The sequence below is a fragment of the Monodon monoceros genome, unplaced genomic scaffold (assembly GCF_005190385.1).
Source record: "Monodon monoceros isolate NGI ecotype Baffin Bay Population unplaced genomic scaffold, NGI_Narwhal_1 Super_Scaffold_20, whole genome shotgun sequence".
In the NCBI taxonomy this organism is placed as follows: Eukaryota; Metazoa; Chordata; class Mammalia; order Artiodactyla; family Monodontidae; genus Monodon; species Monodon monoceros.
The window spans coordinates 24017461-24161639 of record NW_021703777.1 but is presented as its reverse complement, the minus strand read 5'-3'; the positions used below and the strand labels follow the sequence as shown (position 1 = coordinate 24161639).

General features: G+C 38.7%; 1 protein-coding gene across 1 annotated transcript; it reads right to left on the bottom strand.

Moving 5' to 3' along the window:
• Nucleotides 1-38120: 38120 nt before the first annotated feature.
• On the bottom strand, nucleotides 38121-126727 carry HHIP (hedgehog interacting protein). The gene is made up of 13 exons (XM_029235918.1): nucleotides 125788-126727; nucleotides 119868-120060; nucleotides 113721-113877; nucleotides 112811-113012; nucleotides 68708-68859; nucleotides 68153-68326; nucleotides 67398-67541; nucleotides 63502-63623; nucleotides 61110-61233; nucleotides 60028-60158; nucleotides 56291-56372; nucleotides 41966-42114; nucleotides 38121-38397 (listed from the first exon to the last, which is right to left on the bottom strand). The coding sequence occupies exons 1-13, from the start codon at nucleotides 126064-126066 to the stop codon at nucleotides 38204-38206; spliced, it is 2103 nt and encodes a 700-aa protein (XP_029091751.1). The 5' UTR covers nucleotides 126067-126727; the 3' UTR covers nucleotides 38121-38203.
• Nucleotides 126728-144179: the final 17452 nt, after the last annotated feature.

Here is a 144179-nt window from a genome sequence, read left to right as displayed (position 1 = left end):
AAAAACAGCAACAGATCCTGCCTTCTGGTTTACATTCCTCCTACCCAAAGGGAACTAATTTCTTTTAGCTATTTTTTTTGTTATTTAATTTGTATGTGTCTAAATAACATGCTGTACTGCTACCTCTTGATCCCCAGTTGTAGGCATTACTATTCATCTTTCTTAAGGGAGAATGAAGCTTTGACTATCTTTTCCCTGTGTCAAACATACATGCATACTTTCTATCCTCAGCATACCTTCTCAGAATAGTTGTATATTTATTTTCTTGAGTGCAGTCTTTATTGCTTTTGTCTTTATGAATTTACAAAGGCTATGAAATAGCCTATGACAGACAACTACTTGTGTTTTATGTTTTCTGGGAGTTAATTTTCTTTGGGGTGGGAGATCATTTGCTTAGTTTTCTAGGTATATTTCCAGCTCCAAACACTGCCAACTGAGCATCTCCTGATGTTAGATATAGCAGGTACTTACGGTACAATTTCACATTTTTGAAGGAATTTCAATCCTTTTAGAAGTTCTAATATGGACAGGTTGTCCTCTGTTACTGAAGAGAGGTCATTCTAGGATCACCAGCACCATCAGTTCAAAATTCCTTTTGGCTCTGAATTTCCTGTCTTCAGAATCCTATGTATTACTCCTTTGTGTACCCCTTCAGTTTGGTGGAATATAGCCTCTAATAACTTCCTGAGAAAGGATCTGTGGGAGGTAGATTTATGAGATCTTGCATGTCTAAAATATTCTTTTCTTCTACCATCACACTTTGTTAGTTTCTTTGCATATATATGCCTAGTTATAAATCCTTTTCTTAATAATTTTAAAAAACATTTCTCAATTGTCCTCTAGATTCCAGTGTTGCTTATAAAAACATGGAGGACATTCTGATTCCTGAATTTTTATATTTGACCTGTTTTTCCTCCTGGGAATCTGTCAACAAACCTTCCTTAGTTTGGCACCATTCACCTGTTTCCATTTTCAATAGTAACTTCTGCACTAATTCATGAACTTCTTGGAGATTCCGTGGTGAACACTAGGTTAGTATTGGCTTTCTCTACTGGTAGCTTAGGATTTATTCTTCTCGGTACAGTTATTTAACTCTTGTCCAGTGGCTTTCTAGCTTCAGATATTTTATAGTGTCTTTTCATATTCTCCCCATGCTTGTAGATTGTTGCCTTAAAAGCTATTCCTTTAATTAGGTTTCAGAATGAACCAAAAAGAGATGTGTGTGCTCAATTTTCCATGTTTACCCAGCAGTATCCTGTTTTTAAAGCATTTTAAATGGATGTATAACATATTTAAAGTGTGTAAAACACTAATTTTAAGTTTACAGCTTGATGAATTTTTACATCTATCTACCCGTCTACTTACCTACCTCCTTACATCCCTAGATATCTGTCTATACATCTATCTAATCACGAGATAAATCAAGGTGTAGAATATATCTAGCATCCCAGAAAGAAGTTTTCCTTCCATGCCAATGCCAATTTCCAATAGTGATCTCTTCTGATTTCTATCATCATCAAATAATTTCCTTGTTCTTTTGATTAATAGAAAGATAATTATTATGCAATCTTTTGTTTCTGGCTTATTTCACTCAACATAGCCTCTGAGGGATTCATCAATGTTGTTACATGTATCAGTAAAGCAGCAGAGGGCTGAAGCTGACTCATACCAGCTTGCAATTGTGTGCCTTTCCTTCTGAATTCTGTGACTTCATGTTGATAACTTGAAATTGGCCATGTTGGGAGTATTTATACCACAAAAATTAGAATAAACTACCAGTCAGGACTTTTCTCCTCCTTGGGGAGCCAGTTGTTAAATGTTTTTGAGCATATCACTGCAGTAGTTTTTTTTTTTTTTGCTGTGTAGTATTCTATTATATGACTATGCTGTGTAACTTATTCACTATCTTGTTGATGGACATTTTTGTTTTTACCTATTATGAATCAAGCTGCTATGAGCAGTGTTGTTCATATCTTTTTAATAACATATATATTTATTTCTTTTGGGTACACACTTGGAAGTGTAATTGCTGGGTCATGCATTGGGTAGATATTTTGCTTTAGGAGATACTGCCAGTTTTCCAAGGAGGTTTTACCAGTTTATGCTCCTACCAGCAATGCAGTTGTTCCACATTCTTGTTAACTCTTGGTTTGTCAGTCTTTTCAATTTTGCCATTCTGCTGGATGTGTGATGTCTCTCTTTGTGGTTTAAATTTGCTTGTGCTGATGAGTAATGAATTGGGGCAGCTTTTCTTATATTCATTGGCCATTTGTGTGTCTTCTTTTATAACATATCTGGTCTTTTTTTTTTTTTTTTTTTTTTGCTTAATTTTAAATTGCTTTTTAAAAGTACATTCTGCATAAAAGTCCCTTGTTGGATTTTTGCATTGTAGATATCTTCTTCTACTCTATGATCTGTCTTTTCATCTCTTACTGATGTCTTCTGATGAATATAAATGCTTAAGATTAATTAAATCTAATTTAACAATTTTTTTTTCTTTTATGGTTAGTGCCTTTTGCATCCTGCTTAAGAAATCTTTGCTTACTCCAAGGTCATGACGATATTCTATATTTTCTTCAAAAGTTTTTTTAATGCTTTTACTTTTTATATTTTTGTCTGTGAAGAACACCAAATTAATTTTGGTATATGGAATGAAGTAGGCATCAAGCTTCACTTTTTTTTTTAATATGGATATCTAATTGCTCCAGCATTATTTACTAAAATTTTCATCTTTTCCCTACAGAATTTCAGTGGCATTTTTTGGGTAAATCATTTGATTGTATATGGGTGGGTTTAAATGTGATTCTGTTTTTTTATTCCATTGTCCAATGTTACACTGTCTTAATTACTGTAGCTTTATACTAGGTCTTACAGTCTGGTAGTATTATTCCTCCAAATTTGCTCTACTTCAAGATTGTTTTACTAAGTTCTTTAAATTTCCATATAAATTTTAGATTCATTTGTCAATTTCAAAAAAAAAAAACACAAAAAAAGATCCCTGCTGGAATTTGGTTTTGGATTGAATCTATAGATAAATTTGGGGAGAATTAATATCTTAATGATCTTGACTTCTTCCAATCTATTGACATGTTGTGTCTCTCAATTTATTTAGGTCTTTAATTTCTCTTTAATATTTTGTAGTTTTCAGTGTAATGGTCATACACATCTTTTGATAGATTCATTTCTAGTTATTTGATTTTTGAATAAAATTGTATATAGTATTTTCAAAAAATTCACTTACCAGTTGTTTGTTATGTCCTAAAAATAGTTAATTTTTGTATATCGATTTTGTTTTTAGTGACACTTTAAATTCACTTATTCTCATAGTTTGCAGATTGTTTTTGATTTTCCATGTATATAGTCATGTTTTCTGCAAATAAAAGTAGAGCATTTTTCTTCTTTTCCAATCCTCATACCTTTTCCTTCCTTTCCTTTCCTATTGCACTTGACTAGAGCCTCCAGAACAATGTTGAAAATATTTGATAATGGTGTATTTTTTGTCCTTAAGACATTATTGGTTTTCACCACTGGGGGTAAGGGTGTGCTACTGGCATCTAGAGGGTAGAGGCCAGAGATGCTGCTAAACATCCTACAATGCATGGACCATATTCCCACAACAAAGGATTATCCAGTCCAATGTCAACAACACCAATTTGAGAAACCCTGGTGTAAGGGAAAGTAGACTAACAGCTCATAAACCTTAGGGCATGGCTGCTGATATTCATAACCTTGACCTTGAATCATTAGGGAAACATTAGATTATGATCAGCACACTCTAAAATGTAATGCAGTCTAGAAAGATTTATGTAAAAATGGTTAAGATTTGCAATGATTTGGGACTTAAAGACATGTTTCAATTGTCTAAAAAATTAATTTATGTGGAAGCTGTCATTTGCAAATCGTGCCAAATGCAAGAACAATTACAGAAAGGCAAGACCTCGTTACAATTTTTATATTGTTCAACGATAATTTAAAAAAATTTCTGGCTTACTGGTTTGATATTTGCACAAAGAGAGTATTAAAAAAAAAAAAAGTTCTAAAACAAACCGCAGTTTGGACAGCAGGGCCCCAGTGAACATTCTTCCTCTCTATAGAGACCTTTACACAATTGTGGGCCCGGACCTCAACCGCAGCTGGCTATCAGCTGGGAACTCACTCAGAAGGGGCTTCTCCTGCAGACCCATCATCCCTTTCACCTTCAGGGCTGGGGCACCCTCAGCTGGTGCATGGAAGAGCCAACTAAATTTGGTGTAATTGCAGCAGACTTCTGGAATTCATCTGGAGGGGAGCGAAGGTGGTATAGAAGGGAACTATGCAGAAGTTCAGGAAAGGACAAACTGTGCTGAAAATAAAAAGAATATGCAACAACATGTGGAAATTGATTGAAAAAAGGCAACAACTGAAGAAAGTGCATCTGGGGAAGAGAAAACAGGACCCAGATTGCCATGGATCTGGAAAGATCAGGAGAGCAGAGAAAGTTCTATTAAAAAAAATTTTTAAAAAAAGACCCTGTGGCCATGCAGCAGGAAGCAAACACACTTGGCTTGGCTTCCTGACCAAGAAATCTCTATTTGTATCTCAGCATGCTTCCTGAGTTATGAAATATGTACAGGAAGGAAGCCCAGAAGAGCCATAAATCCCAGTGGTAAGGAAAGATGGCACTGCTATGGCAGAACACAAAAGGTGCAGAGTTGAGTGGAGATCGTCTCTGTAGCTAACAGGTCATCTGTTAGGCAGAAATAAGCAAATTTCATTGCCTCTTTGATCACTGCATTCCATCAGTCTCCTCAATGAAATGTTTTCTTGAGTCCTGGATCACAATATCACCAAATAGCTCAGATGACACTGGCTCGTGATGTGGCATATGTGTATTTCTCTGTGTGTTTATAACATAACAATGAATAATAACCACATCAGCCCTGCTGGTCATAAATCACGCTATCATCACAGTTTCCCATCATACAGAGCCAATCATGTTCTCCCTGTCCATCTGAAGAATGAAGAGAGCCCAGCATTATTCACTGGACCTCAGTGTCCTCATTAAGTCACGAAGGAATGAGTGTTTAATGCAATCTTCATATACAAAGTGAGTCTGTCATATCAAATCTCCAGGGATGATGAGATGAGGACCACCAGAGCTGCTAGCTGGTGTTTCTCATGGAGACTCAAAACTAGGACATAATTCCCTTCTCTGTTAGGACTGTGGTAGGGCTCTTTGTCAAGAACATGGTCATGTTTCTCAGGAAGCTCACAGATTTCTTCCTATTGTGGTATTTTCATTCTCCTTTGTTAGCAGTCTCTTTCCTTTAGTTCTTTTGGGAAAGGAAGCTTGGCCCACTCTACAATGCTGAGCCTTGAATCTTAAAGAAAGGATGCTATTCTGTAGTCCCTATTATACTAATCTGTGGAGAAGAGGAAGGTGGGGAAATCTACTATTTGGAAAGCATTTTGCCTCTAAAGACAAAAAATGACACAGTGCACAGACACCTATTATTATGGGTTGAATCCCTCCACCCCAAATTCGTAACTCCCAGTACCTCAGAATGTGATCGTGTTTGGAGTAGGACCTTTAAAGAAGTAATTAAGTTAAAATGAGACCATTAAGGTGGGCCCTAATACAACATGACTGGTGTCCTTTTAAGAAGAGAAGATTAGGACACAGAGGGAAGATAATATGAAGACATACAGAGAGATGGCTATCTGCAAGCCAAGGAACAAGGCCTCAGAGAAAAACCAATGCTGCCAACACTTTGATCTCAGACTTCTAACCTCCAGAACTGTGAGCTAATACATTTTTGTTGTTTAAGCCACCCAGTTGGTGGTAGTTTGTTATGGCAGCCCTAGCAGACTAATACACCCATATACAGCTTGATGTGTTTTTCTGGATAAATAGTAGGGGAGTAGAGAAGTGAAACAGAAAACTTGTGTTAGGAAGCAGGCTACCATTGTAGGCAACTAACTGGGGCGCATTCCCATAAGAGAGCCCTGGGAGAGGGTACAGAACAAGCCTTAGAGGTGTCACTCTTGAAGCGATATATCTAAGAGTAAAATTGCTGGGTCATGTGTTAAATCCTTGTTTAACATTTTGAGGAAGTGCCAAACTATACAGTAAATCCCCTACATACAATCGAGTTCGGTTCTGAGAACACATCCTTAAGTCCAATTTGTTTGTAAGTCCAACAAAGTTAGCCTAGGTACCCAACTAACACAATCAGCTATATAGTACTGTACTGTAATAGGTTTATAATTCTTTTCACACAAATAATACATAAAAAACAAATGCAAAAAATAAAGAAAACATTTTTAATCTTACAGTACAGTACCTTGAAAAGTATAGTAGTACCAGCTACATCACTGCTGCTTTTACACTTGCTCCTGGACATCCTGGGCTTGAAATAAAAATACTGTACCCCACTGTACTCTATACAGTACTGTATGGCAAAGTACACAAAAGCACAGCCACTTGTAGAGGGTACACACACGTGACAATGTACTCCAGACGTGAACTAACTCACGTGATTGGACATGTGAACCCATGTTCGCATTTTTGAAGGTTCGAAACTTGAAGGTTCCTATGTAGGGGACTTACTGTATTCCACAGAGGCTGCATCACTTTAAACACCCACTAGCAATGTCTGAAGGTTTTAATACTCCACATCCTCATCAATATTTGCTATTATCAGTCTTTTGTTATAGTCATCCTAGTGGTTGTAAAGTGATATCTTGTGGTTTTTATTTGCATTTCTCTAATGAGTAATGATGTTGCACATCTTTTCATGTGCTTATTGACCATTTATATATTTTCTTTGGAGAAATATCTTTTCAAATCCTTTGTTAAATTTTTAATGGGGTTATTTGTCTTTTTATTGTTTAATTGTAAGAATTCATTGTGTTCTGTATACCATTTGTTGAAAAGACTATTCTTTTCCTCATTGAATGGTCTTGGCACCCTTTTCTAAATCAACTGACCATAGATGTATGGGTATATTTTTGGACTCTCAATTCCAGATGATTGATCTATGTCTATCTTTATGCAAGCACCACAAAGTCTTGATTACTGTAGCTTTATAGTAAATTTGAAATTGGGAAGCATAAATCCTCCAACTTTGTTCTTTTGCAAGATTATTTTGGCTATTTTGAGTTTCTTGCAATTCCATATGAATTTTAGGATCAGCTTGTTAGTTTCATCAAAAGGAAAACTTTCTTTGCATTTAGTTTGTTCCTCTAAAGGTGGAAGGATGGGTTATAGATCTGAGACCTTTCTTTTTTCTTAATATAGGCACTTATAGCTATAAATTTCCCTCTAACAACTGCTTTAACTACTTCCATAAGTTTGGGTATGCTGTATTCATTCATCTCAAAGCATTTTCTAATTTCCCCTTGATTTCTTCCTTGAAACATTGTTTTTTTTAAGAATGTGTTGTTTGATTTTCACATACTTGTGAATTTTTCCAATTTTCTTCTGTTATTGATTTCTCATTTCATTCTGTTGTGGTCAGAGAACATACTTTGTATGATTTCAATCCTTTTAAATTTATTGATACTTATTTTATGTCCTAACATATGGTCTCACCTGGAGAATGTTTCAGGTACAATTGAGGAGAATGTTCATTGTCCTGTTGTTGGGTGGAGTGTTCTATAGATCTCTGTTAGGTGTAGTTGGCTTATAATGCTATTCCAATCTTTGATTTACTTGCTGACGTTTTGTCCAGTTGTCCTATCTCTTATTGTAAGTGGAGTATGAAATCCCCAACTGCTGTTGAACTGTCTATCACCCTTCAGTCTTGACAGTTGTTGTGTCATGTATTTTGATGTGCCGTTGTTAGGTGCAGTTGTCTTTTGAATCAGATAGGAGGAAAAAAACGAGTTATAAACAAAATTTTATTTATTCGGTCTTTTATTTTTACCTATGTCGTTACCTTTACTGGCACTTATTTTTCTCATATAGATTTGCCACTGCTTTGTCTTTTAATTTCATTTTAGTATACTTTTTAGTATTTCTTGTATGGCAGGTCTCAGGTTCATTTATGGTTTCTCATTTATTTCTTTCAGAAAGAAGACCATATAACCATCTGAGTGGCTATGAAAATCATTAGAAATGACTGATAAAATGATAAAACAATAATGACTCTTTATTATGAAAATATTTCATGTTCTTTGGAAAATACTGTAGTCCTTTTATTTTAAACCAGTTTAAAAAGCTCTCTTGTTTTTAAAACTGAAAAAAAAACTTTTCCGTAAGAGTGATGGAAAAACCCTTCCTGAATGTAGCAATACTAATAATTAAATTATGAAAAACACTTCAGTTTAAATTATGAAATAAATTCTTTCTGAAATCAAATCTGGATCTGCAAACAATGGTGTTTGTTTAAAAAACTGAACAAGGGACTTCCCTGGTGGTGCAGTGGTTAAGAATCCACCTGCCAATGCAGGGGACGTGGGTTCGAGCCCTGGTCCGGGAAGGTCCCACATGCCATGGAGCAACAATGCCCGTGCACCACAACTAGTGAGCTTGTGCTCTAGAGCCCGTGAGCCACAACTACTGAGCCCACGTGCCTAAAGCCTGTGCTCCACAACAAAGAGAAACCACCACAATGAGAAGCATGCACACCGCAATGAAGAATAGCCCCTGCTCGCCGCAACTGGAGAAAGCCCGCATGCAGCAACGAAGACTCAACGCAGCAAAAAAACCCCAAAAAACAACAACAACTAAAATAAAACCCCCAAAACTGAACAAATAATGGAAAGCTTGGATAAAGGCACAGAACATAATTCTTGAATATTGAGTGGTAGGATTGTCTTTCATAACTCCTTTCAAAGTGTTTTATACATATTAATTTAAACCTCACAAGTGTTCACTGGTAGATCATTTACCTACAAGTGTTGGCCAGTAGATTATTTATCCCAGAGGTAGGAGATGGAATCGAAGATACAACTAATGAAGTCTGGAGTCATAATTTTCTTACCAGAAGCAAATGTTCCTTCCCTCCAAATAGCCCTGGATGTTTAGAAAGAACTAGTAGGCATTTTCCTAATAGCATTTCCATTTAATCACAGACAAAGTAGAATCTAGAGTAGGCCTTGGCACGTGGAAAGTGTTTAGTTTAGTGGCCTTACATCATAGAAACACATCTATCTGTAGTGTGCTGTAATCACACACTATTTCTGATCCTGTCCATCACAGCTCTCATGTTTCCTCGGCCAGGTAGGGAGAGGGCAAGTCTACCCCTTCAAGTCACTGAGGAATTGATTGCTGTCATACCACATCCTTTGCTATCACTGGGGCCAAGCATGCATCGTAGATCTTACTTGAGAATAGTACTTTGCTCCAAGCCTTTCTGGAGTGTTCCTTCTTAGCATGACTCATCAGGAAGTTTTCTCAGAAACTTAGGGGCTATCTGGGAGGTCTGGCCACTAATGATCTACCTGCCTATTCAGACAGGATATTTTCCCTTAGCCAACTAAAGAAATCCCTTTTATAAAGAGTCCTCCTGCTGAGCTTTTGCAGGATTAAGTGCCTAGTTGAGTGCCCTCTACCAGGGAAAAGTGGAATGGATTTGGTTTATTTCTTAGTTCTGTGGAATCCATTTTGAAAACTGTCAACCAAAGCAGATTAACAGAGAGATTACCATAAGCTATTTTGTGGATTTCACCCATAGTTCTGAGGGCTTGAACTCAAGTCTTTCTTAGCTTGAATGTCATGCATTTGAACAGTGAGGAGTAAAATGACCCATTTTGGTGCATCTTGACACTTTATTAAAATCAGGTCTAACGCTAACATGGTATTTTTTTTTAAGGGAAGACTTATTGATAGAGGAGTTATTTTTTTCCCAAGGTCTCTCCATCTAGCAGGTTACCTGAGGTCTGTTTTATTTAATTCTTCCACTAAGTAGTGGTAGGACTTCTTTAAAAAATAAATAATTAATTAATTTTTGGCTGCGTTGGGTCTTCGCTGCTGCGTGTGGGCTTTCTCTAGTTGTGGCGAGCGGGGGCTGCTCTTTGTTGCGGTGCATGGGCTTCTGATTGTGGTGGCTTCTCTTGTTGCAGAGCATGGGCTCTAGGGGCACGAGCTTCAGTAGTTGCAGCATGCAGGCTTCAGTAGTTGTGGCGCATGGGCTTTGTTGCTCTGTGGCATGTGGGATCTTCCTGGACCAGGGCTCGAACCTGTGTCCCCTGCATTGGCAGGTGGATTCTCAACCACTGCACCACTAGGGAAGCCCTAAGTGGCAGGACTTTTAAGCACTGTTGCAAATGTGTCCCAGAAAGTTCTCTTGGAACAGAGAAATTAGAATTGTCAACATCCAGTGCAGGTCAAGGGACTTAACTGGATTATGCCTCTGGGTTTCTATGATTACCTTGCTCTACATTTCTCCCTGTTATGCAGTTTATTTTTCCAGGCAAACAATGCGTTAAGAATGTGTTTTTCTTTTGGCATCATGACTCAATTGCGGAATGATTTAGTCACAGATAATCGACTGAACCATCTGTGGTTTCCTGTTTTGGGGAAGAAAGAGGAATGCACTTCGGACTTTGAAATGACAAGGGATAGAATCTTTCATTGCCATCTAAAATGGCAAGGGTGGAGGACGCAGTGCTGGGACTGGTGGAAGAAAGTTGGAGTGTTGGAGCCTGAATAGAATGAAGATGCATGAAAAGAAATGAAAGGAATGATACTAGGAGGTAGCAAACACTACAACTGTAAGAGAAAGTCCATTGCTTATATGAATTAGAACCTTGTGGAATATTGGGTTCAAATTATGTTTTGCTTTAATTTCATCACTGAATAAGGGCCTTTTGGGCCCATGATTCATTGTAAGTGGCATTTGGGGTGATCCTGGCTAATTAAGTTAGTCAACATGCTTTAGAGATCATGTCATCAAATAGAAGTGGAAAATATTTTCCCAGCTATCTGAAAAATAAACCAGTGAAAAATGAAAAGGTCAAATTGCTATAATTTGACCTTTGGCTTTTGTTATGGGCAGTTGCGAATAGCATCACTTACTCTCAGATAACTGGAGCTTGAGTTACATGCAATAAGCCTTTGGAATTAAGTTGATGGGTGGTCTTTAGTGTGTTACTCTAGCACTTGGGTACCAATACTTAATATTCATGATTACATCCAAGGAGAAAAATTCTTGAAATTGCAACCTCCTTTGGTGTTTGGCAAAGAATCTAGTTTCAGCCAAACTTTTCATTTAACCAGCATGTTTTAACCTTCCTTAACAGAGAAGGGGTAGAGTTCCAAGTACTATGAAATGTTTACCTTTGGTTCACTTGCTGGAGAATGTGACAGGTTTGCAGATGTGTTTCTAATACTAAGATAAGGAACCTGTTTCTCTCTTTCTCCTGTAACACAAAACCTCACAAAAGTCTCTGTAGTGCAGATCCAGCTGTTGGGAAAGTTCAGGCACAGAAACTCCCCAAACATGTAATCTATTGTCTCCTTGCTCTGCCTATGAATGTCTGGCTTTCACAGACAGGTGCCCTTATTTATAAACTCCTCCTGTGAAGACAGCCAAAGGTATGAGATGTGCCTGTCAGGGTGAGTGATGGGTGCAGTACTGAGGAGAAAATGGGTGGGACAGTCCTGAGTTGAAACCTGAGCTCTTCTAATCCCTCGGGGCAGGACACCTGGAAGCTCCTCCTGCCAGGTCCCCCTAATAGCCTTGGGTTTTGTCAGATATGGGAGGTGGTGAGAAGTAAACAAATAGAGGGGGGATGGGATGAAGGATGTTTGGGGAGTTTAATCCCAACCAGTGAACTTCAAAATGCCTCTCACGACTGAAAACAAAGCTCTCAGGGGTGGTTCTTTGATTTTCACTGGGGTGGCCCCTCCATGCTACAAGGCATGCCTTTGACCTACTACCCTGCCCGCCATGCTGCTCCTTCCTGCTTCTTTTGCCCCTTGAAACTCTCCGGGTTGAATGCAGGGTGAGGTAGGGAAATACTTGAAAGAACGGCCAGTGTGAAGTCTTCTCAGTCTGCTGGGTAATCCCTTGGGTGGCTTTTGAAACATCTGTTGGCTCTTTCACAAGGGCGATCCATCACCCATTGGTTTTCGTGCTTGTAAAATACAAAATACTCTTTTTTGTTTTGAATTTATGTTAGTACTCCTCGAATCCAAGAAGTGGTGCCTGATGGTTTAAGTAAAGCATTATAATGACATGACTCTGTGTGCAGTTTGTCTTAAGAAAGGAAACTTAACTTAGGTACCATTAATAAGCTAATCTTTTTAAAAATTTTTTTAAATTTTCAAATTAAAAAAAATTGAAGTATAGTTGATATACAACGTTTCAGGTTTACAGCAAAACGATTCAGTTTTATATATATATGTGCATATATATATTCTTTTTCAGGTTCTTTTTTTTTTAGGTTCTTTTTTATTATAGATTATTATAAGATATTGAATATAGTTTCCTGTGCTGTACAGTAGGTCCTTGTAAGCTAATCTTTTCTAAGTGGCAAAGCACTGTGTAAACAAGCTCATATGTTGTAGAGGAAAGGTTTGATAATTAGACACATTTGGTTTAAATTTCTGTTCCAGCTTCTATTACATATAAATGACTTTGGACAAGTTGTTATACTTTGTGCCTTAGTTTCCTACCTCTATAAGATGGGTTATACCCTACTGCCTCTCTTTAAGTGCTGTGATAGATGAGTCCATGAACATTACCCACGGAGCAGTCATTCTGACGCAGAGGGTACCTCAGTGCATGCTAGCTCCCTCCTCTAACAATTCGTGATAGAACCTGTTTTAAAACAAGGATTAACTGTGAAGCAATGACTCCAAAAGGTTATCTCCTTGGTTGATTTTTTAATCACTGTAGAAAAAAACTTCCCTGGATGCACCTGAGTTTTCTGCTGTTTTCGCTCTCTCCTGGAAGAAATGCTGAGTACAGAAAGCAACAGTTAAAGACAATGTTTGGTGAATGGGAAATGGATGGAAACAGGAGAAGTGCCCTAATCAGGAAGACTTTTTTTCCCTGTTCTTAGAACTTTGGTTTTCCTCATTAAACCCATCTCTAGAGATATAATCATGGCTTTTCTCCACCCATGTGTCAGCCATTTGTGAAGATATTTTTGCCTGTGTGATAGAAATCTAATTTCAGGGATAATAAAATAAGATTAGAGCTGGAAGAAATTATCCCTGTTATTAAAACAGAATGTCGATGGACCCAGAAGGGATTTGAGAACCTAGAGATGCCACACGGTGAGTTCGTGGTAGAGAAAGGATTAAAATCCAGATTATTGGATTTTTAATGCAAAGCCCTGTATTTCCGGGCTTCATCATAACTGTTTTTTCTCTCAGTCGCTGCTCTTGGTTGACTGGAAAGAAGCAAGCCGATATTAAGAAGGTGGGCTTTTTTACTCACCTACAAATGATCTTCTAAGTGATTTGAAAGAGAAAAGGCAGGTGGATTCAAGTTGGAAAAAAGGAAAGAATCAAGAATGGCCTTTCCAGGTTGGAATCCCCACAGCAGTTTCTGTTTGGGGCAAATATTGGAGTGTTGAACCTTGAGTTTATCATTGATTCTACTCATTAATGATCAGCACACTCACTGATTTGAAGAGCAATGAATTTATATGATTTGTGGGAAATCAGAGGAGTGTTTCTTAAAGCTGTGTAAGGAACCATCTTATACGGATTTGTTTTGATTGTTGTATGAAACTAAATCATAGTGAGATTTCTCAGGCTTTACAACCATGAATTAAAAATTAACAACCAGTCTCTCTGGCCAAAATCTTCTCCCTAACCTGTGTTCCACATCTTGTTCCAAGCGCGGCACACCCTGCCAAGCATACCGGATGCAGCATCGGCAGTGAGGATTGGAAAGGAGCATTTTGCCCTGAGTTTGAAGGTGTTATTTTTCCCATGGTTTGATTTGCCTGCATTTTTTTTTTTTTTTCCTTTCCTTAGTTGCTGACGAAGTCGAGAGGGTGCTGAGGCTGGCTGGGCTTATTACTTTTGGCAGATGAATGGTGTGATGTGGCTTTACTTCCTATTTGCAGAGCCTTTCTAGAAACCTGGGCTCTGTTCTCCGGTGAGTCCTCCTTGTGGGCTTATATATATTAAAAAAAGAGAGAATGAAAATGCGAAAGGAGGAAAGAAATTTTAAAAAGCAGATTCTTAAAGAGAATGGGACCCCATGGGAAAGCAGGGGCAACAGAAGGGTTGGAGCAGAAGCCGATCGTCAGCATGTAGAAACTGTCTTTCTTTCCAGCACCTAATTTGTAGAATTTGCATGTGTCCAGTCTATCTCGTAGCCCGTTGTAGCTAATAATGACAATAACAAAAGCATCAATTACAAATGACACATGTGTGGTACGCCCCAGCTTACAGATGACTTTTTGCACACATTGTTTCATTTAAACAAAGAAAGTCTGGAACACAAAGCAAAATTTTTGAAGATTCGTAGTAAAACCCCGAGAGCTTGGGCCCCTGGATGATGGGCCAGCGCGGCACAGAGGAGGAAACGGTGGACCTGGCACCCGGTGTAGGGTTTTTGCTCAGCTGAGACATTAAAGCCTTGGATAAGGCATGAGTCCCCAGGCCTGTTTTTCTCATCTTTAATATGATAAAATTATAGTAGATGATGTCTAGGAATCCTCCCAGCACTAATATTCTAATTCTACGAGCCATTTCTCTGGGTGGGGAGAAAATTTCATCTTAAACAAGACACCATTTGAATGTTCCAAGGCTCACTCTTCTCTTTGAGGAAGTCCCTTACTGCAGCCAGAAGTCTGTCCAAAGGTTTACACATGGTTTACAAAACCATGATCTTTTTAAGCATGCAGCTAGCTTAAAAAAAAAATTAGAGCTTTCATCACCACCATTTCTATTCTGAAATGAAAAATTCTCCCTGAAAAAATGTAAATGGGAGTGTGTCCTGTACATATTGTGTAATGACCTCACAGTGCCGCAAGTCTAACAAAAGCAAGAATCCCTTATTGGATGCCATAAACCAGCTCTTTTTTAAAAGTATCTTAATACCGTTTAATTTTTTTATTGAAGTATAGTTGATTTACAATATTGTGTTAGTTTCAGGTGTACAGCACAGTGATTCAGCCATACATATATAGATATTTATTCTTTCTCAGATTCTTTTCCCCTATAAGTAATTACAAAATATTGAGTAGAGTTCCCTGTGCTACACAGTAGGTCCTTGTTGGTTATCTATTTTATATATAGTAGTGTGTATATGTTAATCCGAAACTCCTAATTTACCCTCCCCCCGTCTTTGCCCTTTAAGCCAACTCTTCCTGAATGTAATTCTAAGTCAGAAAGATCTTCATTCTGCACATATGAATCCTTGTTGTGTTACTTAAAAAGAAGTTTCTATACAGCCAGGCAAATACGGGAAAATGAAGAGCGAGCATGCTAAGGACAAGTTAGCTGTTTTTCAGCAATGATCTGGAGTGTGTGTGTGTGTGTGTGTGTGTGTGTGTGTGAATTAGGGAAGCAATGTTTTTCAGCAATGATCTGGAGTGTGTGTGTGTGTGTGAATTAGGGAAGGTGGTAATGATTGAAAGAATGAGTGTTATAAATTCAGAGGGTTTAAACTTAAAACGATAGGAATCTTGCCTCCTTAACTTGGGGCATATGATTCTTCTGCACACTTGTCCTTTTCACATACGCCTTCAAAGGAGATCTTAAAACCAGTGAGAGCACACTCACTGTAGCATGAGAGAAAGAAGGGAAAATCCAATGAGAATATTGTCTTTAGTAGAATACCGGTTTCTGAGTTGGGCGTTTCTAGATCTATTTCTCCTTAGTTTCAGGAAAAATTTGTAGCTTGTCATTGGGAGCTGTATCTTTTTTTCCCACACCTACTATGTTTTTTTTTCAAAAGTACCTTTTTATTGTTCATTTTAAGGATTCTGTTTCATAAGCAAACATTTTTCAAGTAAACTTTTTATTTCGGAGTAGTTTTAGAATTATAGAAAAGATTTCTAAATACTTAGAAGACACAAAGATTTCCTAAACATTCCTCACCCTGTTTCCCTAGTGTTAATGTCTACATTGCCATGGTACATTAGACAAAACTAAGAAATAAATATTGGGATATTAATATTAACTAAATTCTAGACTCTATAGATTTCACCTGTTTTTCCACTCATGTCCTATTTCTGTTTCAGAATCCAATCCAGAATCCCACAAGGAATTTAGCCCGCCATGTTTTATAGAGACAAACAGAAGGGTCTGGGGAAGACCCACAATGCATTTAAGAGGTATTGCCTTTTATCCGGATTTCCCCCATTGTTCTGGAGGTGCTGTTGCACAGTGATTAGCTAGACTCTGCTTTTTTTAAAAAAATTTATTTTATTGAAGTAGAGTTGATTTACGATGTTGTGTTAGTTTCTGCTGTACAGCAAAAGTGATTCAGTTATACATACATATATACATTCTTTTTCATATTCTTTTCCATTATGGTTTATCACAGGCTATTGAATATAGTTCCCTGTGCTATACAGTATGACCCTGTTGTTTATCCATTCCGTATATAATAGTTTGCACCTGCTAATCTCAAACTCCCACTCCACCTCTCCCTCACCCCTCTCCCCCTTGGCAACCACAAGCCTGTCCTCTATGTCTGTGTAGACTCTGCTTTTCTGACCAAGCACTGATGGATCCCAAGGTGGCTTTGGTTGTTCTTCCTTGATAGTGCCATTTGCAAACCTCTATCAGAGCACTCATCAGGCTGGACTGCAATCTCACTGGGAGATACTGGGAGTTATTTAGCATTAAAACTACACCTGAGGCTGAGAAGAAATGCTGCCTGTTCAGATAATGTAGTTTGTTTCACATGGCTTTGGTGGCATTGAGTAAAGGAGTCTTGAGACCTTTACTTATGGCTACAGCCTCAAACTATAAGCCCCATGAAGCAAGGGATTGTTTCTGTTTCGGTTACTACAGGCTTTCCAGGTCCATCTTGTGCCTGACCCAAAGTAAGCTCTTAATAAATACTTGTTGAATGAACAAATGCATGAGAAGGTAAGAAGCTGCAGAGCTGAAGGAACACCAGCAGAGACAGGGAACACCACAGTTGGCAAAGGAAGGGCATTTGGCCCTCTCGGTCCCCACCCAGGTGGCCTTGGCAGAGAGGAGGAAGGAATCCTCCCCTGTGGGGGGCAGCTCCGAGTTCTTCAGCGGTTCTGAGTTGGAAGGCTCACTTCACTACATCACACCTGGCTATATTTCAAAGATTAATGAACAGCGTCTTGTCAGGTTTAATATATCGCACTTGGGTAGTTTACTTTGACGACGTAATCATAAATTCCCTGAGCTGCGAATTACACCTTAAGGACTTGAATGAAGTTCTAGTGAGAACCAAAGAAACAGGAATCACCGTAAAATGTAAAAAGTGCCAGTTTTGAGAGAAAACTGTAAATTTTCTAGGACATTAGGTTTCAAAAGAAGGATTACACACAGACTAAACAAAGTAGAAGTCATAAAAATTTAAAGACACCACAAAACATAACAAAAATAAGATCCTTTTTAGTTATGACAGAATTCTAAAAGGAAACTTACACCAAATGATGCCACCCAAGCAGAGCCCTTAATTAACCTAATGAGAAAATATCTTCCATTTCCATGGCCAAAGCATGTCAGGAAGACTTTGACATTTTAAAATAGGAAAAAAGAAAGAAAGAAAGAGAGAGAGAGAAAGAAAAAGAAAGAAAGAAGGAAAGGAAGGAAGAAAGAAAGGAAGGAAGATAGAAGGAAAGGAAGGAAGGAAGAAGGAAAGGAAGGAAGAAGGAAAAAAGGCAGTTGCACCGTTCTAAAAAAGTTTTAAATATTCACTTAACGGTTCAGGAAATCTGAGATACTTTGATAATATTCTCAATGACCCCTTTGGGAAATTTTTGCAATTGTCGCATAAATACAATGTGGATTACAAAAACAGTATTGGGAAAAAGAAGTTGGAGTCAAGGGAACAATCAGGAAACTAAGGATCAGCATCTTAAGGGGAAGCTTAGCCACTGACCTTTGGGCAGAACTTCAGAAGATGAACTTGAGTAATGTGGAGAGAGATAGAGCAATGACCTTCCTTCAGCCCTGTCCCTCCCAAACCTACGTTGACCTGAGGAAAGACTCAAGCAAAGCGTGGAGATAGAAAAATATGTATTGTGAAACAAAACAATGACAAAATAAAATTCCCCAAGCCACCCCCCTTTCTGTTTCCTAGTACTTTTATTGGTTCTATGATTCATGTTGCTTACATTACAACCAAAGTTGTTTTCTCTCCGGATTGCCATATTCCACCCCCTTTCTTCCCGGACCCCTCAATGCCCCGAATCTCTACCGGCTCTCAGTCTTGAGCCCAGTCATGAGCTCAGAGTGAGACCCGGGGAATTCACTGATGCCCGCTTTTTTCCGCCTGAGAAATGGAGACAATAATGTTTCCCATATATTTCTCAGACGTTATTTTAAGGGTTAGCGAGGTCATGTGGGTAGTGCTTTGAGGTCTTCAGATGAAAAGGGCTATAGGAGGCCAACATATTATTAGTCAGCTTTCTTCAATTGCTGTACATTCTCGTACTAGCATAGTTACAGTCGAGAAGGTATTAGTCGGGGCTTTATGTATTTCTCCCCAAGATCACTCTTAAAACTGAAATTGCAAAGTGGTCCCAGTTGTGAAAGTCGAAACCAGAGCAGGTAACGAAGGCTCTAGGCCTGATTCACAGGCATCCGGGGCAGTGCTTTGTGGCCTGGACAGGCTCCAGGTTCTACCTTCTCTGGTGACCTGAGGGGCAGCCTGCCTGCCCTTTTGCCCTTTCAGAGGTGATAGACAGTTAACAGAGTCCTGGCAGCCCTGGAAATTTTGCCTCAAGGTCTGAGGTCATAGATGTTTTTCCAGCCTATTCTGGGAAGGTAGTCTAATTCTTACCAGCCTACTGATGCTGCCAATCATTTCAGGAGGTCCTCCGTTTGGCTGACTGCATTCAAATAGAAGAAATGAATCTTGAGTCCACCCTTTTTCAGTCTGACATATTACCGAGTCATCCATCCTCCTCCCTTTAGGGATAACCCCAAGGCCACTGGAAATGTTCAGAGACGTGCCTAGGGCTTCCCTGGTGGCGCAGTGGTTGAGAGTCCGCCTGCCGATGCAAGGGACATGGGTTCGTGCCCCGGTCCGGGAAGATCCCACATGCCGCGGAGCGGCTGGGCCCGTGAGCCATGGCCGCTGAGCCTGCGCGTCCGGAGCCTGCAACAACAAAAAAAACCAAAAACGTGCCTAGACTTCAGGAACTCCGGTGCTCCTGGGCCTGGTGTCCATACCAGGGTATTGAGAGCTTGACTTTCAGGGTTTTGAACTTGGCCAAGGATCATATTATTGAATCAGAAGATCTTTAAATGAAGGTTGAAAGGATTAATCTTTTTAAATGTGAAAAAAGGCTGAGGATTTTTATATGGCAGTTGCGACTTGATGATGAGAGTGAAACATTTTTGGAATGAATTTAAGTGCGAAAGTCTAGATTTGTGTTAAATACATCAAACTTATTGATTCTAGACTTGTTGATTGTTAGATCTAAGTTTGGAGACAGTGGCTAAAATTCTTTAGTTCACCTAAGTGAATCTTGAGAGTGCCTTCCTTCTCAGACTTCAGGATGCGTCTGAATTTCCTGGAGGAAATTAAGACGTTTAGTACTGAGCATCACTGCAGAAATTTCTGATCTAGTAGGTCTGGGGTGAGAGCTGAGAATTTGCATTTTTCACAAGTTCCCAGGTGATGCTGGGTGCCGCTGGTCTGGGGACCATGCTTTGGGCACGGGCTATAGAATCTGGAGTCTAAACTAGACTCTTACTACACTATGTATGGTCTTGGACCAGGGTGTCAACATCACATAGAAGCTTGTTGAGAAATGCAGAGTCTCAGGCCCCACTCCAGACCTATTGTATCTGAACCTGCATTTTATAAGATGTCCAGGTAATTAGTATGGACGTGAAAGTTTGAGAAGCGCCACTCTCAAGCTCCCCATATGTATTTGTTACTATCCAGTAACCTGTGAATTGTTCTGCATTCTCAGGACAGAAATCTCTCTGGGCCACGTAACTTTCCATTTGAATACAGCTGTGCTTGAACATGACCAAGGACCTTAGGAGAATCAGCTTAGCACAATAGAAAGAAAACTCATCTCGCACTCATGTTACATCAAAGAATGAATTGGGACCTATAAAAATGGCCAATGAACAAATTCAAATGGCTTCAGGACATAGACAAGCTTGCTTTTGCGGCAGGCACCAAAGCCCAAGGAGAGACTTTGTACTTCTGAAATCATCAGTGGGGTGACTCCTTTTGAGCCAGACTCCCCTGAACCAGACAGGAGCTCATGGGTGTTCACCTTTTAGCTCTGTCACACAATTCTATAGAGCAGAAATGTCAATGCCTCTCTTGGCAGGGCTAGCCGCAGCTCTCCCTGTGTGAAGACAGGTGTTCAACATCAAATAACACGGCCCCGGACCTGAGCAACCCAGAGAGAAATGTAAATGAAACTAAACGGTTATGATAAGAGCCAGTCGACCACCCGGTCCACCCTGCCCCCAACTCATCCCCTCCACCCCCCACCTCCCCCTTCTTTGCTCACAGAGCTGAAATGACAGGAGTGTCTTCATAATTTCAAATGCTGTTTGAAAAAACAAACTTCACAAACCTCAGAAATCAGGGCAGATGAATTGAAGGTCCTGGGCACAAAGGACTTCAGGCAGAAGAACCCATCAACCTATGCAGGGAAGGACACAGCTGGCAGATTATAGTTGACTAAATGGGCAGATTGGGCTACTCAGTCAAACATTTGGTGCATATTTCATGGGTTTGTTCTGGCAAGTCATTCATTCAAGAAGTATATACTCAGTGGTAGGGCCTATGGGGAAATATGAAAATGCAGCTCCTTGTAGGGGAAATAAATGTGAAGATAAAAAAGTAGAATGCAAGGTTGAGAGGGTTCAGGAAACCCAGCAGAGAATCTCACGGGGTGGGAGAGAATCATAGGGTACAAATCTCTGAGATAAAGGAGACGTGGGCCATGGCAGTATGAGCAGAAACTGGTGATTTTGGTTGTGGATGTACTGTCTCTTGAGGTCACTCCATTTTGATTTCCAATGGAAGCCAAATTTCCAGCTACCATGTAAGCAGTTGGACCACGCTGGGGCCAATATGCTGTGAAAAAGCTAAACCTAGCCTCTGTGGAGAGACCACGAGGAATACAGGAAGAAGAGTGATGTTTAGCCAGGCCTGCCGGGGAAGCTCCAGTCACCTCCTGACTGCAACTGCACAAGAGCCTCTGAGAGAAACCACACAGCCAAGCCTTTCCTCAATTCCTGTCCTAAAGAAACTTAGAGATATAATAAAATGATTGCTTTTGCTTTATACCACTAAGCTTTGGAGTGATTTGTTGCCTAGTCATTGGTAAACAGAAGTTGAGAAGGAAATGAACAGGTTGATGGCATAGAGAGTAACCGGGAGCCCGAGCTACTTCAAACAGGGTGGGGAGGGGCACAGAAATTCCACCGCAGGAGGAAGATGTGAAGAGTTTGGAAGAGGGCATCACAGACAGAAGAAAACACCAAGACCTGAATGGGGGAAAGGTCTGGTCATGGTCACAGAGGCCAGATGGGCTGGAGTATTGGAAGCAAAGCGAGGAATGAGGTTGGAAGTGTAGGCAGGAGACAGTTATACAAGGTCTTGGAGGCACTGATAAGGAATTTGGGTTTTATGTTAAGTGCATTGGAAAGTCCTGGGGTGACTTAAGGCCACTAGCTAACCCCAATCCATACCCATTACTCCAGCTGCCTTGGTTCCAAGGCTCTCTCTCCACAGGCCACAGCTGCCTTCATGCATGATCATTAATCCAAATAATAAGCTTCCGCGTCCATTGGAAACCAAAATGAAGTGACATCTAGAGACCATACATCCACAACCCCCATCGTGAGTTTCTGCTCATACTGCCACAGCCCACGCACCCTCTTCTCTACAGGGTTTCGTTATTCTTGCACCACAAAGTGGGTGTGCATTCATTCTTTAGCTGAAAGTTGAATGAATGCCCAAATGTCAGGATAAATGGATGCTCCAACTCAACTCTTTCATGAAACTAAAACACGTCCTTTGTGAAATGGTCTTTCCGCTTTGACCCACCCACTTTCTAAAGGATGTAGTAGTAACTACACAGCAGCAGTAAGAAGTCTCCCCTACCCCTTCTTCCTTTTAAGCTGACATTTCTCCCATGCTATTTAGTTCTCGTTTGAAAGACACAGACATTCTGAGCTCTTCCTGTGCTCCCAACAGGGCCTGGACTAGTCTTCAGTAATTACTTATCAATGGATTGGTGGATTGTTGTGTTCTCAACACTGTCCTTGACAAATCAGTGTCTCCTGGTCCTAATGTCAGGTTTTATTGTGTAAATGGAAAGAGAGAATATGTATGAAGGAAACCTCTCAATTTGCCCCTCCTCTCTCCCTTCCTCCCTCCCTCCATCTTCATTCTTTGATTTTTCTCTCATTATAGAAATGTAGGGCTAAGTTTATTTTGTTTTTGTTTTTTCTCAGACTCTGGTGATCAGACTTCCCTATCTCCCTTTCCACTTGCAGTCAGTATAGTACATTGATACGAATCTTTTTTTGAAATCTAATATTGTAGGGGAATCAATCAGGGGAAGCACATCCCTATGAGCTCCTAAGTCAAAACAAGCAGAGGTGAACTACTACTTTAAAACAAACTTCTAAGAAACAAATCAAATCATTTCTCACAGTAAGACAACGGACTATAGAGGCCAGTCTTCACATATATCCATGCTGGGACAGAAAGCAGTAAAAAAAAAATGATATCACAATGCTTTTTATGAGGTGAAGGCGTAGACCCTCCACACCTGCTGTGTTGGATATTCAGCACGCCTTTGAAAAACCCTGTGGACTTTCTTTTTCCCAAAGTTGGCAACGTAGTGAGTCAAGCTAGATAATGAGCAAACTTACCAACAAAGCACGATTGCCCTGAAGTGTATGAAACTCATCATCAGAAATAAATGTTTGAAAACAAGATGAAAATAAATACTATTATTAACTTGGTAGTCACATTGTGGGAGGCAACCCAAATACCTAGAAGTGTGGAGTGATTAGGTCACAGGAATCTTAGTTTTTTTTCCAAAAAAAGCGGATAGACAAATGGCAATTATCTCCACGTCCTCCTTCCCCTTTTCCCTTTACTAGAAACCACCAATGTGGTCCTGTTATTCCAAAGAGATACCAGGCCAGTGTGGTCTATCAGCTTGCTAATAAGTTGTATTTACATCCAGGAAGTACCATTTTCAAAGCACTTTTGCTATGTTATCTCTGACGTTTGCAAAAATGTGGCAGTTATCCCTATGTTCATTTTATCAGATATGAAATATGTATAGATGATGATTTCTTCCAAATGTCAGCCTTCCGGTGTCTGTTGAATGTGACATTGGAAAGACCACTGATCAGTGACTGCTGGGTTTCGGACTCAGTTTTCACTGCTGGTCCTGCAACCCAACCAACATGCTATTATCCAGCCCAAATTATCTTGGGCCTCAAACTATGAACACAGATTACTTTACATAGTCATTGTTAATTCATAGATGTCTAGTTAGAATAGCACACGACCTTGAGTTACATTATGAGGTCAAAGGGGTATAAGAATGGCTGTGTTGGCCCATCTTTCCCACATTCTCTGGCTGAGGCTCTTCCTGGAAGAACGCTGTTGCTCTCTTTGAGGCCATCCTTCAAACTCAGGTATGTTTCAACCTCAGTATCCACTTAGGGCTTTTCCTCTTGCTTATGTCCACCGGGAAAAGAAGACATTTAGCTTATCCTGTACTTTCTTATTCTACCAATTTGGAGGTTACTTTGGGAGGAGTTGGAATGATAACAGAATTTCCTAAAATTTTGCTACTCAAAGAGGGGTCTGTGGGGCAGTAACTTTGGAGTGACCTGGGAGCTGATTAGAAGTGCAGACTCTCAGGCTACACTTCATACTCAGTGAATCATAAACTGATCTTGCCAAGATTCCCCAGATACCTGGTAAGAAAGGACATTAAAGGTTTGAGAAGCACTGCCCTGAAAGACAGGGTACCACTTAACAGTGCTGGGGATTGGCGATCCGGGTCAGACACAGCACCTGAGGTAGAAGAAGTACGCACATCCTCCTTTCAGATGTTTGGTGTTCTGGTGGTTTCGGTTGGTGATGCCTGATGTTCAAGGTTTTGGGCACTAGAGGGTGACATTGGGCTCCATGGCTAAGTGAGCAGGGCCTCTCTTCAGGAAGTATCTTGGGATGGATATCTTGAAATGATGTACAATTAAATTGTTTTTTGGTCTCTCATATTAAATTTAGTCCAGTTACCAAATAATGATTGACATTTATTTAGCATAACTACGTGCTAAGCACTGTGCCAGGGCGTTTACATGAATGGCCTCATTGAATCCTCAGAGGTACCATTGTTGACCTACTTTAAAGATGAAGAAATTAGGGTTTCAGGAGGTCACATTCATGGTCACACAGCTGAGAAGTGAAACGAAGTGGTGGGGCATGGATCAGGCTGGGTCTGTCTGTCTGACCGTGAGCCTGAGGTCTGATCCTTCACCCTGCACTGCCTTCTCTTTACTCCTCTCAACAGCGCTCCAGGGCAGGCATCACAGTAACCAATGGTGATCCCTTTAAACAACTGAAATAGAAGAACAAGGAATTATATACAAATTCTGTACATTTTTAATGCACTTTGTTTGTGAGGCAGGAGAGCACAAAGGTTATTGCACAGGCTCTAAAGTTATTCAGTCTGTTATGAAAGCCACTGGCTAGGGATGATTATTGAGCACTTGAAATGTGGCTGCTGTGATGGAAGAAATGAATATTTAATTTGCTTAATTTTCATTAGCTTACCTTTAAAATCCAATACTTGATTACTGGAAAGCTTTTAAGTATGTTTGGAACAGCTTGGGTGTGTGAATCTACTTTTTCAACTGTCAAGTTTTTTCGTTAAAAATTTTGTATCTCAGATAAATTAGGAGGTTGATTAACATAAGCACACTACTATACATAAAACAGGTAAGCAACCACTGTATAAGGACCTACTGTACAGCACAGGGAACTATATTCAATATCTTGTGATAACCTTAATGGAAAAGAATCTGAAAAAGAATATACATATATAAAAAATGTATAACTGTACATTGCTGTACACCTGAAACTAACACAATGTTGTAAATTAACTATACTTCAATAAAAAGAGAAAAAAGATTAAAACAAATTTGTGTCCGAATGAAGATGTGCTGTAAGTGTAGCATACGCACTGGTTTTCAAAGACAGTGTACAAAAGGAGTGTATTTATTAATATTTCATTAATAATTCATATACTGATTACACATTGCAATGATCATTTTCTGGGTATGTGGAGTTATATAAAATATATTATTAAAGTTAGTTTCACCTGTTTCTTTCTACTTTTTTAACGTGGCTACTAGAACGTTTGAAACGATGCATGTGGCTCACGTAATCTTTCTGTTGGACGCTGCTGCTCCAGAGCCAGATTATTGGGTTCAAACCCTTACTCTACTGCTTAATAGCTGTGGGAACTCTGTGGCTTCCCATTTCATTTGTAAAATGGTGTAAAAGTACCTACCTCACATGGTCGTTGAGATGGTTATGACTCAGTATGTAAAGTGCTCACTGGGTGACAATTCTCCATGGGCCTTTCGTGTTTCTGCACCCCTGGTAAGCAGAAGCCCTGAAGGCCTTTGTTCTAAACTATCTTATCAAGGATGCTTGCATAGCAAACGGCCTTGGAAAATAGATGGTAGCTTCTCCCTCTAACGCAAAGATCAGGTGCGTTTGCCTGCTGTCTATGATAAAAGATTTGGTCACCCTAAGTGCAAAGTTCCTCTTCTGAAACTCAACCCACTGCATGAGCAGCTACCATCTGGGCCTTTCTGCGTTACCCTGTGGGAACTGGAGCTCAGAGAACCAGTTACCGATCATGGCTATTGCTGTGAATGATAAACTGTCCATTGTCTCTGAACCAGGAGTCTCCTGTCTTCTGCTGGCATCCGTGAAATTGTGGCAGTCTGGCTTGTCTACTTCACCAAGTAGAGTGAAATTAACACCTGAAACTAACATAACATTGTTAGTCACCTATACTCCTCTAAGTAGAGTGAAACTAACACAACACTGTTAATCGACTATACTCCAATATGAAATAAAAATTAAAAAAACAAAAACAAAACTCAGACCCTTCACAGTTTTGGACAGTACTTGGAACAGGTGCCGGACACACAGCACCATGTAAGTGTTAGATTTTATTACTATTTTACTATTTTATTACCCCCTCTTACTTCCATTTAGTTTAGTTGAATCACTGCCATCTTCTGCCTTTTGTGTCCGCTTCCGCTTAGGGAGAGAGATTTCCTCACTCTCTCTTTGGACCTCTGGCATTCCCATTGGCTGTACCTTATCACTTACCCCTCATGGTGATGTCAGGTTGCATGTGGTCAAATTGTTAGAGCTGAATCTTATAGATCAGCCTAATGGATTTGATTTTCCCTCTCCAAATATTGTTTCTTATTGCTCCAAAATTCTTCTCTTCCAGGAGAACTTTCTAGAAATAAGTATTAAGGCACAGAGTGGCAATTTATGCCTTCTGTTCCTCTGACTGTACTTCCTCTAATACAGAGGACAGTTTGGCACATGACAAGTGTCAGCCACCACCACTTCTCTCTACCAACAATTCCATATGTCTAGCGCTACTTCTTCACTTGTTTACACTCAGAGACGTGCAGACACACGATCACAGTGTGTAGTTTCCACATAGACATAATAGATTTTGACTGTACTATAAAAATATACCTAGAGTTAACAATTTTATTGGTTTCCGTCAAAGGCCAATGTAAAAAATTTCAGAGCAGAGTATGTACGTTATGCTATTTGGAATAAGCTACAGGATCAAAACAGAACAAAGTTAAAGGGAATGTGAAACATTTCATTGTGAATTATGTATAAGGGATTATCACACAAACGCATTGCTAAAACGCTTTAACTGAACTCTCTGAATTGCCTTTAGCTCTGGTTTTTAAAGTAGACACCTACTTTGTATAATATAAAAAGACACCTTATTTTTATATTGGCAACAGAAATTTAAATTTAACTAAAATTAAACATTCAGTTGCTCAGCTTGATAGCCGTATGTGGCTCATGGCTACCATATTGGACAGTGTGGATCTAGTACATTTCTATCACAGAAAGTACCGTTGAGGATTCCTGCTCTCAAATTACATGAATGTTGGAATCAGATGGTAAGTATTGTTCTTTAGCAAACAGCATTAAAAGTTGCGTCCAAGGTATTTTGGACATAATTCTAGATATGTTTACAACTCTAAGTAATATGATTATGTCTTGGTTTTAAGATAAAGGCATGAAACTTTAGCTATGAAAAAATTCAACACAACACAATTCATTTGCTATTGTGTCGAGGGTTATATCTTCATTTAAATCTATTTGCTCATAGTGATATTTCCCTTTTTAAATGTTTTCTCTTGCCCGAAATCTTCCACAGTTTTGTTATGGCTACATACCATCTTGGCACAATTTACACAGCTTAAAACTAGCATGTATTTTATTTATGGTGCATACTGCTTTAGCAATCCAATTTAAGTTTACTCTGAACAGATACATGAATTGCAATGTACCTAAAAATATTGTGCTTGTTTGTGTGATTACGACGCTACCGCTGAAAATCACAGCAGCTGAGTAACAACAGCAAGCAGCCCCAGCATCACAAGAATAACTGACTGCCAGGTACAAGTATTTACCCTGTGTTGTGTACATTCTACTCAACTAAGCACAAGCCTGATATGAAGATATGGGACGTATCAGTTTTTCCTTTTTGGCGACAGAAAGCCATTATTTCCATCAAGTTTTTCCAATATTACTGTTCTGTCCTTAAGGTGAGAACAGCCTATAAACCATCCTTTAGATCTTTGCTCTTCAAAATGTGGCCCAGGAACCAGCATTAGCATCACTTGGGAGTTTGTTAGAGATATGGAATCTCAGGCACCCCCAGACCTACTGAATCAGATTCTGGGTTTTAGCAAATTCCCCAGGTGATGGGAGGTACACTGAAGTTTGAGAAGCACTGCTTTAGACACCGAAAATGAGACCTTAGTACATTTGATGCCATTTTTGAGGCACAGTGTTATGGATTGAATTGTGTCTCCCCTCAAAATGCCTGTGTTGGAGCCCTAACCCCCTGTACCTCAGAATGTGTTCTTATTTGGAGACAAGGTCTTTACAGAGGTAATGGAGTTAAAATTAGGTCGTTAGGGTGAGTCCTAATCCAATATGACTGGTGTCCTTATATAAAAGGAGGAACTTGAGCACAGAAACATGTATGAAAAGAAGACTATGTGAAGACACAGGGAGAAGACGGCCGTCTACAAGCCAAGGAGAGAGGCCTTGGAAGGGGTCCTTCCGTTCCAGCCCTCGGAAGGAACCAACTCTGCCAACACCTTGATTTCAGACTTCTAGCCTCCAGGACTATGAGACAATAAATTTCTGTTGTTTAAGCCACCCAGTTTGTGGTAATTTGTAAGGGCAACCCTAGTGGACACATGGTTACTCCTCCTTTTGTACCATGAATTGTCTGCCTTTTAGATGACGTCTACCAGGCATTTGCCCTCTTGTCTCTGCCCAGAATGTGGTATCTATCAGTCAGGTAGGGTGCCTACAACAGTCCTCTTGGGAACACAGATCATGGAAGAGACAATTATGTTTCTAACAGTTGCAAAACTAGATATTAAGGGCCCTGGAAGGAATGGCAGCCTCCCTTAACCCTTTTAACAGTGCACTTCTTCAGCATGAAGAAAATAATGGCCATAGATCAGAGAGTGCTTTAGATATTTAGAGCAAGAGCTGCAGGAGACATGAAAGGATTATTCAAGAATGAACCATACTGGGATGGGAGGAACAGAAAAAGGTGATTTGGAGAATACATCAGAGAAAGCAACAAAGAACCACAGAGGGCAGGAGGAGAGGAGGCTGGGAGACTGGAAAAAAATGAGTAAGAGTGTCTTTTCTAATCATTCAGACACCTCAAATTCATGCAATGGAGTAGTTAATGGAGTCCTGTCTAAGATTTGCAATTTCCAGTCTGCAACTCACATGGATCCTGGGATTAGGAATATCTAATAACAATACCTGTTACAGCTGGAAAGAACCTGTCTCTCATTTTACACATAAGGAAACTGAGTCCAGCTAATTAGCTGGAGAAACAAGCCCAGGATCCTCATCTCACAGCCATAGCCCAGGGGTCCTGCCAGCACACCTGGTGTACATGACTTTTGGTGGCTGTAGATCATAGAACAGGGCATCTATGATAATCTAAATTGCTTTACATGAAGCACATGGATTTTGCATCAAGTAGTTTTAATTATAAGGCTATGTCAAAGGGATCTGATGACATCTTATTAAATTACAAGAGTGAGCTCAAGTAGTTTCTGATGTGGGCATAGTCCCAAGAAGAATGAGTTTTATAGTCAAGGGCTACCCAGGCTTCTCTCTGCCTCTAGTGGCCCCCTCCTTTCCCCTTTTAAATTCTGTTTGTTTTAATCATAGAAAATGTTATAGAGAAATCAAGCATAAATCAAATTATGAAAATACATAAGAAATATTGCATCCAAATTGTTTTTCTTTCTTTGATCCTTTCATTCCTTTGAATGATGGTGGAATTTAATCTCCAGAGAGAACTTTTCAGACCTCCATATAGAAAAAAATGTATTTTTTTCTGATGAGATACTCAATGTGGCTGCCATTTTAAGTTGTTCTTCCATTGGAAATAATACATTAGTCTATACAATTCTAAAAAAGAAAAAAATGAGTGTAAAGAAGCAAGTTCATAGAATTCCCTCTCATATTAGCCGTCAGACTCCTGGACAAACTGGAAGCTGATAGGTTTAATAGTACAAATGTGCATTATGAAAATTCTTAGTGACAACTGTGGGAATAATGGCCTTTTCCATTGGTAGCTGCCCAAGTAATTGAAGGGTTATATATCAGGTTTGGCAGTAGGATCCCTCTGACTACAACTTGCTGTAATCACGTTGGGACTCTAGGCAGTGGTTCCTTAAGGTGTTCTCCTAAAGGAGATCTCATCAAGTCCCTTTGTAATGCCACCCTGTTATCTCTCTTCTCATCTAAGTCACTCATTAACATATGTATCAATCAGAATCTAAAAAAAGAAAACAGAAACCCACTTTCCTGTTTACAACAAAGGGAATTTAATGCAGGGGACTGATTGTACTGGTGATGGCAGAGCTGAGAAGCCAATCAAGGGACAGTGAAGAAACCCAGAGAGATTATTAGCATCAGGAAAAAAAAACCACTTCCATCTCTAGGCTGTTATATACATATTATTATTTTCCTTATGGCAAGTAGGCAGGAGCTGCTCTAGACCTGTCAGGGATTCTAAGCAGAAGGTTTGTCCTCAGGAGATTTATAATCTGGTCGGAGAGACTAGACACGCACAGAAAACAGATTGTGATTAAGGGCTAAACCACAGGGACAGAGTCTCAGAACTGGAAAGGCAGTCGCTGAGGGAGAGAGACCTTTGGTGCTTCCTGGGCCATTGAGGAATGTGCTAAGGGACACTTTTTTTTTTTTTTTGTGGTACGCAGACCTCTCACTGTTGTGGCCTCTCCCGTTGCGGAGCACAGGCTCCGGACGCACAGGCTCAGCGGCCATGGCTCACGGGCCCAGCCGCTCCGCGGCATGTGGGATCCTCCCGGACCGGGGCACGAACCCATGTCCCCTGCATCAGCAGGCGGACTCTCAACCACTGCGCCACCAGGGAAGCCCCAGGGACACTTTTCATGGTGTCACTTTGCCTAACTTAACACTCCAGAGAGTAACCTGAGTTTAGGGACTCTGTGAATAAGCATCTGTAACACGTTTTATTCTCTTAGAACAATCATCTCTTCTAGGGAAACAGCTATTCCTGTCAATGAGTCAAAGAGACGTATTTGTTCAGGAAGGAAGGAGATCTAGATGACAGCATTTTGCTTTTCTAAAGAATGTTGGCAGATTTAAAATTCATGTTCAAAACAGCATAGTTGACCTTGTACAAATACTCTTGATACAGTTAACTGGAAGCAAAATGGCAAGGTCAACCAGGTTGTATGGTATCTGCAATCACTTTTTTCATGTCTCTCCCCTTCTACGTGCTTCTTTCCTTCAATGTGGGCACTTAGGACTCTCAACCGCTCTTTTGCATTCTTCACTTATTAATTCTTACTTACTTGAAAGGATCAGATTTAAGTCATTTACAGCTTAGAATAAATTTAAGTCAATATTTGTACACAGTGAAACTGACCCTTAACATTGGCCTGTATTTTGGGGAGTAAATTTAAAAATTAGAACATGAAAAATGACAAAAGGCAAGAATATTTTGAACAAGTAGTTTGGGTATGGAATATTTAAAAATTAGTGTTTATATAGTCAGTATGGATACTTAGGGAAAACTTTAAAAAATTCCAAAATTTTAAAATAGCACATGTACATCAGGTCATAAGATAAAGTTTAATACATTTGATCATGTTAAAGGACACAAAACACAGCCAATCTAACCAAATTTCAGGCATGCATTTACATAAATAAATTAAGAAAAGAAATTATACACTTAAACATCCTTTTCACCTAAAAGTCATTAAATCCACAGATCAACAATAAAAACCAATTCTCTGCATTTATCACTTCAAGATACAATTGTTCTATTTTAAAGATAACACAAATACACTTGTTAGAATTTATATGCATTATACATATATTATATATTACATAGATAGTGTGTATACATATGTAGTGTTTGTACAGATAGATAAATATATATACATGGGTGTGTGCACACATACAGATACACACAGATGTACTTTAGGCCATCTGTACTATTATTGCTGGATTTTGATGTTAAACTGAATTGGAGCTGGATGGGTGTGATTATTATCTTTTGCTTCAAATGTGTTCATCATACCCATGGGGCTCACAATCCCCCATTATAAACATCCTTGCCTTTTCCATAGTACATAACCATGCTGGGCACTTCAATAAACCTTTGTTGAATTATTGAATGGATGGATGGCTGAATAATAGATCAAGCAAAGAGTACTGAATATTATAATAACTTGGTTAAGTCAGATTAATTCAAATTTAGAAGGATTATCTGAGCCAATGACTTTGCATGTTACTTTTCAGAAGAACATTTACAGAAATTCCAACTAGTACATATATTAACTCTGCTCCCTTAAACGTGTACCTGCTTTAATTACTTGTGCTTCTTATTAATAGAAATCCAAGCAAGGTATCCTCTGTGAATAAGGTTACGGACAAATTGCCCAAACTGTCAACAATCTAAAGGAAAATGAACAACTAGGAAAAGCAAAACGTGTTAGAAGAATGAAAAAGTTAACCATACTTTAAAACTGGTTAAAATTAATCACAGATAAAGCCAGGAAAGACACAGGGGTTTCTGTGCTGATTTGTTTTCTGCTTCTTAATTATAATGATTTGATAATTTTTTCATTTTAATTAGATGGGTTTCTTTTAAATAGTCTTTAGCGAATTAAGCTCCAAAAATTCCTTAGTACCTCAGTATCATTTATCTTGTTACCACATGGTTCTTGGTGAGATGCACGTCCAAAAATGTCCTATGAATATAATGAGATGTGGGAAATACCTGATATAAGGTTGTCAATTCGATTTCTCAATAATAGTATTATGAACAGAATGTATTAATGTGTTAATAGTATTGGGTTCTACAGTACATGAACTCCTAATTTATTCTATGAAAATCATGCTTCTGATTTTAAGAACATGAAGTAAAGAAATATCCAACGTACATTTGGGGCACAGACTACCAAATCTGATCACACGGTGTTCATGTGAATGGAAACTTTTGGCTAGTTATTTTTTTAGTGCAAAGGGAAACGTACAACAATTAGTTTCTAACTGTGAAGACGAAGTGTATTTTCTATTTAGCCATTATGAATTTCCCATCACTGTTAATGTTCCATTTTTTCTATCCTATGTGCTAAAAATGTTTTTTTAACTTAAAAGATTATAGTCAATTGAGATAACTCACCAAACATGTTTGTTAATTTGCTTACATATGTATACATGTATTTTAAGTAATACAGAATCTACATATGCAAAAAAAAAATCCTGACTGAAATGTGAGGTCTGTGTTTGTGATATACATGAGATGTAACTTTAGAATTCATGTTGAGTTGGTACCTTTTTTTTTTTTTTCTCGGTACATCTCTCTGTATTCTGGTTTAAAAAAGCAGTGATAAGATTTAGGCCTAAGGCTTTATGTTAATACAAGGGATCATTATTTATTTTTTATTTATTTTTCAACCAACTTATAGATGACCTAAACAAAAGAAAGCAAGGTAAATGATGGGTGTATCTTGGGCTCTCACTTAATGAAGAATTGAAGAAAAGAGCTAACCTGATAAGTGAGTAAATCTCTTCATAGCCTCGAGGGAAACAACAACTATGATTGAGAAGAAAACAACACACCACCTTCTTACACTCTCATGAGTACATCATACTCCCTGAAATAGTTATCTTAAGACAATTTTCAAAACTTATATATGAGTAGCTATTTAAGGGAAAGAAGTGTTGAAGTTGGCTAGGACTAGTGTTTGGCAGGTTTTACGGTTTTGTTTTTAATATCAAAATGCTTCTATTCTTAGGTTTCCCACTTTCTTTGTCATCATATTAATTATTAGAGGTATGACCGAGTTGTGTTGGTGTGATGACGAGAAAGAAAGTAAGAGAGCAAACATCTATTTCTTTAGGATATTCTAATGGAGAACTTTCTAAACGTATTGCCAGTAGTCACAGTAACAGGCCCACTAACTTCCTGTGGGTAATAAAGAAATAGGTACATTTTCTGGGCATGGAACTTTGGTCTGAGTTCTCTGCAAGTTCAAGGCTCAAGGGTGCGGAAAGAAGATTCTGAAGTTTCCATTGAGGAACTACTTATTTTTTCCTCATCAATTTCGGATAATCTTATTTAAAATAGACTCCACTGAGATGGTGGTTGCTTGAATAGGAAATAGCTACTAACTTTCCCTACTGTTAACTTGCGCTCTTGACTGGGGATATTCTTTTCAGCATCCAAGATGGAACCCCAGCTAAGCTGGGACATCCAGGCTGGGAGTCATTTACGCTTTTTGTTACTTCTTTCAACGATATTAATAGGTCAGTCTAGTATGTTCATATTTGTCTACTGTTCTTTATGATATAGCATCTGAGCAAATGTGGTACTAGGAGAAGGTGTTTTCAGGAAAATAAAGAAAAGATCATAGCCAGCAAAATCAATAGCAACCTGCCCCAGGGTATCTTTATGATGGGTGTACTGAAGACATGTCTGTTTAGTCAGAACCAATAGAAATAGAGAAGAGAGCTGTTAAGAGGAAGAGGGGCACATGGGGGTGGGGAGGCAAAAAGACAGAGAAACAGAGAAAAAGAAAGATAGATATCTCAGATAACGTTCTATAGAGACATCCAGAAACTCTAACTTATTGATCAGCCAACTACAAATGCCTATGATACACCTTAGTTTCCTCTTTAAAATGTAGGTTTGGTTTCTCTTTTATGTTTCCAAGCTAAAAAAGTTAGACTAATAAAAGTTTAAATTAATGTGTTCTTTAAAAGTCCCTAGATGTAGCATCTAACCTTAAGTCCTAAACCTAGTAAGCTTCTTGTATAGTTTATGATTTGGAGATAAAAACAACATCACAAAAGTGTTAAAAATTATTAGTACATTATCATGTAATTATTTTCAAAGAAATAAATAGAGAAGAAGTGACTGCTCTGAAGTATGTAAATGAAAAAGAGAATGATTTTCTATTTAGGTTGTATGTATATGTTGCATGTGTAGGTAGGTTTCTTTGCTCTTTCTTTACGAGATAGTCTGTTAACCTGAGAAAATTTCTGAGTGTTCTTTGTGATAAAATAAAAGATATATTTTACAATAGCCACATTGAAAGGAAATTCCAAGAAGAAAGGTATGAATGGAAGCACTTTTTATCATCACTCAAGTTTCTTAAATCTTCCCTTCTTTCCACTTTAATGATGTGCCTATTCAGTTATCTTCTCATTACCTTAAATAACTAGCAAGAAAACGAAGTTCTATTAATCAGAACAAGAGTTTGGCAGAAGCAGTGGCAGAAAGTTTTTTCCCAACTCTTTATAACTACCATAACAGCCTTTCACATTAAATTGATACCCAAAGCTTAAGCTCTAGAATGGAAAAAGGGATAATAATCTACATTTTTCTGTTTCTTTATTTTATCTTTATCTCACACATTTGTATCCATACCAAGGACATTTTCTTCCATTTTGATTATGTGCTTTTTGAACCGAGTAGATGTTACCATTCGTGTGATGAAACAATCATTTTTCCCTAGCTCATACTTTTTAACCAATTCTTACTTGCCTCTCATCATGAATTATTTAAGATCGTTCTCCAGTCACATATTTAAAAAATCTACTTGAAAGGAAAGGTCAAAAGATGTTTTGAAATGACCACTGAGATTTTAAAAGGTAGCTATTAATTAGCCATTGCTATTTACTTCTCTCCTAAGAACAGAGAGAAATGACTCCAATGACTGTCTTTGCTGGGGTCTAATATCCCTGGATCTTGTGGTTTTCTTTTTCAAAGATTTTGATCTGTTATTCTAATGACTCACAATAGAAAAGGCAATGATACCTGGGGTACATATGTTTTTCTAAGTCATTTGAAACTCTTTCACTTGTGAAAGGGCTGTATAAAAAAAGCTGGGTCTGATCAATTTAATCTAGGTATTTTTAAATAGAAGAACAAATGGCAATAGAACACCATTTCTTTTGGAAAGATTCTTTTGGAAAAGATGGAAAGATTAAAGATGTAAGAAGAAATGCTGGGCGTTTTCAGATTTGGCTTAATATATAGCAGTATCCTTATTGTTTTCAGTGAAACTATGTACAGGAGAATGTGTAATAAAACTGCACAATTTGACAGATTTAGACAGCTGGCTCCCTCACAAGTAGTTCACATTTTGTGACTGTCTCCCACGTTGAATAAGAGACGATGAGATGGTTAAGGTCCATTTACAAAAATGGTTGTCAGGACACTTTTGTTTTTAATTGTAAAACTTTCTGTGATGGAATTCAGTAAAAGGGCTACGAAGAGAAAGCAAAGAGGACAAAAGACTGCTATTAACCTACAGATGTGGGCTAGTACAGGGTTCACTGCAAGATTTGTCACACTGTTGGGCCAATGAAGTGTTCGTGTGACTAGAAGGGACCACCCCTTTTCTGGGGTAAGAGGGCAATTTGGTCTCCATGCTCATTTAATCCTGAGACTTCTTTGAATAGACTGTCAATTGAAATCGAAATTGTGCAAAATTATGCATGCACTTTTTAATGCAGGCTATTGTTCACTAAGCACTGCACCAAGATTTGTCAACCCATTTCCATTGGGCATGAGGTCACTTGAAACTTAAGTAATCATATATGGAAGACAAGAGCAGAGTACTTAACCAACCTTTCTATGTTGTGGTTTCTCACTGTGCTTTATTTGCAGATCTCTCACTTTAGAACAATAGACAAATATTAGTTACAAGATTTTGTTTCTTTTTGAAATTGAGGCTCCTTTTCGTGAAGGTAAGGAGCGGGTTTGGGAAGTCAGTCTGTGCCGTATAATCTGTCCTGCTCTACAATTTAGATTCTGGAGGAGCACATGTTTAGAGAAGGGCAACCTATAGTAGGTGCCCACGTGTCATGAGTCGATGTTTTCTCAGTGGGGCAAAGAGGCCTGATAATTTTGTTATAATCCAAACGTGGCAGGATTGTCTCAAAAACCATGAAGAAAAACGTGTACCAGACTTTTTGCAGTTTAAGTTAGAACGTGGCATTTCTTGAAAAACCCGAACAGAACATTCACAGGAAATTTATTCATAAATGAACCAGAGAGGATTTTCACTGAGTTCCGAAGGAACGTATACATTAAAAGTCATATTTGGCAAGAATGATCATATTAAAAATTTGTACAAGTGACAGCTTACACAGGCAAGATTTGTTAAAAACGAGTGAACTCTTTTCCAGTGAGGCGATTCAGTGTGAAACCGGCAACATTCTCATCACATATACTCTGACAGTCTTGCTATGGTGAAAAGCACTTTACAAATGTTTAATGCTGGAATTTTATAAGGAGTGGCTGTTTTCTTGCTTTTTCATCCGTCGGTAATGATTACATGTTGGCACAAGGATACATTGCTAGATTAGATCCTCAGCACATTAAAGACTGTTTGCTTTCTCACTCCCCTTCTTTCCAATTAAGTTGGTGAAAAATGTAACTTTAGTATTTTACAGGACAGGGTAAAGGTGTTTCATCTAGGTGATGTCTATATTATAAAAATAAAATAAAAAATATAAATATGTAACACAAACCCAGTGCCTATTGTTAAATAAACTATACAGTAAAAGCAGACCTTTTAGGAAGATTGGTTTTAGACTTTGCCATTACGATTTAATTTGAAAACAATCTTGAAATTAAGCTAGAGTAACCAGATTTCTCTGCCAATAAAAAGGTAAGTGCGTTAACATTCTGCAATTGGATACATTGATAAAAATGAAGATTACAATTTTATATCAAGTTGCCCTCTTAGAAATTCATCAGGGAGCTCTGAAACATTCTCTCATATTATAGTCCTTTAATATAAAAATATGGCCTTTTAAAATTCAATCCATCAGATTGCACAGTAATGTTTTAAAACTCCATTGAAGTTGACTTTAGTGATTACAGACAGAAAATTCCTGGGAAGGCACATAATCTCTTCTGGTGACATAAAAATTCTGTTATCAATTTACAATGGAATTTCTGGGGAAATTACTCCACACAAGGAAATACATATTTAAAAAACCCATCTGTTACGCAACCACACTCACGGGGGTTGTGAGTGTGTGTGCGTATGTGCATATGTGAACAAACGTGCCTATATACACACACAGGGTCTGCACATTTCTGGAAATGACTTTTAAATTAATCAAAGAAAATGAAATCACAGGAATGTGTAGCAGGATAACAGTCGTTCTTTTTAATGACAGGATAAAAAATAAATGCCCATTGGAAAGGAATAGTCAAACAGTCCCAGAAACTATACAATGTAACTTGTTAGATCCAGCAAATAAGATGTCATGTCAATGATCTGATCAAGAATACCTGCCCTGGTCTCTCTGCGGAGGTTTCTGTCCACTTGTTCACACTGAGGACCAAGATATCCTTTTTTACAGAGGCACTTGTTGGGTCTAACACAGACACCGCCGTGGCGACACGCTGGCTCACATTTCGCTGGGAGAAAAAAAAAGAGCAATAAAATCACACTCCATTCTGTAAGTCGGAAAGAGCACCGAGTATGAGGCCAATAAATATCTGACGAGTAAGGGAATGGAGGGAAAGGAGGGGGAAGCCAGTCCCAAAATGCTCCCAAAGTTAATAAGTACAAAGGAAGAAGGCTTTCAGACTTCTAGTTATTTGGGGGCCAGAACACAACAGACAGTGGGAGACATTTCGAGAGAAGCGGATCATCCAGATCATGGGAAACAATTTCAATCCCTTGCAGAACTGACTTTATGTAAAACGAGGATTTCAGTTCTTTAAAACCTCTGCCTCCCTAGGGCATCTCCAACACAGGGCCTGCCAAGTACCGCTCTGTTTCTGTCCCTCTGGGGTAGGACCTCACGGTGGGAAGGGCGCGGCCAGAGAGAAAGGCCCAGTGGCTGGAGCATCACCAATGTAACATCAAGAAATGGGCAGTTTTTTGGGCTTCCCTTGTGGTGCAGTGGTTAAGAATCCGCCTGCCAATGCAGGGGGCATGGGTTCGAGCCGTGGTCCGGGAGGATCCCACATGCTGTGGAGCAGCTGGGCCCGTGCACCACGGCTGCTGAGCCTGCACTCTGGAGCCTGCGAGCCACAGCTGCTAAGCCCACGTGCCACAACTGCTGAGGCCTGTGTGCCTGAAGCCTGTGCTCCGCAACGGGAGAGGCCACCGAGATGGGAGGCCTGTGCACCGCGGCAGGGAGTGACCCCCGCTTGGCGCAACTGGAGAGGGCTCTCCTGCAGCAGCGAAGATCCAATGCAGCCAAAAATAAATATGTAAATTAATTAATTAAAAAAAAAAACACTAGAGTTTTAAAAAAAAGGAAAACAAATGGTCAGTTTTTGGTTGGAGGGAGGATCCACCACGTGGATTCCCTTGGATTCCTCCCTTGCCTTGTTCCCAGGGGGTGTAGGGCATATGCCCCTTTCTGATTACACCCTGAAGCCCCTTCTCGGGGTCAGTGCAGTTGCCCAGAGAAAGACGTTCTGAGCAATCCTTTACAGGGCTGCTCTACAGAGCAGGATTGCTTCAGAAAAGAATGTTTACCACTATAATATAGGTAGGGAATGTAAAGATTTATTGCTAAAATGAGATGGAGCATAAAATTGGGTATATAACTTAATTGTCTCTTACTGATAGGATGAATCTGAGGTGTGCAGCCACTGTAGACAGAATCAAATTCCTTGAATACATGTCCTTATACTTTTAGGGGACAGAGTTATTTTAACCTTTTCCAGGGCGTTAATCAAAATCCAGGGGTCTGTGGCTGATATATGGGAAAGAAAGAACAGGGAGAAAATAGACCAAAATAGTCTTTTAAATTTGTGGGAGATGAGCAAACTCTGTGAGTATATGAATAAAGTTCTTACTTGGGTCAAAATTTCTTACTTGGGTCAAAAATACCACAAATATATTACTTTAATAAAACGGTTCTGGTTTCTCTTATATATTCAAAGTATTTACTTGATTTAGTGGAAAGATTAAAGTACTTTATGACAGCCGTCCCAACCTTTTTGGCACCAGGGACCAGTTTCGTGGAAGGCAATTTTTCCACAGACCGGGGGTGGGGTAGGTGGGGGATGTTTTCGGGATGATTCAAGTGCCTTACATTTATTGTGCACTTTATTTCTATTATTATTACATTGTAATACATAATGAAATAATTATACAACTCACCATAATGCAGAATCAGTGGGAGCCCTGAGCTTGTTTTCACTTGCCACTCACTGATAGGGTTTTGATATGAGTCTGCAAGCAGTTGATTTATTATGGTCTCTGTGCAGTCAAACCTCTCTGCTAATGATAATCTGTATTTGCAGCTGCTCCCCAGCGCTAGCATCACCCCCTCAGCCCCACCTCAGATCATCAGGCATTAGATTCTCATAAGGAGCGTGCAACCTAGATCCCTCGCATGCACGGTTCACAGTAGGGTTCACGCTCCTACGTGAATTTAATGCCGCCGCTGATCTGACAGGAGGTGGAGCTCAGGCGGTAATGCGAGCGATGGGGAGCGGCTGTAAATACAGATGAAGCGTCACTTGCTCACCCGCCGCTCACCTCCTACTGTGTGGCCTGGTTCCTAACAGGCCACAGACCAGTACCGGTACCAGTCTGTGGCCCAGGGGTTGGGGACCCCTGCTTATAAACTTTCATTTATATCATATATCATTATTAATATCTATTATGGTATGTATTAAGCTGCCTAGATTCAAAATTATGTTTACCCTCAGTTTAACATACTTTACTAGCAGGCACTCAATAAATATTTGTTATCTGATGACTTGAGGTGACTTAAAAGGTTAGGCAAAAGATAAGTAAGGAATAAGACAGAATGGGCACCCCGTAAAAGCAGAGAGAGTAGATATTGTCAAGCATAGAAGGAAGCAGAAGGAAGATATATCATCAGGAATTAGAATATTATTGCATTTAAACACTGATTCTCATTTTTTGGCCAACTAATGAAAAATGAGACAGAATGGGTCAATAGAATGTAAGCATTTTTTAAAAATAATGTAATTACTTAATTTCTATTGAGTTGCAGTTATGATAGCTTTTTCCTAGATATGTAACCATGATATCAATCAATCACGTAATATTATTAGTGCTGAAGCAATTTAAGCTTAAAATGGATACTGTCTCTGTGACTTTAAATGTCTACTTTATTTGAGGTAAACGAGGTATGGTTATAATTTTTTGAAACAAATACATGTTTAGAGTAAAGAAAGAAGGCATTTATGAATTAAGGATACTGTTAAATATTAATATGGGACTTGAATTTTCTTTGGCAAGAGATACTTTAATATTTGAAATAGCAGAGATCAAAATCTTTTGCAAGTAATATGTATATGCCGGTTGTTGAAAACATACTTTCAGTATACACATCTTAAACTCTAGGTACCTAAATTAATCTAATTGTCTTACTTCACACCAAGTAGAATTTAAACGCGATTATATGTATCTGCGGAAGTCGCAAGTTAAAGGATAGAATAACCTTGGAATGAATCTCATTTGCTCTCTGAGCAGCTGCACACCCACCTGATGGTCCACAAGGCAGTGGCAAAAAGAATGGAAAAATCTCATTATATGCCTCTAGATAACTGCATTTTCCCCTTTTCTATAAAAACACCCACTGAAAACCCCTGTTTTTAGCACGCTGCGGCAAGAAAGCAAGCAGCAAATTTAGGGAGGGCCTTTACGGAGTGTCTGGAAAATGCTGGCACTCAGAAAGGGGCTTTGCAAGCACCAGGTCATTGGCTGGTGTGAAAGTTCAAACCCAGGACTGAGAGTCCACAGGGATGATCTAGTTGGGCTGTTTTCAGGTGTGACTTTGTGAAAGAACTCGATGATGTTTATGATTAACTTATATACGTGAACTGTTTCCATTAGGAAAATGGCAACGATTTCAGGTGCAAGTTCAGAAACAGACTGAGCATTACTATTGTAAACGGCTACAGTTTTGAACCCTAGGTCATTCTAGAGGAAGTAACTAACGTTAAGTTCTTGCAGGCCCAAACTCCCCAGAACAGAAGGAAAACTAACCAACTCTACACCAGTCTCCTTCCCATCCGGGACTGCAGCAGCACTTTCCTGTGGGCGCGCAGTAGCCGTTCCGACAGAGCCGGCAGCACTCAGAGGTCAGGGTCTGGGCAGGCTGGACCGTGGCCCTGCATTCCTCAGGCATCAGAGGTCTGCATCAAAAGACAACCGTCAAAAGTGCATTTCGGTTGCAAATCAATATTGGAATGAAATCTAGTGATTTCGTAGCTTGCAGAGCACGTCTCTTGCTTTCCAAAGAGACCTTTCTTTTACGCCACTCAGACAGAAAGGTCGACAACTTTCTAAGAGGAGAAAATACACACCCATGAGGAAACAAACTAATCAGTTTTGAACGAAAAGGAACAAATCAAACATGGTAAGAAACTTTATCATGATCAAAATTCATTGATTAAAAATGTAATTATGTTACATCAATATTTTGGTAGCGAAGAATTCCTAGCAATTACAATTTAAAAAATAAAGATGAATAGATATTTTAAAGCTTTTTTTTTTTTTTCCCTCAAAACGCCAGAAGTTTTTAGGAATAGCACCTGAGATAGGTTTCACTTGTTATTGGCATATTTGGCAACATCACGAGGCTGAAGGCATTCATCAGAATGAACAGTTGTAGCCTAAAAAGCTTGGGAATCATTTTTTATTTCATTTTTACATTTCTTTTGAAATACTTTTTCCAGAATGACTGTTCTTAAAAGGACGTCATAACACATATGTGTGTTTACTACTGACTCAAAGTTTAAACTCTTTATGCAAAGAATGATCTACATAGAGAGATTTTATATACATACATGTATATATGTACATATATATTTTTATAATTTGATTTTGTCCCGCTATGAAGAAAAAGAATGCTAATAGTAGCAAACAAAAACATCTTATCTGTCATGTTAAAAGTCATAGACTTTGTTTTAATTGCTCTACAATTGCCATCATTTAGAGAGGGACCAAGATGCCTTCTTGGTTTTTGAATAAGAGGGTGTCTTTCAAGTTGTTTCATGCTGGAATCATGATCACACCTGCTCATTACCTAATCTTTGGGGAAAAATGTGCAGTGGTACTTTGCTATCAGTCACTGCTACCTGTGCCTCAGTGTGGTGAGAAAGCTCTTTTCAGTGAAGGAATGTAAGTAAACACTTCAGCACCAGTCAAATCACCACCAGGAGGATGGGCAAATCAGTTGGAGTCCTTAAGTACCATAACAAAGAAGGTGATAATTATAGGTCAGAACGACCACAGAGGTGAATGATATAGCTTTCCGAGAGAAGCAAATAATTAGGCCCTGCAGACTCAGTTTTCTTGAGACAGGTTATCTTGTTATGCCCCTGTAGCAATATGAACAGTGATAATAATTTGGAGCTTGGCCTCAGGCTGTTTCTACAATGACTCAAAACCATATTTAAAATATCTAATGACTTCTTTAGTTCCTCTCTCCAATAAGATCCCATTCTCTGTTGAAAGCATTGTTTGGGATTGACATGTACACACTATGATATTTGAAATAGATAACCAACAAGGACCTACTGTATAGCACAGGGAACTCTGCTCAATATTCTGTGATAACCTAAATGGGAAAAGAATTTGAAAAAAAATAGATACACGTATATGCATAACTGAATCACTTTGCTGTACACCTGAAACTAACGTACATTGTTGATCAACCATACTCCAATATAAGATAAAAACTGAAAGAAATAAAAGTATTGTTTTGCAGCTAACGTGACAATTCAGAAAGCTCCCTTAAATCTATTCAACCTCTTATTTAAATCTAGAAATGGTCAGCTTATATGAAAGGTACTTAAGGCATTCCATGTTTTCACTCAGAACACACCATCAAGTAGTTCCTATGTGCCCCCAAGGGAGTCTTTCTGAGAGTAATGGTAGAGTGTGATAAGGTGAAGATGTTAAACAGTTATGCCAAGGAAAGTGAGGGCATTACCTTGGCCTTCTTATTGTTGAATAGCCCAAGTCTGCCTATTTCTTCCTCATATAAAATTCTTATTTTGTTTGTGAGACGACGGTGGCATTTGTGACCATCAGGAGAGCAGTTTCTCAGTAGCCATGATGCTCTTCTGAGTCACAGGCCACCACCATTTACTGAGTGATAATCGGTAAACAGGTATTGTTTCCATTTTACAGGTAACTGAGATTCTGTTTACCCAATTCTATTTGTTACTCACTCGTTCACGCTCTTTCTGATTCATTCAAGAAAAGAGGCCCAGAAGCAGAGTGTGTCAAGAATATGTTACGTGTTATATGCAATGCAAAAAAGGCAGGCACATAGCTCACATGCTACTTGATGATATGGTTCATGCCTGAGCAGATGAATCTAAAGAGGAGAAGACACCATGTGGATTAAAAACGTAGGTGACTTCGATCAAACAACTACCACCGGAAGGTGTTGCCTGTTTGAGGCAAAGTGTAGGGACATTGATTCATGTGCACTGGGAACGGATAAGGCGGTATGACGAATAGAGATTCTCTGTGGAAGTTCAGTTCTTCAGGGCAGGGTATCTGATCCTTTTTTCTGGATGATCCTCCAATTAGGCACTTTGTCTGATTTTCACCAGACATTCAAATGTGTGGAAACTCAGATTATGGAGGGAACTCTAAATTGTTGTTGTTTTTGCCTAGAGTTGGGCAGATGCTTATCTGTCGGTGGATGTGACTGCTTCATGCTTGGGCTTGTTTAGCTTACACAAAACTGTGTGGCTGTCATATATAAACCCTACGATGCCCTTAAATTTTTAGTTAATTACCTAGGAAAATATTTATTTTTTCTTTTATGAAGTTGACAACCAACATTCCTCACTTAGCATGTTAAATAAATCCTCTCTCTGTCTCTGTTATTCTATTGGGGAGCCTTGAACATGAAAATGTACATAAAACATAGCCCATCACCTATAGGACTTCACTTCTCTTAAGGAATGAGTAATCTTATTTCCCCTTTCCCTTCCCCATTGAAATAAAAGCTTTCTGAGGGCAAAAACTATATATTCAATCCTCTTCAAGTCTAGTCATTGACTCTGACAGGTACTGTGCTCTTCATGGGGATAAGACAGAAAAAAAACGGGGTCCTAATCTTCTTGGAGACCACTGTGGAGAAGACAGACAAGCAAACACAAAAGTATAAGGCAGTATGATCTTTGCTATGATACAGGTGCATATGAAGTATCACAGGAATACAGACGAAGGTGCAATTAATTTAGGATTGAGGGATGTTATAGGAAGATGATATTTAAGCTACCAAAGTATTTTATCTCCTCAACTACTTATAGTCATAGGAGGTAGGAAAATACCATAGGCATTCAATAAATGTTTATTGAATTGAATGCATATAGTAGAAACTTTTTTCAAATCTGGAATATAAATTCCATGAAGACAAATATTCCCCTCTCTTCTCTTGTGTCTTTCCAAGACCCAGAAGAGTGTACAGCACATGGAAGATCCTTCTTAAAAATCTGTTGAATGAATGAAACGAGTGGAATTTTAAAAGGGTGTTTGTTTCTTTAAAATGCTACTGAGTGACAATATTAGGAATATATGGACTATTTAGGGGAGGGATATCATTAAAATCGAATCACTATACTTTTATATCATAAGCATAAAACTAAAAACACCCACTGTATTTCTCTCTATTGGCTAAATTAACTTGTATTAATTACAAGTATTTGTAATTACAAATTACAAATTTGTAATATTGTATTACAAAATTCTTCCAAGGCATAGTTAAATTCATTTTAAATAAAGCATTTTTACACTAATTATAATCATAATAAATAAACAACAGGCTAAGAAGTAAGCATGGCATAAAGAGATGGGATTACTTTTCTCCTCCAGCTGGGAATTAAGTCAACATATGAACATTCATTTTTCTAGTAATACATTTGTTAAAGTTTGACAAAGATTTTTGGTGATCCCAACCATCTCTTTCCTCTCCACTCATTCTTTGTTCTAGGGACATTTCTTCTTTCCATTGAAAAGAGTAAGGTTCCTTTACATGGAATGAGGAGAAAGAAAAGGGAATAAAACAAGTAAATTTGAACTTTATTATTATTGTCACCTTGAAATAAACCATCTTGTATATTCCTAATTACTACATATACACACCTAGATGGGATCTAAACAAAAATCTAGGGTATATACTTGTGATAGATGAACTCATTTTTCATTCTTATTTTTATTACACTGGGAAATTGAGCATCTTAATGTAGGCCTAATAAAAATTACTTAAATGGTCTTGCTCTCCTTTTAAACAGTTACTTTTTAAACTTTTGGACTCTTAGGTCTACTGAATGAAGTCTGAGATAGCTTTCAAGATAGAAAACTTACCCAAGAGGATATTCAGATTTTTAATAAAGAATATATGGTGCCCATTTGTTGACAGTTATCCCCATAGTTCTCAAACTTAATTTAAATTAGAAAAACACATTTTCTAACCCCTTTACACATGACAAATAATGAAGCACTAAAGGGATAGTGTAGAAAACTGCCCAACATTTTTTAACGTATAAGCATTGTTCTCAGAAACATAAGACATTCTCTTACAAACCTACGTTGGCTGGTTCTGTGTAGTAGCATAAAGCTTTAGATACTTTCTTGAAATAAAGGAGGAAGTTGAGAAGCCTGAGTAATTTATAACACACATTATACTGTGATGACTTTTTGTGAACAGCTAAGGCCAACAGCGAATGTCTCTGGGTAGCGGGATTAAAGAATGGTTTTAATTTTATGATACATCATAAGTGAATGGATCAATCAATAAATGAGAAGTCTTCTGTGCATTTGCATGGAAGCACAGGGATAAATTCTGTCTTAGCAGGCCTGCTCTTTGGAGTGAGTGTTACAGAACTCGATCTATTGTGTCCTTTATGAAAAGTAAAGGGGTTCATTCTGAAATTTTTGTTAGGGGTTCAGATTTTAAATGTATGTTATTGTAAAACAAGGTACATCGATCATGAGTAATACTTTTTTTTTTTTTTTTAGTAATACTCTTTTATAAAAATCCTGACTCATTGGAAATTTCAGAAGATGTGCTAATTCTATAGCTTCTCATAGACAACAGTCTGCTTGAGGTGATTAAGGACGTGATGTAAGAACTGTCTTATTCTTTTTTTTTTTTTTTTTTTTTTGTCTTGTGGGATCTTAGTTCCCTGATCAGGGATTGAACCCAGGCCCTCAGCAGTGAGAGCTTGGAGTCCTAACCACTGCACCACCAGGGAATTCCCTTATTCTTTTATCCATAGTCACACTGGGACACATGGAAAAGTGTTCCCTTGCAACTGTAACCTTTGCAAAACGATTTTCTTCCATGCTTTTTCCTATTGTCATGAGGTAAGAAAAACTGATAAATCTAAATCCTCATCACTCAGTGTGGTCCCAGAGCAGCAGCCCCAGCAGGAGGTCGTCTGAAATGCAGACTCTCAGGCCCTCCCCAGACGTACAGAATCAGAATCTGCACTTAAGTCAGTTTGTCAAGTGACTCACATGCAGGTTCAAGTCTGAGAGGCCCCTTTCTTTTTCTTTTTTTTTTTTGCGGTGCGCGGGCCTCTCACTGTTGTGGCCTCTCCCGCTGCGGAGCACAGGCTCCGGACGCGCAGGCTCAGCGGCCATGGCTCACGGGCCCAGACGCTCCGCGGCATGTGGGACCTTCCCAGACCGGGGCACGAACCTATGTCCCCTGCATCGGCAGGCGGACTCTCGACCACTGTGCCACCAGGGAATCCCTGAGAGGCCCCTTTCTTAATTAGGGCCATGCCCAGCCAAAAGTGGTTAATGGGGCCATGAATAAGTGTGGTCAGGAGCTTCCAAGTACAGAATATTCTGGGATCTTGTGATTGGATGGAGTACGGCCTCTACACGAGGGGGCAGCCTTCCTGTGCCACCACAGATTCTGTGGTTTCATGGATTTCCTCACTCGGTAAGCATTCGATATACAAGCCATAACCCATAACCACTCATTGTTCCTAAAACCATTACTCAGCACTTTTGCCTCAAAAAAAGTAAGAAAATGGGAAATTTCTCCCATTTGTATAGCTTGAGGCATAGGAATGAGCACTAGTGTAGTAGTGCTATGTCATCTTTTAAATTATTCATTTTAGTGCCTTTCTCCAAGGTCAACATACAAACTACTTTTTCTTTTTTTTTTTTTTTTTTTAGTCTGGATAATTTTCTTCAGTTTGGGTGTTCACTAAATGCTTCTTACTCATGTTGACAGTTCTCTTTTCAGGGTCAGTTTACCCATGAGGAGTAGAATTTTGGATTCCGACTACATATAACCATTTTGTAGTACCTGGTAAAACGATAATACATCATACAAATTCAATTTTGCTCTGAGGAATCTTATACATTCATAATACAATCCTATTCCAGGTTGGAGAACAGAGAAAATGGAATCTGCTTCTGTGTAACCACGCAATATCGGTCTCACAGGACTTCGTGGCTGTAGAGATAGCAACACACATTTCCTAAGAATATTTTTCAAGTACCATTTGAGATATACCAAAAAATTAATCGTTTTAAGAGCTACTTGCTTTCATTTCATTCTTAAGGAATGCCTTCTTTGACGTTATATCATACGTAAGCTGCTTCGAAAAATCTTTTTACATATGTCCTCAGTAACATATATAAAGTGAAGGAAAAGAAAACAAATTCAAGACTACCTCTGAACTTGTATACATTATGGGTCATATTAAACATTTTAAATTTGTACTGTATATTTCTAGAATTCAAATTTAGAATGGGAAAGGCAGTGCTCTATCTTATTTCTCAAACCGCTGCATTTCTCTGTTCTGAAATGCACTGAACAGTGCGGCTGGGCCTCAGCTCTTTCCTCTGTGACCAAGGTTGCCTTCATTTTGAGGTCTGTGATTTAAATGCTGAGCACATGCGCACTCAGAAATAGTGTCGACTGGCTTTAATATGGCAGTTTGGGATTGAGTAGGCGCTAAACTCAAAGAGGACAAAGGTAGTGGCAACTTGGTGGAGCTGTGAGTTGGACTGCCTAGTGTTAATGAAATTATTAGAACTTTCAGAAATACCTGCTCAATTTTGTTCTATGGTTAAAGATGTAACCAGAATGAAAGCAGATAATGAAGCCACTTACACTTTCCAGTAATTTCATATTAAACTTTTTCCTCACGAGATGGGGCCAACCTTGCTATTCTCAAATTTAGAAGATCAGAACATGGATGAAGATATGAAATAGCTTTCATACAGCTAATTCCAGGTAATCTGGAACTCTTTTCTAGCACAGCTTTCTACTCAACTGGTCCTTTTTAGGAAAAAGGGAGCTAGGCACCTGTGTTTCAGGCCTTATTAATCTCCCTATCCAAACATCACTACCACTATACACAAGTATCTAAAAGGGTGTGTGGATCGCCTTCATTCAACTTTATCAGCTTACCTCAGTTTATATATTTCCAGGCGAAGATTAGGAAATGAAAAGTTATGTATTTCCTTAAAAGGAAATCCTAGGAGAAATGACTAATGAAACTGGATGATGAGGTTGTCTGCTTTTAGGGAAAAAAGGATAAAGTCCAATTTTATTAAATTGCCTTAGGTGTTTCTTGTATTATGTTTGCAATGTCCTCAATTCAGAAACTAGTCCACTACAATTATTAGAAAAATAGGCATTTGCACTTTAATTCAGTGGACTTGTTCCTGAAAAATCTTGTATTCTACAAAATCGCATACTAAAAATAAGGCTTATGGGAAAAATAGAGTTGGGGCAGACCCCTCGAGATCCATGCAACTTCGTAACTAAAGCACTAGCAAAAATAAAACTTGGTACCTTGGGAGAGGGCAGCCCAGGGAGCAGGTCGGCAGTAGCTGGAGGAGAGATTTGCTCAGGGGAGATTGAAGCACACAAAACCAAAATGGTGATGGACGTGACGCTTTGAACTCAGGAGGGAGTGAAACCTGCAGAGAGCCATGCAAAGCTGGAGGAATGTCTCCTGGGGGAGGGAAACTCATTGCGGACACTTATTTCTCATTTTAACAGTCAACTGAGAAGACGCCTTCTGCCTGTAGAGCAGCCGGGCTGAGGCCTTGTTCCCCCTGGTAGAACAGACTGGACCAAGAAGCCAACTCATGGTGAGTTTTACCCATCACCTTCTGGACCGTTATCTGGCAACTTGTAATGTACAATGTTCTGGCATAATTTTGTCCCAAAGTGGCAATATTTATCTCAGATAATATTGTTCATGTTTTCGGTAATGTGTGCAATCTCCTGATTTAAGATAAAAATAAGCTCCTTAGAGGAAAGGACTAAATTCTCACGTATATTCTCCCTCCATAGCACATAATACAATATCTTGAACACAGGAGACAAGCCAAAGATACCTGCAGACTGATTCAATCTCATGTCTTAATCTTGTATAACTGTACTTTGATAGGATAGAAAAATAAAAACTGAAAAATTAGGGTACAATAAAAAGCCAATGCCATTGCTTCCTAATATAAAGAAGGAACCACATTCTGTTCAGAATTTTACGTCTAAAACCAATTTTTTTTAACTTAAAAACTTGATTCATAAGCCATAATTGATAAAAATGTTAGACACTAAATAAGAAATGTCTGCGACTGGGAAAATAGACATTTTAAGTAACACTTTGATTACAACATAATTCAAAAGTCTTAAAGCCTATATAGTATTTTTCTTTTAGAAGCCATCTAAAAAAATAAATCTTTTTCGCACTTAAAAAACTGTAGACTACTAGTGTTTTAATTTTGTATTCTATGAAGGCAGAAATTTTAAATATCACTAAATGTTTTAAATGGGAAGTAAAAGTTGAAATGATTTTCTGTCCCTTAAAATAGCACAAAAATGTCAGTTTAAATTCTCTTTGAAGGCTATTAGGATGACAAATTCACAAATTTTGATGTTACACCTTTTGATTCATTTGTCAATGTTGACAAAAACGAGTCATTTAAGCAACAGATTTTTTTAGCTCAACTAAAATGAATTAGTAAAAAAATGATGCTAAGGTAGTTTTTCTTTTCTTTAAAAAGTATATCTTCCTCTAGAAACCATCTTTTTGCAGATTTGTGTGGCTGTTTTATGCAAGATTAAGTCTGCCTTTATCTCGAGAGCTGTAACATCTGATGATCCACTGTCACAATAAAAATAGAAGATATTCAGAAGGTCTAATAATATCAGATTTCCACCACTGTCCCAGGTGGGGGAGAAACATGGGTATTGAAAAGAAATGCTTTTAAGAGGCTCTTAACAAATGAGGCTCTTTTTGAAGAATATATTTTAAATTATTCATATTCTCCATTTTATGCCTTTTTAACAAATGCCATTTGTAAGTGGCAAATCAATCAAGTTTTCATAGCAATCTGTACAATTACTCTAGGAACTGATATTTCAACATTTAAAATTGATAATTTAAGAAAGACTATAATTAGTATAAAGCAGAAAATTCCCTTGAATGCTGTGGTCATATGTCACATCTTCAGAAAATAGGATATAAACATAAGAAGCTTTATAGTATAGACTTTTAAAATAGCATGGTCATTTAGAGAAAATTTTTTCATAAGTTATGGTATAATATTTTGTGTATATTTTGAAATAGGCGATGGCTCTACATAGCCTTGTATGGAATACCTGAGTATGTTTAAGTGTGTTTGTGTGCGTATATACAGAAACACACAAATCTTGGTAAAATATGAATACAATTCCAGTTACACTTAGGCCATTACCATATATTATGTATACATGCTCATCCACTCATTAGAAGTTTTGACTTTGATCTTATCTCATTCTTTTGCAATATATCTTTAAAATTTCAGATGGTATCTGACAGCATAGGAAGGATTAGTTCACTAAAAATCTTGTGCACTACCACGTAAACTATAATAGCATATTAAGAATAAAATATAAGCTGGCACCTAAGTGTATACTCTTTTTAGTTATTGGAAATGTAGAAAAATTATAGCAAAAATGTGGACCCTGCTTCCTTGTCTTTTAGACTTCAAATCCACCATGCTGAATGAATTTTTATAGGGCATATACTTGTTCATGACCTCTAGTGTTAAGAAATTCTGTCATGTTTGAAAACTAGTCCCTCGTCGAGCCTGTGTCCCTGTTAATAGCTGAAAGGTCAATGGAGCTGCTAAACAGTTTGTATTACTGTCAGGGTGGCCATGAAAACACCGCCTGCAGCAAGAGGACTTGGCAGCTGGGTCAACAGGCACTGTGGGGATTTATCAAGCTAGGGAGGCCACTTGCATAAAACTTTGACTGATGAATTGGGACTAGACTGGCTTATTGGGCTAAACCTTCTCCATTATGCATGGCTTTCTTTAGGATGGCAGAGCTGCCTGCCGGCTCCCTGAGACATATGCGAAGGATAAACAGAAGCAATTTCCTCTCATGAAGTGATTTTTGAGAAGGAAAAAAAAAAGCACACTTCAGCATCCAGTAGACTAAGGAGTAGGATGAAGATATTAAATAAACAAATAAATAAACAAAGAGCAGTAAGTGGGGTCATCACAGGAGGGGCAGGGAGGAGACAGGAGGGCAGTTTTTGATGTTGGTCACACAAGAGTCTGGGGACAGGACATTTCTGCAAAATGACCTCTGAAGCTGGGAATTTGCACTGTTAATTTATAGACCTCTTAAGGGAATGGGTTGTGTGACTTAGGGGTTAACAGATAAGCAACGTGTTAAAATAGAGTAAGACTGGGTACACAGGAATTAAATCGACATATTTAAGAATGATTTTATTTTACGAACTCCTGGAGAAATAACCCTGGAAACATTTCCAGGTCAGAAAAGGTCATTTAGTTTAAGTCCATCTGAAACAAAAATTAAAGAGTCTTTTTCAATAGTGTGAAAATATTTGTGTTCTATAAAATAAAACTAAAGCTTGGAAAGTTCAAACCTCTGTTAGAATTCTTTCATCTCCATCCCTCAGGAGCGTTTGTGTGATCCTGAAAAGATTTAACAAAGACCAAGCCTCTAAGACATGACTTGGATATTCGAAAACTAGGTACTCAGGGCTCTTAAAACTCCGTGGACACCTTGACCTCAATTTTGAAACTAACACTACCTCCAAAATTGAGAGATCACCCGCAAATAATTCTTGAATGCATGGAATGAACACCAATGGTACTAAAGAATTGCATATGCTTTAAGTACAATATTTAATTATCTTCACAGCGCTCTACATAAATGTAGCAGAGGCAGAGTGATGACCTGTACTTTAGTGACAGGCAAAGGAGTACTGTATGGTGCCACAATGCAGCGTCCACACTAAGGAAGATTCAGAGACAAGACCGTTTGACTGCCTATCCTGCCAGGATAGACTTCCTCATCTTGACAGGCTTCAGATGGCTCTACTAAGTGAGACTGAAATGAGTGTCCAGCTCTTGTCCTCAATGCCTTGACATCTGCTGGCTGAAGCAGCATCCCAGACCAGGGCATGCAGAACCCAGTACTTGAGGCTTTGGGGGACGCAGCAAGCAGAATGATTGACTGTACTGATTCGCCTCTAACTCCACCCTGCCATGAAATGAGACTCTTCCACTTCTGAAGGTATCCCTGTTCTAACAGGGAGGAAAAATTCCTCCCTTTTCCGCTTTTCCTTTACAAACTCCTGAGTTCTAGTGAAGCCATAGAGAAAGCTGGTTGTATTCTCATAGAATTTTTGTTTTTTTGATTGCAAACAATGGTATTTGTTTTTTTTATAACAGGTTATCTTGCCATCCTTTTCTGAGAAGGATGCCCACCGTAAATGATTTTAAACTTATGTAAATGATTATGTAACATAGAGCCTGAGACCAGATTGCCCTTACAGACTGAGCTGGTAATGCTGGGACCTCGTCTGCCTTTGTCAAAATGACCAAAGAATATTACATATCGTTTCAAAACTCCCTCATTTTTCTTATATGTGAGTGTGTGTGTGTAGGAAAAAAGAGAAAAAACATAAATCTTATGGTGTGTAGGCATGTAACTTCCATGATACATAATACAGAATATAAAAATTTTATGATTTGTAGTTATTCTCTTTTAGAGTCATGAGTCAACTGTGTTTGAAATTCATTCTGAAAACATTCTAACAAGTCTGGGGCTCTTCCACAAGAATACAGTTCATCTAAGATTTTCATTTGAGTTAGGTTTTTTGATGTAACAAGAAAAGTCTGTGTATAATTTTTTTCCGTTGATGAGGCTCTTTCTTCAATTTCTTCCTCAAACAGTTTAGGAAAACAGTTGTGCTCTGAAGCAGACATCCTGAACACAGCTAGGTTAGTAATTAGCTCGTGTTTCCAAAATAATCCCGTTCACATATACTAAAAAGTGTCTGCTTATATAGAACTTCCACTCATCTGGGGAGAACTACTATAATAACAAACGTTGGCTTCCAAATCGAAACAGCATGAGGCTCCCAACAAATGTTTATGAAAACATTTGTTTTCTTATAGTCAGTTTAATTTTGAAATGTATGCCTGGGCCTGTGTACAAGGACTGTGTCTCTGGGACTCTGTTAATCCCCCCACCTTCTGAAAACCAAACACACATCTTAACCCTGGCCGCACGCATGACACGACTCACCAGAAACAGACACCATAATGAGAAGTCAGGCCTTTCAGGTATGTCACTCTGAGACCACCCTATGAGAGGAGGCCCCATGATCACAAAGCCAAGGTCCCTCATGGCAGCCCTGGTAATTAGACACTAATAATGGACTGAAGGTGTAAAATTCACCTCAACTCACCACCAACAGACTAAACAATCCAGAGGAAGAGAGAAACATTTCTGTGAGAAGCAGTGAGAATTAATAACACTACCAGAAAGCTTGCAAAAGCACATCAACTTTGACAAATATAATGGAATAACAATGGCTATTTTGAAACTAATGGCAATAGATCTGAGTGAAATCGTAGCCCTCGTTCTGAATCGTTAGAATGCTATTTTATGAATTAACACTGGTTTGACTTTTGTTCTTAATATTGCCACCTTCAACAAGCACCGGAGTGTCTGATGTTTTATTTTTCATTCATTACTTTGCTTCTCACAGAAGGACACTGGTTTCACACTCAAGGAAGAAAAGAACCCTTACAGTGTGTAGATGGGTACTTCTCTTACTGTGAAAGAAAATGTGTACTGTTAAATAGAGAAGGAAAGCTGTCATTATGACTGTGTGATAGATGGGTATATGTGATACCTTCTATCATAGAGAGACCATTTTTGGTCTCTTTTTGTTCTGCAGCACCAATGTCAACCTATATTTTTCTCAGGAAAGATAGTGTTTTAGGGTATGGAAAAAGGACAAGAATCTCCATTTGTTAGTCAGTGAATTTTTCAGAAAAACATACACAATTTATAACCTACAAATATTTTAAAAGTGGAATTAAATGAATGCTCTTAGTAAACTTCGCAGATTATTGGAATTTTTTCTCCTAAAAGGGACTTGAAATTTGGGAATTTAAATTTGCAGATGGGCTCATGAAGCTAAGTTAGCATAGAAAGAATTGGAAATTCACAGCACGGCAAAGCTAGGGTCTGACCACTACTGGCGTTCCACAGTAGTCGTATTTGTGAAGATACCGAAGTCCTATAATAATTGTTTCTAAAATTATGGCTAATATCTATTTGACAGTATATAATTTTAGCAGCTTCTGAGAGTTCTGATTTTATCCATGAAATTAACAACTGACAAATGATGACTCAAGATAATTTGAAAGTTGTGTGTGTGTTGAAGTTGGGTGGGTGGGTAGAGAAGAGCTGGAGAGGGATAATTATATTCTCTAAAGGATTAAAACGTTCACATCTTCCTTTTGCTGAAATAAATAACAAAATATTTCTTCAGTTTTCATTTGTTTAGTCACAGAAGCTGTGAGCATCCAGTTATAAAATGAGGCTCCAATGTTGAGCTGCCGAAATAACTTATCCTGATTACCTAACAAAAGTCATACTAAGCATACTAAGGTCTGCCAGAATGTTCCTGGTTTTCTCGAAAGGAAAGGAGGGTTTATTGCTTCCAACAAGAGAGCGGAAGCCGCTGCCTCATACATCAGGGTCCTCCTCGGACATTTAAGTGAGGACCCTGACTCCACAAATATAATGCTGCTTTCAGATGACAGCAAAGATGCCATGAACGTGATCGAACTTTAAAGTTCAGGGTGTTCAAGTCTAGGCCTCAGAGACTGGAACTGAGGGTCTCTCAGGAGAGCACTTAGCAGATGGGCAGGGTGGAAATGTTCATCTTTGTTGAGGGCTAATTGCGATTCCATCACTAATTTGAATGCACTGGAATAACTAAGAGAATATTACTTGACTTAACGGAATATTAAAAAAAACCTCACCTTTTGGGATCTACAATTTTGTAGAGTTTTCCATTGTGAGTCTGGGTCATACTTTTACTACTTGATAGAATGTAAACTTCACCTATGAAGAGAGAAATACAATGTTAATTCACAGTATTACAAAGCCTTACCTTCTTTTGCCTAGCAGATTATTATATATATATAATATGTATGTATATATGTATGTGTATGTAGGTATGTGTATGTATATACATATATTATATATTCATACATCCTCAGAAGATCACTTGCCTGAGTGCATCCAAATTCCGGTCACTTCTCCCCACATCTCACTATTACTCCAGTGCGGGCAGATATTAATCTCTCACCTGGAAGATGGCAACAGCCTCCTAACTGGTCTCCCTGTTTCTACTCTTATTCTTCTATGTTTATTCTCAACATACCAGTCGCAGAGATTCCTTAAAAGGCAAGTTAGATCATATAAATTGGATCACATTCCTCTGTTTCAATACCCTCCAATGGCATCTAATCTCTCTCCCAGCAAAGGTAAGTCCTGACAGTGGCCTACAATGTCCCCCCCTTACTGCTCTGACCCCATCTGCAATGTTTCTAGCCTCACCTCCTGACTTTGGACATGCAAGGCAGGTTCCTGTCCCAGCCTCCTGTCACAGGCCCCTGGTGTCCCAGGCTCCTCCCGCCTCAGCATCTGTCCCACGTCCTATCTCAGGCTCCTGTCAGTAGACCCCCACTGGATGCATTGTTCCCCTTTCATGTCTGTGCTTAGATATCATCTTTCTTGACTGTTCTATTTAAAAGTACACTTGTCCCAACTCCTAGCCATCTCTATCCCTCTTTACAACTAGATTTTCCTCCTAAGCACTTATTACCAACTAATGTACAATATATTTTTAAAAAAAATTTTTATTGTCCTCCTTTAGGATGTAAATTTCACGAAAACAGTTTAGATTGTTATCTCTTTATCTGCTCCTGTATCCCCAACTCCTAGAACAGAGCTTTGCACAGAATAGGTGCTCAATAAATAGTTGTAGAATGAGTGTAGAATGGCAAGTTTTATCTTTATTTATTCCACCCAAGATTCAAAGGTTTGGTTACCAAGTTGTTACTGTTAATTGATAATTTGAGGCCAGATGGCATTGGGTACTCCTTTTTAATTTTTAGCTTTTTAAACAAAATACATTTAAATAAATAGCTGGGGGGAGAGAGAGAGAGACCCTTCTGCTCAATCCCAGCTCCATGCCTCTGATTCCTGACACCAGGCTGTGTTCCTGAAAATGAACTACAACAGATGGAGTACCCTCTTAGGAGAGAACCGCTCTCGTTTATTACCACTCCTTCCATATAATTCAATATATAGAACTGATCACATGAATAAGGAATTAGAAGCTGTATTTATATGTTTATAAGGCTTTAAAATTTATATTTGGTTCTCATTCATGAAATAGGTCTTGATTTAGCCTATATGTCTCTTTTCTATTTTATTATTGTGTATTAAGCACACCCTACTACTTTCTCACTTCTGGAAAGGATGTTATGGGATTTACATTAAAAACACAGACACAACAGAAAAAATAAAAATGACGTTAAAAGGCAAAGGAATGTAAGTTAAAAAAATCATATTTATTTCAAGTACTTTATGTAGTTTACCGCATTTAGTCCTTACAACAAACCCATCCTAATTTTATAGTTAAAAACACACACACACACACATAGAAAAAAGACTCTCAGCACTTTTTGTTTCAAAAAATGAAAGCTCTAACTCACTTTCTTATATGGCTCTTAATTAAAAACCAAAGAGTTTTGCATTAAAGAGTGAAAGTCTATTTATTTTTAATTATGAAATATACACTATGTTGTTGCTTTTGGACAGTAAGTACTGTATATGCTTCATTTCTTGGTTCTCCTCCCAACACTGTATTAAGTGTGGACAGATATTTGGATATTTTAATGGGGGTGATGCTAATAGGATGAATGATGGTGAGTCACTGGCAGTAAGGTCTGGGGAAATCAAAACGATTCATCAGAATGGTTCTAAATACTCATCTCTAACTCTGCCACAAACGATGTGATCCTAATTTATATTTTAAAATCAGAGTTTGCCAATGACGTTTAAATTACAATTACAGAAGATTTAAGCGAGAAAAGGTATCTTTCTGGTTCATTTGAATGGGGTAGGAGAATTTCAAGGGAAAATTAAATGCAAGATGCTTTCAATGCTAGAACAAGAGAAAGATAGATTGGACTTCTTTTCTTTGAATCCTTATATTCCTGCGGCTTTGAAATCTGTGTGTTGTGTTTCAGGAAACTTGTCTGAGTCCCTTGGTAACCTAAGTGAATGGCATGGATGTATTTCTGATGAATTCTCTGTTTGATGTAGGAAAACCAAATCTGCGTGTTTAGAGTAAATAATTCTGATTTAGGGACTTCCCTGGTGGCGCAGTGGTTAAAAATCTGCCTGCCAGTGCAGGAGACACGAGTTCGAGCCCTGGTCCAGGAAGATCCCACATGCCGCGGAGCTACTAAGCCTGTGCACCACAACTACTGAGCCTGCGCTCTAGAGCACGCAAGCCACAACTACTGAGCCTGCAAGCCTAGAGCCCACGCTCCGCAACAAGAGAAGCCACCGCAATGAGAAGCCCGCGCACCGCAACGAAGAGTAGCCCCTGCTCGCCACAACTAGAGAAAGCCCGCATGCAGTAACAAAGACCCAACACAGCCAAAAATATAAATAAATAAATAAATTTATAAAAAAATATTTAAAAATTATTAATAATTCTGACTTAGATAGAAACACAAATTTTCTTTCTTAACACCTAGAAATTTATCTCCAAGGCTAAAGGAGCATGGTAGCCATAGTTTGTTTGTATATTATTCTTTAAAGGGAATCATTATGAAAACTACATTTATCTCTGAAATTTAAAATTGGTAGCATTTCACCCTTTGATTGATAACATTCCAATATCAACTTCTTTTTGCTTGTTAAGCTGCATACATTTTGATAACATACCAACAAATAAATTGTATGTTATCCTGGAGATTATCAATGAGAAGATAATTTCCATTCTGCTGGAAAGCAGATCTACAAAGTCGGATTATCTTGCACAAATTTCATGCCTCGATGGGCAAAAAAATAAGGGATAAAGTGAGATTCAGGGGCTTCCCTGGTGGCGCAGTGGTTGAGAGTCCGCCTGCCGATGCAGGGGACGCGGGTTCGTGCACCGGCCCGGGAGGATCCCACATGACGCGGAGCGGCTGGGCCCGTGAGCCATGGCCGCTGAGCCTGCGCGTCCGGAGCCTGTGCTCCGCAACGGGAGAGGCCACAGCAGTGAGAGGCCCGCGTACCGCAAAAAAAAAAAAAAAAATTGAGATTCAGATTACAACAAATTTTAATTTATTCCAAGAGATATGGATAAGTGCAAAGGTTCAGATAAAGAATATAAACAAATGACTTAGCTGCATCAAAAATATCAGTAGACATTTAAAATTTTCTGTCTTCAAGACTCAAAAATTCTCTTTTGTTCCCGACTCCCAGTTTTCTGCTTTATTACTTTCATATTTCTGGTGGCGTGGGTGGGAATAAGGTTTAAAGACCCCCAGAGAAAGTTTATTGGAAGAGAATACTGAGTTGGTCCTCTTTGCTGTAGGTTACATTTCCAACAAATGGAGGATGAGATTGTTATACTTATTTTTCAGAGCAGAACAGAGCCTCTTGGGCAAAGATTGAGAATGGAACTTAACAGAAATAGTTTGTACAGTACCTAATTCGTCTTCTCCAAATCCCAAAATGTGACCTGAAAAGTAACCTCTACAGGAACCACCGTTGCCAAGACAGAGTGGTTTTTCTTGCCATTGCTTGGTCACAGGACTTTGCTGGAGGGTTAAGAAATTCCTACAACAAAACATACCAGAAACCTATGATGAAAATATGCTTTTGCCTGAAAAACACAATAAAATGTTTAAAATAAAACTCATAATAAATAATTGTTGTGCCACAGACCTGGCTTCTAAAGGGAAAAATAATATAGCCCATAATGTGTGTGAATACGCCGAAATTCCCATGTGAAGAGAAAGTACTTAAGATAATATTTTGTTTGGAGGCGGGGTACTAAAAGTACCTGAGTCTGAGAAAAGCCCTCCCCTTCATCCAGAGAATGATACTTCCTCTCCAGGACTAGACTCCATGCTGTGCTATTAATCAGAGAGAGGGATGGGGGAAGATCATGGGGTCAGTACTCTTTTTTAGTTCCTTTCAGCGACCAAGCATATCAGCTCTGCCATATGGCCTGAATGCCAGTGACATGGGGAACAAGATTCTTATTTTGGGTTTCATCACAGAGTTTCTTATAATTATCAACAATGTGACCTCTAAACTTTAGGCTAAAATTTAATTTTGTAGCATTCCTATGAATAGAGACAAATTAAGGTCTGTTGCCAAAAGTCCCAAAAGTTTGGTAAAAGCAAAAATTCTTAGCCTTCCAGATAATTTTTAAAATATTTATACAACTCATGTAAAACCACAGTTTTCAATTTACTCATGATCATGGTAAATTTATGTTAAGGATGAAGGGAAGACTCTAAATAATATGAAATGTCTATCTGAAGACCTCTCTGCTCTTAAAAATTATTTTATGAATTTGATCAAGTCTGTTTAAAAAGCATCTCTTAGGAAGTTCTTGAATTATCCCACCAAACATGGTGGAACTAAAAGTAAATAATATTTATGTGTGTCCCACACCTGACTTCCAAAGGGAGGCAATCATTTGAATATTTTATGATGGTTTGCCCAATCATCAATGGATATGTCATTTGATCTATCAAACTGTGGTATCAGGAAACCTACCCATTACGATCTCCAAACACGTAGCTTCCATAGAGTCTTTCCGACTGGCAGCCTCGGTAAACAAATCCACCAACCAAAGGACCGTTACTGAATGGCTTGAATTCTAAAAGTGATGGCTCACTTTCTGGAAATAAATAAACATAACATTAGATCAAATGAAACGTATTTTCATAAAGGAAAAGTAATGTAGGCCACACCACAATTGTTACAGTAATTTAACTCTGAAATGTGTTCCACGATGCATAAGATGGATCCTTGTTGTAGATATTTAGTGAAAATAATTACCCCTTTTGCTTAAATATAATGTAATTAAATATAATGTAAAGGGCTTCCACGCATAGCGGAATGAAATAAAAATGCTCTGCAAATGTTTGTTGTTATTATAACTGCCAAGATGTATAAAATTTTCAATGACATTAGAATCTGGTATTTTGCAAAATCATGGACTTTAGAACTAAAGTACTTTAAAAAATACTTAATTTTTTTAATATTGAATTTTTTGTAGAAATGCTTTTGCATATGCCTACTAAACTGAGCCAGACCTCTCAAATTTTATAAAATGTTTAAAACTTCAAGCTTTAAAGAAAATAAAGGTATGGTACATAAAAGGTCTTCAAAACCACATTTGCTGCATATTTTAAAACACTGTCACTTAGTCAAGTAATATCTTCATTTAAAATGTCTTAAGAGTTCTGTTTATAGAGTTATGTGGTTAGCAAAGTCTATTTCAGTCATTCCTTCAGAATTACATGTGGATAGACATGTATCTCAGTCTTTCCAGGCATGTCATTATGTACTTGAATACAGGGATGCCAGTTGCAATGGAAAAGATACAAAGTCAGCTGCAAATTAATCTGAAAATTACTTATTACGTACTTAAATAAGTCACTATCAACAGGAAGTATTTTAGGCAAAAGCTTCTGTGGAAAGACAGTAATTCTAAAGTCCTTCCCCCACCCCATGTGATTATGGTGAATACGATATTATAAAAAGTAGAACAGATAAGTTTTAAATAACCAGGATACTGAGAGGCAGCGTAACTGAAAGACTAAGGTCATGAACTCTGGAGTCAGGTTCAAATCCAGATCCTGTCACTTTACGTGGTGTGACAGTCAACCTTTCTGTGTCTCAGTTCCCTCATTTGTACAATGTGGCCAATAAGAGCGCCTACCACATAGGGTTTCTCTGTAAATGAAATGAGTGAAGTTTGCAAAGTGCTTACTGCAGGAGCTGGCAGGTAGCAAGCGTTGTGGATGTGGCTATTTGCTTTTTTTTTCCTGATTTATCGAGGTATAATTAACAAATAAAATTATACATGTATGTGCATATATGTGTGTGTGTATATATATATACACATTGTAAAAGGATTCTGTGGCTGTGTGTTTAATACATAAATGTAAGGCCATCAATATTATAACCAGTTTCAGCTGAATCCCAATTAATGTGATTGCAGAATTTAATCTACAAATATAACCAAAATTCCCACAAGCTAGTGACTCATTAGATTTTTTTTCTAACCACATTATTCTTTGGTTTGGCTGTTATAAGATGCACACACACATACATGAATACCTGAAAAAAAGTAAAGTAAGATAACTGAATACCACATGAACCAACACAGCTGCTTCATTCCTGGTACTAAGTAAATATCCGTATTGAATGAATAAATAGAAGAAGCCATCAATTTAATAATCTTCATCTACTATATTCCCTGAATCATAATCATATTTGATATATTGTTTCCTGTAAAAGGAGCATATACAAAAACACTGAAAAATATTAACTTTATATTTTAATATGTATCTCTAAATACTCTAGTAATCATGTTATTAAAAATAAGATCTAAACATTCCATCTTCATGACTTGGGTAAATAAGTCATGTTTTTATAAGTCTATTACTTTGTTTTCTCTAAAATAAACACCTTTAAAAAATACATTCTTATTTGAAACACTTATAATTTTCCTAATTGCTGAGACTAGTACGTTGGGTATTGAGAAATTTCTTACCTTCAACAGTTATTTTTTTCCCTCTGTATATAAGATGTTAAGACAAGTTCTCCCTTATATATTAAATAAATAGAAGGTATTCATCTCGATTCTCAGATGAGCAAAATATAAACTGCTAACTTTTGAAGGTCCATTAAATTTTTTGGACCTACAGAGCACCATTCAATCCATGGGAAAGGTAATTACCCACATGGAACCCCTAGAGCTTGTAAGAGTCACTGGGCCTTTAAAAAGTGAGCAATTGACGCCCTCACCATGGTTAGGCCAGTATTTTGATGCTTTCCCAAATGCTCATTTTGCAGAAATCCTTTTCTCTTCAATTAATATATTAAAATAAAACAAAGCCCAAACGAAAGCCAAATCAACAAATTATGCTCTACTTACCATAATCTTTTCCCTTAATTATCTGTAGGATTCTGGCGGATGATCTGTTCTTTCCATTGGAGTCTGAGCAAAGTATTGTTAAATTGATGTTTATGTCAGTGGGGTGTCGATCCACAGCACATCTGCGACAAAATGGGGGTGATACCCATGAATTCCAACCGGGGTATCTTCTAAGCTCAGACCAGAGATTCCTGACATAGGAATCCTTTGTGGGCTGGCAAGGATCCTACACGCGATTTAGTTTGGAACCTCTTAAAAACCACCGAAGGAAACATCCTGTTTGCTTACTCTGCTGAAGTTTAATGATCTCTGGAGTGTATTTCTTAATTTCTCTTGGTATCTACCTCCATTATGAATGTGCACACTGACTCAGAACATTTGTTAGTCTGTTGTTAAGGAATAGCACATGTATAATACACTGGTAAAGTATAAGGGTAAGAATGGCGGCACCATCAATTCACACCTGCAACATGTGCGACACCAAGAACACTTGGTCCCCAACTTAATGATGATTCAGCTTTATGATGCTGTGAAAGTAGTACACATGCAGTAGAAACCATACTTCCAATTGTGAATTTTCATCTTTTCCCGGGCTAATGACATGTGGTACAATACTCTCTCGTGATGCTGGGCAATGGCAGCTGCAGCTCCCGGTCAGCCACTCCATCACGAGGGGAAACAACGATACACTGACACCGATTCCGCACCCCTGCAACCATTCTGCTTTCCACTTTCAGTACAGTACTCAATAAATGACACGAGATATTCAACATCAAATAGGCTCTGTGTTAGAAGATTGTGCCCAACTGTAGGCCGGTATGAGTGTTCTGAGCACGTTTAAGGTGGGCTAGACTAAGCTATGATGTTTGGTAGGTGAGGACCATTAAGTGCATTTTCGACTTAACGGTATTTTCAACTGTTGATGGCTTCATCGGGACTTAACCCCATCATAAGTCACGGATAACCTGTAATAGTTATAGTATTAGTTTTGTGTTTCTTACATAGAATCACTACGTTCTAAAGTGTGGGCTGCTCTAATGAAGGAAAGCATGCACTCCAGTTCAAGGAATAAGATAAAGCTGATCCCCACAACCATTGAGGTCTTTCACGTGGACTCTGACTTTGTGTTCACCCCCCAGTCTGGGGCCAGAATATTTCTGTGACTTAAGCCACTGACTGTAAAGTCCATGGGGACAGGAACCACTTCCGACCTCTTTATCACTGTATTTCTACTCCTTAGTTCAAACCCAGGAATATAAGAGGGGCTCAATATTTGTTGAATGTTGAAGTCAATGAGTGACTAGGTATGGGGAGTTTGGGTTGGGGGAAGAATGAAGTTGAATAACATTTTTGAAGTTCTCACAAATTTGGAAAACAGTCTTGCACTGTATTTAGGTTTCTCAAGCTTGGCATTATTGACATTTGGGGCCAGATAGTTCTCTCTTTTGGGGGGGAAGAGGGGGTTGTTCTGAGCACTATAGGATATTTAGCGGCATCTCTGATCTCCATACACTCGATGTCAGTAGCATGATCTCCTCCTTCCAATTTGTGAAACCCAAAAATGCTTCTAGATATTGCCAAATGTCCTCTGGGGGCAAAGTCATCCCATTGAGAATCACTGTTTTAGGCCAATAAAATACACTAATGACAAAAACAAATTCATTGGGGCTATTAAATAAATTACAAAATTAAAAAGGAAATCTGAGAGTAGATTCCGGGGCTTAAGAGACGTAAGAGTCACATGCAGCAATTATTTAAGCAACAACAACAGTGAAACAAAACCTGTTGACTCCAAATGATCCTATTCATATTAGCCTGACCTGCCAAAGGTGGGTTAGTGGTTCTGTGGCCACAGTCACTTTCTTGTCCTCATTAATTCAATGATTCGCAGAATACAACGTCTGGCAGGGATCCTGACACAGGCCTGCTGTGACTTAAGGTGGAACCAAGTCCATACAGGATGAGAAATTTTTCCTGTACTGCTTTTCTTTTGAAAATGGAGAAACTCTGACCAAAAAAGCTTTGTGTTTCTAACAAAGAAAGAGCAAAGAGACCTTTGGCCAGGTCTCCCAAAGGTGGAGTTGCTGGAGACCATGAGGTCTAGCTCTGACTGAATATCAAATCCACCAAGAACCACTTGGCCTTTTTAACCTTTAGCCTCATATAAAAAAGAGCGCAGACAGTGAAACTTCTCAGTACGATACTATAAGGGTGGATCCATGTCATTATACCTGTGTCCAAACCCATAGGATGTACAACCCTAGGAGGGAACCCTACATAAACTATGGTCTTTGGGTGGTAATGATGGGTCAGTGTAGGGTCATCAATTGTAACAAATGTACCACTTGGGTGGGGGAGGTTATGTATGTGAGGAGGCAGGGAAATCTCTGTGCTTTCTGCTCCATTTTGCTGTGAACCGAAAACTGATCTAAAGATTAAAGTCTTTAAAAAAAGGCAGGGGGAGGTGCCTGATGCTAGCTACCCCAGAGTGGTTGCTGACAGTCATCAGTCATATGATGGGCACATGATACGTGGTTTGCTACTCTGCACCAAGGTGCTTAATAAGAGCCAGCTCTACTTTCAGCCAATAATGATTTTAGTTCCCTTTCTGCTTTATTAAATCCTCCTTTGCTTGAAATACTCTTGGGGGGAGGCAGACTTTTCAGCCCTCTATCACGGGAAGAGGTAAGACTCCACAGCACAGGCGTCCTGCCACACGTAAGGTCTGTAAGGCACCTCGCCCTGTGTTTTCACACTGAGGGTCGGGACCCCCCGGGAAGGTTGCATGAAGGCTCCAGTGGGATTGTGGTGACTCAGGCTGCTCGACTTCAAAGTGCTGCTTTGTGGTGGTATCTGCCGGGTTCTGAGCTCTAGGAATGGAATGTGACAGTTTCATCCACTTCCTGAACCCACCTTAAGTAGTCCCCGTCGCCCAGATTTTAAGATCTGCTGAGATGCCAAAAGGGAAATGAACTGTAGACTTGGACTTTGATGGAAGGGAGATGAAGGGCAGGAGGGATTATAAAAAGAAAAAGTTCGAGAAATACTCACCTTGCATGTAGTGAACACTCAATAAATATTAAATAGCAATGATAACTAGTAAATGAATAAATGTGGCCAGATACCCCTTAGTATGAGTAACAGACCACAGATTAGATAAAGCTTTCATCATAGAATTGCTATATTACACTTCCTAGCATTTTTCAAGTATACCCCAAATGTCTCATTCTACATTCTTCTTAGCAGTCCTTTTTTTATGGTTCATTGTAGTAAAGAGTCAGTCTGAATTCCTTCAGTATTTGTAATTTCTTGCAAGTAAAAAAATGTTAACATTTAGCTCAATTCCTTCCAAATGACACTGTGTCATCATCTATTAAGTGAAGCTATGATAATAAGAACCATAATTTATTTAAAATCCATCACGTGTGTCAGATACTCTATTTGATTCTTCACTTATAGATCTGTATTTAATCATTACAGCATCCTTGCAAGGTGGCTATTACCATCCTCATTTAATGTATTCATAAGGAAATTAGCATTTAGAGCGGTTTAAGGAGACCAAGTTTATTATCTGTCTGAACTGTTCAGATTAAAGTCTTCATCATGACACCTGTCCACCAGTGTTTATCCAATAATAACTCTCCAAAATGTTAAGGCGATATTTCTCTGTGAGCTTGTCCTCTGCCTTGTCTAATCTGCCTTCTCCATCTGCTTCACACATTAATAGAAGAAAGAGGGCAAAATACTGGGTAAGATAATGAACCAGTGTAATTTTAGAGGCATAACCTTGGATACCACTCTTAGCTGCTCCGCGCCGGGAAACCCTCCTTCTTTCCCCACTTTGTGAATCCCGGCCCTGCTGTAAGGCAAGAGAGAGGACGGGCTTGTGTTCTCACCTGCCTGGATCGTGGAGGCCGTGGGCAAACACTTCCGGGGGCTGGTTGGTGCTGTTGAAGTGCGGGTTGCTCCTGGGTATGGAATAAGGCACGTGGCACATGGCAGTATCCACGTCCAGACGGAGCACGGAACCTGTGAAGTCGCTGAGGAATCGGAGGACAACGTAAGTGCTTTCCGTTTTTGTTACGTATTGCGCCTACCCTCAATGCAGGGAAGTTGCCCTATGGCTAAAAAACCACCCCCTGCCCCATTTGAGACAAAATTATTAAAGTTCCAAATTCCATATCGTGGGAAATGAAACCAGGGGCAGTTTGGCTTCAGACACGTGGCAGCACCGAGACACAGCTCCACGGTGGCTGAAGGCTGCAGCCTTGGTGGTGCGCTGCTTTTGGTATCCGTCCTCTAAAATGTTTTTTTTTTTTTTTGCCAAACCACATATTTAACGTCCCCCAGGAAGCTCCGCTGGACAATGCTGGTCCATTAGGTAGAGTGTCGAAGGCAGCAGGGATGTGCAGGGCAGCTACTGCACAAACCCCACAGCAGGAACTCGTTTCAGGACATCTCAGTAGAGCGACTTTCAAAAATACTATAACAGCATATGTATTTGAATTCCTCTTCATGTTATAAATGCAGATGCTGATAATAAAAGTCGAATATTTAACTGAGGTGATATCATTCAAAGACATAAGTGATATAACTCACTTAAAACATTTTACCGTCAAGGGGCATCTGTTGTTTTGTTGGATTTTTTTACCTTAACCCATCCATTTCTTCCATGTCATCCAGAGTGATCATCCCATCACCGAGGATGATGTACAGAAAGCTGTCGGGACCGAAGAGCAGCTGTCCTCCCAGATGCTTTCTGTGGAGTTCTGCGACCTCAAGAAATACTCTGGCCGTTCTCAAATCAACTTGATGGGGATTTTTTCTAGGTGGTGGGGAGGAAACAAACCGTGATTGTGAAAGACGTAAGGTGAACCCACGGAAAGTAAATAGGGCACAAAGGGGGAAGCAAACACGTGGCACGTAAATGAGCAAACATACTGAAAAATGTAGCCAATAAAAATTACTGAAAAATTATGTTAGTCTCCAGGTTTCCAAAGTGTAGCATTTAAGTTGAAAGAGAATTGTGGAGAAGTGCCAAAGCTACCATTTTTCGCAATTTTCCTTAAAGACACACACAGGATTTTAAGCCAGATGGAGATTGGGGTTTAATTATTGCCACCTGATGGTTAATTATTTGTAACTTCTAGACAAAAAATTATAAAGAGATAATGAGAAAATAAGATGAAATGTCTTTTAGTGGTACCTGGATACTGTGTATTCCACAACTCTGAGAATATGGTCATGAGGCCCCATAGCCCACCGTTCTTGGTTGGTGGTATAAGACACATAGAGCTTTCCATTTTTCTTGTAATTGGGATGGAATGCAAGGCTTAGCAGTCCTCTTTCATCTCCTCCCTGCAGTCAAATGAAAAACACAAAGAATTGTGAAGTTAATTACGTTCTTTATTGTGTTTCAACTGGAACCCCCAAAAGAGTCTCTTTCTTTCTCCTGGATAATCTTTGCCCAAACTCTTTTCTTTTCTTCCTTGCCTACTGCACAAAAAGGATTATAGAACATTTCACTTTGCGGAACTCTTTAAGGGTTAGAACAAGACAATTGTCTTGTGTGGTTATCTATACGCAAGACCCTTACACCACTTTTGTCAAGTGATTTGTGTATGTAATCTGGGGAAGCTAGGAAGACAAGTTTAAGTGCTGTGAAGAATTCTTTGCTGGGTTACTAGGTTGCTTGTAGTTCACAGAAGACAAATAAAAAGGTTCGTAATCAGCAGTGACTTCTAATCCAAGTCTCCAAAACCTAAAACACAGAGTGGGCTGCCAACTCCCACTGTCTTGGCAATCTGTTTAGAAAACAGTTAAATTGCTTGTGTAATATGTAAACCTTTGTTTTACCCTGGAGGCATCTACATCAGTTGTCACAACCGTGGTGGTCTGTTCATCATAGCTAGGTAATAAGCAGCCTTGGCCTCTCTACATCGAAATGAGGTATTTTTACATATATCCCTTTGCTGCCTAGAGTTTTTTTTCCTTATAGAAAAATGGAGAAATGAAAGGATAGCTAAAAGCCAGGGCTGGGATGGGGGTGGGAGAAATCCTAGAGAGGAAAGGAGACACTAGGAAATAAAAGAAAAATCCCAAACAACCTTCTTTTGTTATTGTATGAATGTCAAGAATTGTATACATTAGGCATGCCAAATGCTGTAACAATTAAAACATCATCGTGTGCTTAAATAGAAAGGCATTTTATCTTTATTTTCTGCTAATTCAGCTCGATGAAACTCAATATGGTCTTAGCATTTGTTTTATCCCACAAGTAGTCTAGGAATTTCTATAATGAAATCAAAGTATCTAAAATTATCTAGATCAGAGACTTCAAGTTCAAATTCTGGTAAGCCAGGGAGCACTTCCTCTGTGCTCTGCTGAGTTATGCACAACGGCGAAAAACGTGGCAGACACTGAATGTTGCGACTGCCGCTAGGACATCACCTTATACACGTTGTTTCATTCAACAGCGCAACATTCTTATGGCAAAAAGCTGTAAGTTACTCCTTAGAAGTGTTAGAGGAAAAAAAAGTCTCTAATACCGCCATGTCTTCACAAGGCTGTGCTCAATCACGGAAGCGCTCTCCTGCCTCTGTCCCCCAGGATAGCATGTGTTACTAACAAAGCACAGAACTGTTTGTAGTTTGTGTGCCACAAGGATTTGTGAATTTAAAGCTTTAGGCATAAAAGTTCACTTTTAATAAGCACCGTTTGTTTTATTTCCCAGATTAGAGAAAAACTGCTTTCAGAGGTATGCCATCCAAAGCGGAAAACATCCAAACTTTAAGAGTGTGTAAATAATAAAGTGGATGCAAATATCCCAGACCTACCAAATTATTATTCAAATGTCAAAAAAAGGCAGCCTCTTCATTTGCATATCACGATATGATTAATTTTAAGAACAAGCTCGCAGAAGGGTTAAGTCTCTATGACTAGGATTTATGAATGAGCCTTGTTTTTTTGGGTTATCTTGTTATGATGATTTTAATATTGACTCAACATTGCTGTTTTTCTTCTTATATCTTCAGTAAATAAACATCTCTTGCCTTTCTTATGAGATATTGAAAACAGGGATGTGTAACTAAGATTCGATGGTAGAAAAGCCACTGCACATGTAAACCTCCTTGATAGATGTATAAGGAGGCCTAGGGGTGGGATTTAGTTTGTGATTAATTCCTCTCCGCATATATTTCCCTCTAAAGCTGTGAATGCAGGGTAAGTACTGCAAACCCACTTCACAAATGTTTGCGTTCCACTGTAAGAAGCTTTTGTTGAAAGTAGTTCTTTTGTAGTTTTTAATCAAATCATCTGAGAGACAACTTGAGCTGGCTAGCAACATAGTTTAAAACTGTGCTGCTTGCTTTTTGGGAATTAGGAACATAGAATTCATGCACTGTAGAGAGACAGATGGGAAAAGAGATTGAAATAAATCCACAAGTGATAGAAGACAGTCGTTTACGTTAAAGATTCACCTATCACACGAATGAATTTAGAGGGGCATCGCTGACTTTTATTAAAGGGCCAAATATGGAAACAGAATGAGACATCTGAATGACAAGAATATAAGTCAAAAAAGTCTTTTAAAATGTCCTGAATTTTTCAAGTTATAGGATTTATATTTGTGTAATCATTACATGAGATTTCATTTTTTTAAAGTCAACTTCCAGGTGTGAAGTAGTGTTCTGGGTGGTTTAGAAACATGACTAATGACTCAAGTTATTTCAGAGAAATACTCACTTTCATAACTATATTGATGAAAAAATTTAGCATTCTATGTAAATATCCTAGAGTGTCTCTCGAAACTAGCTTTTAAAATTATATCGTACAGCACAACTCTTAAATGCTCAGAGATTGGGAAGGAAGGATATATGACTGCTGTCAGGAGATTTAGCTTGAATTAGCCTGCAGAGTTATGCTGTCCATTTAAAGTATGCTACTGACAAATCATAAAGATGGAGAAGTATGTCCAAAATGTTTTCCTTAGTCATGTGAGAAGCAGCAATGTGTCCAAATATTCACATTATACTTTGTACTTTGTTACCAATACCAATAGCTTTGTGTACACATCGTGCTTCTGGGAGTATACATCACTGCCTGAAACAAACGGGCAACAAGTAATTTACAAGCAATATTTTAGGGTTAGAGGCCATAATGCCAGAACCACCACTAGACATTTGAGGCTTCCAGACCCTCTGTGGTTGCTTCAACCATAGTCTTCACCGGCACATTGCCGCCTGACAGCCCGAGTGTTGCCCCTGCAGTCAGGATTGGACCAGCAGCCCAGCTCTCCCGGGCTCAGCAGAAAGCCCTTGTGTCAATGTTAGACTGTCTTCTTATTCCTTCCCATCCTTTCCCCTCGTTATGCGTAGCTTTATGGATTTGAAACCATGCCCTCCTTCCAGAAATGTCAAATTACTGAATTGTTTCTGCTGAGCATTTGGAGAGAATGAACCTCTAGTGAATTTAATTAGTTCAGCCAAGCTGTCTTAAAAGGGAGACAGACACATTTGTAGAATGGCAAATGGAAGATCTGCGGGGTGGGGAGCCACACCTTTCAAAAAGACACTGACTTCTGACATCATACTTTTGAAAACTATTAACCCAATGTCCAAAATGTTGTCCTTAGTCATGTGAGAAGCAGCAATGTGACCAAATATTCACATTATAGTTTGTACTTCGTTACTAATACCGATAGCTTTGTGTGCTTCTGGGAGCGTATATCACTGCCTGAACTAAATGGGCAACAAGTAATTTACAAGCAATACTTTAGGGTTTCCTCTGTTTGCGTAATGCTTTTTTTCTTTTTTTTTTCAAGCTCACTGACTGAAGCCTCAACCAAGCATCATCGTAGGCTACCCTGAGCCCCTGTCTTCCCCGTGCTCCGTCCTCTCAATACATGAACTTCTGGACAGCCCCTCACCAAGCACCAATGACTCCTCAAAATCAGGTAGCTGAATGATTTGAAAATAATGTCCCTATACACTTTGGAACCTTGAGATTAACCCATGTTTCAGAGTAAATCATAAAACCCTCCTTAGAGACTTTTAATAAGTAGTTAACTGCCATTCTAATTCTCATTCAGCTCTCAGGAACAATTTCACAGGGTCAGCAGAAAAGAGACAAAAACCCCAAACAAAGAGTATTGATGACTTTCACGTAAGTACAAGATCAGATCTAGTCCTACAGTTTTGAGATAAACTCTTCCCTGGTGAACACACGGAAGCTCTAACCAATTGACTATGAATATTCCTCTTTGAAGAAAATGAAGCATCTGCTGAAAAACACAGAGAATCGTAAGGTGATTCTAACAAGAAGTATGTTTTTCTTTTTTAAGAGAAATTTTGGGCATGGCCTTTCATTATGATATTTTAAAGAAAACACTCCAGTGTGTTCATACTTTCAATGTGGTTAATTTTTTTGACTACCAACTTCTTTAAAATTTGCCTTAATATATATACATTTTTTCATTCCTGTGCCTTCATATTTCATATTTGGCAATCGACTTGTGTATTTTAGGAAACAGGACTGGGCAGCACTGAGCTGGGAGCATCATTTCTCATTTTTCCATAGTTTGCTTAGTGACCTTTTGGCAAGTGACTGGCTTCAAGTTCAGTGATCTATACAGCAGCCTTATGGTATAGAGAAAGCAAGGAAACATAGATTAAAGTAAATAATGCACTGCTAAATTCAAGATATTCCTTGTTACCCCCTTGTCAAAACAATTGCGTATTTAACATTCATTCGACAAATATTTATTGAATACCTACTACGTGTTAGGCATTGTACTTGGCACCAGGGATAAGACAATCAGTGAGAACCAATTCCTGCCCTCCAGGAACTTACCCATGGAAGCAGATAACAAAGTAAGTTTCAGTTGTTTCATTCCTCCCATAACTTCTTTATGATGCTGATTTGGGGTGAGGGTATTTAAACAGTGCTACACTATTAGAAATATGTATGGCCCAAACACAAGTATTAAGGAGAGTAAATACCTACTCTGGGTAACTTCTGACACAGTATCACTGAGGTTTCTCCACTCTAAAACTTGGTAAGAAAAAGAAAAAAAATCTTGGTTTTATAACAGATAAATTATTAATTGTCATTTATTAATTGTCATTTGCACGTCTATGTTTTGCTGGCACACTCTCAGGAAAGGAACAAGGGGACTTGGAGACCAATGTGGGCCCCTCCTCGTGCAAACCTGTACTTCTTAGACTGGAACCTTTTGCTGTTTAGAAATGACAAATAGGTTTATCTGAGAACTATTAGCTCAGATACAATAGCAGGTGTATTGGTTTTCTCTTGCTGCTATAAAAAATCACCATGAACTTAGTGGCTCGAAACGATCCAAATATATTATTTTAAAATTTGTAAGTTAGAATCAAACATGGGTCTTACTGGGCTAAAATAAATGTGTCTGCAGGGCTGTGTTTCTTTCTGGAGGCTCTAGGGGAGAATCCATTTCCTGTCCCTTCCAGCTTCTAGAAGCCATCAGGCATTCCTTGGTTGATGTCCTCCTCCCTCCATCTTCAAAGCCAATAACAGCAGGATGAATCCTTCTCATATCTCATCCCTTTGACCTCTGCTCCCCCTTCCACTTTTAAGGATTTGTGATGACATTGAACCCACCCAGATAATTCAGTATAATCTTAATTCCAGTGCAGCCTCAATTCCCCTTTGCCATGTAAAGTAACATATGCACAGGTTCTGGAGGTTAGGATGAGGACATCTTTGGGGGAGGGGCATTTCCTGCCTACCACATGGCTATTTTAATCTATTTTTTAAAAGGATCCAAAGCATTGATGACTTGAGCCATCTTGGCCGTGCCCTGCTGTGAGCACCCTGAAACAGGAGGCTGGTGAAATTCACCTATACGTTCACAGAGAGATACCTAAGGAGAGCGCTTTCACAGCAAGCACTCTCCCTCAGCTGTGAGTATTGCAAGAACAACCAACACCCTTCAGAGTGAAGTGAAAGCACTTTTCAGAATGGAGGAGGAGAAGGAAGAGACCATCTGTTAACATGTGGGCATAGATGAATTCAGTCAAGAGCAAAACTCCTGTGTTAATCACAGGATGCAAAGAAGGTAAAATTCAATGTGGGCAAACCATTTCCATGCAACGGAGGATTTTAAACTCACTAAAATTGTGTTATTTTGCTTTGTTCATAAGTTTTGAAACACACTGTAGGGTATTCATTTCTCCAACAACTCCTGGAAAAGATGAGAAGCATTGCTTTTCAATAGCTCCAAGTCTAATTTGGTCTCAGAAAGGAGTCAATCCCCTGAGGCCCCTGACTTAGTTTATGGGAGGGACTGCATGATGTGGTCTGTGCTATACCAAAAAATGTACTTGGTCTTTGGCCCTGGATCTTGGCACAGAGCTCCTAAAACCATTGGAATTTCCTGAGTGAAAGGAGTGTCTTTTGTACTTCATAATGAGCCCTGTCAACCTTACCTGAGTTTATGCTAATGAAGGGACTCTTGGTGGGCCCCCAGATAGCTTCAGAATGGGGGCTGGTAGCCAGAGGGACCAAAAAATGTGATTGAAGGATTGGAGCTTTCAGTCCTACCCACCAACCTCCAGGGAGGGGAGACAGACGGGAGGTTGAATTCAATCATCAATGAATGGCCATGATTTCATCAATCATAGCTGCCTAAGAAGCCTCCATAAAACCTTAAACAATGGAGTCCGGAGAGCTCCCAGGTTGGTCAACACATTGAGATGCTGGAGGGCGTGGGAGTGCTGGAGGTGCCCAGAGAGGGCATAGAAGCTCCATGTCCCCCTAACTCCCATACCTTGCCCTGTGCATCTCTTCCATCCAACTGCTCCAGAGTTATAGCTTTTATAACAAACCTGTAATAGTAAGTAAAGCAGTTTGCTGAGTTCTGTGAGTCTTTCTATGAGTTATTGAGGCTGACGGGGAGCTTGTGGGAAGCAGAAATGTGGGTAGCGTAGGCACCCCTTTTTTAGCTGGTACCTGTAAGGGAGACAGTCTTGTAGGACTGAGTCCATAATCTGTGGAGTCTGGGCTAACTCCAGATAGTGTCAGAATTGAACTGAGTTGTTGGACACCCAGTTGGTACTGGAGAATTGGTTGATGTGAGAAAAACAAAACAAAACAAAACACCTCTGTCATTTGGTGTCAGAAAACACTCCAGAAAAAAATCCAAGAGGTTCTTTAGCCCATCCTCCTTTCTAGGGAGAAGGAGGTCATGGTCAACTCTATCGAAGAAGCTGAAGTTAGACTTGGAATAATTTGGTAGTCTTCCTGCCATACAAATTTTACTTTGGAAATGAACGTGTTTATAAAATACCTTGTGCCATTTTATTACTCACTCTTTTGGCTTTTCTTACCTTCACTGTTCTCTGAGCATGAAACCAGCCACAAAATACTGAGGACCTATCACTCATAGTACTAATTCTCCCCTTTTCTTTAACATTTCCTCTATTTTTCCACATTTGGCTTTTCTTTTAAATAAGTCTGTAACTTATTCTAATTACTCTTTTGGTTTCCTGATAACTGAACGCTCTTCACGGCATTGTCTTGTCTTTTTTTTTTTTTTTTGCGGTACACGGGCCTCTCACTGTTGTGGCCTCTCCTGTTGCGGAGCACAGGCTCCGGACGCGCAGGCTTAGCGGCCATGGCTCATGGGCCTAGCTGCTCTGCGGTATGTGGGATCTTCCCGGACCAGGGCACGAACCCGTGTCCCCTGCATCGGCAGGCGGACTCTCAACCACTGCGCCACCAGGGAAGCCCTGTCTTGTCTCTTTAAGGCCTATTCTCTGCTTAATTGTATTTATCCAATACAATTCTAGTTCTTTAGGAAAGTATTTATAATTTTCAAATACTGGCAGGACCCATGCTTACCTCGACCATACCCACCTGACAAAGAGGTCTGTCCTGCTTCAAATGAATTTGGAGAGCTGCTAGGAGATACCCAGCAATTCAGAGCTTTTAGGAAGTGTTTTATGGGGTGTATAACTTCTGGTATGCAGCAATTGGTCCATGTCAAATCTACATTTAGGATTGTACAATTTATCTTCTGAAGGTAGCAAATGTAAAAACAGACTAGAAAAGTACAAATGAGAGGATAAAAGACATCCTAGATGGAGATCAGCTATCTCAAAGTCACAGTACCCTCTTCAACAATTCTCTTCCCCACTCTTTTCAAGCATAAACAAAATAAATCAGTCACATAGGGTTTAAGTTATGACCTACACAGAGGGAAGATACTAGAAGCGGTTATTTTCTAGAATTTACAGCTTCCCAGCTGCTTCTTATTCCAGGTACTAATATTTTTTTGACATCTCATGCCTATGGGGAAAAAAGTATATACACATTCAGTTACATATGTAAAAACTGTTCTGGTCACAATAATTTATGTATGGTGTACATGATTTATTTTATACAAACTTTATATTTGTCAAATTGAATCAACTTTCGTGTTTCTCTTTTTCCCTAGGCTTTTTACCATTTGAACTGTGATGTTTGATACAGGATGGCACATGAGAGAGTGGATTGACCGTCCCTTTTACATTGTTCCACGCAGCAATTAGCTGCTGTAGAACCTTTAATATATGCTGTCCAGTGAATCCAATATGGTATCAGGGAATGGCTTGAGCACGAAGGACTCTTTGGCTCAATATATGTCAAGTGTTAATAATATCTGTCATGTTCCAAAGTTCAGTTCTCCAAAACATCTTCTCTAAAAGAAAACAATGCTTCAATAAAACTAAATGTGTGGAACATCTATTTGAAATGATTACAAAATACTAAAGCTACAAAAAGTATAATAAACTCTTCTTGAAAACAAAATCCTAAACCAGTTTGCAAGGCAGAAATAGAGACACAGGTGTAGAGAACAAACGTATGGACACCAAGGGGGGAAAGCGGGGTTGGGGGGTGGTGGTGGTGGGATGAATTGGGAGATTGGGATTGACATAGATACACTAATATGCATAAAATGGATAACTAATAAGAACCTACTGTATAAAACAATAAATAAAATTCAAAACAAAAACAAAATCCTAGCACTAAACACTTTTCTGAAGAAGGAAATGTATAGAGACGTTGGCAACACTTAAAGAAAGCAAAGCTCTTATGCTGTATGTTTAGGTACCTGAAAACAAATGAACAAAAGTTTGACAGAAACTACAAGAATATTCATGGAATTAAAAATGAATAAAAATGATAATTAAAGAAGACTGTAGCTACCTTAAACTCTTCTATTGCAACCTACAAGTTTAATACTTGCTGGACCTTAGATTTTTAAAAGTACACATTTCCTGTATAAAACAGGGTATTCAAATATCTTGTAATAAACTAAAATGGAAAATATTCTAAAAAATATTATATATATAGATATAAAAATTATATGTATATAACTGAATCACTTTGCTGTATACCTTAAGCTAACACTATATGTAAATCAACTACACTTCAAATAAATAAATATTTTTAAAACACACATTTTTAGACTGAATTATAAATGAGTAAAATATTGGGCAGCTACATTATTAGTCACAGCAAAATGTCAGATAGGTAAATTAGGAGCTAGACTAATTCTCCACTAGACTGTAAGCTTCTTAAAGGCAGGGACTTCCTCTTGGTATTTCTAGTGTCTTACAAAGTAAGACAAAGTGTCTTACAGTGGAAGCCTTGTCATAAAAGGTAACATGTATTGAGCTCTTACTATGTGCCAGAAACCACGCTAAGTAATTTGCAAGCATTATCTTGTTTAAACTTTATAACAATTCTAGAGTTTAATACTATTTTATTATTATCTTTATTTCCTGGATAGGGACACAGAGGCATGAGGATTTGAGTAACTTGCTCCAAATGTGCAACTAGAAGAGGCAAAGCAGAGATTATCTGATTGGAGAAGAAATAATGTAAACTGTTATGTTCTACCACTTCACCAAATATTTCCTAAATGAAAACATGAACAAATACAAAATAGATAGTATTCCCTCATCAGTACCCATTGTTCACAGACCCAGGCAGTACTGAAACAGTCTTACTTAAGTTTACAAAGCTGTGCAGGAGAATAAAATGAAACATATATCAGTTATGTTAACACAAAGGTTAATTTAGGCTTAAGGCAATGTGCTGATAAACCAACTATCTGGGAAAAAAATCCTGACTTATGTACATTTCCATGGTGTAAATACTCTTGCCATGGCCAATTTCAAACTGGCAACTTGATGTCTGACTGTGGCGTGTGAAGAGGTGAGCACAATTAGCTCTGGTAAACCCTGGACCACCACTGTAGGACATTTCTATTCTCCTTCAAGCCTCTTTTATTCTTTTCCCCACTAGTATTGTGCTCTTATCTTTTATCTCCTGCTTTACAATTTTATCAAACCTATTCCTTTCAATGCGAAGCACTCAAATCTTTTTGTGAATTGAAACGGGGTTCAAAATATTAAATAAATCATTAATTTAAGATGAGGGGAGGAGGTACTTTTTTTTTACTGGATTTTAGATGAAACTATACGTAAAAACTAGCATACCACCAAAAAATAGAGTAGAACGCTCAACAATCCTTTCAAGGAGTTTACTTGGTTGTTTCAGGGGCAAGAAAGGCAAAGGAAAACTCCTTGGTAAAAATCTCTCCTCCCTCTCATAAAGTTGCTCAGATAATCAAAGAAGACAATAAACGCAAAATCATTTTGTAAATTCCAATGTGCAATTTGAATGGAAGATACAGCTATTTACAATGGACAGAGAGGTAAGAGCCATCCTCAAACTCAATTGATCCATAAAACAATCAGATATTGGAAGGGAACGTGATTTTGAAGTAGAGAATGTGTAGCCCTACATTTGAATCAGATGAGGAATGCATTTAAATTATGTAGAGGGGTATTATTTTGCCAGCTACCATCTGAAGAACTTTTGGACTTCAGAAAATTGCAGGCATGGAAAGGCACAGTTATATTTAGCACCAGGCTTACCACATAGTTTTGATAAAGATCTGTCTATATCTCTTTAGAAGATTTAGATGGTATGTGTTACCAGTGGCTTATTAATGAATGATTTGCAAGACTCAAGGTAATCTGAATTTTTATCCTAGCATTGAAACATACATACTTGGTTACTGTAGGAATCCTACTTGTTTTTTTTTTTTTTCAGTTAAAAATATATATAGTGTTTGTATATTCTGAAGTTAATTAGTAAACAAGCAAAAGGAATGGGAGAAACAAATTAACCCCAATATTTGTTCTCTAATAATACAGATGGCAAGTCACAATATTTTCTCCCCTCTAAAAACAAACTCTATGTAAAAATGCACTTTCAAGATTTATGATAGAAAAATATGCATTCTTGATATTGGCAAACAGCTGGGAAAATTACCTCAGAGCAATATTACAGATTAAAGACACTAAATTTAGACGCAAGTTTGAATGTCCAGTTATGACCTAAGAATCTAAAATTATTCAAACAGTATGTGAGAGTATGTACATCCATTAAAAAAATACATATAAAAATATTAAAAATATACATATCCCCAAAGATTTGACTATGCTACAAATAAAGGAAGTATTTGTTTATGTTTGGGGAGTTTCAATTTTTACTTATCTCACTCCCTCAAGGATTTCCTTCTTAACATTATTCTTAAAGAGTAAATATTTTAAAAAAATTATTAAGTTGACAAATATTGGGCAAGCCTTGTTAGAAAAGCAACTAATTCCTCTGGAACAAGGAAAACGATATAGAAAATACCTTAACTCCTTCAAACCCCAAAGCTGTAACTTACTTAATGGGTAAGAAGAAGTGTCATTCTATCGTCTCACAGCTTGGAAATATCTTTCTTAGAGTGACTTGGTCTGTCATAAAGAAAAATAATTTTTCATAGTTTATTTTTAAAATTTTTTTATTTTTATTTTTTTTTGCGGTATGTGGGCCTCTCACGGTTGTGGCCTCTCCCGTTGCGGAGCACAGGCTCCGGACGCGCAGGCTCAACGGCCATGGCTCACCGGCCCAGCCGCTCAGCGGCATGTGGGATCTTCCCGGACCGGGGCACGAACCCGTGTCCCCTGCATCGGCAGGCGGACTCTCAACCACTGCGCCACCAGGGAAGCCCTTTCATAGTTTATTAATAAAGGTCTAACTGAAGTAAGGATTATTAACTTTTATCAGAAAAAGAGTAAAAATTTTAATGAAATTATTAGAAATATTAAATTTTCATACTGAAAAGCTAAAGAAATAAAATGGACTCATATGATTTCATTTACCATCTTTAAAGCTAAAATCTTTGTGGCATAAAGTCTGACCATTTTATTTTAAATATTAAACCCAAGGCTATAAAACATGTTTCCTTAATATTTTCATCTGATTTATACCTTCGTAGTCTGAAAAAACTTTTGTCTCCTGTCAGAAAATGGAAGATTCAGGGTCCTTTCATTAAAAAAAAAAAAAAAATCACAATATTAAGGATAAATGCCTCACTCTAGGCAAGGGTACAAAATTGTTTTAAATTAATTTGACCCCTTGCTTTTATAAAGTTTGTTTTTTATGACGTGTGGCTAATATGATGGTCATGCAGCTAAAAGCATTATCTTCACATCATTATATAGAAATACAACACTAGGATACTTGAGTTTCCTAGTCATGTTTCACTGCTCTTTGCCATTATATATTTCCTACTGTTACTCGAAAGAACTCAAATTGACTTATATGAGAACAAACATTAAACAATTAAGTAAGATTATTGCTTTGAAAAGAAACCTTGAAAAAACCCCCAAGAGTTTAGACCACCAAGGAGCACTAATAAATTTAAGAAAATATGAGGTTTCCTCTATGTGACTTCTCTTGAAAAGTTATGCAATAGATTGCTTCAACTTCAAGGTCATATAAAAATTATGGTACTTTTGAAATTACTTTCTGAGTAGAGTTTGCATTTACATGATTTAGATGTCAATTAAACTTGCAATTTACCAAAATAATAAAATGAAATTCTTTGAATCTGATATTTTCATTAATCACTATTTTACAAAATGATCAAATTCTAGCAACAGAGCAACATTAAAAGATGATCACTCCAAACCTTCATTTTTACATTAAAAAATCATTCTTACTCCAAAATATCATTAGTTACAAACCAACATTTAGTAAACAAACATTTGCTATGCCTCAGATATCCAAATTAAGCAACTCTTTTTGAAATTTGATATATTACATATTTATAGTAATTCCGAATAAAAGTAATTAATATATATTTCTGGAAAAATGCATCTTGAATATTAAATTAGGTAACAATTTAAAACATAAATTTTTGCTGTTCCATGTTTTCCATAATCAGGAAAGTATGATACTATATGGCATTAAGTGTGGGAACTGTATATTACAGATATCTGAAAAATCTGAAGTCCAGATTAAAGATATGAAAGTAATTATAAAATCAGAATAGGGTTTATGAAGAAAGACTAAAGGGAGGGCTGGTATTTCTTAAGTTCACAAAAGAAAAAACTCTGAGTGCACATAACTTGCTTCAAATACATGAAGATTTATTTTAAGGAGGACAGTGTGTAGCTGTTCACCTTTTCCAGGGAAGTTTCACCAGTAGGACAGTTTTCAGTGCAAAAGCAGCTCTGTTCCCTATAATTCTTAATATAATGGAAAATTTGCTTTACATATTTAGGGATAATATAATTTTGGACCAAAAGGCAAAATTTGAGGAAACTCCTGTTATTCAAATTGCCTGAATTAGTGTTCTTAGTGAACTGAGGGAAAAGCCAAACAGGAAAAAGAGCAGAGTTTTCTAATATGTTTATAATTCAACATTTGTAGCAATGTGGACAAAACTGATGACACACTAATTGCCCCGTTTTCATTCACAGAATCACCATGCAGAGACTAGTTCCTGGTTCTCAAACATGGGGCAAATGAAGTGTTTATAAAGTTTCCACTTTCCCAACCGCCAGCGCCCCCCCTCCACCATCATCCATAGCGTGGTTACCATTTATCCTCATTCACTGCACAGCTTTGCTCTCAGATTCCAGCACTCCACTCAATCATCGGGGGGCAAATATGGTGAGCCAGTTGCTCCCAGGTCATTAGGCATCAAATTCCTATTTGTTGGTGTCGAGGATGGGCCCAGGGGTTTAGACAGCCTATGTTTGCAACTTGGCTCTTCCACTTGTTAGCTTTTTACGTGAGAAAGTTACTCAGTTGACTCACCTTCAAAACGGGGACATTTGCTATCTCAAAAGTTGTTGAGGGGAGGTAGTTAATTGAAAGAGTGTAGAGTGGGCCCTGACACAAGATGATGTTCATCAAAAGTCATCCAATGTTACTATATGCCACGGCCAGCTATTGTATGCTAGTTGGGGGAAGAGTCTTCAGACAAGTAAGCCTACAAACAAATGCATAATTAAATGTTGGAGAGGACTAAAAAGAAAAGAATAGGGTGTTATTGGAATGCATATCAGGGGGAATCCAATTTAGGCTAGGGGGGTCAGGGAAGGCCTCTCTGAAGACATGCATTCAAGTTGAGACTTCAGGAGCCAGACAATGAAAGGGAAGAAAATTCCAAGGAAAGAAAGAATAGCATCTCCCAGAGAGACACTTCATTAATATTGGGTATAATTCTTTGGGAAAAGAGAAATGTAAGGAAAGAGTACAAAAGTACACACACTCTTCCATTCCTGCTCTCTGACCGTGAAGAGTTTTAGGGATCTGAGGTCACGGATGAATAGAGTGAAATAAAGGTGGGTCTTTAATATGAGAGCTGGGTTTGAATCCCTGCTTTGTGACTTACAAGCTGTTTGACTTTGGGGAAGTAATTTAACACACTTGAACTTCAGGTTTATTTTTGTGTTTTTTTTTTTCTATTGTAAATGAGTTACAACTTCTACTTCATCAGGTTTCCTTTTTAAATGAAAAATACAATAAAAATTTTAAGTTACTAACACTCAACTGGTCCATATTAGCTGCTCACTAATTAGCTCTTTTCTTCCTCATCGTGAGGGATGGAGCGATGGGCTTGTAGGTCATGTACATGACAGTAGGCAACAGAGTGCTATCCTTAAATGTAAGGAAGGATTGAGAGTTTAGGATTATATCCAGGGATGAATAATCATTTATTCATTCATCAATTATTCTAACAGAGCTATAACCTCCAACCAAAATGTACACTATACGATCAGCTGTAAAAGAAATGATAATTCGATTATTCTTCCTAAGCACTCATAGTGTTTTTCATCTTGATAGGGAAAATATCTTTTCTGTCTTGATGGTTTCAAGTGGAAAACTACGGTTGGGTAAAATATTTGATTTGTTTCTCATTTGATGGCTTGTGTGACAAAGCGACTTTCAGGGTGAGGACCTTGGAAAGGGCATTGTTGATGGCCTTTGGTTTTCTCATGTGTGGCATCTGCAGTAAAGCTGCTTGTTTTACTGTATATTTGTAATTATGTAAATCAAATTAAGGAACCAATTTTAAAAGGCCATCTTTATATAGGAAATCTAAATCTACATACTTATTTAATTATATAAATAAAGATACTTAATGCTTGTATTTATACATAATGTGTGAATATCAAAAAAGAAAATATAAACACAAACACATTAGCAAAAACTACATAGATACTTTAAGGATCATCATACGGTTAAAAAAGCAAATTTCCAGAAGCAGCAGTTCATCAGCCGAATTATGGACACAAATGTCAGCAATATCCACAAACTGCCTTGTTCTGCTCGTTCTTAAATATTTCCAGACACAAAATATCTTGCCTTTTATGTTACACCTATAAGCCTGGAGAGTGGGAATCAGGAAATGTGAAATTACCAATCAAAATTAATATGCATAATATAAAACCTTTTAAGGATTTTTTTTCTTACACTTATAGCCAAAATGTAAGGCCATGTTGATGTGAGTATTAGAAATCCAAGTATCCAGAAACCCACATTTTATCACTGTAAAAATGATAAAGGAAATCATTTCTTTTATTGGAAAATGGGTAACCTTTTCAGTGTGTGATAAAGAGAAGACTCTCACAGATACATGTGAGATTGTCCGGAGAACTCTCAAATATACAAGGAACATTCTTTTGTATAATACCACACATGATCCTAGAGTAGTCTAGAAGCAGGAAATGGCCCAAGACAGAACTGCCCTTACTGATGCTGGAGTGCCTTTGGCATCCATCCTTTGCTGTTGAGCTGCTGAAAACACAGATCAAGCTAAGTTTTCTTTGAATCAAGTAATTTCCTGATATAAATCTAAACGGAGGTAAGAAAACCATGGACAGGATAAAGGACAGCTCATTTTTCTTCTCTGGCTGTGAGAGGTTTTTGTTTCTGTTGGCTGTGTCTGATGATAAGAAGAGCCTTACCCCACTTCCTACACACAGGTTTGTAAAAAGCTCATCTGATCATTTAACTTTGCTTCCTTAAAACAATAACAAAACAAAACTTTCTGACTCTCATTACCTAAAAAATAAGTTCAAGGGATTAGACAGGGAACACAAGACCCTTTTCAAGACAGCCCTAACCTCTTTTTCCAGCCTCAGCTCTGCCATGCTATCTCAATGCTACCTGGGTTTTCACATCCTGATGCCTTTGCACGTGGTTATTTCCTCTGCTTGGAAGACCATCCCCATCTAGTTGCTGGGGAAGAACTTATAGATCTTTTAGGACCCAGCTCCAGCTCTTCTGCAGTCTACTCTGATCCCAGAGCATGCCTCTCTCTTTTTCTTCCTAGCACTTTCTAGATATTGCTAGGACACCATATCACTAGCCTATTATGTTGTGTTGATTGTACGTATCAGTCTCCCTACTCCATAAAGAAGAAATCTTGAATGGAAATCAAATCTGATTATTCTTTGACTGTATCCCAGCACTCAACCCAATGGCTGACACCTAATAGGCATTCAAATAGTTGGCTGTATGTATAAAAGACTATAAGACCTATAGCTCCATCTCGTGTATTATATATATCTTTGCCCCATGCTCTTCTAAGGCTCAATTTTATCAAATAAATCATTTAAGAGGATTTATCTAGAAAAGGCATTAGAGTAAAGCCTCAGTAAAAATAGAAGGTTAACTTCCACTTGGTATTAGTAGAACAAAGGAGCATATTGCTAAAATTTACATTGGATGGTTATGAAAAGCCTTTCTCTAATTGCAACTAGTAATGGTCTATAAAATATTACTCTAAAATTGTTCTTCGAGTTGTAGACTTATCCAAGCAGTAGTTCAGCCAAAAATACAAGGTAATTATTTCCCATTATGAGTTTAAGAAACTGTGTGCTTTACTATCCTGCTGGTTTTCGTGATAAATGTGTAAAAGAGAACTGATGATAATATAGTGGTCCTAGAATTACTTCCTAGAATTAATGCCACTAGAAAACATCAGGTAAAGTATTAAGGGATAATGCCAGACAATTTGTTTTTCTTTATAACTACTGGTCTAGAGCTTTAGAGCTTCAGAGCAAAAACACTAATAAAAGTCAGTCATCATTATGATGTCATTCTCATAATTTCCTTAGAAATAAACCAGCAAGTACAAAAAATATTTATAATGTACGACATCATCTATGTGCCTTTCCATTGCTTAAACTTTGGGTTATATTTAGTGAGGTTTCCTGTTTGTTATAAAGAACATCTTCTAGATGAAACAAAATACATTACTAAAAGCCCTCTGAAGTCAACTATCTTTGTGAATTGCACATGTGCAGGAGTGGCTTAAACGCTATGGACTAAGCTTAAACTGTATGACCTAATCCAACAATTTATAAAAATATTTTTTTTCATTTTTGTGATCCTAACTCTCTGGAAGATATTTATCTGTCATTGAAATGGTTTAAGTATCTAAAAGAAGCTCCTAAATTATATCTGCCTACTGGTATGGCATGGGCTCTAGATGACATTTATAACATACCAAACTTGTTGGAGAAATAAGTGCGCCAATGACATTTATAGTTATAGTTTTTGGTGCTCTTACTTTAAACCCATAAAGTGTCTATGGCCTTTAACCACATCCAATTTACGAGTAAGGACAACTTATACAGAATAGGAGACACAGGAGAATTGAGAAGTTTCGTGTATATGAGAAAGAATTCCCAACTCTTCCACTTCTGCATACAGCTTCGTAGATGATGCATTTCCTCATTTCTCCCATTCTGCAACTGTTTCATCTGGCAGAGTTAATTAATGTCTACCCACTTGACACAGTCTCTTTGACATTTAACGTGCTCCCCATGACATGTGTCTTTTGGTGTGCGAAATTGACTTGGAGAAACAACAGAACAAAAGAGCCTCAGGTTTCTTCAAATACATCAGACGGGCATAACCCTTCTCCATAAGTTCTAATGTTTAGACTCCCAATTTGTTTTGGCAGAAGAATCAAACTTCCCATTCATATAAGATAGGGAAAGCCTTATCTCACCACAGGTGAGCCTTTTCCCCAAGATTTGCATGAATAATGCATTTTCACCTGTTGGCTGCTTGGGACTTCAAAAAAAGAATCTCCAATTAATTCTACAGAAGGACATTCTGTCAACCAACATCAAACGGACTCTTCTAGCAAGCCACACTTAACTTCCTTTACAATCATATTGCTCCAGGCCAAATCAAGCTTAGCTTCTTTTTCTGCTTCAACAAGATGTTCCAGGGTTGACCCATACTTGGGAACAGAGGCTGATGGGAGCAGGAATATGATCTGAGTTTTAGCTTTGTGTTAGTTTATTATGGAATGCTCAGTGGACGAGCAGAGTTGCAAATCAGTGCTGATTCTGGAGCAAAATTTCTTCAAATGTTCACAGGTTGGTTTTTGGATGGTTATTGCACAATTACTAGAGTCAGATAGACAGGAATTTGAATCTTAGTTCTGCCAGTTTCTAGATATATATCATTGAGAAGATTATTAACTTTTCTGAACATGAGTTTCTTACCTATAACATAGGAATCGAAATACCCAGATTATAGGACCATTAATAACACCCAGAATTAAAGAAGGTGTACCTTAAAAAGTCTCTGAAATAGAGTGAAACTTCAAAACAGTACATCCCTTTGCCTATCAAGTTGAAAGGTGCATGTAAATAGAGTATAAGGTATCATATTCAACTTTGATAATGCTAAAGTGGCCTATAGACCAATAGCAAAAAGATTTCAAAAAGTTACTAGGCACCTGGAACACCAAAAGCACGCAGCAGATCAAATGACTTTTATAGCTTTATGGTCGGGAGATAATTCCCGATTGTGTGAAGAAGGAAGACATCAAAGCATCAGTTTAATCTAGGGCTACTCCACATCTAGAGCCAAAGAACTGGAAGATGCTCACTGATTCTTGAGCATATCTAATACATTTTCTTGGTTCCTACTTGTAGGCGACTGAAATATCCTCCTTGAGGTTGGCAGAAATTAAGCATTAAGTTTGTACTTGTTTACAGTCAATGCACTAATGTTTACTCTAAACTCTTCTACTTCTAGGTAGAAGACTGGTTGTATAAGAGATGGATTTGCTCCACATTCAGGCCCTTGATTTGTCTGACCAGTACCATTTGTGGGATTGTACTTTATAGTGAGGAGCAGCCCTTCTCCTCCACCCCAAAGCACTCTACTTCTATGAAAGCAATGCTTATTACAAGGTAGCTTTCCTGGGCAGGACACATGAAGAGAATATTATTAGGCTATCCAAGGAGTTATTGCATGGATGGCTGATGCCTAGACAGACAGACACAAGCAGGATTACCCGCTACATTATTCAGTCAAAACCAATGAATGATAAAAGGACTGACTGAATATAACAATCTATAGAGTGACAAAGCCATGGTATATTACCAAAGAATAAATCACCCTTGCCCTGAAGACTTGATCGCTTATCTTAAGCCAATCTGTCATGGAGCCTAAAAGATAAAGAGTGATGCCTTGAACAGGAATGATTTGGAAAGAAATCCAGGCTAAGTATCTTTCTTTTCAGTGTTTATGCTTTCATACGTACTCTGAGAAACTTTTTGTCCCTGTGACTGCTGAGGCCCGACTAAGGTCTTCTAGGGAAGCTCTGACAACTACATGAGCTGCTTTGCTGAGTGTTGTGGCCTTAGGGCGAGGCAGCAAATAGCCAAATAGCTCTACATTCTCATTTCTTTGTCCTCTTCTTTCCACTCAGTCACTCACATCTTTAATAACTTTTTAGTAGTCTATATTAAGTCTACACCTTAATAGTCTAAGTTGTTATTAAAAACTTTATTTCTAAATACAATTTATTATGGATAAGCAGAGAGCAAAAGTCTTCCCGATAATTCCTTCTAGAAACATTTCATATTTTCCCTTTGTTTTCAATATTTCAAACACATCTTTAATCCTCCATTTCTTCCCCATCCTAACTCCAATAGCATGTTTAATCCCCAAAACACTACTCTTTTGAAAGATAATGACTTAATATACTCAGGCTCACAAGATAACAAAATATCGTATTTTAACCAGCCCTTTTCCTTGAGTAACTTTTATGCTGTTTCTACTGATTTCTTTCAGTTTTTTTTTTGACTTTGCAACATTTCCCCAAGGACTGCTTCTCACTAATTTCCTGGCTCTGAAAAAATTCCTTTTCTTTAAGCTCAGTGTCATAATAATACTGTTCCAAGCCTCCAGGGAGGATACGGAACTTAATTATATTATGGCCACTGTACTTTGGTGGCTCAGCCACACTTATTTCTTAACAAATTCATATGCTACCGAAGGCAAAACCAAGAGTAACCTCTCTTTATGCTTCAGCAACAAGCTGTTCCAAGAAAGCCGTTGTTTATAGTATTGAGAAACTGTTCCTCCAAGCCACATCCCAGTGTAATGTGCAGTTGGCAAAAAAGAAGGTTGTATGTTGTTCAACAGGGAAATCTGCCTCATTCGACCACCCAAGAGGGCAGCAAAAATAAGTCACCTAGCAAAGGTGGTCTTTTATACAGAGGTCAAACAGAACTTTACTGGAAACTTTGGGTGGACTGGAAAGTCCTGGCTTAATATAGTGAACTGCATAATTTACCATGTGCTCAAATGTTACTGTTTAAGTAAAGCTTATTGTAAGATCAATGCATGCTCCGTTATACTTTTTCTTTAAGGAAAAAAAAGTGATTAAAAAGGAATAAAAATGAAACAAGATGGCTTGTGCAAGATATTGCTTCCAAATCCTGGACACAACCCTTGATCAGCCCCCTTCTTACTCCTGTTTTCATTTTTTTTTTCTTTCTTCTTTTATTGGCCTTTGTCTATAGTGACAAAGTGACAATAAAAGAAGAGGACTGAATGGAGGAGAAGATACTATGGAAGTGGAAGAGAAAAAGAAGGAGGCTCGGTCATCATGTTGCTTATATCAGGCACAAAATATCAAGTTCAAGTTAACTGATAGCCCTCAATTTTTAAAACATTTTGTTTTTAGTTATTTTGTTGCCATCATCAAGGTCATTTCTATGTCTATTTTATGATAATGAGTGAGTTAATGATCAGCCATGGTATAATTAAGGAAATTTGGTAATTTTAAAATTTATAAAGCTTAGGGTGGCTATATGTCCTAGTTTGCCTGGACACAGTTCTGGTCTATGTTCTAATAAAACTCTCCTTTCACTCGCAGAGGTATCCCAGTTTGGATGATAAATTAAATGGTCACGCTTCATTTAATACGTACTTCAATTATTGAGCATGTGCGGACGAGGAAAATTTGGAAAGTATACTTTTAGATGAAAACATCAGCTCTTTGTCCTGCAAATGGTGCCACCAAAGTCTGGTATGCGGGAAGATGTTATCAGTAGAGTCCCTGTCCCTCAGGAGAGACAATGTCAGTGAAAGGTAGTTAGTGCTACAGTAAAGGGTGTAACTTACGAAGAGTGCTCTTGGGCTATTCTGCATAGGGCAGAAGGCTACAGTTATATACAGGCAGACCTCGGAGATACTGCAGGTTTGGTTCCAGACCACCACAATAAAGCAAAAATCACAATAAAGCCAGTTACACAATTTTTTTGGTTTCCCTGTGTGTATAAAAGTTATGTGCACACTATACTAGAATCTATTAAGTGTGCAATAGCATTCTGTCTTAAACAACAATGTACATACCTTAATTTTAAAATATTTTATTGCTAAAGAGTGCTAACCATCACCTTAGCCTTCAGTCAGTCGCAGAAGTAACATCAAAGATCACTGATCACAGATCACTATAACAAATATAATCAAAAGGAAAAAGTTGGAAATATTATAAGCATTACCAAAATGTGACAGAGAGGCACGAAGTGAGCAAATGCTATTGGAAAGATGCGGCCAAGAGAACTGCTCCACACAGGGCTGCCACAAACCTTCAATTCGATAAAAACGCTGTTATTTGTTAAATGCAATAAAGCGAAGTGAAATAAAATGAGTTGTGCCTGTATAGGCAAGGTTGCACTGTTAATGGTAGGAAGCAGGGAGTCAAGATAATGGGTTGGGATTTGAGGTATATATACAAGCCCCAGGGGTGCCAATGACTAATGGGAATCCTACCTACGTCATTTAGAGTAGAAAGCTACAGAACGCAATCAAAAACACCTATACCGTTTTCTTTTCACTAGTTCCAAATACAGAACTCTCAAAAACAGTTCTTTGTAATGACGTCCTAAAAAATCAAAGCCCTGGAAATATAAACCACACAAAAAATTTAGGATTTGAGATAAGACTAAAATGTGCATTTAGAGAAACGTGTTTTTTTAAGATATCCCTAATTTTGTTAAAACATAATTGTGTAAATGAATGTAGTGTCTTCAAAGATTGAAAGCAGCTTAAATTATAAGAGAGGAGTGTATTGAGAATAACTAATTGACCACCTAAATCTGGGGTCAGCCAGCTTTTTCTTAATGGGTCAGGTAGTAAATATTTAAGCCTTTGAGAGCCGTCTAGTCTCTCTGTGGCAATTACTCAAGTCTGAAGTTGTAGCACAAAGGTAGCCATGGACACTACATAAAGAAATGGTGTGGCTATGTTCCCATAAAACTTTATTTATAAAAACAGGCAGCAGGCCAGATTTGGTCTGTAGTTTGCCGACCTCTAGTCTAAGTCATTACCACATAGTATGTCTTAAGTACACTTTACTCTGGCCCGCCAGTGGTGTAATATCCACATATGTAGAGGAAGTTGGTATAATTTATTAATGCTTTAAATTCAATTATTTAACTATAATCTTAATTTTCAAACGCCAACCATTACAACCACAGTGATCTTTTGTTAATTCTTTAACATTACTAAAACAAAAAGAAAATGATGTAATTAGCTCCTGTTCCTTTTAACCATGGATCAACTTTTATACTTAAACTCCTCATAGATATAATCACACTTATTCTTTATTTCTTATACAAAAATTAAGACTAAAGTAAATGGCACTTGCTCTGGTCATTCTGATCCGAGGTTCTTTATTTTAAAAAGAAAGTGAGAAACATTGGATTGCATATCAATCGTCTAAGCAAATTAAGAAGGTTTCAAAATTCTTGGGCAGGAACATAAAATCCTATGATCTGACAATGGAGCTTGATTCTGGAAGTTACTACTTTAATGTGGGACAGATTACAAAATCAGAAATTTGTTTTCAGTGTCTAAACTCTCTCAGGTTCTCCTTTCCTTTTTCTCTCTTTAAAACTATTTCTTCTTCTCTGAACCCAAAGATTCCCAAGCTTCGTCACCACCAAAACCTGCATTTGAGAAAAGAGCTGAAGTTTGTTCCCACTAAACCAAAAAGACTGGTAAGGATAACAGTCAGCTTTCTCAGGGACATCTGAATTTTAACAAAAATCAAGCTAGTAAAAATCTGACTGATAATCTTAAAAAAATATATTTCACACATCCTTGCTTTTGTAAATACAGTTTTAACATTTTCTTAACGTCTTAATGTTCTCTTTTTAAAAAATGATCTCCTCTGTATTCTGTTTTCACACATTGAGATTGTTTTCCTGAAGATAACTCTAATTATCAACAATGCTAATGCTGTCGTTCCATGTCTCTCTTTCCTTAGGAAACTCCATTTAATTGAAATATCATCGAGAAGACAATGCAATTCTCTTTTTACACTTTGATATTGGGGGATGTTTCGAAAGAGATAAATCTAACCCAAGGTGAATAGTTTGGCAACAAGAACTGCCATGTAGAACTTCACTTTGCATTCATGGAGAAACACCGCATTTCCTTTAAGAGCACCTGAACAAGAGACAGGTATCGCCACCCTGACATGAATCTGCTGGTCGCGCTGTCTAGCCTTCAGGGAATGTATAAAGTTTTTTCTGCCCTGCAAATGTGCTGCTTTCCTATCCTGCTCTCAGTCTCCACTTCTCAGTAAAATCAGCCTCTAGGGTGCCCTGTATATCCTTCGTATTTCTAATCCACTGTCCACTGTCACTCAGAAACGTGAACATTCTGGGAAAACTAACAGCAAAACACCAGCCTTTTTAACTAATGAAGATTAATTTTATATTATAATTCAATGTCAACATGGCTCCATGTAGCTAACGAAACTCAAACAAATGATTTTGTTTTTCCAGGCTCTCGTTTCCTCAACTGTGAAATGAAAGAGCTAGGTTGAATGATTCCAAAGGTTCCTTCGACTTCGAAAGTTTTATGATTTTATGACTAAAGCACATGACACTCAGTGACAGCTATTTTCTTGGAAGCTCAGAAGCCATTTTTGCTTAATTATGCTTTCCCAGCTCTGTCCCTAAAAGTCGATGTTGAACTCACCGCCAGACAAATGAGATGCTAAATCACAGTGCTGTGATCTAAGGGGTCCAGGATTTCTCCTAGGCAGTTCTGAAATCCAAAAAGCTTTGATAAGCAAAAGCTCTATTATAAGTTTTGTGTAAAATTTATTTGCCCGCAAAACTAGGTATGAACTGTTGGGAAGAAGTTTACAGTCTTTCTTTAGTCCACCCAGTTTGAATATTCAGATTTTTCTGCATATATATTAATATATTTTTTACATGGTGCTATCCCAGACCCCATCAGGGTTGTTAGATAAAATAGATAAAATGTAATATGTGAACCATATTGACTAAGTATAAATCTGGAAATCCCTGAATTCTGAAACTTATCTAGTTTCAAGGGTTTCGTGTAAAGGGTGATGAGAGATGATGAACCTGATGTACTACTTCTAATCATGACCTGAAATCTACAATATTTCAAATTTTGCATCTAAGAATAAATGGTCCTTGGCATTATTTACATTTTTTTTGTGATACGTTCATGTACATTCTTTGAAAACTGATCATTTTCACCATGTATCTTTTAAATTATTAATCAAAATATTTAGTTAAGAAACTAATACAACATTGTAAATCAATGATACTTCAATAAAATAAATTTAAAAGTATTCAGTTAATAAGAAGTCCTCATTCCCTGTTATAAATAGAAATTTTATGTATTTTAGTATTTTTCAGGTCAATATTAGGAATATTTCATAAGAAATAAGTGAACAAGTAAATGGGGGAGATGTTTGAACTTGCTTCAAAAGTAACCCCGGAATGCAAATCCAAAGGCCCTCATTTCCTCCATCTTTCTCTCCTTCTAATTCTATAAATCTATAAATCTTCATGTTTACAATCAATTCATTGTATTCCATCAACATATAAAGACAGAATTTCTGGACTTTCCCCAGTTCCCCTGGCTCAAATAGAAGAAATCCAATAAACATTAACTCGATGAATGAATCGGTCAATGAATGGATGACACACCTATAGCCATCTCCCCCATGTGGAGCAGAGCCATGTTATTTTTGCAGATCCATAAAACACAGGGAAAACATTCAGTAAGTTCCTACACAGAGAACTTCGAAAAACAGATTATTCCTTTGAGCTGAATTCCACAACTCTGTCGCCCTTTGGATCCAACAGTAGGTAGCTTTATTACCATCTCTGGGTAACAGTCCTCTAGCTGGATTCCACCTGAACCCTCCATGGGTGAAAAGCCAGTTTCAAAGAAAAATACCGTCCCAATCATTTGACATAATCAAATGGCAGAATGAAAAGTCTGACAAGGGGTCAGGGTGATGAAATAAAGCAGAAGGGTCAAGTCATTGCCACTTTCTACATAAGTAAATTAAACACTGGTTTTAGAAAGAATGGATATGACAGACAATGGTATAATATATGCTAAGGAAAACAAGTTAATTTTTTTAGTGAGGGATAATGAGTGCATAGGCATGTTTTTAGGCAGAGAAAAGTCTGTCATATACTTATGTAATACTATTCCTATTTAAAATTCAGATATATAAGACATAAATTAGTTTTTTTCCATTAAAAAGAAATTAACTTTTAATTTTTGAATGCTTATTGCATGTAGTTAGCATTAATTTGAAGAACATGTTTAAATGTGACAAAGCCTTTCAATAAGAAAACAAATAACTAATTTAATGATTTTCCTAATGTTAGAGATAAAACTATGCACATTCTTGGGTAGTCAGGATTTGTGTTTTTCAAACTTTCTCTTGCTTTCATTTAAGTGAGTAAACAAGAACAGATTTTAATGTGCTTATTAAATACCTAGCAAAGGCATACTAACAGACTCATGAGAATATTGAATATAAAAAAAAGTTTGACAATATTATTCTTTAAGTAGTCTACAGTACATTAATCACACCATTATGACTAAAGACAAATTAAAACATGTCATACTTGTTTACCAAAATTAATTAAATTGCACAAAATGAGCTCAACATCACTGGAGAGAAAACGTGAACTTTAGAGCCATAGGGTGCAAAATATTCCAAAATTACATGTTGCCAAAATACAAAACATTATCATCAAATGTTTCATATTCTCTATTTAAGCATTTTGAAGGCAGTTCCCTACACGCTTCTGGAATTCTTGCAGGCTTGGATGCAAACTCTACGGTGACTCACTAATAAATATGATTAATGGATGAAACTGAAATAGAAATTTCACAAAAGCCTTTCAAAATAAGGACAGGACCGTGGGTTGTATAGATGTGTTTCTTATGGGGCCTCAGCTACCCTGTTTTGCAGGTGGGTCATTTTCTGTGATTTAAAAGCTATTAAGTCAGTCTTTTTGGCCTCATTGTTTCTGCTGATTTAGCCATGCTTCCTGATGCATATTTTATTGGTATATCGAACCAAGGTATCTTGATCTACATGTCTTAAAAATAATCATAGACGTAAGCAAGAAACTAGTATTAGGTGAACAATAAGAAAATACCACCTACTTAGGTATCTTGTACCAACAGAAAGCTTTAGTTGGGCTGCTTTACAACCCTTGAATGTCCTTGAAGTATGACCCAGAGGAAAGCCCAGTAATCAGAAGCATGGGGAGGAAGGAAGACAGGATTGAATATTAGAAGCCTGGACTCTGATTCACAGTAGCCTTCTCTGCCCAATGAGTAGTGGATGTCTGTTGTGTAGACTGCCCAGAATCCACTCCCTCCTCTGGTAACAATACTCCGATTTTCCTTTGGGGTATTACCCCTTCCACACTTGGGGCGTAGTGCTTTGGACTGTCCTGATCTCTGCCCCTGGCTCCAGAGACGGGCACATGACCCCAGGCCAGGCCAACCATGGTAGCACATGACTCGCCCCAGGGTGGGTGTAGGTCCTAAGACTGGAGCATCATTTAGGGAACTTCTGATGGAACTCTTATGGAAAAGCAGCTCTTGTTCCCCTGGATTTGCTAAACTGGAAGCACGTGAGCCTGGAACTCTGTGCCACAGGAAGAAAGCCTGGCAAAGAATGAAGCTAAGACAGGGGAAAGCAAAGCCGGGAGTTGTTTTGTTTTGTTTTGTTTTTTGATTAAGCCCATTTGAATTGAGTTTCTGTTTTCCCTAGGATCTTCTCCCTTTGCATTCATTTTTAAGTTCTTTCTAGATTCAGTTCTTGAGCTGCCTTGCCCTCCAGGAAAAGGAGAAGCTCCCAGATCCCCTACAAGGGGAAGTAGGGCAGTCACAGCAGCCTAAGGAAGGCAGCCGGTTACACGAGAGCCTAATACATCACTGGGGGCTGGCCAGAACTGTCCTTGCTGTCTACTCTAGGAAGAAACTCAGAATCCCTGAGTATACGAGACCCTTTATGGGGGCTGTCTCTTGCCTCAGTTTACATGTCTAGCCCCATCTCAATCCTTTCATGATGTTTCCTGCATGAAAGCCTCAGCCCTCTTTCCTGCCCATACCCTTAAAGAGTCATTCCTTCCGTGAGGTGCCACCATCCTCAGATGGATGGAGTTTCCTGTTCTTTCCCCTGGGATCTCCCATACTCAGCTCAGACTTTCGTTATAGCACGTACCAGGTAATTTTTTGTTTCCTCTCCCCTGTTAACTTGAGTTTCTCAGATCTCTATTGATTTTCCCGCCCACCATCCATTCCTTTTGGTCAGAACACTCTGATTTTCCTTTGCGGAATTACCTTCCACACACCAGGTCCTGTGTTTTTTGGTCGGGTTCCAGAGATGGGCCCTGTTCAGTACCTAACACATGAATGTGTCTTCTGGTCCATGTTCAATGGTAATCGAACAGCAAGTCTCCAGGCAATAATAAAGCAGAACAGGCTGTAACGGTCAAAACCGTCAAGATACTTCCGCGCAGAATTTTTGACAAAACAAAACAAAAACAAGCACACACACAAAGAAAAAAACGCCCGGCCATATCTCAGTAGGAACATACATGATGACAAACAAATGCTTTTGGTAGGATTAAAACGAGCAAACAGCCTAAGATAGTTTGAATTTTAGTGTCAAAATGTGCCATTTATTGTATTCTAACTATTGCTTCCAAATTCATTTCAAAATTGTGAGTTTGATGGCCATTTTCTCAGCTAAACTCTTCTTAGGGTTATCAACAAGTTACATCTACATCCTGCTTGACTGTTACTTTACTGTTGCTACTCCTCCCACATCCAAAGATAAACAACTGGGGTGGGGTAGGAGGAAGAGGACCTTCTGGGCTGAAGCGTTTGGAAGCACCTGCCTATGTATTCCTAAAGTATTGTCACCAGTTTAATATTTTCTTCACCATTTAAAGATTGCTCCCTGTCTCTTGACAACTTCTTTACCGCTGAATTTTTCTCCTGGGTGGCATTTAAACTATATTTAAAACTTACATCTTGTTTATATACGCTCTTGAGCCAGAACCTTTGGTTTACGGGAAAGAATTTGCTGATCTCTTTCCTTCCCCACTAAAAAACTACTGAAGTTACACTAATTGCTTCTACGACTGCATATCGCTGAACTCCTCAAAGGGCTGACATCACATGCAAAGCTTAGACCACTTGGCTTTGCTTATGTTACAATCTGACATGTAAGTCAGAGAGATTATAGAAATATTCTACATTTAGTCTATGTATTTAAATACCTAAACATTGTCTGATTAAAAATTAGGTGTATAATTTTTTGGAAGAAGCTTATCTTTAGCAATATTTCATTCAGCCACACAGTGTTCTATTATATATGTGTGTATGTATATACATACATACTTACATGTATGTATAATACACTTATAAACAATAAAACTGAGCAATGAAGTATTTTGCTTTAGGAAAGAATTAAAAATACTGGTCTCTTCAATGTCATCCAAAACTAATGGGAAAAGAAGAAAAATTAGACATTCACGGAACTAAAACATAGACATCTGGGTCTACCTAACTTATGCCCTGATCATTAACAAGAAATTAATGATCACTTTGTATTTTATATCCTGTAAATGAGCATTATTTTCCAGTGTTTTCAGTATGAGACAGCCAAAGAAGGGTATATATTTTTTCATCTAAAACTGAATCTAAATTCCTACATTTGATAATTTTGATGTAATTATCCTCCTAAAGCACAATAAAAACTTTCTCATAATGGAGACAACACAAAAATTGACAAGACTTGTTTTCAATAACTAAATATATCATGAAAAAAAATGTATTCTGATGCAGTTATCTTCAATCATCCTTAATGGCTCTTATAAATTTTCAAGTGCCACGATAAATTCAAATTAGCAAAATTACAGGGATTAAATTTTCTGCAGTGTTTCCCAAATGTCACCCAAGGCAGTCATAATTTAACTATGAGTCCGTTTTGAACTCATTTATATTTCAACTCATTAAATGTTTGGTATTTAAAAGTCAATTGTAGAAATAAAAAAGCGTCCTGGCATGCTTCATTGGGAAGTTTAGCAACAAATGTGTGGTTAACACTATCTTATGGGCACAGGAGAGGCCTCCCTTTTCATAAGATATCCAACAATGTGACTAAATGCCTCCTAGAAATTTAGAATTAGAAATGCAAAGGTTAGATAAAGTTAAAGGTCATCCCCCTACAGGCAAGAGGGGGCCAGCTCCCTACCAAGTTTCTAGCAGACTTGCTTCCCTAGGGCACATCATAAAAGTAATTTACTGACAACTCACCTTACCAGGGGTCATTTGGGGCCTCAAGTCTTCTGGAATTCACTTTTAAGAAGCATGATTAAGTGGGGACAACTATTGGCCCTAAAGTATTTATGCTGAGAACAAATGTCTGTCGGAATTAAATCCTTTGTGTGTGGTGGTTTCAGACTTAAAAATGATGTGTGCCCTGATGAAAAGCACATATATTCTATTCACCAAATTAAATCTTAGAATGAATACTGGTTAATTGATTTATTAGGTTTAAAACAAATACTCCAGAAATCCAAATACACAACACAGCCTAATAAAATGGAGAATGTATTTACCAAGTTAGTTAAATCCTTTTCAGTCTTTTCTAGTCCAGTTTTGTCTCACACTGGAGGAAAAATGTATTCACGTTATTTCAAAGAAAAATGAAGATGCTATTTAAACCAAGCCAGGAAAGTTGACTTATGGCAAAGTTTTTGCAAGAAAAAGCGATTTCCCGATTAAAACAAATCTCCTGCTTTGAGTGTTTTTGATAATTTTGACATGAAATATTTGGTTTAATATTAGGTAGAGAGGGCTTTTCCACATTAAAAAAATTACTAAAGGTGAAAATATGTGTGCATTGGACAAAATCAAAACAGATTATCTGACACTGTGTGTGGGATACAGCTCTAATCTATGCAGTGCGTGGAAGTGAAGCTGGTACTTTGAATCGCCCAGCACACATCTTGGTAATAACAGGGGATGAGGCATACGATTTCAAGGAACACCCACAATGAAAATTATTCTTTCTAAACAGAGAATTGTTTTGGAATACGTTAGGTTAATTGGCACCATGGGATTTCGTTCAAGGAAAACACAGAGCACTGAAATCCTCACACGTGCAAGTAAAATGATGGAGCGTACCCTCTTTCCCTTTTCAGTTTTTCACATCTAGTTACTCTGTGCACAACCAAATTAACTTTTGTAGATTCACACGCAGGTAGAAAAGGAGCCAGTTTTTTTTGTTTTTTGCCATCTTAATTTACAGCACGGAAGACTGATTAGTTAAATAAGGTTCCATTGGCATAAACAAAAAAGAAACTCACTGACTATATCTGGGAATATTCTACTTTGGAGAGTGAATTATGGATATTTTAGAAGTCAAGTCATTATTTTATTTTATTTATTTTATTTTTATTTTTTAGGTCATTATTTTATAATTTAAATAGTTAGAAATTCCCTACAATAATATTTGTGTATCCTCCTTATTAGAAGGCCATAGTTTTGTATTCCATCATTATTTTAATATTCTCTGACTTAAGGATACCTGGATTTTGGCCTCTTATATACTAAATCCAATTATAATTACGCTTTTAAAAAGTAATCACCTGACCCCCTTCCTCTATGTAAATGTACATTTCCCAAGGAGGAACGTGTGTGAGTACACAGATAGTCTTTAGTTGTGGTTACCATTTTCATGAATTAACATTTACGACTGGTATAGAGTGAGCCCTCTTCTTTATATTAAATACCATAACTGATATTTTCCTGTAATTCACAACCTTTCACCGGAACCAATTAAATGTCCTATGTTGTTAAGGTACTGAGTTTTAAAATCTGCACTTTAAAACTATGGGAAAGAATGTATACATTCGGTAAACACCATGTGTAAAAATGCTTACCTTTAATAGGGTAAATTTCTAAATATTTCTCCAAGTGTTGATGCACTGAAAGTTGGAAATGAAAGGAAGCTCAACTATTACTGATTCGCTCCTTTACAGGGAAAAATTGAGGCTCAAGTGGTCAATGACTTGCCCGTTGGCACAATGCACTTTCAGAGCAGAACTAGTACCAGGAGTCGATATTCTTCCCTGTGTCCCTCCTTCCACTCCTGCCCTGCCTCTCCGGCTATCTCTACACCGCTGTTATTGATCTTGTTTAAAAAGGCTTAAGTCATTGCGGCAGCTTCTCTTGTTGCGGAGCATGGGCTCTAGGCGCGCGGGCTTCAGTAGTTGTGGCTCACAGGCTCAGTAGTTGTGGCTTGCGGGCTCCAGAGCGCAGGCTCAGTAGCTGTGGCGCACGGGCTTAGTTGCTCCGCGGCAATGTGGGATTTTCCCGGACCAGGGCTTGAACCCGTGTCCCCTGCATTGGCAGGAGGATTCTTAACCACTGCACCACCAATGAGAGGCCCACGCACCGCAACAAAGAATGGCCACTGCTCGTTGCAGCTAGAGAAAGCCCGCGCACAGCAACGAAGACCCAACGCAGCCAAAAATAAATAAATAAATTTATATATATATAAAAAAAGGCTTAAGTCAGACCATGTCAGTCTTCTGTTCAAAATCCTCCAGTGATTCCCCCTTTCACTCACAGGAAAAGCCAAAGACCTTAGGAGAGCATGTGAGACCCTGCATTATCTGATGCACACCTTCCACCCCGCCAGCACCACATAGGTGCTCTGCAATCTTATCTCCTATGAGGACTCTCCTCTTCTGTCACTCAGCTCCATAGTGTGTCCTCCCCAGCACACCAAGTACTGCTCACTTCAAGGTCATGGTGTATCTTTACCTTCGAACCCAGGTTTGAAAACTTACCACCCTGTTATTCCTACACATTAAAGACATCATGCTTCCATTAACTGAAACCTGAAGTCTCACTTCATGCTGAGTTATGCAGCTTTTAAAAATTAACTGGAGTGATGGTGACCTTCCGGAAAGGCGAGTGCACCTATCTGTCAGTGTGGTAGGGTGCCCAGTGGGCTCTGCACTGAGAGACACTGCCTGTGTTTCTATATCAGTGCAAAGGAAAAAAATCAGAATAAAGCAAAGTGAGCCCCATGCTCTCTGAGCCTGGGCAATGGTGGAGTTGCCAATGCCCGAGCCACACTGACCACTTCTCTTTACCATAATTTTCTTGGAAAATGTTGGAGACTTACACTGCTTTCTATTTCACGGAATTTTAGAGCTAGAAAAGACCTAAGGTATCATTTAGCCTAGTCCTCTGATTTCGAAGATGAGGACATAGAGAATCACAGAAGGTTAAGCAGATTGCTCCAAATCACACAACCACTGGCAAACTCTGTGGATGAGTGCCATAGCCACTCAGAGATTAGTTCTCACACGTACCCAACTGAGGTGGGATATTACAGGAAAGAGACACAGGAGGGATCAAAGCATTGACAATTTGATGCTGTCACCCAAAGTTTTAATAATTACAAGGGAAGAAGCTCACCTAGTTAGTCATGCCCATAAGCCTTTTTTGGTTTTCTTTCTTTGTTTCGTTTCTCTGCTTTTATGCAGAAGTTTTATATGTATTGACATTTAATCAAAGTCAAAATCTTAAAATACACACACACACACACACACACACGCGCGCACACACACACACAACCTTCCTTGGACAAGAAGACATTGTCTTTAGGTTGCAATTAAGGAACTTATGCAATTAAAGAACTATGCCAACTATTGGGTAAATCTTTTTGGAGCTGCCTACATTACTGCAAGTCACACAATCCTAACTAAGATCAGCCCCAGGGTGGTGTGCGTGGAAACCCTGGGTGTAAATACATTATTAATGTCACGGGGTCAACCTGGTCTTCCAAACCCCTGGAGATTTAAACAGAAGCTTTACCAGTGGTACAGGGTAAAACCACAGACTAGGTAAGAGACAGAATGAGCTACGTGGCTTTTTCAACCTCAGGTCACAGGCTTGAGTCCAGTCTAGGCTAGTAATTGATAACTTATGACAGATGTTTGGTGACCTGTGTGGGAAGGGAGTCAGTTCAAGTTTTGTTTCCCTTTTCCTGAACAGGTGTGTTCACATCCATCCACAAAGATGTTTGCACTGTGGGAATCTCATCACCAAATCTTTCATAGAAAGGCTAAGAGTTTAATGGGAATTAAATTGGGTTATCTTTTTATCCTCTTAAGGGTTAGTGCTGTCCTAATTTTTTCCAACCTCAAGCATCTTCCCTTTGCTCTCTGTACATAGTATTTTCTTGTTTTAAGGAATTCTTCTGAACAGTTTCAAACTGTTGGCGAAGAGTTCTTAGAACAGGTGTGTTTTCCCTATCTAGAAATAGCCTGAGGACAGATGTCATTTTATTTAACTGTGTGATCCATTTTGGATCAAAGGTGCTTTAGGATAAGAGGTTGGTTTGGAAACAGCTTCTTAGAATTTTTTTTTAAAAGTACAGAATTTAGTTACTTTTAAAGAGAAAGCCAGAATATTCAATATTTGAATATTTGGAAGGAATATTCTTTTCTCAAGAATTTTGTGACAATATATAAACCTTTAAGATCCTTTGTCATCATGCTTTATTTTCATATTAGTTTCAGCTTATTGGGTTCAGTTTTACAAGCAGATTAAATATAATGTCAACCGCAAGCAATCATGGTATTAGTTTAGATCAAATTTATTGACGGTTTTTTTTGTTTTTGTGCTACTACATATATGTATGATAGAATAATTAGCTCATATTTTTTGTCTTAAACAAATAATTATTTTTTACAGATTTTCTGTGATTTGAAATTTAGGCCTGTGGAACTGCACAATATTTTAAAATGAGTAAATGGATGAATTTAAAGTTAGTTGTATACAACACGCCCAGATAGAGTAAAATGAAAATTCACTAGGAAAAAGAGTCAAATTTTACTCCTTTTGGATGGTAATTCCCGAAAGCCACTGTGGCCATATGCATTGTCACCTAGTATCACAAAGACAAGCTGGGATAGAAAATGACATGATTTAGAAAAAGATGTTCTCGAACTTTTCTCATTATAACACATTACAGAATGGTCTCAATAAATAGCATTTCCAAAGATGATTTTAATTTCTAGACAGTGACCCAGTTTTTCAAAATGTCCTCAGTTCTGGCCACTTTGATATTATGATAGTTCAACATAATTGCAGACTTTCAGACTTTAAAAACAAAACAAAACAAAACGTCAATTGGCGAATACTACCAACAAATAAATTTAAATGTATTATAGTAATTGATAACATTTACGTACATGTTTATTTTACATAAATATTATATATTATATACATAAATCTCTCTATATATTTAGTATATAAATGTAAAGATGAAAGAAGTCTGTTAAAAGGCAAATGCTACATAAACAAACTCCCAAAATTGGTCTTAGGTAAGAAGACAAATCAAGGAGCAAACATGCTTACAGATTTAGGAAGCTTTCTTTACCAACTACTGAGTTGATGTGATAGGACAAGGGTCTACTGCGGCCTGGGGTCTGAGAGGGAGGGAGCTGAGATCATTTCATTTATATATTCTCGCACCTGACCTCTAGCACATTTCATGATAAATGAACTGATGTCTGTTATGTTGTTTAATTCTGAAACCTTCCTTTAAACTTCTCTCTTCCCTGACCTCATCTGCTTCTTTTACAAAAATATTTTGTTGAGTAATACACTCTTTGTATCATGACATTACATGTTAATTTCAGAGCAACTTTGCCCAATTGCTCCCCTCCCAGATCCTGAGATTCTAAATCTGTGCTTTGAGCGATTGTTGCTGGTGGGCAAAAATATGTGCTTTCTTAGTTTTCAGTCTCAGTATATTTCCTTTGCAAATCCTACAATTTATTAACTCTATGGCAGAGTGACACAAACCATGCTCCAAAATAAACACACAAAAAGACCTACATTACTATAATATCCAGGTTGAGAAAAACTACTCTGAAAGCAAGGAAATGCTGAGGAAGCTTTTGCTGCTGTACTCATGGGTCAGCTGCTTTGTGCTTCATCATCGTCAGGCACGTGCCCTGAGAAACTCCAGACCTGGGGCGTTTTGCATAATGAGGTAGGTGGCAATGCCCTACGCCTAATGCCAAGAGGTGATGATCTAAAAATGAAGATGTTCTCTTCCTCCAGTTATACATTTTGATAAAAAATATATTCTAGGTTTATCTTTTTGAATGGAAGTAAACCCACAGACATACATCAGTATAACTTTGCTCCCATAAGACTGCCATATAATTTTGGTGCAAACACTAACACTATCATGGAATTTCCATAAATTGTCATCCAATCTCATACGAGGGGGACTGTTAAATACTACAGAGTATAGTTAACTGTGGCCACGGGAGCTTGTAAGTCATTCTGAGGGCTGGGCACCTTTTCCTTTCCTTCCTCTTCTTTTCATGTTAGTGTAATAGATGATGATAACAGCTAATGCTTACAAAGTACTTCGGATTCATGTGAGATTGTACACGTAAAGTCGTAGGTGCAACCTTTTGTCACCTCTATACTACAGATGAAGAAACCAAGCCTAGAGGTTAAATAACTTGTCCAGAGTCAAACAACCAGCACGTGGTATGAATGCAGTGACTAGCACCCAAGTCTGTACGCTTGACATTAGATCTAGGCCCTCAGCCTCCCCACTGTCCTGCGAGGCAGGACGAGCAGCACTGAGCATGTCTACACCAACCGTCACCCATCTCTGCTTCTTAAACGTGCTACCCAATCTTTTCTCCTGTGCAGTGGCTGCTGATCAAAAGCACAGTGCAGCACAGCACCGTGGTTGACAGCACAGCGTCCGACAACTGCCTTGCAAATCTGGCTCTGCTACTGGCTCTGTGGTGTTCTCTCGGGCAGTTTCCTTAACTTCTCAGTCTCTTCATCTGTGAAAGGGGATATGCACACCTGCCTCACAGGGTTACCAGAAGGATTACAGAGGTACTCTATGTAATGGCTTAGCAAAGTAAGTGCTTAAAAGAATGGTGGTTATGATTAGTAAGAGAGAAGACTAGAGTACAGTAAGTCCCCTACATATGAACCTTCAAGTTGCGAATTTTGAAAGATGCAAACATGCGTTCCATCAACGTCAGGTGTGAGTGAGATTGCAACTTGCCCTCCGTCTCCCATTGCTGACGATGCTTCAGCTCTACCATCTCCCACCTCCTCTCCCTCCTCCAGTCAGTAACTCTTCTTGCCTGTTCACTCCATGCCAGCCCCTGGATGCCATCTGTGGTACTGTACTGCTGTCCTTTTCAAGGTATTGTAGTGTAAATTAAAAATGTTTTCTTTATTTTTTGTGTTTGTTTTTTTACGTGTTGTTTGTGTGAAAAGTATTATAAACCAATTACAGTACAGTATATAGAGCCGATTGTGTTATTTGGGTACCTAGGCTAACTCTGTTGGACTTAAGAACAAACTGGACTTAATGAACGTGCTCTCGGAACAGGACTCGTTTGTACGTAGGGGACTTACCGTATTCTTGCTAACAACATGGCTGGCTTGAAGACTATCTTTAGTACTGGGAAAGAAAAGCTATTGACTGTCTCTAAAAGGGAGTACTGTGCTACCTTCTACTACTTAGAGGCAGTTTTGGGACACCTGTGATTTCCTTTTCATTAGATAATAGAGCCACTGGAAAGTCATGCCAACTGATATCACCAGCAGCCCTTCTCTGTTCTCTTTCTAGTCAGATACAGAGAGGTGGTGGCTGCCATGTCCAGACAGATGCCTTTGAAAGATGGCAGTGACCTTCTCTAGGGTGCAGATTTCTTGGTTTTTCACTTGTTTTAAATGATTACCATAGGACTTCTGAGATTTATAGGCTCTATTTCCTTTGCCCTTCAAGTCTTAGATAAATATAAAGACATTCATGTAAAAGCTTTCCTCACCTCAGCTGTGAGTTACAGGACCTAAAATGTAGGAGAAAGCAGGTCTTTCTTTACTCAACTGGAGGGACCCTGCATACTGCAGTTTCGACTTCAGTAAAAAAAACATGATGCATGCTGGAGAGTACTTTATAGATTAAACCAGTTTATACTGGCATACACCATATCTATGTCCATTGACATTTATCAAAATGCTTTATCAGTAGAATTGCAAATGCCAAAATAAAAAAGTAAGAGCACCAGAAATGAAATTAACTTAACCAAATGAAATTACACTGAGATTATTTCACATGACCAAGGGACAAAAAAATTATTTCTCTGTGGATTTTTGTATTAGATTTAAAATGAGATTAGACTTATGTAAAAATTGAAAACAACATTTATCTCAGAGTACAGGGCATTCTGATGTAGGGTCAGCAACACTCAATAAAATAAAGTTGGGTTTAATGCCACATCATTACTACCTTGATATATATATATAAAAAAAACACAGTAAAAAATTTTACTTGCGGATCTATATTTTAATGGTTTGGAACCAGAATTTTAAACTACCCCCAAAAGAAGGCATTTAAAAGTTTTTATCTGAGGAAAGACTCTTCAATTAACTTTCTACCACTTTTAGAATGAATTTATCTAATGGTTATTTCTACCACTACAGCAATTGTCTTTCAGATGAGATTTAATAAATTCTAATGCAGTAGTTTGATAGGTCACAAACTTTAAAAATGTCACATATACAAAAAATTCCAGAATGGTGACTCTTCTATTGTAATATTTATCAAATATATTAAATATATTGCTGTTTTCTTTCAACCGAACACACACTTTCTTTTCGACCTGAAGCATGCTTTAAAGCAGAGTTCTAACAATTTTCCTGAGGAAGCATTTGATATGGGACCCAGTCACTGCCACATACATGTGTACGTGTGTGCACACATGCGTGCTATGTTTCCAACAACAGTTTTGAAAAGTAAGTTGCTTCTCATTTATGTTCTGACTCATTTCACTTGAAAAAAAATACGCTAACATTGCATGGGCTGCCATAAGATCACCAGTTAAAGACAGAGGAAAATGTAAAAGGAAGGGTCTCTGACAAACTTCAGAAAAGTAGGACATCAATCCCAATGGGATGATGAGCAATGGATTTCACTAAACTTTCGCTTCTCATTAAGTATGCATGTGATTTACAAGCATGTGAAATCAGAGGCTGCCCGGCCGGGTCCTGCCCCGGCACACGCTGCGTCCTCCTCCACATGCTCTTGTGGCTCCTGGGCACCTGGGCCACTGTCTCTCAAGAGCCCCGGCGTCAATGGGCTCAGCCACCCGGACAGTCAGCAGCTTTCAGCCTTACGTCCTCTCCTCCCGCGGTAAAAGGACTGCTTCGAAAAGCATCTTTTGAAATGAGGACCCAAGTAGATAGAGAGGGACAGGAGCCCAGGCACACTTGTTCCAATGATCGACAAGTCTTAGCTCTGTCTGCTGCGGGTGCGAGCCTCTTGGTCCTCTGACTGCCCCTGAGAACTGGGGTGCAGAGAACGGTGTGTGTCGGCTTCCCTGGGGGTCCACCCTGTAGGTGACAGGCGCAGGCTTGTCTTCACTGCCACACACATGCAAAGCTAAGGCTGACTTTCAGATCCTTGGTGGTCAGGGGAAGTTTGGTAAGATTAGACTAGAGTAACTTCTGGCGTAACAAGGGCTTTCAGATATAATAGCAAACTACATAGTTTAAGAACAGGAATGAGAACAATTTTGCCAACTAGCTGAATACCAAATTCCCAAAAGGAACAAAAATAGGAAAACGTAATAGGTAAAGCAATTGTCCAATTAGAATGAATTGTTGAGATTTTTTTTTTTTTTGCGGTACGCGGGCCTCTCACTGCTGTGGCCTCTCCCGTTGCGGAGCACAGGCTCCGGACGCGCAGGCTCAGCGGCCATGGCTCATGGGCCCAGCCGCTCCGCGTCATGTGGGATCTTCCCGGACCGGGGCACGAACCTGCGTCCCCTGCATCGGCAGGCGGACCCTCAACCACTGCACCACCAGGGAAGCCCAAATGTTGAGATTTTTAAGTGTCATTTTCCGAAACTTTCTATCAAGAATCTTACAATGCTGACAGAGTTAACTACTCATCTCCTCACTCAGAGTGGACAAGTAATATGTGTAGGTCAGGTAAATGACAGAAGGTACAGGACAATGACAACTGGTGTCCAACCATTTGCTCTCAGTGGTCATTTCAGTAATATGACTTGGCCATGGATGGGCAGAGAAAATGTGTCTCATTCCTTATTCAACTGATCCAGGGGTCTGGCTCAGTCTAGACCAGTGCTTCTGAAATTACCTGTAAATGCTTTAAAAATGTACCAATGCCTGAGTCCTAACTCTAGATATTCTGATTTAATTTGGGCAGCAGAATTTTCTAAAGCTCCCAGGCGGTTCTATTCTGCAGCCATTTTTGGAAACCACTGGTCTATCATCCTCAAGGACTTCAAGTAGATGAGGCTGGTTCTAGTACTTCCAGAAGTTCTGACTAGTAATTCAGATATAAGCTCAATTTAAAGATTTCAAATCACCAGGATCCTGGAATTTCCCTCTTTGGGAAAAACAATATCAACAACAAACAAGGTATAAGCCCTCCCCCCGACACTAGACACACAAAATGAAGATTTTAAAGTTTGCTCACCAGTTGGACACTTGAGCCATTCTTCATAGCATCAGTATGAGTGGTCAGCTTGTACAATGCACTAGCACCAAAGATCTAGCAAACCACTATCTAGTTTTAAAACCTATTTTTGACTTACTCTTGGCAATTTCACAAAGCTCGGTCTTCTAGGATTTGAGCTGTTGTGAATGGAATCACCTCTTCCTAAATGGCAGTTTAAATTCATATGGCACAGAGTTTACTCCATTAATCCAACTCCATAATTTATTTCCTTTAGCAGAAAGAAGTCAATTCTTTAGCGGGTGCTTTGCACTTTTGCACCTAACTTTTGCTCGGTGAAACTTAGTTACACTCACAGGGTACTGAAATCTCCTACAATCAGGGTGTTAGATAAAAACCAGATGCCATATTTTTAGCTTCAGTCAGGACCCATTTAGGGAGGAGTTTTCCAAGTTCCCCAAATGACTGGCTCTGCTGGTGGTATCAGAATCAGGGCTGGTAGAGATTGAAGGAGATCAACCAAGTCTAGCTTTTTGCCACAAAAAGGCCAGTCCTTAACCAGGTGACAGATATCCTTGTCAATTCTTAATTGACAATTAGCAGAAAAGTAATTCCAAATTCCCTAAAGCCAGCACTAGCTTTTAGAAACTCTTATAATCAAGAGTTCCTCTTTATGTCTGATTTAATATACTCATACTGATCGTTACTTAATATCATGGGGAGATCATCTGTGGTTTGTCCTGTATTTATTTCAAACATACCAAGGTTGGGTTTCATATACATTATTAATTCTGTGATTTGAAAATTGCAGTCAATACTTTGGTCTGTTAAAACAGCTTTATTCCCTCTCTTAGGATTTTTAAAACTAAAAGACTAGAGAAGTGATATGCATAATAATTTATGAAAATTCCTATTTGCATTATTAATGCAAAATGATCATTGACGAACACAGAATACACTAACTGTACCCTAACATGAACAACTAACTATTCACATACCAAGAAGCCTGAAAAATGACTGTGAAGTAACTGTGATAATGTTTTCACTTCAGAAGTCTCTGAGGGGCATACCACAAAAGTCAATGGCATATTCCTAATCAACTCATGACTGTGCTGGCATCCGCCCCATCAAACCAACAGTAGCCACTTCTAACACTTCCAATCTGTGACTTGTGACAGGAGTTCCTTGGAGACTGAGATAAAGGCCAGTTGTTGTATAAGCTACTCGAAGCGACAAGGATGTGGTCTTGTTACTCCCTTATCAGTATACACTCAAATATCCATGTGATAGATTCCTATCTTATTGATATCGCTAGTGCCAAATACTAAGGGAATCCAAAATATGCACTTCGAAATATGTCTTTAATGTAGAAATATGTATTCTATCAATACATATGGAGAAGAATGGATTTCGAAGTTTATTTTAAGCCCCAGGAGCCCTGCAGCTCTCCTAGGAAAGGAAGGCCATAAAGGGTTCTGCAGAATTCCTAGAGGCCTGCAGAATCATGGCACTGTCATACCCCAGTTTGTATAATTTTCCTGCATGATGAGGTGTCTCAAAGTCAGAGAAGATACACTTTCATTCATATCCCAATGAATGGGTGTAAATGAAGAGGGCGTCTGACGTAACTCTAGTTAGAAGCAGGGCATTCTTTAGGCAGTTAAACTGAAGTAGAAACAAGAACATCAGTTTTTTCCTTCTTACAACAAAATTTTCAAGTATTCTGAGCCCATTTCTTTCACCTACATTTTATCATACACAGATTTTTAATACCAACATTTTAAGTAAAATAGTATTTGAAAACTATGTATTATTCTCTCAAATACCCAAAGATATATTAAATTTTAGAGCAAATTGGCAATGTGTATTGTGGCATATGTCCTTCAACTCAGTAATGCTCTTTTTATCAGTGAATTTTAAAGTAATCATCCACGATCAGGTTAAATAATATATACAAGAATGATAGATAACATTATTTACAATGATAAAAGGAAAATAGTGGGGGTCTTCCTAAATATCTCATAATAAGGAAATGGAACACTCAAAAAAACTAAGTTTTTGAGAAAAGTTTCCAAATCTGGTAACATATCCATGACATACTGTTAGGTGAAAAAAGAAGGCTAAAAAGATGTATATATGGTTTGATTTCAATTTTATTTTAACACTTCTTAGGAAAAAAGCTATAAGAAAACATGTTCTTCTGTTTCCACATTTATTAATATGGACCTGTGTTACTTTTGTAGTCAGGAAAAATTCATTTAATTTTAATATAAAAACTGGAAGAAAGTATATCAAAATGTTAATAGTGATATTCTTTAACTGATGGGATTATAGGTGATGATTTTTAAAATACTTCACTTTCTCCAATTTTTTATTTTATAGAGAGCATGTTTAACTTTCAAGGTAAGTAAAACACTTGTAGTGAGTAATGCACTTGCTGCTGCATCTTTATTCCTTCCTCATGAGGTACCACTTGCAATGAGTTATCAGAACACATTTCAGAATGTATTTATTGAACTCTGATGTGCAAAACACTAATGCTTTGTTTTAAGAGACTTTGGAATATTTGCTGTGAATTGTAATGAAAAATTTTATTGGGAGAAAGTTGAAACTACTGATTTAAACAGCTTTTCCAAATGATCTGTGTCTTGGTGCCAAAGTCCTTTTCCTTAAAGGACCACAAGTACCATAAAATACTTCTCTTATGCAGTATGTCTTGGTGATGCTGTCATAACATGGCCTTGAGGCTGGGTGGTCCCAACAATAGGTATTCTCTGTGCTCTAACTGAGTCACCCTAATTATTTCATGTGGTAGATATTGAATAGATAGATGTCGAATATATTTATATTTTTTTCTGATTTGTTTCTGCTGGTTTTGATGTTCTTACCTTTGAATAGAGCTTAACAAAGCAAAGAGGAGCTTATTTCGATATGAGTAGCAGAGTATAAATCCTCCTTTGATTTTTTTTTTCCAGTTTAGAAAAAGATAACCAGTTCTTCCCCAATCATACTTAGTTCGTTTCATTCTAAAACGGTCATGAGCTGTTAAATGTCTTAATTTAGAATGCCACAATTTGCCTTATAGCTTAGTACTGCTAATACTGTACTGTGTTACTCTCTTGTGAAATAAACTTGACAATAATTTTATTTATATACCTACTAGATTACTTTAACATGAGAATTCAAATTGGAGAAGTGGGAAAGAAGGCAATAGATGGGCTTATATATTATAAAGGTGGCTAATTATAGATAAAAATATCTGACTTACCTGTAAAAATATTGTACAAGGAAATTACAGTATAAGTAGCATTTTTTATGACACAGACTCGAACACAGATGCGGTAAAAGAATGATTTGCAATTGCCAAAGTAACCCAAAGACCTCTTTGTTTCTGCTAGCAAATGCTGATATACAATTCTAATGCCTGTTAAACAATATTTAAACAAATACTTTATAAAACCAATAATTATTTTAAGTATGTAAATTACATAGGGAAACCATGTCAAAAATATCAATCTGATTGCACTGCTTAATAGTCACCAAATAACATTAAAAATTTAATGTCATTGTCCCGACTTAGTTGCCATAATTATTGTTCCCTTATGTTGTCTCCTTATTTTCTCCTATATTATTTCTTTTATTACAAAGAAATACCTTTAGTGAGGAGAACACTAAAATAAAATTAACATAGCCAGAGCAAAGATAAATAAAATTTAAAAAGCCAACCTTTATTCCACTTTGAACAAGTTTGTGAATGTCCAAATAAGGCTCCTTGAAAATTTCTCCTTCAGGGGTAAGTATCTTCACGTAACCTTCTTTTTCCAGAATGAAGAGACGGTGTGAGCCATCCCCACTATGCAGGGCGCTGACGGGCTGGCGCAGCCCACTCACAACCTCCTGAATACAGAAGCAGTTGTGTTTGTGCTTTCTAAACAAATTAAAGAAAACCAGTAAGCTTTTCTTGAGATGAAGGAGGTCAGGGATGCACTTAGCATCCTTTTCAAAATATATTTCCTCTAGGAATCAACGGTTTTGATAATCACGAAGGGCTGCTAACCCAAGGTCACACTCTGATTCTTTTAAATTCTTTTCAATGAAAAGAAAAAAAAAAAAAACACAAAAAAGCCTTCTATTAGGAAGTAAAGGAGAGAATCAAAACACATATGTATTTTAAAATTTCACAAGCTCACTATCTCATCTTTCAGTGACTAATTAAAACTGACTTTACTCACAATAATTAAACCTTACAGAAAGGCACTCAGAGAGAAAGTTCTAAGATCTATTTATAAAACTCTGATTTGCTACTAATAATTGTGCTGAATGTTTCCACAGTGCCATAAGCTAACAACTATCATAAAATTCAAGTTTAAAACTATACTCATAAAATTCCCATGAATCAGAGAGAAGCCAAGCTCATAACAGAAGATTACTAGTCTCAGCATTAAAAGCATTTAAGCGAATATGATTTTAGAGAAGCAAACTACCAAAAAGAAAACAAAAAGCATCTGGAGGATATAGCTGCTGGACATGAGCATAGCCAGTTGACTCATTGTTAAAACCACAAGACTTGTCGGGTTTTTTCTTTTCTTTTCTTTTTTTTTTTTTTTAAGATTAAAGAACATTTATCTTTATGAACCTGCTGATCTCTTCCACTTTGTCGTATTCTTCCATCTGGTCCAAGTAGTTAGATGCTGGTCCTCTGATTTGTTTTCTTGGAAAATCTGGAAAGCACAAGCCACCATCTTTTCTTGCATAGTAAAAGCAAAACTCATCAGCAGTAGTTTGAAGGAAACCTTTAAAAATGTAAAAGGACACCTTAGAAATATTTAGTGTCATGGTAAAAACAGAGCATTTGAAAGACAAAATATAGGTAAAGAATTTTTTAGGAACTATATGAATATTCTAGGGAAATATATAGACAAAAAAACAAAAGGTAAGAAGAACATATTTTTTGGCTTGGGATTTCCATTTCTTTTTTAACCAAAATTTAAAAATTGCAGTAAAAGTGAAATGATATTGTGTTGGATGTCTTAAAAGGCTCCTATGAAACAGAACTGATACGAACACAGCATTAATCTTGTTATTGCATTGACTCTATTTTCAAGCCTCCCTGGTTACCATATGTTGTACTTTCAAGCTCATCTGATTACTATTCAGCACTTTTTTCCCCACAGTACTATTCCTAAGAAGAACAAATTGCGATCAGGAAAGAGATAGACCATCGGGAGGCAGTTTGGGTCATTTTACAATTCTTATTGTATTGTCACTCAAATATGATTAAATAATAAATCTAGTTACTATCCCAAGGTCATTCATTATATGCTACAGTAAATGACTGACTCCCTGCAATGATCAAGCAATGAACTGATGCCAGTAACAGAGGCTCTATATTCAAATGTGTTGGTGCCTTTTTTCTTGCTCACTTACTGGAGGCAATGATTATTTTATAATACAAAAATTTTCTTTAAGATATCCTTTCAATATTCTCAAGCAGAATAGCTGACATACTACCCCTCAATGAAAAAAATATTAAAACAAGCCAAAACAAAACTGCAGAGTAGACTTAAAAGGATGTGACTTTTTTTTCATTTCTTACATAGTAAGAATTTTTATCAAATAAAAAGTTGAATAAGAAAGAAGATCCTATTACAAAAACAATTTTGACATTTCTTTTACAATTTGAATTAATAAGGTAGGTTTTTATTGGGGGGAGGGCATATTAATTAATCAGATTCACTTCCATATTCTGATGATTTTGCTATTAAAATATGATGTTGCTATCAGAGTTGACTTTATATGATGTCCCAAATTCCTGCTTCTCGTTTCATACCTTTAATTATGCTCAAGGTCTTGATTTTTACCTAACAAATTAGATTATTGTACTCCCAATCAGTTTTGTAACAAAGGCACCTGGTAACCCAGGTGAGGTTTAGAAGTTGTATAATGGATGCAAGTTTGCAAGGATTTGCAAGAACAAGGATTTGGGGACAACCAAGTGAGGCGCATCAATGGAACATGAAAGACCCTAAAAAGTTGATTTTCTGTGAGCTTGACCTAGGTCCCCTCAAACCTAGAGTTAATCTTGGAATCTGCGGGTCCCAAATGGTTAAAACATAATATACATTTTGACCTAACTTTTGGGTGAAATGGATCACCCCTAAATTTCTGAGACAGACTCTTCAAGGCCAATATCTGACTCAACTACTGGGAAACATCTTGCCTTTGGGAAACTGGCAAGTAAAAGCAGATGTCCTTGGGAGTGTGTGTGTGTGTTGTGGGGGAGGTGGGCAGAATAAGGAGGCAAGGAGGCTGTCAGCTGGGGAGGAGGCAAGGAGGCTGTCAGCTGGGAAGGAGGCAAGGAGGCTGTCAGCTGGGGAGGAGGTTATCTTTCTTTGAAAAAATCCAGGGATTAGAAATTGGGGAGAGGAATGACGGCTGCAACAGCTTTTACTCATCTTCAGCAATTCACTGTTTGCAAAAGATAACTTTTCTCCTCCATTCTTTAATGGCTAAGCATCAGATGAAAACTGCCCGGTAGTGTGAAATAATTCTGTTTGAGGTAAAAAGAAGAGAAGGAAAACTGAGTTGCTAAATCAGACTTTTCACAGTTTGGGGCTAGAAGTTTTGGGGGGCTAGGTGTTTTATATATAAATATATATAGATATGTAGATATATATCTCTATATATCTCTCTCTATATATCAATATATATTTACCTTCAGGCAGGGAGTTCTCCATGTCAATCTGATGCATGCGGGAAGACTGTCGTACTATGGATCTATTTATAACTGAATGTGTGAAGGAGACCTTTTGTTTTAATGTGATTATTTGCCTGCAGGGGTCACAGAAAAATTCCAAAGTGCAATTCAGAGGAAATTTTGAGTTTGCTTTTAAAAAACATATCTGTTTTCCAGCATTACAGTCTGCAAACCAATACCATCTTAAGGGGAAATTAATGAACAATGCTGGTGGCTAATTCCATTTTATAAGAAATTATTAGCTGGGGACAAACATGAGGAAATGAGAAATCATTTTCAAATGGAACATCTGAAGATGAATGAGTACAGATTCATAAACTCTGTCGCTCCAGAGATACTATGCTCTCTTAGCAAATTAAACAAAACAAAACAAAACAAAACCAGAATGTTAACAATGAATTATTCCGAGCTTTTTACAGTATTGAGACAAACTGAACAATCTAAGTGGGAAGAAGGGGGCCAACTCAGAAGACTTTTACATAAAAATCCGGGCATTTTTCTGACAATTATGTTACTTTGAATTGAAACATCTAATACTTTTGTTAGTACTTTACCTTAAATGACCCGATTTTATAAGCAGGGATGAGTAAGATATATTTTCCTGTGAAGAACTAAAAGAGATCTGGTTTCAGGACATAGGGCTAACATTTATTGTCAGGGAGGATATAATTTACCGAATGGTACCCTTCTGTTTGGAAGGAAACACTGAAGAGCATTTTACTGAAGGTGTGCAGCTCACCCTGGATCACCATAATATGATGAAGTCCACTAACAATGGAAGTACACGGATGATTCCAGCAGCTGTAATTTTTTAATAACTCCTGATAATTTATCAAATGTTTTGGAACTGTAACTCTTCTCCTGGATCATTAACCCAGTCCTCCTATACCACAAAGCACCCTATAAAATACTGACATGTAAATAAATATTCTCTGTGCAGTTTTCTAAGCTCTAGCTTTTCTCTGAGCATGTATGCTACAGAAAAGTTATTTTTTCCTCATTATATATGCTGTTCATCATGATAAAGAAAAAATGAAAAAACCCTACCATCTGTAAGGCTTGCACTAGAGAGCATTTTCTAGCAGAGGGAGTAGACTTTGGTGTATTCATGTATCTGCTCTGGTTTGTTCTCTTGGGAACTAATGAGACACACGTGTAAGATATCTGACTGGGTCAGGAGTGGCTGTGGACTCGAGAAACTCAGTGGAATCAAATTCTTGACCTTGGCCTCTTTAGCAATGGGATTAAACCAATTGAACTAATTGTGTACAGACAGATATTTCACACTACCATAACCTACAGCTGAGATATGATGGTCCAAGAGTGATAAAAATCACTATGATAACACGTATAAAGGGAGAAGCAAGGCCCAGAGATGTCCTTTCCTATCCTTTCCACAGAGGGTATTTATTAGGCCATCATTTAGTGAACAGTAAAGCATCTCCTCTGTTCATCATAATTCAGGCAAAAGACGAGACCCATGGTATTGAGAAAACAGTTCCTGTGGGTTTTTTTTTAAATGAAATTTGGGTATTTTTTTTTAGAAGTTTTAAGAGTTTATCTCCCTAAGTAAAGTCACAACAGGAGAATATTATGATTAATAAAACTCTAGTGTACCCTCACTGTAGTGATTTTTAACTTCCTTTTTTCATTTTTGTGGAAATAAGCAGACCATGAATGTTTCTGAATTAAAGTTTCTAGAGAGTAGCTGTCTTTCAGGTATACGTGTATCCCAAAGTGAGTGGCACTTTCTTAAAGCCAAGAGGCTGAAGCAAAGGGATAGACCGTTTATGTGTTTAATTCTTTACGTATTGAGCAGTGGGGGAAGAAATGAAGATGTGTCTAGAATTATTTTCACTCTTTCAACCCCTTTCAGCAGTTCCCTTCTCTTAGCAAACTACAACCCTTAAGGTCCCTTCCTCTTCATGTTTTTGATTTGCAGAAAGATGAGGCTAACAATGACGATAGTAAAAAAAAAAAAAAAAAAATAGAATCACAAAGTAGCTGTTTTTCACAATTTCAAACTTCGGAGAAAAGCAATCCATGTCATTAAATAGACTTAAGAAGGTGAAATTATTACAAATTTTGAGCAATTTCTGAAAAACGAGTGTTCTAGAATTCTAAAGAGCCTTCTGTGCTGGGGGCCAGGGCCGAGGGGAGGATTATCATCTGATTCATCGTACTTTAGGGAATGGTAACCTACGCGCCAAGGATCAGTCTGGCTAACAAACTGATCAACCTAAGTAACACAAAGAGTGTGTTATTACAGCTCACTTTTGGGACAAGTATTTAGAGCAATTATTAGCATTTGATGGATGCAGAGGAAGCCCCCTCTGCTCGTTGCTAAAGCCTGCTGGCCTGGCCCTGAAAAGTAGCCTTGCTGCTCCACCCACCACTGGAGTGGAGCTTTCATCTGGTTATCTTTCAAGGCAGCCTGGGTGGCCACCAAAAGCACTTGACATCTTGATGCACTTCAGCAGTTTTACATATATACAAACTTTGTAGAAAAATAAATTTGTCATTCGTCACCACATATGTTGATCTGGGGAGTGAGGTGCTTGCAGCTCTGGCTCCTGAGTTGTTTGCTGTGTTCTCTCTTTCAGTGGATATTGCTTTTTGTTGTTTGTTCTGGAAGCTAAAATACCTTCAAATATAGGAAGCACCCCACAGATGAGTCTCTAAATCCAGCCTAGTGGTATTTATCGCAAGTAGATAAAGGTAGATAAAAATGCCCACTGTCAATACCATTTTCAAGTTATAGTGGTAAAGGCAAACCTTGCAGACTGGAAATTTGCAGCAAAACTTTATGGGACCTAATCTGTTATCGCTTCTCGGCAGGCCATCTAGGCAACCGTGACCTATTCTACTTTGCTTTGGGGAATGTGATAAAGAGAAAGAAACAGCTGGTTTAAGGAAAGCCTTAGAAACATGGCTGTAGTTAAAAAAAACAATAATAATATTTTCACATTGAATGGGTTTAGATACTTGTTATGGTACACCAAAGGAAGCAAGCAACCCTAGTCAAAATGTTTTCTTAGGCTATTAGGAGAGCTCTATAAAAAATACAAAAATCTACACTTTTCTGGGTCAGAGAAAAAAGTAAAATGTCCATAGCAGTTAAAAAAAATTCTCCAAGTGCATCCTACAGTTCTTAAAGCTTGCCTTGTCCTTCAGTGCCATTGAGTTTTATAAACTGTTAGTTTCAGTAGATTTGTTTGTGGGTGACACTGCCTAACTAAACAGAATCGGACTCGTTAAATTCGTTTCTACCTCTGTGTTGATTCTTCCAACCTAAAGCAACAACCACCAAGGTTTACAAGCTTCTGATGGTAAAAGTAATCAATGCCCAAGAGCCTATATGTTTATTAGGGTCCAAAAGACGATAGTGACCAGGTATATCTGGGACATTATAAGCATAAGAACTTGAACTTCTTTTAGCCTATCACTTTCTCATAGTACAAGTTTGGTAACGGCATTTAACTTCTCCTGAGGCTCAGTTTTCCTCATCTGTCAAATGGAAATGACCAGACCTTTCCTATCTACCTCACAGGGTTTATGAGAAGCAAATTAGTCATTATATATGAAAATGATTTGTAAGGTGTTACTTTTTGGGGCCTTTTGAATTATATTTTATTTAAGGAAATACCTTAAAAGTCAGTGTATAATCTGCACTTATGTATCAGCTGTGTAGAAGGGGAAGCTGTCTTGATATCAACGCTGATGACTAAAGACACCAACAAGAGATTTGTGCTGATAATCCAGCTGTGTAAAGATTACCAACTGTATTATCCATTTAACAAGAAATGTTAAACACTTCAACAAAACAATGTATTGTTTGTAGGCTGAAATGACAGCAGCAATTTGAGCAGCAGTAAAAGGTTCCAAGTTTGGAACAGTTAATTATGAGGTAAAAATAGATACTGTGAAAGGCAGATACATTTTACACTCTCCTAAGCAAGCATTTAGGAACAGGTATCTTGGGAAGCTATTCCGCAGTAGTTGATTTAATGTATCTTTTTTTTTTACCTGGAACATGGCCTCGGCAAGTATAAAAGAATTCTTTGCAATAGTCTTTGCACAGCAGGGGAAGTGCCAGGTCTCTTTCCAAGGATTCTGTCTCAGGTGAGTAGAACAGGCTCTGAGAATGTGGAGAGCAAAGTGCACATTTGATTTCCTCCAGTAACTTCCCGCATTCTGTGTTGTTGGTAACAGAAAACATCTGAAAGCCATAAATCAGAAACAAACTTCTTTTGAGTTCCGTGAAGTTAGGTTTAGTTATGTTTTTCGGTCATCATGGAAAGAGAAAAGTGTCATTTAGCTGTTGTCTGCAAAGAATCACCAAGTCACAATACAGTATGCCTTTATAAGGACACAAGTGCAGTCTCTTGGGTTGGGATGGGAGGGCAAAGGGTAGGGATGCACAGACATGCTTCTTACTCTTGCAAATCCAAGTCTGTTTATCTGTCCTTCAGGTGTGAAAAATTAAATGACAATTATATATTTTAACCCTTTTTCTTACTCTGCCTCAAAGTATACACTGACTGATAATTTAACTTTAAAACTCCAAATACCTTTATCCCACTGTATGTAAAGCAACTTTTAAGACATGGCTTATTTGTGTCTTGGGTAAAAATCTATTTCACTCCTGAAATTCCTAACGACATTCTCAAAGATATTACTTGAATTACATTGTTCTCATTTTAATTAATTTTCAATACACAGATTGCATAGGGAAAGTTTTCTAAAGGGGGGGGGCGGAAATATCGCCATTTCATGTTCTATAAAAATAATACCCGAAGCTGCGTCAAACAGGTTTAAGACCAATTTTTATTATTCATTGTATTTTAGCCAGGAAAAATGTTCTAACTAGTTCCTCAGGTATGTTATATGCACGAAAAACACAAGAGTTTAATAAAAGTGATTTTGTATTGTACTTAGTGAGTTTCAGTGAAAAAGGGCATACTTTTATCTTTGTTTATACAGCATTATTATGTCTTTTATATCAATAAGACTAATTTGAGAGTTATTGATTCATTGAGATTAGTACTTTGCAGATAAAATCGGTTTCAGTGTCTAGTACTAACTTTAAAAAACTGACTTCAGGACGTCCTCTAATAAATATAAATATAGAATATCAGCACAATATTTGAGATGTGAAATGCAGTGCTGTCTAAATTAAGCATTGATTTTTCATATTAAAAAACACCATATGGTATTAAAAAACACCATCATGGGACTGAATTTTATGTTTTCCCGGTTTATATAACTATGTTTATACTTAATTATTTCTTTAGAACTATGAACTGAAATTAACATTTTAAGCTCTATAGATCACTGCTTAAAGCAAATATTTCATTCTTAAGTTGAGATTCTATTTTGAGTAAATTGAGTGAATCACATGGCTTCTATTTTTTAGGATAAAGATATTCTAAGTGATCACAAAATTTGGACCTGAAAGAGCAAAGCAACTAAAAAAAATTGTTGAATACAAGGCATGCTGAAATTTTAAATGTCCAATAGAAGCTACCCTGTTTTGGAAAAAAAAAAAAATGTGTATAAATATGATGAGTCGTAACTATCTACAATATTCAGAAAAGTTATTATTAATCACAATTATGTTTGCATTTTGATTTTTACCAATTTATTTAAATGACAATAGCTTAAATGGTTAAAGTTTTCTAAGGGGAAACATACACCAGACACTTAGAATTTGCATTCCAAGAATGTTTTAAATGTCTTTTGTTGTCCATACTCTGGCAGACCTCACCAGATCTATTCAATATTAATACTGTTCAACTTTGTTCTGTTTGTTTATCATACGGCAGTCCACTAAGAACAAAACAACTGCAGGATGCTGAAGCCACCGCTTTTACTGGCGGAAAAACTGGAATGTAATTACCTTTGGTTTTATGGAGAACATGCATGCTTCGATTTTTTTATAGCTGAAACAAAATGATCCCCATATACTCTCCCAGCTGCTATCCAGGAAGAGCTTGATTTTAGGGCCTCAAGAATTTTGTCTTTTACAATTTTTGGAATGTGTCCTGGCCACAAGATCTCTCATCAAAAGTGCAGAAATAGGATTCAATAAATTATCTGAAATCAAGTATAATATTATTCTTTGTAAAGTTTCATGCTGTTCCAACCCAGCAGAATGGTAACATTTTGCTCTGTGTGAGGTCTGCAGTGTAAATACCTATTTGAAGATAGATAGAGCCATCATTCTGGCTTTGGTTTCAATGAACCAATAGTCTTACTGAAGTCAATTAAACTGACTCAGCCCAAGCTGCAGCGCTGTTTTAGACAGATGAGTGCTGCTGTGGGTAGGGTATTTTTTTCTTCTTTTTTGCCTAAGTGTCTGTGTCTATACAGGTCCTTAACTTTATGTCTGACAATGTCATCAATCTTAAGAAGAAATTTAAGCTAATATCCTGTTTCAATTTTTAAAAGCCATATATGAAACCATCAAATTATAGCAGTTTAAACTAAATATACTTTGGAAATCATGTAAAACTTCGAATCATTATTACAGTGTGCCTAGTGATGATTGTGGCTGTTGCTGACTAATTTATAACATCTGGCAGGTCATCCTCTAATCTTCAGCCACATGAAAGTAAAACCCATACAAGGAAGGTAAGATAAATCCTGGAATACACAGTGAAGCGTGGCCTACAACTACAGTTTATCAACAAACAGTAAAATGGGTGACAGAGACCTTCTGTATTTCTCTTTATTTATCAAGTAACTAAAGAGAGAGGATAAAAAGGCACCCACATGGGTTCGATGAGGGGACAAAAGGAGAAAATACAGGACAGTATATTAAGATGACGCCTTAAGATCACTTGGTACACAAAAAGTTATTTCTAAAACTCATATGCCTACAAGGTTGTTCAGCTGTTGGGTAGAACACATGCGTCTCTGGACTGTAGTGCTGGATTATGTCATTAAAGAGTTCAGTTTCAATTTTAGGCTAATATGTAAATAGATCATTGTACTAAGGCAGCTGTTAAAGGGACCCCAGGATGAGTTATTTGTTTAGTTGGATGTGTTCAACAATAGCCTTTGTCCCTGAAAGAGCCAGAGCAAACAAATGATTGTAAAAGGGCACACTTGAAAACAATTACTTTTCACCCATTCCTTGACAGCTTTGGCTGTGAAACCACCCAAGGTAGAGAGAGCTTCTATGCCTGTGTGGCTACAAGTTAAGTTTTAGAAATGGGGGTATTTCAGTTGGTTGCAGATTCAATTTGGCTAATGGGAATTAGATCCTTTTAGCATCTTGTATTTAGCAGCTGCAAAAATATTGCTAAGACAATATAACTTGCTAGATATTAGCAGTACTTACTTGTAACAGTAGTTAACCATCTCGTTACAGTACAAAAAACTATTAAAATATACAAAGAAATGAAAATATAGAATAACTTAGAAGAATAATACCATGGCTAAAGAATTGAACTCAATCACATTCAATAGTTCATTACATATTAAAGAAAATGGGTTAGCCTGGAAACTGGACTTAATCGCACAGCTAAGCATGATCAATATTCTACCCAGTTTGCTACTATCTATTTGTCTGTGAAGTTTCTTCACTTAGGAAAAAGCTACTCCTGTAGTTTCTTGAAAAGTTGCAGAAACCTTTCTGGGGAAATTTTCTTTTTTCATGAACAAAAAAAGGGCCCTTTCAAATAGCCATCATCTCTCCTGCACACACATTATGAAATAAGACCCTAACATATATTATAAGCCAGGAAGGCTTAGGGGGAAAAAAGGGAAACACTGAAGTTTATTGTAAAATAACATGTTTTAAAAACTATTAAAACTTGAGAACTAACATGGGTCAAGAATGCATATGCATAACTATATCAAATCCCTGATTGGAACAATTTGAGTATTGTTGGTTTATAAACCACTCGTAATGGAACCAGCAAAGTCTAGTGTACCAAATTTAATTCAGACACATTTTCCAAATGAGTAGGGGTTTGTTGGAGATTGGAAGCACATAAAACAGAAAGGAATGTGGATAGCTAACGTGGCAGAATGATTCCTAAAGAATGATTTTTTTTTAAAAATTTATATAATTTATCTTAAGGGTTATAACTCCCCTCAGTCTCAGCGCCCCCCACCCAGCTCCCCACTACATTTAGTTAAGAAAAAGTTTTCACTCCTCCTGTACCTGGAAGAGTTCAGTATTGCAGGGGTCTGCGGATCATTGGTACACTCATAGCGTATATTGCACACGGGGAGGCTTAATGCCAAATATTTCGAATCCTTTCTCTCAATTTCCTGGTTCTGTCCGGCTCCTGGTAAAAACCCTGGAGCTGATGTGAATGTAGCGATTTTGTACTTTAATTCAATTACAACACAGGAGCTTAATGACATTGTTTGGAACAAAATGCGGGAATATCTGTTCCCTGAATCTCAGACTACTGCTGCATGTGGTAAGAATAAAGAGAGAGTTACAGCTGAAAACCTGCAGCAAGACAGTTCTCACTCAGCTGGGAATAGAGGGAGTTGGACAAATGCTCCCTCAAAAGGCATGAACATTTGGACAGAGCTGGGGACTGAAAGAGAATGATGTTCTCTAGTTTCACCCATTAGTGAACCAACTAACAAACACAATGGTGTTGTTGTTATTCTTTTGCCATAAGCAACAGGACTCTGTGTGTGGGCAGCAGTTTAGTGGGGAAGAGGGTAAGTCGACCCCTTTTTGTCCTATTGATTTTTTCCTATTTGCATGACTTGAGCAAATTAAATGATGCAATATGGCTTTTTGTTACAAAACAAAGTGAGAGATACCACCCAGACACATATGTTGATTCGTAGGAGCTGTTTACATGAGAATAGAGTGAAATCTACCGTGAACTGAGCATAAAAATTAGATTCAGCCTGGGTTTTTTTTTTTTTTTTTTTAATGCCTGGGCCAGCAAGACTGAAGCAGAAGTTTTCCAAGAGTCTCTCAGACCTTGACAACTGCAGTGTTGTAACAGAGGAATTCTTAATTAAACCTAAAATGGGGGAAGGGTGGGGGGCAAAGACACCTGATTGTTTATTTCACGCGCAGGGATTGTTAATGACTGATCCCCGGAGTCTTTCCTTGGAATGCAGTAGAGAACACACATTACTGCAACCCAGGGCAAGAAAAATGTTGCAAACTCAAATATAAGCATGTCTTTACACCCAACCAACACTATTTTCATATTTGTTTAAACTTATTAACATCGGGAAAATGTAAATGCCATTACCCCTAAAACAAGTTTCTGGAGAAGATCTTCCTAGACAACTAACTACTACTGAAAACCCGAATTTATAATGTTACAAAACGTGACAGGAGAATCGCCTCGGTTTTACGTGATAAACATGCCTCAGCAAAATCTTTCGCCAATTTTTGGGTTCTAAACTGGAATACCAGGAGTTCCTTTTCGCTGTTTAACTATTGTAATGCAAGACACCCCGCCTCTGACGGGGCTGGGGATCATAAACCAACCGTGCTTCAACATCCTTTACGATTCAATCCTCTCTCTAACCGAGCACGTGGAGAAACTGCACAAATCTTTTTACCCTAGAAAAAAATAAACCAGAAACCACAGCCACCTTCATTTACAGTTTTACCGCAACCAATGCCCGATTCGATCCAAAACACACTGTTAATCGCGATTCTTATAAAATATTTACCCAGCCCAGAATGCGGGTACCACAGAAGCTTCTCTTTTCTGAGACAGGCAGTTTTGCACAGCATCCCGACCGGAGACTCTTGGGGGCGGGAGAGGTATCTGCGCACCCCAGAGGAACACACAAACGAATCACGCTAGCCCTTTAGAAAAGTTATCGAAAAGAACTCCCCAGAGAAGTTTCGCCCCTCTTCCAGTCACCAGCACTGCCGGAGCCACAAGGCACCCCACCCAGCCAGTATGCCAATCTCGCAGCTGCGAGGCGGGTGCGTGCCTACCTTGCTATCCAGGCGCCCCAGCCCGGGGCTGTCACTCCGCAGACAGCAGGACAGCCGAGGGTAGAAGCCACCGCACAGCATCTCTCCCCCACTCAGCAGCTCCAGCTGGGACATCATCCGCCTATCTCTCCTTTTCAGGCGCTTCGGAGGGTTCCCATTCAGGCACCTTCTCCTCCTCGCTCCGCTCCCTTCGCTTCTTTCCCCAAACTTAGCATCTCCTTCAAAGAAGCCCAGAGCCACGGCTAACAGCAGCAGCTTAAAAGAGAGCATCTTCAGCATCGCCTGCCCCGCGCGGCAGGGGCTGGGCGCGGGAGGAAGGGGGGGTAAGGCCACTGCCCAGCAGGGGCACTAGGGCGCAGCTCCAGGAGGAGGCTGCGGGGCGACAGGACACTCGAGAGGCAGAGAGAGGTGGCGGGGGCGAGAAGATGTAGAGCGATGCAACTTTGCAAAAAATAAAAGACGAGGCGATGGGCCCAATGCCTCAGGGGAGCCCGAGGACCGAGATAAAGTGCGGTTGACACCGTTTGCGGTGGTGCCAGTGTCAGTTGGGTGGGGGGCTTTCTGCTGCGGCTGAGGAGTGGGAAGAGGGGAAGGAGTTGGAAGAGAAGGAGGTAGAAGAGGAGGAGAAGACGGCCACAGAGGTTCACTTGTCCGTGTAACGGGGGTTGTTTAGGTGAGACAGTAGTAGCAGGAACAGAAACGGCGGCGGCGGCGGCGGCGGGGCAGGCGGAGGCAGGGCCAGCGCTGGGCTCTAGATGATGCTGAGGTCTCCTCTGCCGGCGGCTGCAGCTTCTCACACAGCCTCTCATGTTTCGTTCCCTCTTTTCTTCTTCTTTTTAACTAGCGCGCGGGGAGGTGCTGCCACCGCGCGCCCCTTGACGTCACCGCTGCTCGCGCGCCCCCGCCCGGGTTGGGGGGAGGGGAGGGGTTGGCCCCGGCGGCCTCCGGGGTGCGGTGGGGAGGGCCGCGGGCCGTGGCGGCGGGCGGAGGGGGAGGGCCCGGCGGAGTCCTCGGAGCCAGCCTGGAGGGCGCGGGACGCCGCGCGCCCGCTTGGCCGCGCCGTCCGGGTGGGGGCGTGCACGGCCCTGGTGCCCCCGGCGGCCCGCCTAGGACTGGGGCGCGGCCCGGTGGCTCCCCGCCCGCTCCTCGCTCCTCGCGCAGCCCCTCCGTGCGACCCCGGGCGTGAGGCGGCCGCGCTGAGGCGCCGAGAGAAAGTGAGTAAGAGAGGGCTGTGGGAGGCGAGAGGGGAGGGGACCCTTCCAGGGCCTCCCCTGCCCCGGTCCCTGTCCGCGCCTCTCCCGGGAGGGAGGATGAGCCGAGTGGGCTGGAGTTGGCGGGAGGGAGCTTTCCCTCCCCTGGCCCGCTTGGACTCCCCCAGACCCCGGTGATTTCCAGAGTGAAGCTCGAGCCGCTAAAAATCGTCCTGGGGGTCTGACTGAGAGACGGGGGCAACAGCCCAGATGTTGCAAGCTGCTGAGTATGTGGAGGTGGTTTGAAGACCGTGCCGAGAAGATGTAGCCATCCTTGCCTAAGTTCTGCGCGCTCTTGGAGTGGCACAAGCGCGTGTGCGTGAGGTGGGGTGTCGGGGCCTCCTGGAAGGGTTGCTCTCGCCTGGGTCCTGGGCGGGCTGGCCCCAGACGCCCCGTTCGAGGGCCCCACCTGTGCCCTGGAACTTAGCCGGGCCCCGCTGGTGCCTCCCCGGGAAAGCAGGAACGCAGGTTCCCCTGCCCCAGGTGGAGGAACGGAGAAGAAGCTGGCCTTGGACTCAGCATTCATTTTAAATGAAAAAAAAAATCCTGAGGAGATTTCCGCAGGGGTGTAAACACAGAGACATCAGCTCTGGACGAAGAATTAGTAGTGGGTTTGCAGGCGTCGATGAGCGGGATGCGCTACGTATCCCGGGTACCTAAATAAGTTAAATCGCTCCCCCCACTCCCGCTAGACAAAGTCTGCGCAAAGAAGGTGTTTCTAAAGTGATTTGTGCCTTATCAAGAGTGGTGACTTGGCATTGATTGGATCCCCGCAAGCTGGCATCAAGAGGAGTCTCTATGGGGTTGCATCACAAAATGTGCTTTCTGCCCACTTGAATATTTAACAGGGGAGCTGACTTTCTGGTAGATGGGTTCTGAAGAGGAGATAAGGCCGTTTTCTCATTTTGGCAATGGAGGAACATTCACCATATTTGGATTTGCTTCACTCTTCAGGCACAGATTTCACCAAGCTAATGTAAAAGTTGGTGACCGTGGGTGAGGATAGCTGATTAAACTGCTTATTGTTAAAGTGGTCGCAGTGGCTAGATAAGGCTTCTGCCCCTTTCTCTTCCTGGGCCTGGATTTACTAGTGGAGCTAGGTTTTTCCCAAAAGAGGTGACAGATTAGAATAGCTGAGAAGAATCTGCTGAGATATTCAGTCCAGACCTGAGCTCATTGTAGGACCCCTATGACTTACTTAACATTTCTCCCAGGGGCCGTTGTATACACAAGACTTCTGTATGCTTGTGATCGCAAATGCTTCTTCTGATCCCACAGACTGCTTTATCTGACATTCTAACTGATGTGAAGACTTTTTAATATAAAGAAAATCATAGAGCTAGAAAGACTTTAAAACTTTAAACTCTTATTTAATAAACAAACCTATAAGTGAATCCCATCGAGATTATATGACTTGTACAATCTCGTCTAATTAGGTAGTTTAAAAACCAGGGGCCCAATCTAGGTTGCTTTCCACTATCTAAAGCTTTATTCCCAAACACCAGTTTTACGTTGTTTTTCCAAAATAAAAAAAATCCTTTAAAAATTCTATTTCAGTGCTATGAGCTCCCACCCCAAGTGATGAATTCATCTTAGTTTTGGAACAGGCCTTCCTTATGGTTCATACTTAAAGACTAAGGACATTTAAAGGTAAATTAATTTTGGTTTTAAAAATTATGCAGATGTTATAAACTGTGACCCTAAGTTAAAGATATAGAGTTTATGAATGATTACTGAAATGAGACAGACTTGTTCCTTCTTGATCCATGGGAGCTAGAACTGATCCCATCTGCTCTTCGTCACGCCAGTCCATAAATCGGGTCACTGATGAGTTAGCTGCATTTATTTTCAGCGCCACTGATAGAATTTCCAAATAGTCACTAAGCAGTGTTATATAAGTGAACTAACTTCCAATTCGTTTTTTGCAGAGGGAAATTGCAAAGCTCATCTACAGCCAGATTGACAGCATATTTCTTTTTAGGAATCAAGAATCAACACTGGGCTATTTCCTAAGATTAAACCATGAAAGCCCACTTGGAGGCTGCATGGCCATCTGCACACTTGAACCTGAAAAATGGACTTTTTCAATCGGGGAGATCTCCTTCAGCTAAATCATCAGAAGTGGTGAGAAGAAAAGACCCCTACCCAACCAACCTCCTCCAGACAAATTAAATCAGTCTAGCAAGGAATGGAGCTGTACAAGGGTGGCCAGAACACCATCTTCTGCTTGCACCATCACTGAGCCGTCCCTCTAGGACTGCCACCTACATGCCAGTTGTACCCAGGGCAAGACATCCAGCTGTGTCAGGGAATGGGAGCTGAAGGCCTGCTCCACTCACCAAGCTGAGTTTATTGGTGCATGGCCGTGTCTGCCCAGATGATGTGGCTCCTTTTTCTAATCTGCACCAATGCACCCTGTATGGGCTCGTGGCATGTCTGACCACCCTGCTCCCATATCCCAGTCCTACCCAGGATTCTATTCCTTACCTCCATGGATTCAAGATTTTCATGAACAAATTAGGTTTCTTGCAAAAGATGAAATATTTGACCCAAATTGAAATTAATTTCATAGGTAAAGCTAAAAGTATTACCATAGATGTGAATTACATATGTATATATGCATATATAAACAGTCATGTAGATATACATGTCTGTGTATCAGAAGTTAGCAAAACTTAAATTTGGTAAATGTTTAAAATAAAACGATTTTGGATATTCGAATTGGTTTTATATATGGATTTCTGGACTTCACAGAAATATGTGCTATTTAATTCTATTTCAACAAACGTATTAAGCACCAGCCACTGTGCTAAGCGATGTGTACCCAGTAATGAAAAGTAGTACAAACACCCTGCCTCTAGATAGCTAATAAGCTAGTAAGGAAGACAATCTAGTAAGGTCACAAGTGAACTTATGATTGAATAATTACGGTAAAGGCTATGAAAGAAATGCTAAGATGGAGAATAACAAAGGCACATCGATTTCAGATTAAGTGACTGGAAAAAGCCTCTCTGTGAAAATGACATTTCAGCTGGGACCCAAGGATGCGCTGGAAGGAGTGTATGAAGTGACTCCTCCCTGCCATTTAAAGTACAGAAAAAAGAATGAAATCATGCCATGTGCAGCAACAGGGATGGACCTAGAGATGATCATACTAAGTGAAGTAAGTCAGACAGAGAGAAAGACAAGTATCATACGATATCACTTATATGTGGAATCTAGACAATAATACAAATGAACTTATTTACAAAACAGAAATAGACTCACAGACATAGAAAACAAATTTATGGTTATCAAAGGGGAAAAGGGGGGAGGGATAAATTAGGAATTTGGGATTAACAGATACTACTATATATGAAATAGATAAACAACAAGAACCTACTATATAGCACAGGGAGCTATATTCAATATCTTGTAATAACCTCTAATGGAAAATAATATGAAAAAGAATATATATATACACATATATATTCATGTATAACTGAATCACTTTGCTGTACACCCAAACCTAACACAACACTGTAAATCAACTATACTTCAATTAAAAAAATTAAAGTACAGAAACAATTGAATTCAGAATAGAATATGATACATTTAAGGGAAAGCACAGATAACTAAGAAAGCACAGATAACTAAGAAAGGAGAGGCTACAGGCCAAACTCATAAGGTAGTTTATCGACTCTAGGAAATTAATGAAGTTATATTTATGCATTTGTCATTTCCTTTTGCAAGTACCTTATCCTCATTGATCTTTGTCTCTTTCTTTAAATCCTGGCTTTTCACTCAACTTCTAGGGATTTTAGTTCGAATGGCATTTCAGCCATTGATTCTCACCTAATCACTTATTTTCTTTGTTTTCATTTGTGCATTGTTAACGGGAATTGAGGTTTTTTCTTCATCCGTGGGAGCTGAATATCCATGCAACTGTGAACTCCCTGTGGGTAGGAACTGCATTTCCTTGTTGGTCACTCCAGCACAATCTCGACAGTCTCATTCAGTCGCGTGGTATAGCGCCGACCTCTCGATAAATGCTGCTGACTGTCCAATCCTGTTTGAATGAATACTTTTTAAAGGTTTTAAATAGAGGAAACATTTGCATTATAAAAAATTTTAATTGTTAAACAGAAGAGAAGACGCACTGAAAGTGCACTCTCACCAAGGAATTTCAGGAGACATTGTTACCGAAGTGTGAGTCCACCAAGGAAGGGCAGCCAATAAAGTTAAAGAATAAATACACATCCTTTAAAAACTAAAGACTGGGGGCTTCCCTGGTGGCGCAGTGGTTGAGAGTCCGCCTGCCGATGCAGGGGACACGGGTTCGTGCCCCGGTCCAGGAAGATCCCACATGCCGCGGAGCGGCTGCTCCCGTGAGCCATGGCCAATGAGCCTGCGCGTCCGGAGCCTGTGCTCCGCAACGGGAGAGGCCACGACAGTGAGAGGCCCGCGTACCGCAAAAAAAACCCCAAAAACTAAAGACTGGTTACAGTTCAGGTACGCTGATGACAATGGTAGGGCTGCTTGTAGGGGTTTTTCTATAGTTATTCAGTCTTTCTTTCAGAAGTTGACACCTGCTGGGTGCCAGATCCTGTTCTGGGTGCTGTGGACACATCAGAGAGCAAAATTTCTTTCATGGAGCTCGTGTTCCACTGGAGAGGCAGATAGCAAGTAGCTTTAGAGTATGCCAGAAGATGAGTGCTGTAGAGAAAGGGGGTCGTGGGGAAAGTGTGCAGGGGTTGAGAGAAATAGTAATTTTATATATAGTTGGCCGTCTGTATCTCCAGGTTCTGCATCTGGGAATTCCACTAATTGCCATTGAAAATATTTTTAAGAAATTCCAGAAAGTTCCAAAAAACAAAACTTGAAGTTGCCATGCCGGCAACTATTTATATAGCATTTACATTATACTGAGTAGTATAAGTAATCGAGATGATTTAAAGTCTGTGGGAGGATGTGCATGTGTTATATGCAAATACTATGCCATTTTGTATAAAGGACTTGAGAATCTATGGATTTTGGTATCCAGGCATCCTGGAACCAATCCCCTGTGGATACCAGGGGTGACTGTACATTGTCAGGAAAGGAGTCTCCTGAGGTACGGGCAGAGACTGGGGCATAGATACTTGGACAGAGGCTTGAAGCAGTGAGCCTCTGCTCACTTACAAACATGGATGCTAATGTCTGTAAGCACAGGGAACAGCAAGTCAAAGGCCATAAAGCAAGCATGCTTGGTATGTTTAAGGATTAGCAGAGAGACCAATGCAGCTGGAGCCGAGTGGGTGATAGAGGAAATGACAAGAAATGAGGGCAGACAAGTAGCTGGCGTCCTGCATTGCATAGGATTTTATAAACTATGTTACAGACTTTGGCTTTTCCTCTGAATGAAATGGTTATCACTCTGGGGTCTTGTCAGAAATAAAGAAATTCTATTTATTAATTAATTGTTAAATAAAGAGTAGCTGTTTCATATTTCCACAGAGCAAATTAAATATAAGGAATTAGTTAAATAGGTGTTGGGAAACTGAAAAAGGGAAAAAAGATTATTGAAGTAAAATAGCGATTGCAGGAAGCAGCTCCCATCCCTGGGAATTGGGGGACAAGGGGCGTCGGAGTTACCAAAATCTAGAAGCTGACTAAAGAGCCCTGGTGGAACTGTGGAGACGCAGTCGTTGCCCAGCTGGTGTGGATACCTCCCAGATGGTGACATGAAGTTGATTATGGGCGTGCTGGGAGAAAACAAGACTGGAACCAACTGCTACTGACAGGATGCATTAGTTTCCTAGGGCTGCCATAGCAAAGTACCACGAACTAGGGGGCTTAAAGCAACAGAAATGTATTCTCTCACAGTTCTGGCGGCCAGAAGACTGAAATCAAAGCATGGGCAGGGTTGGCTCCTTCTGAGGGAGAATCTGTTCTGGGCTTCTCCCCTAGTTCTGGTAAGCTCGGGAGTTCTTTTCTTGGTTTGTAGATGGCGTTCTCCCTGTGTCTTCACATCATACTCCCTCCAAGCATGTCTGTCTCTGCGTCCATATTTCCCCCTTTCATAAGGACACCAGTCATATTGGATTAAGGTCTACTTCATCTTAACTCACACAACTGCCAACAGCTTATTTTCATTTAAGGCCACATTCAGAGGTACTGGGGGTTAGGACTTTAATAGGGGGACACAAGTTAATTCATAACATAAGTGGTCATCACTGGGGGGATGCAGACAGGAATGGCAAGGAAGGTGCCTTCCAGCTTCCCTCCTGTGCCTTGTCTTAGGTCAGGCTGCCAATAAACAGAGCTCAAGGCAGAGATCCTCGGCCAATTAATTTATTGAAAGAGTACTCTTAGGGAAGGAGAGTGAGGGAAGCAGGATAAGGCAAGAGAACAAAGCTAAGTAAGGATGTAAGCTAGAGGCTACCTTCAGTCTGATCCCACAGGGGCCTCTAGAGCATGAATTGCACCTCAGAATTGGTCCTAACTTGAGGCAACGGTGAGGTGGGGTGGAATGATTTTTTTTAACCCACGTATCGGTTATTATTTGAAGGTTGCCCCATAGGGAGACACAAGCCCCCAGGTAGACAGGTCCCATTCTGCCAAGAACAATGCTCTGGAGAAGCAGCAGCTGTGAACTCTAGTAGCCTATGTTTTTCAAGGAATTTGTCCATTTCATCTGTTGACATAAAGTTGTTCATGATATTGCCTTGTTATCCTTTCATTCTATAGAATCTGTAGCATTGTTACTTCTCTTATTCCTAATATTGACAGTTTGTGTCTTCTGTCTTATTCCCTGATCAATGTGGCTGTAGGTTTATCAATTTTATTGGTTTTCTCAAAGAACCAGTTCTCGGTTTCATTAATTTTCTCAAATGTTTTTCTGTTTTTTATTTAGTTGATTTCCCTTCTGATCTTTATTGTTTACCCTTTTCTGCTTACTTTCGGTTTAATTTGCTCTGATTTAGCCAGTTTCTTACAATGGAGCCCAAGGTCATTAATTTGGGACCTTCCTCTTTTTCTAATGTAGGCATTTAGCAATATACATTTCCCCCATAGTACTGCTTTTAGCCACATCCTACAAAATCTGAAACGTTGTGATTTCAATTTCATTCAGTTCAAAGAATTCTCTAATTTCCTCTTTGAGTTCTTCTTGTCCAACAGGTTATTTAGAAGTGTCCAGTTGCTTGGGGATTTTTAAAAAGCCTTTCTGTTGTTTATTCTAATTCAATTCCATTGTAATCAGAGAGCATAATCTCTTAAAATTTTTTGAGAGTTCTTTATGGGTAGGAAAATGGTCTATCTTGGTAAACATTCTGTGTACAATTTTGCTGTTGTTGAGTGGAGTGTTCTATAAATGTTGATTAGGTTGATTTGTTATATAGTGTCGTTCAGTCTTCCATCTTTATTGAGTTTCAGTCACTTGTTCTATCAGTTATTGAGAGAGGAATAAATATTGACAGTTCTGAATGTATTAGGGATTTTCCTGTTTCTTCTTGCAGTTCTTTCAGTCTTTGTTTCCCTTTCATTTTGAAGCTCTGTTACTGAGCACATAAGCATTTACGACTGTTGTGTCTTCCTCATGAACTGTTCCTTTTGTCATTATGAAATGTCTTTCTTTATCCTTGGTGATAATCTTTGTTCCAAAATCTACTTTCTTATTAATATAACCACTCTTCCTTTATTTTGATTAGTGTTAACACTTTCTCCTATCCTTTTACTGTTGATTTATTTCTGTCTTTATATTTAAAGAGCATCAATTGTAGGTAGCATATAGTTGGGTTTTGCTTATTTTTGTCAATGTGATAAACTATGACTTTTTTTTTGTACAATTAACAATTTACATCTTTATTGGAGTATAATTGCTTACAATGGTGTGTTAGTTTCTGCTTTATAACAAAGTGAATCAGTTATACATATACATATGTTCCCATATCTCTTCCCTCTTGCGTCTCCCTCCCTCCCACCCTCCCTATCCCACCCATCCAGGCGGTCACAAAGCACCGAGCTGATCTCCCTGTGCTATGCGGCTGCTTCCCACTAGCTATCTACATTACATTTGGTAGTGTATATATGTCCATGCCTCTCTCTCGCTTTGTCACAGCTTACCCTTCCCCCCCCCATATCCTCAAGTCCATTCTCAAGTAGGTCTGTGTCTTTATTCCTGTCTTACCCTTAGGTTCTTCATGACATTTTTTTTTCTTACATTCCATATATATGTGTTAGCATACGGTATTTGTCTTTCTCTTTCTGACTTACTTCACTCTGTATGACAGACTCTAGGTCCATCCACCTCATTACAAATAGCTCAATTTCGTTTCTTTTTATGGCTGAGTAATATTCCATTGTATATATGTGCCACATCTTCTTTACCCATTCATCCGATGATGGACACTCAGGTTGTTTCCATCTCTGGGCTATTGTAAATAGAGCTGCAATGAACATTTTGGTACATGACTCTTTTTGAATTATGGTTTTCTCAGGGTATATGCCCAGTCGTGGGATTGCTGGGTCATATGGTAGTTCTATTTGTAGTTTTTTTTTTTTTTTTTTTGCGGTACGCGGGCCTCTCACTGTTGTGGCCTCTCCCGCTGCAGAGCACAGCCTCCAGACGCGCAGGCTCAGTGGCCATGGCTCATGAGCCCAGCCGCTCCGCGGCATGTGGGATCTTCCCGGGCCAGGGCACGAACCCGTGTCCCCTGCATCGGCAGGCAGACTCTCAACCACTGCGCCACCAGGCAAGCCCTATTTGTAGTTTTTTAAGGAAACTCCATACTGTTCTCCACAGTGGCTGTATCAATTCACATTCCCACCAACAGTGCAAGAGGGTTCCCTTTTCTCCACACCCTCTCTAGCATTTATTGTTTCTAGATTTTTTGATGATGGCCATTCTGACTGGTGTGAGGTGGTACCTCATTGTAGTTTTGATTTGCATTTCTCTAATGATTACTGGTGTTGAGCATCCTTTCATGTGTTTGTTGGCAATCTGTATATCTTCTTTGGAGAAATGTCTATTTAGGTCTTCTGCCCATTTTTGGATTGGGTTGTTTGTTTTTTTGATATTGAGCTGCATGAGCTGCTTGTATATTTTGGAGATTAATCCTTTGTCAGTTGCTTCATTTGCAAATATATTCTCCCATTCTGAGGGCTGTTTTTTGGTCTTGTTTATGGTTTCCTTTGCTGTGCAAAAGCTTTGAAGTTTCATTAGGTCCCATTTGTTTATTTTTGTTTTTATTTCCATTTCTCTGGGAGGTGGGTCAGAAAGGATCTTGCTGTGATTTATGTCATAGAGTGTTCTGCCTATATTTTCCTCTAAGAGTTTTATAGTGTCTGGCCTTACATTTAGGTCTTTAATCCATTTTGAGATTATTTTTGTGTATGGTATTAGGAGTGATCTAATCTCATACTTTTAAATGTACCTGTCCAGTTTTCCCAGCACCACTTATTGAAGAGGCTGTCCTTTCTCCACTGTACACTCCTGCCTTCTTTATCAAAGATAAGGTGACCATATGTGTGTGGGCTTATCTGTGGGCTTTCTATCCTGTTCCATTGATCTATATTTCTGTTTTTGTGCCAGTACCATACTGTCTTGATTACTGTAACTTTGTAGTATAGTCTGAAGTCAGGGAGCCTGATTCCTCCAGCTCCGTTTTTCGTTCTCAAGATTGCTTTGGCTATTCGGGGTCTTTTGTGTTTCCATACAAATTGTGAAATTTTTTGTTCTAGATCTGTGAAAAATGCCAGTGGTAGTTTGATAGGGATTGCTTGAATCTGTAGATTGCTTTGGGTAGTAGAGTCGTTTTCACAATGTTGATTCTTCCAATCCAAGAACATGGTATATCTCTCCATCTATTTGTATCATCTTTAATTTCTTTCATCAGTGTCTTACAGTTTTCTGCATACAGGTCTTTTGTCTCTTTAGGTAGGTTTATTCCTAGATATTTTATTCTTTTTGTTACAATAGTAAATGGGAGTGTTTTCTTGATTTCACTTTCAGATTTTTCATCATTAGTGTATAGGAATGCCAGAGATTTCAGTGCATTAATTTTGTATCCTGCTACTTTACCAAATTCATTGATTAGCTCTAGTAGTTTTCTGCTAGCATCTTTAGGATTCTCTATGTATAGTATCATGTCATCTGCAAACAGTGTCAGCTTTACTTCTTCTTTTCCGATTTGGATTCCTTTTATTTCCTTTTCTTCTCTGATTGCTGTGGCTAAAACTTCCAAAACTATGTTGAATAAGAGTGGTGAGAATGGGCAACCTTGTCTTGTTCCTGATCTTAGTGGAAATGCTTTCAGTTTTTCACCATTGAGGACGATGTTGGCTGTGGGTTTGTCATATATGGCCTTTATAATGTTGAGGAAAGTTCCCTCTATGCCTACTTTCTGCAGGGTTTTTATCATAAATGGGTGTTGAATTTTGTCAAAAGATTTCTCTGCATCTATTGAGATGATCATATGGTTTTTCTCCTTCAATTTGTTAATATGGTTTATCACATTGATTGTTTTGCGTATATTGAAGAATCCTTGCATTCCTGGGATAAACCCCACTTGATCATGGTGTATGATCCTTTTAATGTGCTGTTGGATTCTGTTTGCTAGTATTTTGTTGAGGATTTTTGCATCTATATTCATCAGCGATATTGGCCTGTAGTTTTCTTTCTTTGTGACAGCCTTTTCTGGTTTTGGTATCAAGGTGATGGTGGCCTCGTAGAATGAGTTTGGGAATGTTCCTCCCTCTGCTATATTTTGGAAGAGTTTGAGAAGGATAGGTGTTAGCACTTCTCTAAATGTTTGATAGAATTCGCCTGTGAAACCATCTGGTCCTGGGCTTTTGTTTCTTGGAAGAATTTTAATCACAGTTTCAATTTCAGTGCTTGTGATTGGTCTGTTCATATTTTCTATTTCTTCCTGATTCAGTCTTGGCAGGTTGTGCATTTCTAAGAATTTGTCCATTTCATCCAGGTTGTCCATTTTATTGGCATAGAGTTGCTTGTAGTAATATCTCATGATCTTTTGTATTTCTGCAGTGTCAGTTGTTACTTCTCCTTTTTCACTTCTAATTCTATTGATTTGAGTCTTCTCTCTTTTTTCCTGATGAGTCTGGCTAATGCTTTATCAATTTTGTTTATCTTCTTAAAGAACCAGCTTTTAGTTTTATTGATCTTTGCTATCGTTTCCTTCATTTCTTTTTCATTTATTTCTGATCTAATTTTTATGATCTCTTTCCTTCTGCTAACTTTGGGGTTTTTTTGTTCTTCTTTCTCTAATTGCTTTAGGTGCAAGGTTAGGTTGTTTATTCGAGGTGTTTCCTGTTTCTTAACAGGTAGGATTCTATGGCTATAAACTTCCCTCTTAGAACTGCTTTTGCTGCATCCCATAGATTTTGGGTCGTCGTGTCTCCATTGTCATTTGTTTCTAGGTATTTTTTAATTTCCTGCTTGATTTATGCAGTGATCACTTCGTTATTAAGTAGTGTATTGTTTAGCCTCCATGTGTTTGTATTTTTTACAGATCTTATCCTGTAATTGATATCTAGTCTCATAGTGTTGTGGTCAGAAAAGATACTTGAAACAATTTCAATTTTCTTAAATTTACCAAGGCTTGACTTGTGACCCAAGATATGATCTATCCTGGAGAATATTCCATGAGCACTGGAGAAAAATGTGTATTCTGTTGTTTTTGGATGGAATGTCCTATAAATATCAGTTAAGTCCATCTTGTTTAATGTATCATTTAAAGCTTGTGTTTCCTTATTTATTTTCATTTTGGATGATCTGTCTATTAGTGAAAGTGGGGTGTTAACGTCCCCTACTATGAATGTGTTACTGTCAATTTCCCCTTTTATGGCTGTTAGGATTTGCCTTATTTATTGAGGTGCTCCTATGTTGGGTGCATAAATATTTACAATTGTTATATCTTCTTCTTGGATCGATCCCTTGATCAGTATGTAGTGCCCGTCTTTGTCTTTTCTAATGCTCTTTATTTTAAAGTCTATTTTGTCTGATATGAGAATTGCTACTCCAGCTTTCTTTTGGTTTCCATTTGCATGAAATATCTTTTTCCATCCCCTTACTTTCAGTCTGTATGTGTCTCTAGGTCTGAAGTGGGTCTCTTGTAGACAGAAAATATATGGGTCTTGTTTTTGTATCCAGTCAGCCAATCTGTATCTTTTGGTGGGAGCATTTAGTCCATTTACATTTAAGGTAATTATCGATATGTATGTTCCTATTCCCACTTTCTTAATTGTTTTGGGTTCGTTATTGTAGGTCTTTTCCTTCTCTTGTGTTTCTTGCCTAGAGAAGTTCCTTTAGCAGTTGCTGTAAAGATGGTTTGGTGGTGCTGAACTCTCTCAGCTTTTGCTTGTCTGTAAAGGTTTTAATTTCTCCATCAAATCTGAATGAGATCCTTGCTGGGTGGAGTAACCTTGGTTGCAGGTTTTTCTCCTTCATCACTTTAAATATGTCCTGCCACTCCCTTCTGGCTTGCAGAGTTTCTGCTGAAAGATCAGCTGTTAACCTTATGGGGATTCCCTTGTGTGTTATTTGTTGTCTTTCCCTTGCTGCTTTTAATATGTTTTTTTTTGTATTTAATTTTTGACAGTTTGATTAATATGTGTCTTGGCATATTTCTCCTTGGATTTAACCTGTATGGGACTCTCTGTGCTTCCTGGACTTGATTAACTATTTCCTTTCCCATATTAGGGAAGTTTTCAACTATAATCTCTTCAAATATTTTCTCAGTCCCTTTCTTTTTCTTTTCTTCTTCTGGAACCCCTATAATTCGAATGTTGGTGCGTTTAATGTTGTCCCAGAGGTCTCTGAGACTGTCCTCAGTTCTTTTCATTCTTTTTTCTTTATTCTGCTCTGCAGTAGTTATTCCCACTATTTTATCTTCCAGGTCACTTATCTGTTCTTCTGCCTCAGTTATTCTGCTATTGATCCCATCTAGAGTATTATTAATTTCATTTATTGTGTTGTTCATCGTTGGTTGTTTCATCTTTAGGTCTTCTAGGTCCTTGTTAAATGTTTCTTGCATTTTGTCCATTCTATTTCCAAGATTTTGGATCATCTTTACTCTCATTATTCTGAATTCTTTTTCAGGTAGACTGCCTATTTCCTCTTCATTCGTTAGGTCTCGTGGGTTTTTATCTTGCTCCTTCATCTGCTGTGTGTTTTTCTGTCTTCTCATTTTGCTTATCTTACTGTGTTTGGGGTCTCCTTTTTGCAGGCTGCAGGTTCGTAGTTCCTGTTGTTTTTGGTGTCTGTCCCCAGTGGCTAAGGCTGGTTCAGTGGGTTGTGTAGGCTTCCTGGTGGAGGGGACTAGTGCCTGTTTTCTGGTGGGTAAGGCTGGATCTTGTCTTTCTGGTGGGCAGGTCCACGTCTGGTGGTGTGTTTTGGGGTGTCTGTGGACTTATTATGCTTTTAGGCAGTCTCTCTGCTAATGGGTGGAGTTGTGTTCCTGTCTTGCTAGTTGTTTGGCATAGGATGTCCACCACTGTAACTTGCTGGTCGTTGAGTGAAGCTGGGTGCTGGTGTTGGGTTGGAGATCTCTGGGAGATTTTCGCCATTTGATATTATGTGGAGCTGGGAGGTCTCTTGTGGACCAGTGTCCTGAAGTTGGCTCTCCCACCTCAGAGGCACAGCACTAACTCCTGAGTGCAGAACCAAGAGCCTTTCACCCACAGGGCTCAGAATAAAAGGGAGAAAAAGTAGAAAGAATTAGTAGAAGTAGAAAGAAAGAAAGAAAGAAAGGAGGGAGGGAGGGAGGGAGTGCGGAAGGAAGGAAGGAGGGAAGGAAGGAAAAAAAGAAGATAAAGTAAAATAAAATAAAGTAAGATAAAATATAATAAAGTTATTCAAATTAAAAAAAATAATTATTAAGGAAAAAAAAAAGACGGATAGAACCCTAGGACAAATGGTGGAAGCAAAGCTTCTGTTCGTCGCTCAGACAGGACTGGGTTAAAGGAGCCGCTGATTCGGGGGCTCTGGCTCACTCAGGCCGGGGGAGGGAGGGGCAGGGAGAGCAGAGGCCGGCGTGACGTTGCACCAGCCTGAGGCGTGCTGTGCGTTCTCCCGGGGGAGTTGTCCCTGGATCCCAGGACCTTGGCAGTGGCTGGCTGCATAGGCTCCGGGAGGGGAGGTGTGGAGAGTGACCTGTGCTCACACACAGGCTTCTTGGTGGCCGCAGCAACAGCCTTAGTGTCTCATGCTCGTCTCTGGGGTCTGCGCTTTTAGCCGCGGCTCGCGCCCATCTCTGGAGCTCCTTTAAGCAGCGCTCTTAATCCCCTCTCCTCGCGCACCAGGAAACAAAGAGGGAAGAAAAAGTCTGTTGCCTCTTCGTCAGGTCCAGACTTTTCCCCAGACTCCCTCCGGCTAGCCGTGGCGCACTAACCCCCTGCAGGCTGTGTTCACACCGCCAGCCCCAGTCCTCTCCCGGCGCTCCTACCGAAGCCCAAGCCTCAGCTCCCAGCCCCGCCCGCCCCGGCAGAGGAGCAGACAAGTCTCTCGAGCTGGTGAGTGCCGGTCGGCTCTGATCCTCTGTGCGGGAATCTCTCTGCTTTGCCCTCTGCACCCCTGTTGCTGTGCTCTCCTCCGCGGCTCCGAAGCTTCCCCCTCCGCCACCCGCAGTCTCCGCCCGCGAAGGGGCTTCTAGTGTGTGGAAACCTTCTCTCCTTCACAGCTCCCTCCCACTGGTGCAGGTCCTGTCCCTATTCTTTTGTCTCTGTTTATTTTTTTTTCTTTTGCCCTACCCAGGTACGTGGGGGGATTCTTGCCTTTTGGGAAGTCTGAGGTCTTCTGCCAGTGTTCAGTAGGTGTTCCGTAGGAGTTGTTCCATGTGTAGATGTATTTCTGGTGTATCTGTGGGGAGGAAGGTGATCTCCGCGTCTTACTCTTCTGCCATCTTCCCTGAAGCTCTAACCTATGACTTTTAATTGAGGTGTTTAGACCCTTTCCATTTCATGTGATTACTGATCCATTTGGGTTTAAGAGTCATCACCAGTTGTTTTATCAATTGTCCCATCTATTTTTTGTTCTTTTTATTTGTTTGCTCTTCTTTTGGATTATTTAATTTCTTCCATTTTCTTTTCTTTGCTATTGGCTTATTAGCTATAACTTTTATCTCTTCTGGTGCTTACTTTAGAGTTGGAGTATTTTTAGCTTACCATAGTGTATCTTCAGTTAATATTATACCACTTCATGTGTAGTATAAAAACCTTAACAATATACTTTTATTTTCCCCTCCCAGACTTTGTGCATACACTCCACATATATTATAAATCTCAGTATGTATTTCTGTTTTTTCTTTGGTCAGATATTTCTTTTTTAAACTTAAAAATAGGAATAAAAGCCTTTTATATTTACCCACATAATTACCATTCCTGGTGCTAGTTTTTCCTTAGTATAGATCCAGATTTCTTTTTTTCTTTGAGAGCTCTTTATTTTGTTTTTAAAAAATAAAATATTGGAGTATAATTGGTTTACATTGTTGTGTTAGTTTCTGCTGTAAAACAAAGTGAATCAGATATACATATACTTATATCCCCATATCTCCTCCCTCTTGCGTATCCCTCCCATCCTCCCTAACCCACCCCTCTAGGTGGTCAAAAGCATGGAGCTGATCTCCCTGTGCTATGTGGCTGCTTCCCACTAGCTATCTGTTTTACATTTGGTAGTGTATACATGTCCATGCCACTCTCTCATTTCATCCTAGCTTACCCTTCCCCCTCCCCATGTCTTCAAGTCCATTCTCTACATCTGCATCTTTATTCTTCCTGTCCTTCCCCTAGGTTCTTCAGAACCATTTTTTTCTTTTTTTAGATTCCATAAATATGTGTTAGCACAGTATTTGTTTTTCTGTTCCTGACTTAATTCACGTTGTATGACAGACTCTGTGTCCATCCACCTCACTACAAATAACTCAATTTCGTTTCTTTTTATGGCTGAATAATATTCCATTATATATATGTACCACATCTTCTTTATCCATTCATCTGTCAATGGACACTTAGGTTGCTTCCATGTCCTGGCTATTATAAATAGTGCTGTAATGAACATTGTGGTACATGCTTCTTTTTGAATTATGGTTTTCTCAGGGTATATGCCCAGTAGTGGGATTGCTGGGTCATATGGTAGTTCTATTTTTAGTTTTTTAAGGAACCTCCATGCTGTTCTCCATGGTGGCTCTATCAATTTACACTCCCACCAACAGTGCAAGAGGGTTGCCTTTTCTCCACCCTCTCCAGGATTTATTGTTTGTAGATTTTTCGATGATGGCCAATCTGACCAGTGTGAGGTCATTGTAGTTTTCATTTGCCTTTCTCTAATGATTAGTGATGTTGAGCATCATTTCATGTTTTTGTTGGCAATCAGGATATCTTCTTTGGAGAAATGTGTATTTAGATCTTCTGCCCAATTTTGGATTGGGTTGATTGTTATTTTGATACTGAGCTGCATGAGCTGCTTGTATATTTTGGAGACTAATCCTTTGTCAGTTGTTTTGTTTGCAAATAATTTCTCGCATTCTGAGGGTTGTCTTTTCATCTTGTTTATGGTTTCCTTTGCTGTGCAAAACATTTTAAGTTTCATTATGACCCATTAGTTTATTTTTGGTTTTATGTTCATTTCTCTAGGATGTGGGTCAAGAAGGATCTTGCTGTGATTTGTCATAGAGTGTTCTGCCTATCTTTTCCTCTAAGAGTGTAATAGTGTCTGGCCTTACACTTTGGTCTTTAATCCATTTTGAGTTTATTTTTGTATACGGTGTTAGGGAGTGCTCTAATTTCATTCTTTTACATGTAGCTGTCCAGTTTACACAGCATCACTTATTGAAGAGGCTGTCTTTTCTCCATTGTATATTCTTTCCTCCTTTGTCAAAGATAAGGTGACCGCATGTGGGTGGGTTTATCTCTGGGCATTCTATCCTGTTCTATTGATCTATATTTCTGTTTTTCTACCAGTACCATTCTGTCTTGATTACTGTAGCTTTGTAGAATAGTCTGAAGTCAGGGAGCCTGGTTCCTCCAGCTCTGTTTTTCGTTCTCAGTATTGCTTTGGCTATTTGGGGTCTTTGTGTTTCCATAAAAATTGTGAAATTTTTTGTTGTAGTTCTGTGAAAAATGCCATTGGTAGTTTGATAGGGATTGCACTGAATCTGTAGATTG

What these genes read in the sequence shown, in the direction of transcription:
- HHIP (XM_029235918.1), bottom strand. Translation starts at nt 126,066, where the DNA reads ATGCTGAAGATGCTCTCTTTTAAGCTGCTGCTGTTAGCCGTGGCTCTG. An exon ending in AATTAAGGGAAAAGATTATG is followed by an intron (nt 61,234 to 63,501) that starts GTAAGTAGAGCA and finishes ATTTATTTCCAG; the next exon opens with AAAGTGAGCCATCACTTTTA. An exon ending in AAAATTGTAGATCCCAAAAG is followed by an intron (nt 42,115 to 56,290) that starts GTGAGGTTTTTT and finishes CTTTTGATGCAG; the next exon opens with ACCTCTGATGCCTGAGGAAT.